The sequence below is a fragment of the Megalops cyprinoides genome, chromosome 6, assembly GCF_013368585.1.
Source record: "Megalops cyprinoides isolate fMegCyp1 chromosome 6, fMegCyp1.pri, whole genome shotgun sequence".
NCBI classification, from domain to species: Eukaryota; Metazoa; Chordata; class Actinopteri; order Elopiformes; family Megalopidae; genus Megalops; species Megalops cyprinoides.
This window is the reverse complement of record NC_050588.1, coordinates 37,529,972-37,674,150: the sequence shown is the minus strand read 5'-3', so window position 1 is coordinate 37,674,150 and position 144,179 is coordinate 37,529,972. Positions and strand designations below refer to the sequence as shown.

Here is a 144,179-nt window from a genome sequence, read left to right as displayed (position 1 = left end):
CGCTGCTGCTGCTGCTGCTGCTGCTTTGGTGTGAAGAGACGGATGCTGTCCTGTCCTCTGTGCTGGCCGAAGACATGCTCTCATCCTGCGCCTGCTTGATCCATCGCTGCAGAGACACACACACCATCGCATCACACATGCCAGGCAAGAAACGGCTAGACTGATCATAAAATTGCATCCCTATACAACCACAATACAATGATGAGGATTATAAGTAATGGGCAGCAGTGTGGCATAGCGATAGGCACCAGGGCTCGTAACCAAAAGGTTGCTGGTTCGATTCCCCACTGGCGCTCTGCTGCTTTACCCTTGGGTAAAGCTGCTGCTTTACCCCAAAATTGTCTCGGTAAATATGTAGCTGTTGACGTGAGTAAAATTGTAACCCATGCAAGTCACTCTGGATAAGAGCCTCTGCTAAATGACATTAATGTAATCTAAAGTTACTGTGAATACCATCATTCCCTATATACCACTGTGCTCCAAGAACACTTTTGTCTTTAAAATAAACTGTGAGAAAACGTTACTCGTAACCCCAGAGGGAGGGTTTCCTTTACGTGTCTTTTATGGCCTCACCTTCTTGAAGGAGCCGTAGGAGCCGTCCACGTTGACCAGACGCCTGCGTCTCTCAGGGGTGAACGGCGAGCCGAAGCGTACGTAGTGTTTGGGTGTGGTGCAGATGAGGGGTGAGTGGGACAGGCCCGGCAGCATGTTGAGGGTGGTGGCCAGCACCGTGGGGTCGGTGGTGATCCGCAGCGGACGGTCCACCGGGCACTCCGGCTTCTCCAGAACTTTGTCGTTCAGCCACTCCGTCACCAGGTACTGCTCACAGACATGCACACACACGCACATACACACACGCAGACACACAGACACACGTGCGCGTACAGACACACACACACACGTGTGCACACACACATGCACACAGACACAAACACACGAACACACTGTCAGCACAGCTCAGAAACACTGTGATGAATCTGCACAGGAACCATTTCTCAACCAAACTAAACCTTTAATGTCTTCACTAAAACAGCCCTTTCATCAGCTGCGTGTCATAACCTTTCACACTTTTACATTGAATGTTACTCCTGATGTCTGAATCTGCAAACTATGCCCTAATGCATGTTATGCTGCAGGATTCTCCACAATCAGAAAAAAACACCCTGCTCTATAATCTCATGCATTGGTAAGACTGTTAGACTAAGCACACTGTCCCACACGCCCGGCGCGTACCTTCTTGGTTTTAGGGTAGCGGAGCTGGGCCTTGTTGCCCAAAGCCCCGGACGCGGCGCCCCCCGGCCCGTCGGTGTCCAGGGGCTGCCCCCCACCAGGGATGCCCTCCCCGACCCCCGGCTCGACGGACAGGGCCCCCAGGACCCCCTCCTCGGCCACGCCCTGCCCCTGCTCCGCAGCCTGCTGGGCCAGGGCCTGGCGCTGCCGCCGGGCCCGCTGCGACGAGCTCGACCGGTATCGCGAGATGCGGCTCTTGGGGCGGGGCTTGGAGGAGCGGGCGGGGGCAGGCTTGGCGGCCGCGGGTGTGGCGGGGGCCTTCTCCAGCTCGGCAGGAGGGGTTTCCTAAAGACAGAGAGAGCATATCTGAGTATGAACACATCATTCTGACATTACATTATGTTACTGTCATTTACCCAATGCTCTTCTCCAAAGTGACTTACATAAAATCTTTACATGTTTAACATTTATACAGCTGGATATTTGCTGAAGCAACTGGATACACTTTTGTTCTGTTGTGCTGGAAGTTGTTCTGGATAAGAGCATCTGCTAAATGTATGTAATGTAACGTAATGTAATTATTTTCATATTAGTGGGGTTCTGCACTGTTATCACTGAGCTGTGTGAACAACGAAGCTTTCATTGTGCGTAATGTCAGGAATGTGTGCTTTAAAGAAGACAGAGAAAGAGAGAAAGGGATGATGGGAGAAAGCGGCGGCGGACTCACGGTGGCGTAGGAGGCTCTGCGCGTGCTGACCCCCACGCCGCTGCTCGGAGGCGCGAGCGTCCCAGCGGGGGAGGCGCTGTCCTCCTCCAGGTCGGGGGCCTCCTGCTTGGGCTCCTCGGCCCCGCCCTGGCACCTGTCCTGGCTCGGGCCCGTCCGCTTCTTCCTCTTCTCCAGGTTGTCGAAGACGTGCATGATGGCCTCCGCCTTGCGCTCCTCCCGCGTCTGCAGGGGGACAGGGGGAGGGACAGCCGTGAGAGTGTGTGTGTGTGCGTGTGTGAGTGTGTGAAGTTTGCTCTGTGTGTGTGTGTGCGTGAGAGTGCGAGTGCGAGTGCGAGTGTGTGAGTGTGAGTGCAAGTGTGTGCGCGCATGAGTGCGAGTGCGTGTGTGTGGGACATACCCGTCTACTCGGCAGCAGAGCTCCACTCTCATCCAGCTCGGCTTCTTCCCCATCCTCCACCTTTATCCCGTCACAGAGTCTCTCCTGGATGGAACACACACAAACACACACACACACACACCCCCTCAATGAGCGATAATCACCCAACACATCCTGACCAAGTTAAAATCACCCCACACACCCTTGGGGATATGTCTGATTAAAAAGACATCAGTCATTAACTGCACTGACCTCTATATGCTAATTCCTGCACTGCACTGACCTCTGTATGCTAATTCCTGCACTGCTCTGACCTCTATATGCTAACTCCTGCACTGCACTGACCTCTGTATGCTAACTCCTGCACTGCACTGACCTCTGTATGCTAACTCCTGCACTGCACTGACCTCTGTATGCTAACTCCTGCACTGTACTGACCTCTGTATCGCTGGCTCCCGCATTGCCTCCCTGGAGGTCCTTGGCGTCGGCCGGGTCTTCGGGGGGCTGGTTGCTGTCGTCGGACACGGCCCCCTCCAGCTCTTTCCGTCGGGCCTTCCTGCGCCGCGTCTCGGCCCCCACGGGCGCGGGCACAGAGGGGGCACGCAGCAGCTGCTCGGGGGGGCTGAGGTTGTGCTTCTGAACGGGACAGTTCTGGTTGCCCTTGTGGCACGCGCAGTCCACTTTGTAATTGCTGAGGTGAGGCCAAAAGAGAAGCACCGTTCAAAACCCTGCCTTGTAACTCTGGTAAAGATTCTGCCCACTGGCTGCATTCTGTTTGATGATTGGCTGAATCTGTTTCCAACAGTAAACCATGAGATCTAAATCACTCCGAATCATGATAGTAGTGACCCCACTGTGCTGTAGCGTATTTATTTTGAGCATGTACTATACATCAAAGCAGTAATTCACAGACTCAGACCCTGCCAGACCCTGTTATAGGCAACAAATGGGATAAAACAGGTGTTTACACACCAGCTGTTGAACTCGTAGTCAAACCCAATGGTGACCTCAGCATCCTTGGTGATTTGAGTTACCGCATAGATGCACAGATGAATCATGCCCTCCGCAATCATGTGTCGCACCTAGGGGAGAGAGCAGAGAGTCAAGCACAGGAATCGATACTCAAATCAATCACCGGACTCAACACTCAAATCACAGGATTCAATACTCCAACCAGCCATGGGATTCAATGCTGTAACCAGTCACAGGATTCAATACTCCAACCAGCCATGTAATTCTACAGTCAGGGGATCCAATACTGTAACCAGTCACAGGACTGAATACCCAAACCAGCCATGGGACTGAATATCTGAACCCAGCAAGTGGCCATTTTCCACGCATTGGGGAACAGTATTGGCAGGGTCACCGGGGAGTGCACCGCAATGGGAGCCTCCGGTGGAGCATCTGACCAGGCTATTGCTAAGCGTAACTCGCACGTGACCGTTAGCTGTGTGACCCTACACCAGCGGCAGAGTGACAGGCACAGGAGCGGCAGGGCTCACCTCCGCGTTGGGCGTGCAGGATCTTCTGATGAAGCGTGCGTCGTTGCCGAACGTCCGCGCGTCCACACACATCTCCACTTCGTTGAACTTGGAGTAGAAGAGGACGAAAGGGTAGGGTCTGCACAAACACCCACACAGAAGAGCACTGAGTCAGAGGCGCAGGAACGCACCGCCATCTTAAACACCCGCACAGAAGAGCAGCCATCCAGACGCGCTGGAAGGCACCGCCATCTTAAACACCCGCACAGAAGAGCAGCCAGCCAGACGCGCTGGAAGGCACCGCCATCTTAAACACCCGCACAGAAGAGCAGTCATCCAGACGCGCTGGAAGGCACCGCCATCTTATAACCAGGAGTGAGACGTGACTGTGACGGGATGCAGAATGAGGAGTACAGCTACATACAAAATGAAATGTTCTCTAAGATATTGAGATTTTCCAAAATATTCCAAGTAGTCCTTTAAATAGAACTTCAAAACTTCCACAATAATGTACCTTGAATGTAACTTGGAATGCACTGTTAAGCATGTCGGGTTAAAAATAATCATAAACCTGTAGGACTGGCCGCTGACGGCCTCCACCAGCTCATTTCGAAGCGGACCTGTGTCTAGGTGTATTGTGAGGCGCCCTGGGTTCTGCAGTGTGATGTTAGCTGTGCTCAGGTCCCTGGCCTGTCTCAGGTTAAATGGGAGGTACTGTGCTTCCGGCCTCGCTGTAGCGTGATGGGCAGCACGGCTCTTACTTTTTGAAGAAGTGTCCGTTGACCTCGAACTGCTGTTTGAGCATGACTTTGCCGCGGTACTCGATAATGAGGGTGTCGGGCTCCAGGTCCCGCGCCGCCCGCAAGATCTTCCTGTGCTTCTGCACCCGAGTGACCCGGCCCAGCTGCAGCTGCGACCCAAACACATACATGCACACGCACGCGCGCGCGCACACACACACATATATATATACACACACACACACACACACACACACACACACACGCACGTGCGCACACACGCATACAGATATGCATGCACACACACACACACACACACACACACACACACACACATGCGCATACAGAAACACACACACACACACCACGCACGCACAAAGAAACGTACAAACACACACACAGACACACACAGAAAACAGTTTCAGTAAGCTCAACAGGACACACAGGCATGGCATGTAAATACGGAATACGATGCAGTTACACAAATAAGCACACCTGTCAGTGCATTTCAACAGAAAAGGCACTGAGATAACAGAAAAAACCCTGAGCCCCGCCGAGCCCCGCCAGACCCTCCAGACCCTCCAGACCCTCCAGACCCTCCAGACCCGCCAGACCCTCCAGACCCTCCAGACCCTCCAGACCCTCCAGACCCGCCAGACCCGCCAGACCCGCCAGACCCGCCAGACCCGCCAGACCCGCCAGACCCGCCAGACCCACCTGCATCTGTGAGCCGATGACGGTGTTGTTGCAGGCCAGCTCGGTGCGGTTGATGGTGTCCATGGCGGCAACAGTGGGCGCCTTGCCCTCGGCGGCCTTGCTGGCAGCGCGGTGCAGCTGAAGCAGCGTCTGTACGTCCGCGCTGTACTGGTTGGCGAAGGCCTCCTCATACTGGTCCGTCCACTGCCGGATCTTCGTCTCCCAGCCCTCCGCCGTGTTCTCGTCCACCGCGTTCGCCTCCGTCGTCGAGTTCTGCAACAGGCCGCCAGAGATTGCACACCCTTGCCCCTCTGATTCGCTTCCCCCCCTCTGCACCGGCTCCCTCTAGTGGCTAATCTGTGACGCTACCGTACGCGGCCGTCAAAGCCCAGCACTGAAACTCCGCATTCACCCGCTTTGATACAGTAAAGCACAGCCCGGGATGCACTCTTCCATGAGAGAAGATTTTAAATGAAACAGACCTCTTGAGGGGACTCCCTCAGACAGAGAGGGCAATAGAGGCACACAATTCAAAACACAATACTCTGAGGACGAGGGTACCCAGAGGAGATATACCCTCACAAAAGGATTAAAGACTCAACTAGAACAGGGAACAGCACAAGCTGTATTACATCCTATAGCCTTATCACTTCACAAAAGAGAAATGTTTTCAATGACTGCGAATCCACACCGGGGATACCAGCTTTTACTCCAACCTGACAAATCTGACAGACCGAGGCTTTGTTTATTACTCTTTCATCTCCCAATGATATTCCTACAGCTGAGTGCACTTCATCTACACACTAAACACACCTGCAACGAGAGCTGACTACTTACCTTCATCCTCATGGACTTCCTAGAGCCCTCTCTGAAAGCCTGTGGAGGGATTATATTATTTTAATAAAAGAATGTGTGGTACTATTATATTCCTTTCATAAGCGCACATATGAAACATGCATATTACTTTAACACACTTTATAGCACATACGAAGCAAATATATTCCTTTAATACGAATAAATGTGGAGCACTTAGACTGTTTTAAAAAAATGCACGTCAAGTGATTACTTTGCTTTAAAGTGTAAATGTGGAGTGATTATATACCTTCAAAAACTGTAAAGGTGGAGTGATAACATTCTTTTAGTGAGTACACATGTGAATTGACTATATTCCGTTTAAAAGTGCACACACAGAAAGATATATTCCTTTAATAAGGGTAAACATGAAGTGATCACACTGCTTTACCAAGTGCACGATAAGTGATTACATTCCTTTAAAAAGTGCTTATGTGGCGCTATTAAACTCCTGTATTAAGCATGTGTGTGATGGGTGTGTAACTCTGCAGAGAGGAATAGTGTGTGGAGTGATCATATTCCTTTCATAGGTGTACGTGTGACCTGGTCATATTCATTTAATAACTATCCCTTTAATAAGTGCATATGTGGAGTTATCATATTGTGTTAGTAAGTGCATGTAAAGTGGTTTTATTCCTTTAATAAGCACATATGCAAAGTGATTAAACATACTTTTACTAAAGAAGTGCAGCGTGATTACATTCCTTTAAAAAGTGAATATATAGAGCAATTACATTCGTTTAATAAGTGTCGGTGTTAAACGACTACACTCCTCATAAGCACGTGTGTGAGATGGGCGTGTGAGGCAGCAGCTCCATCCCCACCTTGACCTTCTTGCCCTTGGGCGTGCCACGCGCCTTCTCCGCGCTCTTCTTCCTCTTCTTGGGCTTGCTCCTCTTCACGCGGTTGACAGTGAGGGTGATGCTGGTGGGCGTGTGCTGGGTGGCGGTGTAGGACACCGTGGAGGGGGACACCTCCTCGTCCCCGCTCTCTGTGGCGCTGCTCTCTCCCACTGCGTGTGGAAACACACAGAAACATGGCCGGTGTTACACAGCGGGAGGAAACGCACAGAAACACGGCCGGTGTTACACAGCGGGAGGAAACGCACAGAAACACGGCCGGTGTTACACGGCGGGAGGAAACGCACAGAAACACTGCCGGTGTTACACAGCGGGAGGCCGACACGCACAGAAACACGGCCGGTGTTACACGGCGGGAGGAAATGCACAGAAACACGGCCGGTGTTACACGGCGGGAGGAAACGCACAGAAACACGGCCGGTGTTACACAGCGGGAGGAAACGCACAGAAACACGGCCGGTGTTACACGGCGGGAGGAAACGCACAGAAACACGGCCGGTGTTACACGGCGGGAGGAAACGCACAGAAACACGGCCGGTGTTACACGGCAGGAGGCCGACCGGGGACAGCAGCTCCGCCTCTCTAACGCCCGTAACGTAAACCCTCTTACCCGACACATTCTCCGGCTTCCTGCGCTGGGCGTCCACTCCTTTCCTTCGGTCCAGACCCCTGGAATCATTCCATCACAGACAGATAATAATTACAATTTTTGTACAGTTTCTGCCAAAACAACTAATAAATTAAACAATATGACAGCTGCCAGAACCTTTTAAAAGCTCTTCTATGTGCACACACTCACCGCTCCCACCTGACCAATCCCTCCCACCCCTCCATGTGTGCGCCTCCCTCCTCTTCATCTATGCCCCTCCCACCGCTCCACCTATGCCCCTCCCTCTTCTTATTGTATGCCCCTCCCTCTCCTCTCCCCACGCCCCGCCCTCTCCTCCCCCACGCCCCGCCCCTCCTCACCCACGCCCCGCCCCCTCCTCCCCCGCACGCCCCGCCCCCTCACCTGCAGCTGTCGCACTTGATGAGGAAGCCGTCCTGCGTCAGGCTGCAGTGGCACCAGCCGGCCACGCCCCCCTCTTCGTCCGAGGAGCTGTCGCTGTCGGCGGAGTTGTCGTCGTCGTAGCGCGAGTGCATGACGCCGTTGAGCTCCACGCGGGGGATGATGGTCTGGGACAGGGGGGAGGCGGGCGGGGTCGGAGGAGGGGGCGCGCCATAGTTGTGATCCTGAGGGCACAGAGCGCAAGACCGCTGAGTCTTCAGACGATGGCAAGCACACAAACTGGAGGGCACAAACTCAGCACCTGCTACCCAGAGAAAGCCTGGTTTTTCACTTTGCGCCTGCTAAAATTACAGCGCTCGGAGAGCTTCCTCCATTCCCGATCCCAGCTCCTGAACGAACTCTTTGCGTCAGATGTGTGCTGCAGTGTGGGGGCATGACATTCTGTTCCTTTCAAACTGAAAACTTCAGCAAAGCTCCTAAGCTCACCATGCACACTACTCTGGACTACCACAATGGGCATCATGAGTCACAGAAACCCTTCAAGGGCACAGCCGCGGTGAATAAAACGCAGTGCTCAGTGCCTGACAGGACATGCCCAATGCCTGTAAGAGCCAGCTACCTGGTGACCCACGTGACAGAACTGACTGAAAGAAAAAGCCAGCAGGTGACCCTGAACACAAAGGCTGCTCAAGGGAAGCGATGCACAGTACAGACTGCAAATCTCATTTACATACAGGTGTAAACTAATTAAATCTTAATTGCAGGTCTGTGTGTGTGTTTTAGTGTCACGGGGAGAGGCTTTACAGCGTGCTGTAGAGTGGTGGGGTAAAGGCCTTATTCACAGCGCTGTACGTTGAGTAGGTGGGTGAGACGGTACTCACAGCGTAAGGTAGTCCCCGGTAGCCGTGATTCTGGGCGCTGCCGCAGCTGTGGTTGGAGTAGTTCTTCTCGTTCACTGCAGGGCTCGCTTCCACTGACTCAGGGCTGCAGAGACACGGGAGGAGTGACTACAGGAACACACACACACACACACACACACACACACACACACACACACACACACACACACACAGGCCCTGAGAGAAACCAGGCAACACTATATCCACTATATCCAACCACCCTCTCACACATGCATACATACATACATACAGACACACACACACACACACACACACACACACACACACAGGCCCTGAGAGAAACCAGGCAACACTATGTCCATTATATCCAACCACCCTCTCACACATTACACACACACACACAGGCCAGAGAAAAAGAAGACATACTTAACACAGGAAAACAATGACCACTAAGGCTGTTAACTGTGCCCACTCTCAGCCAGTGTAGGACGCTGAAGAAACAGTCATACTTACAATCAGGTCTACAATAAGTAATACAATATTCTGCAGCATACTGTTATACCATAAACACAGCAAAGATGACTGGGACTCCGCAGTTCTGTGCTGAAAGGGACTGACAAATCAGAGCACGAATCCTTTCTGGTAAACCTCACAAGCAGGGATCATCTTCCATGGCTTATTAGTATATAAGCCCATTCACAACCACTATGATAAATGCATGTACCAGACAATTAAATGTAGGGATCAGGATTCTTCTGGCATGAAGGTTACGACTCTTCATGTTAACACCCGAGGTAGCACAGGTAATGCAGACCTCCACTGTGTCCAGCTGTACTCACTTGCATAGTAAGCACAGTGTCACACACGCTAAGACAAACAGTATTGTGAAACGCTTGTGTATTTTCTTGCTGTTATTTTCAAATTCACGTCACACTGAGGCAGCTACAGTCTGTGTGGGAAAGCTTTCACCAGTCAGTAAAACATTATTGAACAGGCATCCCTGAACAGAGATACCGCATTTTTTTAGCAACAGATATCTGAGTACAGCATGAACTCAATGTTCCCCACATTCAGGTGAGGACAAACACCACCACTAGATGGAGCCACAACACTGATAAAGACTTTCTGTACTCAACAGCCTATCAGCTAGCATGTGTAAATGCTACACTCTCCACCATTACATACTACAACATGCACTGGTCCTCAACAGAACTCTGAGGAGGATAGCAGACTTTAATCACCCATTTCACAATTTAGTGCACAAACTTAGAGTAAAAACACATTTAATGAATAATATCTGATCCTTACAGTGATTTCCCAAAAGCAGGCTTTTAAAAAGAGTTTCAGGTATAGGCTCAGTTCTGACTAAAGTGGCTACACTGATCTCTCTGTGAGCGAAAAGGAGCCGTTCCCTGATCTCTCTGTGAGCGAAAAGCAGCCGTTCCCCGATCTCTCTGTGAGCGAAAAGGAGCCGTTCCCCGATCTCTCTGTGAGCGAAAAGGAGCCGTTCCCTGATCTCTCTGTGAGCGAAAAGGAGCCGTTCCCCGATCTCTCTGTGAGCGAAAAGGAGCCGTTCCCCGATCTCTCTGTGAGTGAAAAGGAGCCGTTCCCCGATCTCTCTGTGAGTGAAAAGGAGCCGTTCCCTGATCTCTGTGTGAGCGAAAAGGAGCCGTTCTCTGATCTCTGTGCGAGTGAAAAGGAGCCGTTCCCTGATCTCTCTGTGAGCGAAAAGGAGCCGTTCCCCGATCTCTCTGTGAGCGAAAAGGAGCCGTTCCCTGATCTCTCTGTGAGCGAAAAGGAGCCGTTCCCCGATCTCTCTGTGAGCGAAAAGGAGCCGTTCCCTGATCTCTCTGTGAGCGAAAAGGAGCAGTTCTCTTCCTCGCTCTGCCTGCACACCTTCACCTACATTCCGCACATTGTTTTCTGTTCTTCCCCCTCCGCCCTCAGGGAGGTGCAGATCCAAAAGCACCAGGCTGCTCCTGCTCCTCACCTCAGACCCCTGTCCAAAACCGTACGTCCCCTCCTGCGTTCCCCCAGACCCTAACCCCATCTCCCCGACCCTCCGAGAGAGAGGGGGGCTCCGGGAGCCCCTCTCTCTCCCCCTGCTAACCGGAGCCCCTCTCTCTCCCCCCGCTAACCGGAGCCCCCCTCTCTCTCCCCCTGCTAACCGGAGCCCCCCTCTCTCTCCCCCTGCTAACCGGAGCCCCTCTCTCTCCCCCCGCTAACCGGAGCCCCTCTCTCTCCCCCCGCTAACCGGAGCGCTCTCCGTAATAACAGGATTGCTGCACATCTCGGACACCGAGGTCTGCAGCCATGTGCTGGCAGCCTGAGTGGGTGCATTAGATCACTGCCATGCAGCCCCATGGCTTCACGGGGTTACAGAGGGGATTTGGGCCTGGTTGGGTGGTCAGCCAAGTGACAGGTATGAAAGTCATGTGACTACAGCATGGAGGGCATGGAAGACAGCACAGAGAGTGGTATGGAGGACAGCACTGAGAGTGGTATGGAAGACAGCACTGAGAGTGGTATGGAGGACAGCACTGGGAGTGGTATGGAGGACAGCACTGAGAGTGGTATGGAGGACAGCACTGAGAGTGGTATGGAAGACAGCACTGAGAGTGGTATGGAGGACAGCACTGAGAGTGGTATGGAGGACAGCACAGAGAGTGGTATGGAAGACAGCACTGAGAGTGGTATGGAGGACAGCACTGAGAGTGGTATGGAGGACAGCACAGAGAGTGGTATGGAAGACAGCACTGAGAGTGGTATGGAGGACAGCACAGAGTGGTATGGAAGACAGCACTGAGAGTGGTATGGAGGACAGCACTGAGAGTGGTATGGAGGACAGCACAGAGAGTGGTATGGAAGACAGCACTGAGAGTGGTATGGAGGACAGCACAGAGAGTGGTATGGAGGACAGCACTGATGTTCGTATAGAGACTGGGGTGGTATAGAAGACAGCACTAAACTGGTGGCTTAAAGAGGGCAGGAAATGCAGCTGAACTACAGGACTACAGGAGTGTGGTAATCCCCCCCCCCAACCAACTCCCCGTGCCCTCGGTACTCACTCTGATCCAGCAGCCATGTCGGAGTAGGACGTCTCTGGTGTGGTGACTCCCAGCGTGATTACTATGCTCATGACGTCCAGCACAGCGGCGCGGAGGGAGGGGGGGAAGGGGGAGGGGGCGGGGGGGGAAAGGGGGGAGGGCGGGATCACGGGGTCCGAATTGCAGCGACAGACCACTCCGAGGGGGGGGTTCTGCAGCGCCGCAGACAGAGCCTCACGGACATGGGGAGACCTGCGAACACAGCGGGGGGAGGGGCGTGAGAGCAGGCGGAGAAACCAGCACACCCCCCCAAAAACACATCAGACAGAGGACATGGGGAGACCTGCGAACACAGCGGGGGGAGGGGCGTGAGAGCAGGCGGAGAAACCAGCACACCCCCCCCCCCCAAAAACACATCAGACAGAGGACATGGGGAGACCTGCGAACACAGCGGGGGGAGGGGCGTGAGAGCAGGCGGAGAAACCAGCACACCCCCCCCCAAAAACACATCAGACAGAGGACATGGGGAGACCTGCGAAAAAAGCGGCAGGGAGGGGGGTGAGAATGGGCGGAGAGACCAGCAATACCATGCAACCCCCCCCCCCAAACAGGACCCCCAAAACCCAAACACAAACACAACAACTGTGACCGCACAGCTTAGCATGAACACAAGCACAACATCAGGCAGAGGTCTCGCAGTTAGCGGTGAAGGCTAATCTCCCAACACATTCACAGCACTCCGAGGTTAGACGGCCGCTTGGAAGGTGGCCTTCAGGAGTTCTCTCACACGGAAACCTAAGATCTGTGATCCCTGAATTATAAATTAATGTGAAAACCATGGTGAATGTAGCTGTCTGAGCTGGCAGGTTCAACAGGAACAAACTGATTCATGAGAATAAAATAAATGATGTCACTGCTTAAATGATGCAATTATTGATTATCTGCTGGAAAAACCTGAAGGTAACCTGCCATAAGTCTCTGGACACACACAGTCCCTCCCTCCTGGCAGACACACACACACACACACACACACACACAAAAACATAGGGCCTGTGCACCCTCTGTAATGGGCGCAATGCCTCTCACGGCCTGCGGGGGCAGTGTCCAACAGTCATGAGTCACCGCATTAGGAAGGGCTGGCGTGTCACATGACCGCCCTGAAACACTGACCCACACTCCTCCCCGGTCTGTCTGCGGAAATCCACCCCCCCCCCCCCCACTCTGGTGTCACACACAGAGGGCTTGGATGCCTGAATCCCCCCCCCCCTCCCACGCAGGACACTCCCGCCAACATTCACCTATGTGAGCGACACGGCAGGCCTTACTCAACTGGGTGTGGCGTTTGACTCAACAGGAAAAAAAAAAACAACCTGCTTTACACACTGTTGAAAGGAGGTGAATGGACTAAATATGAATGGAAAATCTTCCACAAATTATGACAGGTCTAACTGCCATGTAATGGTAAAAATAAATTTTTATATTGCTCTGGGGCATCTTTGGGATTATTAGCCCCATTCAGGCAGGTTACGACAGGCAGGCAATGATATTTCCTGGGTTTTCTCAGTGGAGACATGCCATGAGCTTCAGTGCAGCAGTGATACTGGCATCCATTACCACTCTGGGCCCTCCTGTGGGCCTCTCACCCCAGTACTGCTGGGCATATTCCTCATGTACCCAATAAACACCGCAGCTCTATAATTCCAGCGGTTTCAAACACTTTCAATTACACTTTGCCTTCGTAAGCAAATACGCTTGAATCCAAAGGCTCATTTGTACCAACACACGCTTCGTGTCCCCTAGATACCGTTGCTGGTTACCCATAGTTACAAGCGACAAGTCACAGCAGAAGTATGCTGAGAATAAAAATATCCAAATGTATTAACGCCTCCATCGTTGAGGTTTTTCCCTCTTTTATACGCATTTCCGGTCCTGCTGAGGATGTTAACTGTCAGCGGGACTGGCCAGTGAAACGGACCCAGGAACTGCTGCGAAGCTACATTTGGCTCAGAGATAACTGCAGGTACAGTGGCTTCTGCACAAACCTACTCCTCCCTCACATTCAGCCACAACAGAACAGACACATGCTGACGTGACCAAGAATAATTATAGAACTAGGTATGCGAGCAAAAAAAAGCGATAATCACTTAAATAATAACAGCCCATAAGGAAGGGCTTATTTAAGTGACAGGAGACGCTGAAAGCACAGCCCCGTGCTGTGGGGAGGCCCCGGGCCCCGCAGAGGGTTAACACTCTGTAGCAGGAGCTGGAGTGTAAATGGAGGTAAGGCTGGCTCGGGTTAGCGCGCAGCACGGTGAGGTACGGTGAGGTGAACGGCTCCGTGTTCGTTTGTTTTGGGCTGAGCAGAGAGACGAGAGCGGTGTAATTACAGAGATGCTGTGGGCGACGCAACTCCACCACTCACTGCTGCCCAGAGAGAGAGAGAGCTGTACCACACACACACACTGCTGCCCAGAGAGAGAGAGAGAGAGAGAGAGCTGTACCACACACACACACTGCTGCCCAGAGAGAGAGAGAGCTGTACCACACACACACACTGCTGCCCAGAGAGAGAGAGAGAGAGCTGTACCACACACACACACTGCTGCCCAGAGAGAGAGAGAGCTGTACCACACACACACACACACACACACACACACACCCCCACAAACACCCGCGCGCACACACACACACACCCCCCCCACACACACAGACACCTGCACACGTACATGCATGCACAGAGACACAGACACAGACACAGACACAGACACAGACACAGACACACAAACACAGGCACGCACAGACAATCAGACACACACCCGCACACAGACACACACAGATACACAGACACAAACTCCCACAAACAACACACAAACGCACAGACAGACAGACACACACCCGCACACACACAGACACCCATACACACAGACACACGCATGCATAAACCTACACATATGTGTATGTATACACTAACAAATTTATGCACATGCTTCATCGATGCGCATCCAGATAATACATGGCAGACAAAAGCAGATGTGTATGTGCATGTGCACACGAGTGTGTGTACGTGCACGCTGGTCCTCCGACCAGAGAAACTCAACTCCTCTCACCCGCGGGGGCTGGTAAAACACGCTGCCACTCCCCTCCTGCCTCCACCCCCTTCCCCCCGCCCCTCTTCTGCTTCAGAAACACTCAGACGCATTCCCAAATAATAACCACCACACGTGATGTAAAAAACATGGCTTCCCCTCACAGCAGCCTGCAGTGTGTGTGAGAGAGTGTGGCTCATGGAGCCCCAAACCGGCCCTCCACCAAACAGCCTGTCCCGAAACGGCTGGGGTTGGAGGCCAGGGAGAGTGGCACCGGAGCTGGACCTTCCAGGAAAATCAATAACAGCAGAGTTTGAAATAAGAGACAGTTTAATCCGATGTTCCTATTATATGCCCACGCCTAAAATAGTCAAAAGGAAAATTAATCCAAAAGAGGCAACTAGAGTGCGGAAGACATTGCTCTGATTGTGCCTATCGTGGGTAAATAAAACGCCACAATGACCCGGCAAAGCCAGGGCAAGCACAAAACCGGGGAAAAAAAGCAACGCCTCGGTTAACCAGCTCAACGCCTTCAGGTGGAAGCTCTGAATGCAGCCAAAGCTGAGGCCACAGCGTGAGGCTGCTCTCAAACACTCTGAAAGCAGCGTGTCTGCACACACTTACTCCACTCGGAGGGAATCAGCGCGTCGGCAAACGCTTATTCAACTCGGAGGGCGGCGCGTGGGTATGCCAGGGGGGAGCCCCACGTTTTGTGCAGCGGTCACGTTATGCTTTGGAACTGCGGCCCTCTTTTACCACGGATTTTTGTTTATATCTCTGTTTGACTTCCGCGAGATCTGACCCCAGTATGTGGGCTTCGAGGGTTTCGGGCAGAACATTGAGTTGAATTTAAACTGCTGTTCTGAATTTGTTGTGTTTGTTGTGTTGGGTATGGATTTGGGAAGTACGTGGATGTGAAAGATGCAGAAGAAGCCGGGCGTGGACTCGGAGCGTCAGAGCGGGGAGAGCAGGACGCAGCTCCACAACACGGCAGCTTTGTCCGGGCGGCCGAGGTGTGCCTGCTATCTGACGGCTCCTTTTTTTCAGGCGACTGACAGCGAACAGAGGGCGAATTCCAAAAGGCGAGCCCCCCCCCCCCCCCCTTCCCTCTGCCTCGAACAACAGGCTCAAATTACCAGCAATGCTACCCTGCGCTGCCTTTTCACTCAGGGTGGAGGGGGGTGCAGAGGCCATTTTGGAGAGGCGTTTGCGAGGGTGCAGTGTCCGCAGACTGGCGTGGAAGCGCTGGTGTGTAAGAAATAATCTGATTCCTTTTAATCTTTAAATTATTCACCTCCACCATGCACCGGGGGGGTGCAGCGTAACCCAGCACAAAGGCCCGAGCGCGGGGCGTGGGGGTTACCAGACAGCGGCTGACGGACGAGCCGGCCGCGCAGAGCCCGGGGGAGCTGAGAAAAATAATAAAAATAGCACGTTGAGCAGACTCTGCGCCCCTCCCTCCCCCCGCCAAACGCTACGCACCCGTCGGGCCCCCCGGGGATACGCAGGCCGACGGCAGGCGCGGAGAGGGGGGGCTGTGAGTCACCCCCCCTCTGAGGATGGGGCGGCCGCAGGGATACAGCAGGTGAAGCGGTGCTGGGAGGGGCATGCTGGCTGGCTGCCCACGGAGGTGCGGTTCTCACGTGTCCCCCCCCCTGTGTGGACCCCGCTGTGACTGGGCAGGAGCGTAGCAAGGGGTCGAATTACCCCCCACCCTCACCCCACGGGGCAGCAGGGCTCTGGCTCCGCACCGTCCCACACCTCCCACTCCCCCGGGGGGACGCTGGACGATCATGCCGCCCCCCCTCCCCCACGCCGCTGGACGGGATGGGGTCAGAGACACCGAGCCGAAGCAGCGACAGGGCTCACCCGAAACCAGCCGAACATCCTCCGCCCCTCACATTAACGAGATCAGACAGGGCGCCGAAACGTCACACGTTACATAACTGCAGATTAAAACACAGAATTACAACCAAAAAACACACACAGGGGCCCACACATGTACACACTACCCAGTCGAAAAAGAGACACGGTGTTTGGAATCCACCGCTGTGTGGGTGTTGCGATGCCGTACATTCACAATGCCAGAGGTTCAGGGCGATTCAACTGCACTTATAGCTCATATACAGCATACTCCAGATCTCAAAGACATGAGCAGTACGTGCTTACCTCTCACCTCAGGCATACAGGTAGACACTGTATTTTAGAGACGTGCATTTCAAATAACCAGACGCTTAAATACTGCATGGCTGCCAACACTGAATATCACACATCTAAGCCCTCCTCAGTATGAGACTCCAGATCTTTCACTGTAAATACAGACTCTGTGCAGATATCTGCACTCAACAACTCTCAGGGAAGAAAATTAAAAACAGCAGTGAATTATCTGGGAATGTATGCAGGGATCTTGGGCTCTCCTACATGAATACTGAGGAGAAAATTACAACTGGCTTTTTCTCCTTTTTTTAAAAAAGTATAAAACTAATCCAAGCAATAGATCAGTAAACGGTTGTAGTTGTGGTCGTGTATAAAAATGAAAGAAATCTAACGTCATACAATAAGGCCAGCTAAGTCTAGGTTTGACATCGAGTATCTTAATTAACAGCAAGTTTGGCCTGGGCTTTTGCCATGGGAATACCAGAGGGAAAGGAAGGAGGTTTATAAGCAAATAGCGACTCATTTTGAGAGCCCAGCGATCAAAGTTGAACTGGACAGCGACCAAAATGAGCTAAGTCCATCAGTTGAAAGGCCCGTCTCAGTCCGACCAGCGAGGGAACTCGATCCGTTTTGTTTGGAAAACATTCCCCGCGAACACAAAGAGGTCCCGCCTCTCTCTCTCTCTCACCCCGCGAACAAGCAGCACATTCTGCGCTGAGATTTCTCCCGTCTGGCTCGGAGATGCACAGTTTGAACGGTGTGGCACGCAGAGAGCTCGCTAAGCAGATGCACTCCTCTTGTTTGCATGTACTGCAACACTCGGTGTAACCGATGACATCATCCGCAACGATGGGATTAGCCTGCAGTTTTGTTTAGAGGTAGACCACTGCATTAGAAGCACATACTCAAATGCTGATATACATTTGTAAAAATGTGGAAATACAGACGCCTCTGTCATCTCTTCACAGCTCTTTTTTACTGGCTCATGGTACTGTCTTCTAAAGAAATGTCACTGCTTACATGAGGGTCCCTGGGCATAACAGAGGTCACTATACACACTTTGGAATTACAGGCATGTGAACACTAAGCTTCATGCAGAAGTGAGTGCAGTATTTTTGCATTTATTTTCTGCCTTAAAAAATGAAGTCTAAAAAAAAAAAAAAAGCAATGTTTCACTCAGCATAAGCTTAATCCATTTTAAACAAAAGGAAAAGATTAGAGGACTTGCTTCATTTTAAATCAAGAATTTCCCATGTTCCTCCTCTGCAATGCACAGCAATGTAGCCATGAATCCACGGACCTGCATTACCAACAAGATCACCAATCTAATAAACAAATGCTAATTAGCACAATGGAAACAACACAGCAACGATTAGCAACAACAGAACACAGGACCGGAGTATTATTAAATACGGAATGGACCGCTGTCATCCACAGAAGAACTGCAATGACCCAAGCAAAGCAAGCAGGGCTCAAACCTCCGATTACACACTCTAGATCGCCCCCCCCCCCCTTAATGCATCAAACAGAGAGCACAGAGGCCAATCAATTAAAGCTGCTATGAAGATTCTGTTCTCTGACCATTCCATGAAATATTTAACTTGGATATTCAAACAATCAAGACACAAATTAAAGCACACACACCCACACACTTACATGTACATGGTTTATTGATGAATGCATTTTTTCATTGGTTTCTGCTTAATCTCAATGGTTATCACAACAGCTCCAGACACAAGGCCGAGCCAAAGGAAACGTGAGTCATGGGGCCAGCGTCCAGTGGAAAGGCCAGAGCGAAAACCATCATCTGTATCTGGGTAAAACTGGCCCTCGGTGACGGGGGGGGTCAGGGTGATCCATTACAGGATGGGTTCCTTCATTTCAAATCGCCTCCAAGTTAAAGAGAAACACATTCACCGCCTCTACAGCTGTCTGGATTTCTGTCCAGAACATTTCCTGGCAAGTTCAGCAAACAAGATGGAGCTCGCGAAGTAAGTCTGGAGCCGTTAAAATAAGGGAACCACATTCTCTGCAGTTTTCTGGAGGTAGCGTTAGCATTAGTGTTAGACTCCGGGGGGGGGGGGGGGTCAGACACACGGCCTTAGACCGGCTAGCAGGAAGGACAGAGGCGTTCCACCATGGGCCCGTTGCTCCGCCTCTGAATCGGCTTCACTCCTTGCTCGCCCCGCACGCCAGCGCCGCGGCGACAGGGGCGGGAACGGGGACGAAGACGAGGCACCGGGCGGCTCGCGCACCGTCAGCCTGCTTGTGTTTCAGGAAACGGGAAAAAAAAAAAAATGGAACAAAGGTCGGCTGGTTCATTCTCTCAATCCAACCCAACCAGTTTCAGAAGAATAATGGAGCGATAACACTCAGCTGCTTCCCCCTCCCCTCCCAAAAAAAAAAAAAACTGAGACTTGGCTTCAGGTGCGACTCCGTCTGGAAAATGAAGCCAAAAGACAAAACACGCCGATTGTTCTGGCCTGACAAAGTGTGTTCTTTTGTGTCTCTTAGCGCTCCGCTAACTGGCCTGTCAGTAACAGCCCAGTGTAAAACGCTCTGGCTCTCAGGCCGCTGGAGTGTTTGCGTCGATAGACAACACCCTCTAAATTACACACTGCCAATATTAACATTTCTCAATCCCTGGAATGACCAGACATCTGCGTGCTAATGCCGCCGTTTTACAGCATCCACAAACAGGGGGTTTCTCAGAGGCAGCGGTGTTGCTGGCTGAGGGGGGGATGCAAACAAAAGGCTGGAGGAGGAAGGGAGCGGGAAAAGGACTCGGCGCGTCGGTCAGTAGTGGCTTTCACACACTTCTTACACGCTGCCTTTTCTTTCCTCACTGTAGTTCAGCCAATTCATTCTGGTTAAAAAAAAAAAAAAACAAGTGCAAACACCCCCGTTCCCCCCTCATTTCTGAAGTGTTTTCCATGGCTAATCGAGCTCAAGCCGCACCAAGGAAAACACTAAGTTGTGTTGCAACGCCTCTTGTCCTTTCTCACCCCCCCCCCCCCCCCCCGGGATTCTTCCATGAGCCACCGCACTTCACAACAAAACACACACAGCGAACAGACCCCTGCGACAGGAGAGCCCCCCAGTGCAGAGTCCATCCTGTGGAAACACCTTGCTTTATTGGAGGCGCTCCACAGAGCCCCTCTGCCAATCGGCTTTGCCTCGGAGAGGCGGGCGTCACGGCGACTCGGCTGAGCCCCATTGTGCGAGGCGGAGCCAGCGGCCCGCACAGCAGCTGCTGGGGTAAGAAAGCCGCGCGCGCTCTCATTATCGGCGCGGATAAAAGGAGCAGGGGCCGTCGCCAGCCAGGCCTGCGCGGTGTAGCCATGGTTTAGGGACGAGCGCTCGCTACAAAAATAACACCGGAGAGAGAGAGAGAGAGAGAGAGAAAGAGAGAGAGAGAGACGGGGAGACAGAGAGAGAGAGAGACATGGAGAGAGGGGGAGAGAGAGAGGGAGAGAGAGAGAGAGACGGGGAGACAGAGAGAGAGAGAGAGAGAGAGAGAGAGAGAGAGAGAGGAACATGGAGAGAGGGGGAGAGAGAGAGAGGGGGGGGGGGGGGGGGGGGGGGGGGGGGGGAGACGGCGCTCCCTGCAGCTTCGGCCACAGACGGTACAGGCACAATCATGCCACAGAGCAGGGAACAGGTTTCTCTCCCGTGAGACACTCGACCCCACTGCCTGTCTGAGAGAAACCTACAAGTAGACTTTGGCCCTTTTTTTCCCCCCCCATTTCTAAGATTTAACTGCCCATCCTTTTTTCCTATGCCAGCAATGTTCACAATAGGATGAAATTTTAAAACGCACCGGACGTCAGCGTGTCTGTGGAGCTCAGCAGCGGAACGCACACAGAGACAGTCATTAATGCGTGAAACAACAGGCCCTACTGCAGTGTTCTTAGGTAAATGAGAGGAATGTGAACGACCGTGTAATTGGAGAAAAGATGGGGTTGTTTTTTCCATTCACTGTTACAGCATTCCCTCACCCCCCCCCCCCCCCCCCCCCCCCCCTCCCATGCAGTCTGTACTGTGCTGGAATCCTGTCTTTTTCTCCTGGAACTAGGCCAACATCCTGTTTCATACACACAGTGTACATTGCAAACATGTCCATAGCGTTCAGCGTGTACAATGGGTCGAAGATTAACAAAAAACACGAACAGCAAATCAAACGGCATACAGTTTTTCCACCAAGCTACCACACCTCAGATGCGCGCAACTAACGTAGGACTCAGCAAAAACCAAAAAATAGTAATAAAATAAAAAGATAGTGGTTTCAAGCCCTTTCTTACATGTGTAACTTGGGTGGTTGTTTGTCGTTTGCAGCTTTGTGTGCGTGTCTACGCTGCCGTCCTTTCTGTGCAGTGTTATCACATGACAGACTAACCTTTCCATCTCGGCATTCCTTCAGATCTCCCAAAGTTTCAGAAAAGCCAGGGAGGCCCACGTTTGGGGGAAATCTACACACTTCACAGACACCATAGAAAAAAAAAAGAATCAAACCTCTCAGGAACAGGATATCAGGGCCATCAAGGCTGAAACTACAGTATTATACTCTCCTTTAAAAAGGAACCATGGAAGATCTCAGAATTCGCAAGAACACGGAACAAAAGTCACGTTTGGTTTTACAAATATTCACGCACCAAATCACAAACACAGCGCCTAGTAAGCCACAAAAAAATAAAAGTCATTTAGGAGGACACCGGCTTATATTATACAACACTCATTTTATTTCACATGCAGAGCTGTTTGGTTATCCTTTCAGAAACTGAGGTGACAGAAATCTAAGCTCCATTTTCGAGTTTCAAGTTTAGGGCTGAATACCGTGGAGTGCAAAACTCAATAATTTAAGACACGATGATGGGACCGAGAAGACATATTTCACCTGCAACAGCTACCGTAAAAGGCACGGAGAAGCCCTGTGAGTCTATGTAAAGTCTTTGTGTGTTCAGAATACACTGTACAACAAGGGTGTCAGGGGAAGAGTGGTGGTCATGGGGGGTGGAGGGGGGGGGGCATATTTCTAATAGTTAAGAGAGAGCCAAACTCCAGCAGCTATTAAAAGACATGAATATATATTCAGAGAATGTGTTTCCTAGCCAATCAAACACAGCCTTGCAGCAACCACAGCGGTGTGGACATGAAGGGGCTTTCTTACTGCATAGTTAACAACCAAAGCATTTCAATATAGCTGCAGTCCCCCCCGTCCTTGGACACCCTCTACAGAGGAGGTGGGCAACTCTAGCGATCAGGGTTGGAAAGTGCTCTGTTTGCTCCTACACCTGTAATCTATCCACGCTAACTAAAGCCAGCCTGGCCCTTCTGCCTGTGTGCAGCCAAATCCTGGGCCCAAAATGAATTATTGCTCTGTTCCGTGTGGAATTCCCCCAATCCCAGGAAGCCCAGGGAGAATGGCCGGAGGGTTTTGTCTTAAAAGCATGCATCTACAAGATATAAATCACGCACACATCCTCTGTAATTAGTAAGGTCTCTCGATAAGGTGGCGTGATCACAAAATGACCACCACCACTCGAGAGCAGACGAGACGAAACCAATGTCGTTTACCAAGTAACAACTATTCTCCACTTCCCCCTCGAAAGGAGATCTGCAATTTACGCATGTCTTTGTCGAAAGAACATGACCCCTGGAATCTAAAAATTAGAGTAAAATAGGCAACCCCCTAAAGGAAAACAGTGCACACCAGCACACAAACACTACAGGCAAGAACAGGCACTCTCACAACAAGCCATTTAGGGGGTGACGTCACCGTCCCCAAAAGCTTATTTTACCAGTAGCACAATTACGCCTGCTAACCACGACAAAATGAACGATCATATGAAAACCCCAAATGAAGTAGATCTGTCTCAAATACAATGCCAGGAGACGAAATATTATACTGCTCGAAGTGTGCAAGTCACAAATCGAAAGTCATTTCCTTCAGTAGCCATTTTAGCTGGGCAGTTCAGGAGTTAGGGGATCCGCTTTATTTTATTCGTGTTATTTTGATCACGGATCTCACGAAAAACGTTTGCAAGCGGTGGTAAGGCCGTCCATCGAGCGAACGCAACGACACGACGTAACATCTTTGTCTCCTTTCTTATGAAACTGCACTTCCAATTCGGGAGGATGACGTTTCGTGTGCTTCGCGAACACGCTCGCACACATCCGGTTGCTCAGCCGGGCCCTGCGAGCCGAAGCAGCGCCGCGGAGACCCGCTCATCCGCCACGGCGGAGAGCCGACCGGTTCCCCTGCTCAGATACACAGGCTACGGGCACCGCGCACGCAGCCCAATGGACGGCGGTGTCTGTGGCAGTTTGTAGACAAACGATTTTTCTCAGGCATTGCTGCAGACACCTATTGTCTTACACAAACCTTACAAATATTAGGAAGGGGGGGTCCTTGCAAAATCGAATTTGATTAAGTATCTGTAGCAGACAAAACTGCGTCAGATAAATCCATTGATCGTGTCTATACAGTGTTTAAATTCACCAAGGAGCGGAAATGACTTCTCTACACACCTAGATGTGTTAGCCTTCAAACTATACTGTAGGCCCGCAACCACAATCTTATGTTCCCTGGCTGGACCAGGACTAAAATAAATATTACTCGGTCCCTGTCTGGGGAAAGGGCCTCTAAAAACTATACATATTACCCCAACAACTTGGGCAAATCCTCATACCCAAATTACATCATATGTTATCTAGCTCATGAGTCCACCAGAAAAGCAAAAAACAGGCCCGTATGACAAAATGGACACACCGAGTAGCTCGCTGGTATGATCAAACTGGACTTGGCTTGTGAGGTTAGGGGTTGGAGAAAAGAGCCTGCGATACTATGCACGGCATGCCACTGTGTGTAACTAACTAGCTATTTAAAATGTTACCCCTGCTAAATGTATCGCAAAACGTGTGATACTTTTTTGATCATTTCTGATGGGGCTCCGCGGCGGCTGTTCCCTCAATTTCGGCTACAACTGCGCCAGTGTTTGTCGCCTGGTGTCTCACGGTTGTCTGTCGTTTTCGTCTCACTTGTTGTTGAAATAAAAATGGAGGCTAAAAAAGGAAAGACGAGCTCCCCTCACGAATACCACCCATTTCTCCTGATCGCTACAAGAGGTTGCGGGGTTGGTGGAGAGGAGGGAGGGGGGGAGGTGGAGAAGAATGAGAAAAGCAAGTCACAGCTTTGAGTAAAGCTAGCTTTAGCTATCTGAGAAAGAGAAAGTTCAAGTACCGTTTCCTAAAAGCCGTGTCAATAAAGAAATAGTACATTCAACACAATCAAATGCAAGGCAAACTGCACTCCTCATAATAAATGATACTCTGTGAAAACGCGAATCCACATTATTGGGAGTCAATTTGAAGATAGGGGGAAAGGAAAAACACAAGATTTTCAAAAGCAACAATGTAGTTAAGTAGCTAACTGTTAGTGTGGATTATGTGCAGTTTATAGCAAGCTATGCACATATCAAATGGGGATACAACTGAGAAACCGGTCATCTGGATCATGTCCAAAAAGTTAAATGTTATCTATATGTCACAGGTTTTATCAGCCCCTACAATGATGTTCATTTAACAAGGAATCAATGTGAATTTCAGGTGGGATTCCAAGCTATTAATTAGCTAGCTAGCTGCCCAGCTAAACGCTATCTACCTTGGTGAGTGGTAGCTAGTTGGCTAGCTTGCTTAGTAGCTAACTACTTGTCCAATGTCATATAGCTACTCAGGAAGCTGGCAAATCTAATCGACCCCTTAATTCTCCAAATTATTTACTCTATCTATAAAAGCAACACCTAGCAACTGGAATGCTGTATTGATGTTTTTGTACCTAGCTAGCTGGTTAGCAGCTGGGAGGCATGGATTGAGCACATAGCTGGTTAGCCTAGCCACTATAGCTAGCTAGCCAGTCACCTTTATCATTAGCCATATAGTGAATTATTTACGTGTATTTCAACCCAAGTTGTAACCTTTTCTGTAAAAATACACGTCAGCTACACTGATGCACTTGTGATTACAAATACCACTAAAAAGCAAGCGAGCCAACATTGTTTACATTTCCAGAATTGCTGTGCATCGCACGAGGAGCTGGGCAAATAAAACTGTTCTGCCAGCATGTATGTGAAATTATCAGCAAAAATGTACATCTCAGGCCAGTGATAGAGACATCCAAGTTAACACAGCAAACAGGAACTATCCACAACAACGTAAGGTATGCATACAACTGGATGTCATGTAGATCCAAATAAACTACAGCATAACTCAAAAAAAAAATCCCAAACCAAAAAAAAAAATCCAAAACACACCAAACATATATAAATTACAACAACAGCAACTTACCTAGTGGGACATTCCACCCTCGTTCAAAACGAATGGCCTCTTCTTTAAATTTCAGATCTATTAATATTCCAACATCAAGGCGAATCCTACAAGTAGGCCTCCTCTTCCGACCTGGGTGTTTCCTGCAGGCAGTGAGCTGAAATCAAGCTCCCTTTCCAGGGTACCTACCAGACTTCTCAATGTCCCTTACGCAAGGTGTTTAAGTTTTATTTCCCTGTCCCTGTCTCGGGCACAGAATTTCCTCATAAGGTCAACATTGGATCCCTGCTGTTTTAATCCGTTTATTGTGGTGTATTATATTATTTACAGTCGGTGTTTATAAAGGGAAGATGTGCGGCTGTATGTGTTACACGGCTCTGATTCTGATCTCAGGTCCTCAGCATTCGCAGTGGCGCCCATCCCCCTCCTAACCGGCATCGACCGCGGGTCCCAGCGAAACTGACACACAACCACACCACGGGGTTTCCCATGCGCCAGCACAGGGGCTCATTAGTGGGCTGGCGTCTCCGACGGGTCACGCCCCCTTTTCGCTATTGGCGAATAACCTGTCAGTCAAGATACAAAACGGAAGTGTGAAACAGCAATTGGACGATTACCGCGCCGATTTTTTTTTCCGCCCCCTGTCTGTCCAAAGAGGGCGGACCGGCGGTTTTAAGAAGGGGTGGCAGAGCCCAGTCGAAGCCTGCTACACTCAGTAGGCAGTGTGGCACTGTCAGGAGTGAAGTGGAAGGAGCTGTGATGTGGATTTAGGAAAAGAAATCAAATACAAAAACATGGATCAGATCTCAACAAACTGGGAAAACCTGTCACGTTAACCAATACACAAGCCGTGGAATTATGAATTCTTTGCTAGGGGGATTCTATTACTGGTTCTATTTTACTTTTTAAAATCGGTTTATTTATAGAAGTAACGCAAAAGGAAAACCCTACGTTGCTTTAGACTGACACCATAGCCATCCATAGCAACACGGGGTCTCCGGGGCCCTAAACCAGGGACTACGCCATAGAGGTAGGGTCGGCCCCACCTAAACGGTACAGTGAATGGAAGATGAGGTGTCGGTCTAGTGGGAACTAGAAAGCGATTGGACAGGGAAAGTGACTAGCTCTTTCGGGGTTTATTCCATTACAGTTTGCTCTCTCGTTCGGAGCTCTGCTGAGAACGAATTTTGTGTTGGCGCTGCATCAGTGTTAAAGGCTGTTTGTATACAGAAAGTACCACACATTTTTTGTATCTTGTGGTGTTTCTCGGCATTAACAATAAAGCCGTTTCACATTTCTTCATTTTGGTAGTTTTATCATGAGACATATATGCGCCTATTGGTGCACCGTTAGGGAATAATTTTAAGGGTTTTACGGGACAAATCGTGGACAAGGTGCGACTTGGGGACACGCTCATACGTTAAAGCCGTGGATGATCACGATCGTTTCGCCTGCGTGTGAATGGAGAGAATGCAGCTCTAATGCGATTGGCTACCTTTCGCCGTCATGGGACTTGAGGAGAAAGTGGATTGGCCTGGCAGTCATCTTTAACGTCATTTGTTGCAACGGCTTGACCAGAAATCGAGGCAACATAAAGCTAGCACACGACCGTGCCCCTTTGTGGAGTTGCGAGATGAAGGCAGTTAGGTAACACTAGCCAGGAACAAGAACGAAGCAGTTTCGACGCAGCATTTGAAAATTAGTTATCTCAGTGTCGGCGATATGTTGAGTTACATTTTAAATCATGCCATTAATTTTGCACACACTGACAATCCTGCTAGGGTATGATCTAAATTTGTCCGATGTCGAAACAATATTTCGAACACATATGTTTGCCTGGTAAGCTGATGTGGTTGATCAGCTGACTAGCTGAAGTGTATTTGCAGAGTTACCGCACCCTAGCAACGCAGTTTCGCCCAACCCATGAAATACGTGGCTATACCTTTACTGTAATCACGTGGATAAACGTTATGAAGAAGTTTCAAATAGCTGCATTCATGCTAATCAGCTAGCTGGTAGTCAAAAACGCAGAGGAAGGGTAATCTTCTGTGTTAACACATTAAAAATTCGACTCGGCTGTTTTAGCCTCGGTCGCGTTCTTTCGTTGGACGGCAAAATGGCAATGTGCACACACTCGTTATAGCCACTTTATGCAATCTTCAGGCTTTGAGGCGTGTTGTATGTCTGGCTGGGGGAGGGCAGACAAGGCCATGACGTCATTGACACAGGGTTTATTTATTTCGTTCGCTGCTTTGTGAATTGATGATATATGATACCGGCATTCAACGAGGATCGGCTCGGGACATTTCAGCAGCGCAACTGGAGACATGCAGATACGCACGTAAACCTGCACAGTCGTTTCTGCGGGTTTCGCCGTTACAGGTCGCAAACCGTACAATACAAAACCCCGTCCTCCAGACTGCCAGAAGTTTGATAACTTACTCTCGAACATGATTTTTTTGTGGCAAAGAACATCTTGTATTTGTAAAACACCCAGTGAATTTACACGGCAGATCATGTTTTGCGTCCGCATTTGAGTTCAGCTTCCATCATGGCTGGCGGATCCGAGAGACACACTCGGGTTTCCTTTAGATGAATGTTCTAGGCAAGGACTCTGTTGTACTAACAGGATAACCTTTGTTCCGCGGCCCGGGCGGAGCACGTGACCGAATGTCTATTCTATGGGACCCCTTTCCAAGTATCCCGGCAACCGTGCCAAACCGAGGCTGTGTTCCACAATAGCCCTATTGTACCCGCAGTGAACAGGCTACATACCGATATAGTCAGGTCACATGGTGCACACAAGCAAGTCAGTCATTGCAGTCCGGAGACGCTTCTCTTTCCCCCAGATGAAATATGGCGTCGTGCGGTTGCTTCTTTCTGATAATTTCAGGCATAGGTATATTACACAGCCCGAGCCATAAGAAAATTGTGTTCGCTCCCGTTTCATCTTCAACATTTACATGGCTATTAAACAATGCCGTAGCCTGTATTAGTTGTTTCTGCACGCCACTGCAGCAACTTAATCAGTTCAAATGACGTCCTCCGAAGTTTAAAAAAAATCAGAATGGTTGTGAAGTAAGCGATAGACCCGTACAGCTTTGCAAGGGCGCGAAAGGAAAGTATTACACACACAGCGAGGAAGAAAAGCCATGAAGTATTCAGGGTATGGGCTTGAAGCCAAACATTTAATGAAATACAAACGCTACTCAATTCATTCTTTCTGTTTAACATACAAATCAAATCGCCATATGTACAGTTGAAAAGTTAACTATGTTCTTTCAGTTATTTGCAGTTGTAAGACTTTCTGACACTTTAAAAATCATTTGCGTTCCACATGTCAAAATGGCACTTTATCTTACAGGATTTTTTTTTAATGTGACCGTCCTTCCCAGTGCCCCCGCCCAAGTTCAACCCTATAAAAAAAGTAACCGTAAAAGAATGTCGCTTGCTTAGCTTGTACAGACATATTAACATAAATTCTGTATGCACCATGGGTTCATGCATATTGCGCCATGTGTTTGCACATTATAACCGTAGCTGTCGAAACAAATACGCCTCCCCCCCTTATACCATGATGTACAGAAGTCACTGAACCGTGAAACAACCCTGTAGACAGACCACACGTCCTACATACAAATCTCAGAAGGACGGACAGGGAGAGAACGTTCTAGAGCATGAATATCTATAAGGATTCACAAGTTAAAAAAAATGGCATTAGTAACAGAATGCATCCCAACATCCAAGAAATTGGAAAGGAAGGAAGGAATCCCATTTCTTTTCTTCTTCCCAGAATAAATGTAAACAAGTCCCTCAAAGATTAAACAGGACAGTGGGGATTGTACTGTACAGCAAAGAAACTAATGTCTACAAGGACAGTCAATCAGCATTTCTGTGTTGTCACTGTCTCTCAATATGTTTCTTGGACAGTAATGTCACATGTACAATTCATAACAGTGGCAAGTAGCAGGGAGGTCAAATTTTATGCTTTTATGAGCATAACGAAAGCATAACGTAGTTTATCTCTGAATCACATTAACTGCTTTTTGTTCAACAATCACCAGTATACTCATATCTAACGTTTGTCAGTTTTCTAAAGGAAATAACATTTTAAGTAAAGAACACGGGATACAGTAAATTATGGTTCTCAATTTCTTTCTAATTTAATGACTCTATTCTGGTTTCCCTTCTTGACAGCAAATCTGGCTTCTGTCTCTGCTTTCTTACGTTTAGGTAACACATTTTGTCAAAGCTGATTAGCTGCAGCCCACGTGCTTCAGCTGTGGAGCCAGTCCTTCCCCTTTACTTGTGCAGGTTTCCTTTAATTTCACCTCCAGTCGGTGGCTCGGAGAGGGAGTGGAATAAAAATGGCTGTGCATGTCTCATGATTTCGCCCCCCCCCCCCCTTCCCCCAACACAGTCTTGCCTGCCGAGACCCTCCTGCTATAACCAGGTGCTGCCCTCTGCTGTTCACTCCACGGTACTGCACAACCTTATACCTAAGGCAGTGGCCCTCAGAGTAGTTTAAGGCTCCCTGTCACATTGTTCACCATCTCCTCTTCTCCCATAATGGCCAGGACAGTGCGTGACCCGGCCTCCACCTACCCAAGACAACAAGAGTTACAACTGTCACACATGAACTGTAGAAATGTTTACAATAAGCTTCTACAGTTCACCACATTTACACTCACAGCTGCCATAATAGCAGCTACAACACTAACAGATATGGTGCCTTGTTTTCATAAAAATCAATTTCCCTTCGAACAGTCTTCCCAGACTATAATTATCAGAGATAAATACGCCAAAAAAAACAAATACTAATCGTTATTAATGCCTTTAATCCAGGCCATTGATACAGAGCTGCCGTGGGGAGGAGGGCCCCACCTCAGTCCGGCCAGCATCCTGCACCAGGTACGTGGGGAGGCTGAGACTCATGGCCAGGGCCTGCAGCTCCAGGAGGTGGGCCACGTTGGTGCCCTGAAGCACCACCTTCTTCGCTCTGCAGGGGACAGCATTACATTGCATTATTACATCATTACATTACATTACATTACAAGGCCTCAAGTGTGCATGTGGCCAAAGACGCAAGTGCAACAGAAGTAGCACGTCACTTTGCCCGTTGAGAATATTTCACAGGAGTTTGCACAGGAGATCCTTCTGTTCCTCTGCCATCCAGTTCCTCTCCCTGTCTCTTTCTTCCTCCTCCTTTTTATACTAATGTCACTTAGCAGACGGTCTTATCCGGGGCAACTTAGACAGGGTAAAAATTTTGTATGTCATCCGTTTATACAGGTCGATATTTACTGAGGCAATTCTGGGTTAAGCACCTGGCCCAAGGGTACAGCAGCAGTGCCCCAGCAGGGACTTGAACCAGCAACCTTTCGGTTACGCGCCCTGCTCCTCACCACTATGCTACACTGTCCCCCATAGCAGCGCAATGAGAAAGAGACACAGATCCATGTCAATCCCAGCCTTGTGTGTCCTTCACCTACCCTGACTGAATCCAAGATGGAGGATTTCACCTGTCACCAGGAGGTTTGAGTTCTGGGGTTCACACTGCTGTTGTACCCTTGAAAAAACGGACTAAAGATGAACCGCTTCAGCATGGATCCAGCTGAACAAAGGGCTACGTGTAAAAAGCAAGTTGTGCAAGTTTCACTGGGTAAGGCTGTCCGCTAGGCAAGCACTGTGATCGAGCAGCTGAACTGTCGGGCTTTAAGGTGGCTGGCGCCTGTCACCTCATTAGCTACCCCGGCGCAGGACAGCGCTCACCCAGCGTGGTCCCACTTCCAGGCCATCTCCCTCCAGCTGTTCTTCTCCTGCAGAGCCTGGTACAGCCCCACCGCAGCGTGCCCCACCTGTGCTGCCACCTGGATGGGCGACAGACCGCGTACGCGCATCGTTTCACAGGTCACAAAACACACTGCCCGCACGCAAGGGGCACCCAATCACATATGCACGTGACTCTACGTGGGTAACGACGGCACCACAACGGCCAGGACAATGATGGAGACAGTGGAGGCCTAACAGAACTGTGGCCAGCCCTGTGTTCGGGAAGGGCAGCTTGTGTAGGTGAAGCTCATGCCGGACTCTGTGGTGCAGAGAGGCTTTGCAAGCCTCCCCCTCTCCTCAGCACTCTGTGCCAGAAAGAGTTAATAGGTGCCATTTTAAATGTTTCTGCAATTCATAGCATTCAAATCTAAGGCGGGGCTGAACCAGCAAAAGAAATGTGGGCCTGTATGTCCATTTTGTTTAATAAAGAACACATTTAATTATACAATGAAATAATTTCCTTCTTAAAAAAAAATATTATATGGCCAATAAAGGAGGAACTGAGAATTAACCCCCCCAAAAATTCTGACTCCCAGTTTCAGTGCTCCTGGCCAGAAGGAGAATGAAGTGAAGAATAAAGTGCAGCGGCTGACCTTCCCCACCCCCATGGACAGCTCCATGTTCACCACAAACACCATCTTGAACATCTGGTCCTCGTCCCCTTCGTCCTGAAAGACAGATGGCAGGTGGTTCGTATCCACAGCGCATTGGGAGGGTATGACAACGCGCCCAGCGTGAACGCGGTAATTAGAACGTCACCTCGTTTTCCAGCTTGTTGAAGTAGTACATGGCGGCTTCCTCTGCAGACACATTCCTGGTGTGCAACAGGGCCTGGGAGGAGCCAATGAAACACCAGCATCAGTGTCATGTGACAGCCCATGTAGGGACCGGTGAGCTCTGTGCTGTGGCACATACGGGTTGTCATTGGACAGCTTGATGCATGGGACAGGTGGAGTAATGGTGTGTACCTAGCCTGTTAGCCAGCGTGTGTTCTACTGTGAGCCAAGGACAGCTGGCATGTATGGGTGTATGGGACGAATGCGCTAAGCATGACAGAGTGACTTCAGAAGTTCTGACCAGTGACTACGTCGCCATATTTGGTATAAAATGAGTGGGAATCTCTAGTTGTGCCCGTCAGTTGGGCAATAAAGCACAATTGCTCCAGTAAATATCCAGGTTAGTCCTTCCCTAATAAACCAATATTAGGGTAAAGTGAGGGTAAGGGTGAAGGTATAGGGGGTGGCTGGGGGCTCTGGACTTTATGGCCTCAATTCCAGGTCATTTTTGTGTTAAACGTGTCAAATTTAGATCAAAAATTATACCTGTCATTTTTCTTTATTTCCAAGTACCAATACATCAGGATACAGTGCACACAGAAGCCTAAATCACTGTGGCAGGTAACATGAACAATAATATTTTTCTATATCTGGGGTATCTATCTCATTATGGAGACACACCCTCTATAGGGGCTATTTTCCAAGTTCAAATTTCAAATGTTCAAAGCCACTGATGCACAGGTTGAACTAGTTTGTGCACAGGAGAAAGAGAATCCAATGTTCAGTATGTTACCTTTGTTAATAGCCAGGTTACAATGACGCATAGAGAGTTCAAATTACCACGCTGCCTATTGCCTACCTTTCTGCCTAAACCCTCCACCTGTGCACGCTTACTTCCCTTCTCTCCTACGCTTGTTATACTGCCACCAACTGTATGAAAGAAGCAGTGCAGGTACAATGGAATAAAATATCTCAACACAAAATCAAATGGCCCCTACATCCTTCTAACATTACAAGGGAAAATAACTTGCTGACTTTTTTTTACTTTCAGTAAACCAACATGTTTATTACCAGTATTGCCTTAACCTCAACTTTAAAATCTCTCAGCCACTGGTATGTAGTAAACATGCCAAATTTGATCTCCCATATGAAATTCAATCATTGTGAACTTGATTTTCCGACTTTTCTCAGCACTCTTGAATGCATACTGCAACACAGGCATGAGAGGTCTCTGTCCACGTCTCCACGGAAATTCTATATGGAAAAAATGTGCATTATTTCCTGAGATGCTGCTGAAAATACAGCAAAAAAAAATGAAGGCTTCAACTTGCAAGCTTGACGGTTCTCAAAAAGCTCGTTGTGCAGATTTGATCATACCAATGATTACGACATACGTGAAAGAGGTCTGAAGCGAATATGAGACCAAACTGCATGTGACTGTGGTTGCTCCGAGACAAACAGATACAGAAACGTCACACATCGTTGTTGTGTTAAGTGAGGGGCTCCAGCACTGTCAGCATTGGTCCGCTCAGAAAACGGGAAGCGCCAGGACTGAGTACCTGCTTTGCAGCTTCCTCGGGAATGTCCAGTTCGCGGAGCTGCTGCAGGTAGACAGGGTTCACCTCCTGGGATCCCAAGTCTGGCGCCGGTTCTTCTGATGGTTCCATGGTCTTTCTGTCGAGACATGGACAAGATTGGTTCTGTTTGCCATTTAAAAATGCTCTTTAAACATCCAGACCTGAAATGCATTTTATATGTCGTGATTTAAAAGACGACATCCTTCATGACTCCCACTATGTTACAGCAATGCAATTTATTTTTTTGTTAAAGTTTTTACTCGATCTTACATATAAAATAACAATTATCACAATTTTTCACATCAATCATGTTTTATTTTTAAAAACTGTTAGTATGCAAACTACTTCAATATGTGTTACCAACTGACTACTGTAGTCCAATGATTTGATGGATGTCATTTATTTTAGCTAAATGTATCCAACCAGCTTTTTAGTCTTGCAATGCTTTTAGCTTTACAAACTACAAAAACAGAGACAGCTACTGAAATGTTAATGTCAGTTACTCAAATGCAAGGAGTGTATATGTTAATATTAATACATATGTTAATGTAACTTACTGAAATGTAAGGAGTGTATAACATTCGAATAACTTTAGGTGATCATTTTTCGATTAGCTCGTCGACTAATGCCACCATTTCACTTACAATCTGAACTCATACTAATTAAAACCGACTAGTTAAAACACTAAAATATTCGTGAATGAGGCCAGCACTCACAGTATAAGAACTATCGAACTAGCCTGTTTTATACTAGCCTAGGTTTATAGGTTACTATAGCAGATGCCGTATTTGGCCATTCGGTTAGCTAACACAACTACCTAACATGGTAAGTGGTCTTTGTATGTAACGTTAGCTCACCAGCTAGACCTCCTCAAGAAATACGTTCAATCACCAGACCAACTCTGAAATGAACATTAATGCAGTTTGTATCTTTAGCGAACTAACGTCACGTCAATACTTTTTACTACAGCGATTTAGCTGGCGATCGCACGCTGTAACTGTCGATCAGGCTAACGTTAGGTTAACAATTGCTCGGCTGAGCGGCGAACAGCAGCAAATTATTTAGCTGGGTAGCTCAGCTCCAGAAAAAAACTATGAAGCTAGCTATCGAGCTAGGTTTGCAGCTAGTTGGCTAGATAGCTAACGCTGACAACGACTAAACCGTCTCGCATAATTAAATTAAGTTAGACCCAAACAATCCCGCAACGTTGAATAAATAAAACGGCAGGCTGTGATGCGATGGCGTGAAACGCATGCATGCTTTCCCATAAACTTCATAGTCACGGAATTCAGCCAGCCACTCCTACTAACCTGTGTGCTGCGCAGCTAGCTAGCTAACTAGCTAGTCAGTCACAAATTGTAAAAAAAAAAAAAGGTAAATTCGACTAGCTAAAATATCCAGCTAGTTTGTCTTCTTTTATTGTAATCCAGTATTGTGACTAGGTTATCGATTGTAAACAATTCACAATGAACGCCGAGGAAAAAAATGCAATTCTTCTGAGTAGCTACTCAGATCATTGTCTGCATTTGCTTCGATCCCCGCTGGTCGCTAGCAGGCGGACACTCTCGCGTGGGACGCAACACGATCTCGACTTGGGTCCGGCACTGAATTTTTGTCGGGTAGAAAAACTACTATGAAAAATATTAGGCCCTACGTATTCCTTTGACAATTTGTACTGTATTGTATACGCGTTCTTCGGAGATGGTCTTCTATTTAAATATGGAAGAAACAACTCAACCAAACATACCATCAGTGCTGACGCCTTACTGCAAACTGAAGTGCATCTTTTTATTCAGTTTAAGCACCTTTAGGTCTGATAACCCAACATACGGTTTACCCTCTGGCCACTTTTCCAACCAGACAGACACCCATGTCGTCACTGTGGCACCATTTACTTTGCTCTGGACAATGCCGTGTTAAACCCTGTCGTGTGCGTACCGATTAAATCTTATTTTGAAACATTCTAAAACCTTTTGATTTTCTCATAGTATGGCTTTCTGTGGGGCTTTGTGAACATACGTGGTTTATGGTGTTCAAGGAGTCTGTGTCAGCTCTCTTGAAAATTTGCCTTTATGGTTCAGTCTGACCATAGTCTGATCTGGTGAAAACACCAACGGAAACACTGGGCAGTACTCGCTCCATTTATCTGTAAAAATGCACTGGATGGGTTCATCAGAAGGAGTGGCGCAATAGGAAAATCCGGAGCCAGTCCATTTGTAATAACGATCAGTTGGTTGCTCTTCTGTTGCAGTAAAGTGTAAAGTTGCAGTAAAATGCAACAGATAGTGGTAGTTAGATAGTGGTACCCCAAAGCCAAGTAGAGATCCCACCGATGCAGCAGTTCTAGCCAGCATTCTCCTGGACCTACTCTAGATGGTCCAGGAAACGGATGAATCCACATATTCTTCATTCTTTCATGAATTTTCATTGTGATGAAGGAATAAAATAATTGCACCATCCCTTACGGATACCAACAAAACAACAGCAGTGGTGTCACGATTCGCCTGGTTGCACCAAGGGGTGTAGTTAAGAATGAAATGGACCGGATTTGATTATCGTCCTCATTATTCGTTCATGGCCGTCTCGAGGAGGGATCGCAAGTCAAGAAGACCAAACAGCCGTTGAAAAGAATCAGTCACTGACGGCAGGTGACACAGGTGCGGAAATAATCACACGAACGATTGAGCATCTCACATGAGCAATGGCAGATTCAGCCGTGAAGCTCGATCTAGTCCTAATCCTAACAATGCCACCATTAAAATGTATTCGGTTACCAGTAGGCCTACAAAATCGGTAGCATGATTGGTTATGCTGCGACTTCTCTTCACTGCGATGGCGCAGTGTGTTACAGTGATAGGTGCACCCAACCGCCCACGAGCGCCATCTAGCGGCGATAATTACCTTTTACGCGGTAATCTCATGATCTGTTATGAGAAGGTGACGACCGTAGATTTTTTATTTCATTTTATTTATGTATATTTTTTTTCGGTCGACTGGTCGTGATAGTGAGCGCTGCACATTAGTACCGTGATGCAAATACCATGGAACACATCTGGCAAGGAATACTTTTTCTTAACGTTACTTCACAGGCTTAATTAGCAACCAAAGCAGTTAGGAGCTACCGGGCAAACTTTAGATACGATGGAGCGGAGCAAATCCATATTCGTCCCCAGGTAATTTTAGCACAATTATTATATGTATGCTTGCAAGGAGAGGGCAGTGGCACGCGAGGAAACACCGCGTTCCGCGCACGTCGGCCTGTGACGTCACAGAAACGAATAGAAAAATGCTGGAAACTTTCTCATTAAAACTGTTGCTATAGGAGTCGGGGTGTAAACAGCTGTTTCAGGTCTCTTGCTATATCTGGTAAGACAAGAATAGTTAAAAAAAGACGATTATGTATATGGAATATATATGGTGCTATGTGCACGAATATTTTAATAAAATTGTTATTTATATTTACACATCTATGGTAGCACAACAATCAGACTGACTTGGCGTAAATTTGCTTGCTGTCATTAGCTAGTTTGCTTGCTGACTTGCTTGATCTACTATTTCATTTTTAACATTAACTTGCTAGCTGGAAAGCCAGCTTGAAAATAGTTAAATCTGATCGCGAATGAGTTTATACACTTGCTTACAGAGTTATTATTTCATTAATTACACCATACATCAGTTACAAAAAATAACCTTATGTTGTATGATTGTGTATCAAATCATTGGTTACTCAATTCTTGACCACTGCACCTTATAAATATAAGTTTAAAAGAAGTTGCTATCAAGCTGAAAGGAGAGAGGCACTCAGTAAAGCCCTGATCCACTGACACAGTGACAGACCTCAAAGCAGTAACATCCAAACAGGGTTATCAGGAGAGGGAAGAGAGGAAACCATGCCAAAGAAGGGAAAAAAGAAGAAGGGGAAGAAGAAGGTGGCAGCCATGACTGAGGAGGAGCGGCTACTCTTCCTGCAGCAGAAAGCCTTGGAGGAGGAAGAGCTCGCCAGAAAAAGGCAGGAAATGCTCACTCAGTACCTCAAGGTGAGATGGAGATGAGAGTTTGGTCCCCCAGCGAGCATTTTACCCGGTGGACCCATTCAACATCCCAGGCACACTCACAGCCATGAATAACTGATTGTAGATTCATACTACATTACATTGCATTATTGGCATTTAGCAGACACTCTTATCCAGAGCGACTCACATCAGTTACAGGTTTTTACAATGCTATCCATTCATACATTTGGATATTTACTGAGGCAACTGTGGGTTAAGTACCTTGCCCAAGGATACAGCAGCAGTGCCTGAATGGGGAATTAAACCGGCAACCTTTCGGCTACGAGCCCTGGGCCTTATCACTACACTACACTGCTGTTCAAATAGTACATCTCCATTACATAATTGTCATTTAGCAGAGGCTCCTATCCAGGGTGACTTAGATACCTTAGAATTTTATCCATTTCTACAGTTGGATATTTATTGAGACAACAGTATCTTGCCCAAGGGTTCAGCAGCAGTGCTCCAACGGGGGATCAAACCAGCAGCGTTCTGGTTATGAGCCCTGCTCTTTACCGCCGTGGCACACGGCCTGGCCCTCACCCCGCCTGCCACCCTGTGCCGTCTGCCCCACAGGAGAAGCTGAAGAAGGAGGAGCGCAACAGCATGGTGAACATGCACAAGCTGACGGAGAAGTGGCGCACGGTCTTCCGGCAGGCGTGCACCGAGGAGCTGCGCAGGGACATGTCCGTGCTCAGCCAGACCCTGGAGAGGGTGCTGGACCACAAGGACAGCGTCATCGAGGTGAGCGGGGGGCCTCCGGGGGGAGTCGCAAAACCTCCGTTAGCTGGCTCAGTAAAACTTCAGTTATCTGTGTCAACAAAACCTCCGTTAGCTGGGTCAGTAAAACTTCAGTTATCTTGTCAAGGTGACTGCTCTATCTCTGTCATTGTCTGGCCATTGGGGAGAGGCGCCTCCCTGGGTATGAGTGTGCAGTCAGGAGATGGCTTTCGGCTATGCTGGAGAGGCTCCCTGCCTTTGGTGCCTCTTGATGTACACGGCATAACCTTGGGCGTGTGTCTGTGCTAGCGCTCATGTCTGCAGGTTTTCAGCATTAGTGTTTCTGTGTGAAGGCACGCTGACGGTGTCCGTGACGTGTGCAGTGTTAGTCAGGGGGCTTGCCGAGACGTGCCTGACTGTCCGTCTGTCCGTCTGTCCCCCCCGCTCCGCCGCAGTGCCTGGTGGGTGACCTGATGGAGACAGAGCAGCAGTGGTCCCGGGCGCTGCGCTCTCAGGTGGAGTGCGCGGACCAGCTGATGGAGCTCCAGCGGGACAGGCTGGCCTCGCTGCGCGGCCAGTGGAGCGCGGAGGTGGAGAGGCTCAGCACCGAGTTTGAAACGGAGAGGTGAGCTAGCGCCGTTCTCTGAGCTCTGCCCGGTGGGACAGGTATGGCATGGTGGCTTTATCGTGTTTCAACAATGTGTTGAGGTAACACTCATTTTTACACAGCTGTAGAATTTTTTTGTATGGAGTGAATTTTATCTACCACATGTACACGTTTTGAAATGCTATTTGTTGTCAAATCCAAACTGTTCTAACAATTGGCTCATGCAAGTGAGTTGAACATTGCTTAGAAAGCTTTACTTTACTGTATTTGAAAAACATTTAGGGCTAAACGGGCAATGAGCAAAAGAAAAAGGATGCTAGATGGTGTTCTTTTTTCTCAGTCCCAGATCGAGATGAGTGTGAAGTGGGGGCTGGAAATGTGAATGGCATTCAGGCAGTAGCGGGGTTCAACCACAGGCAAACCCTCATGGGCAGTGCAGTGTCTGGGTGTGTGTGTGCGTGCGTGCGTGCGTGCCCTGGCTTAGCGAGCAAGTGCGTGCACTGAGGGTTTAGAGCGGATTCGTGCAGGCACAGCTGACAGCTAACCCCCGCGGATCGCTCCGTGCTCTGCGCTTGCAGGAACCTGATCATGTCCCAGCATGAAAAGGAGCTGAAGTACCTGGAGGAGGTGAGCTTTGCCATCGATCAGTACTACAGTGAGGTGGACAGCGAAGCTCGACAGGACTACCAGGGCACCTGCGACGACATCAAGAACAAGGTACGCTGGCCAGTGCTGCCCCGGACATATGCTAGCACACCTAACGCCCAATGCACAAAGAGCGCTAGACTACCTCAGACACAAAAGTCAATTCTACAATAAGTCTGCCACAGGCTTGTTTTAACTAAGATTAAGCCAAATGCAAAATCTATCTCTATGGTGGCTGAATATGAGAATCACCTGCAAGGGTTACTGAGATGCAGTTTTGTCTGTGATACTCACATATATATGCACACACACACATCATATTATGTAATTATATAATATTATACCTTGATTACTCATAATCTCTTGACTAGATTAAACCAGCACACACACGTGTAACATTGTAATTGACCCCAGGCTCACATCACTTAAAAACCTTTAACTTATTCAAGGTAATTGGGCTCTTGCGTGAATCTTTAATGATGTATCTTGTCAGGAGTATGCTGAACTTGGGTAGATCTGGGTGTAGGGTGCGCGATAAAGGAAATCAGGCTCTTGGCGCCCCCTACCTGTCAGCAGCGGTCCGTGCGCTGACCGGTCCCCCGCTCGGCCCTCTCTCTCTCCCACAGACCGCGGAGGAGAAGAATACGCTGCGGGTCCAGCTGGAGGGGGACGTGGAGGTGCTCTGGCTGCAGGTGCAGCAGGCCCTGCGGAGCTACACCGAGGCCACCGAGGGCCACTGCGTCACGTTCGAGACGCTGCAGGCCAGCGACCAGCGCAGCAACCAGGAGATCAACAGCCATGTGAAGAAGTTGCAGAAGCTGCAGGTCAGAGCTGGCAGGGGGGGGGGGGGGGGGGTCAGGACACAAAGGAGGGCTCTCAATGTCACTATCGCCTGAAGGCTTTCTTTCAGCTCTGCTGTTGCACACTCAAAGCCCCCAAGGTCCAGAGTCCACCTTTGTGATGCTGATAGTTTACCCTTATTAAGGTGGCTACACCTGTGAGAAAACCATTTGGAACTACCTGCATTCCTGCATAAGTTGCTCCTAAAATGTGGTCCGATCTTCATCTAAGTCACAATAATAGATAGAAAGACAATCTGATTAAACCAGTTAGTGAGTTTTTCCTCACAGCTGCACATGTGTGAACGTGAATCTGTCTCTCCTCGCAGGAGTCCATCTCTGTGCTGCGGTGCAGGCTGTGCCCCAGCAATAAGGGCCAGGTGTCGACCTGCGACCTGCGGACGGTGAAGGAGGAGGTGACCCTGCAGGGCCAGCAGCTGAAAGCCCAGCTCAGCAACACCCGGGTCCGAGACAAGAGCCTTCTCTCCAGCATTATCATACAGAGCACTGCCGCAGCCAAGAAGCTGCAGGGCATCATAAGCAAGGTAACTCAGGGCTGTGAAACAGCAGTGCTTCCTCTCACCTCAGCAGTGCTCTAAGATGCTGAATACTCTGATCTGAAAGGTACTCTAAGGTGCTGAGTGCTCCGATTTGAGCTGCACTCTGTAAGACGCTTAATGCTTGTTATCTGAGCTGCATTTCGTGAGATGCTAAAAGCTGCTGCCTGACTGGTACCTAAACCTAGATATGACTGTCAAGTGGCATTTATCCTGGTTAACATGTCAAAGGCAGAACATGGCTTCAGCAGTCCTTCATCCTACGTATGAAGCACAGTCGTGTTTTCCTTTATATCGAGACTCTCTCTCCGCCTGGATACATTGTACATGTATGAGACTATGGCACCACTCATAGCACATGATACAGACACTCAGTATGAGTGTGTGTGCAGGTGTAATGACATACAGACAGCTACTCTGAACAGTATTCTGTAAGATGCTGAACACTAATCTGAACAGTACTCTTAGATGCTTAATGCTCTTCTCTGAATGGTACTCTGTAAGATGCTGAATGCTCTGATCTTAGTGGTACTCTGCAAGATGCTGAATGCTGTGATGTGAGCTGTATTCTGTAAGATGCTCTGCACTGCCCTGGTGTAGGGAGAGAAGCTGCTGAGGCTGACGGAGGTGTGCCGAAAGCTGGAGAAGGAGCGAGAGAAGGCCTTCTACACCATCACTCTGAGCGATAAAGAGCAGAGTCTGATGAAGTACCTCAGCATGGAGCCCCTGTCTGAGGAGCTGGCCCAGGTACCACACACTCTAACCAACAACGCACAGTAAAGGTCTCTCACACACACACACACACACACACACACACACACACACACTCACACATAGTAACCAACAACGCACAGTAAAGGTCTGTCCCCCCCCCCCCCCTCCTCTCCCCAGGCAATCCTGAAGTACTCTGCACTGGACAGCTTCTGGCAGCCCTACAACAAGGCGCTGATGGAGCGTCTGTGTCTGCAGAGGGAGCAGGAGAAGCTGAGCCAGGTGAACCGTCTGCTGCGCTCGCAGCTGCGGCAGTACCTGGACGGCATCTCCGTCAGCGACGAGGTGCTGCGCCAGCGCAACCCGCTGCTCATGGTGTCGCGGCCGCCGTACCGCCAGCGCCCGTCCGAGACCGCCCTGCCCCCGCCGCCGCGCGCCGCCAGGGCCCACGTGGTGCAGCTCACGCTGTAGTGCACCACCGTGTGGCCGCCGTGGGCCTAGCGCCACTCAGACTCACATGCTCACACACTCGACACACTGCTCACACCGAACGCACCACAGGCATTCTGCTCCGTCAGGCTTCTGACTGGCATCACCGCTCGACGACTCAGCGCTCTTTGCATCGCTCGGTAGCAGCCCGGCAAGGAAGTCGGCTCCTATGATTATGGGAAAAGTGAAACGGGCTGACTAACGTGGGCTGCTGTGAGGACTAACGTGTTTATTGAAGCTGACAGGATCTGACCAGTGAGCTGGCTGTGGGAAGGAACCAGCAGGACATTGCTGTGGCTGTGTTTTCAGACCATAGACGGGCACAAACACTACCAGACTAGATGACCGTTGACCAGAATACTACCGACTATGTGAAAATCTGTAGTCTGAGGAGCTTTGTGATGATGGATGCCAAGATCTGAACTCATCTGACAGGAAAGAGAGCAACTCAGGATTTTGTAAACTAAAATAAAGGATCCATTTATTTTGATAAAAAATGCAGCTCCAATTTGCCTCTTTCCTCCACACCACTGGAAAACTATTACAACAAAAAATTACTTTTTTCCAGTTACAGTCTCCTAGTAACTAATCAGCTGTTGCCTACACAGTCTTACTTACATCATGCATACCTGACGCTCTCCCTTCTGAAAGAGTGCTGACCTGACACCAACAGTCTTACAGTATACTATTAGTATAGTGTGGTGTGGTGTGGTGGCAATAAGCAAGGCTTTTAAACAATAGGTTACTGGTTCATTTCCCTGCCGGGACACTACCGTTATACCCCTGGGTAAGGTTCTTAACCCACAATTGCCTCAGTAAATATCCAGCTGTATAAATGGATAAAAATTGTAATTGATATAAGTTGCTCTGTATAAGAGCACCTGCTATGTGACAATAATGTAAGTTAATGTAGTGTAAATACAGTATCCAGCCATAGTGGCAATATGCCTGGCTGGGTATGGTTTAAATTCCCTGCCCATGGAACACACCAATACAGAACGCATTGGTGTCAGTTCACTCAGAATACGGAGGGAAAGCATCTATCACATGGCATTTTTCTCAGATCCCGTACACACTCACCAACCTCCCAGTCACAGACCGCTCCTGGAAAATCTTCGCAACATCAGAAGTGAGGTGTATCTCACACACACACACACACGTGTGTGCTAAATGAAAATAAAATCAGAAATATGCAGGCAAAACCAAGGAGCAGGTAGACTGCAGAGGTCTGCAGCATCTGTTTGACGCTGAACACATCCACAAGTGAGGAGAAGCCAGGTCACAACATCCCGCTGTTTGCCACTGTTTGGAATCAAGTGCTGGTACAAATGAATTTGCGTACGTCTTGACACCATGCATCAGATGGGCGTGTATGTTTAGTCCTATTCCACTCTGTTGTATCCATTTCCCAAGCTGACCTCTTGCATGTTCAGGATGTCCTTAAGGACAAACCCCAGTGTTACCCCCCCGGGCAGCAGCATAAAGGCAGATGACTTGTAAGAAGAGGGTTCACATCTTGGTTGAGATTCAATTGTACACTTGATCTGATTTTTTTTCCGTAACTGTCCAACTGTATAAATTCATCTTCATCTGAAGGAAATGTTCATTCTCTGAGAATCTACATTTACTGTTAGATCAATATCTAACAATGAAATTAAATTCCGCTGACCCACCATGTGACATATTGTAATTAGTTGTACAAACCAAAGGACATACTTTAGTGTATGATTAATCTCATTTTAAAGGCAAGATCAATTTGGTACACCGTGGATGAGCTGATCAATTCAGAGATTGCACATTAATGTGCAGTTTTGTTCAGACATGTTAATCTTTGTCCCAGGAATAAATAGAAGAATGGCTCTCAACTAATTTTAAAAAACCATGTGGCAATATTGAGTAATTTGACTGATAAGCAGCAGACTACTTTTCTTAGAATAATGGAATTGCCGCGCAGTCATGTGTGTGGGTAAAGGTCATGTGTTATTATTAGGCCAGGCAGATATATCAGACTGCCTTGTCTGACTGACAATCTGCCTTCATTCTGGGGAAAAATGGCTCCTTTTAAGGCAGCAACGCCCTGACTCAGCTCTTTAAGCTTACAGTAAGGTCACGTGAAACTGCCAGCCAATCAAATCACACCTCTCTAAACCTCCTGTTGGAGATGCATATTTAAAAAAGTACATCATTCTACACATCATTCTGATTCAACACCCCACTGATGTGGTACATATATCAATGTAGCTGCAGAGGTACATTGCTATGAAACAGTGTTAGACACGTTAAGGGTTCACAGAAATGTGCATAGACATCTCTCTCCTTATATGGACAGGAAGAAACTACATAGAACTATAGAACTCAGTGAAATGTTGTAGAACTATATATTATAGAGCTGAGTGAAATGGCTCGCATCACTTGATTGTCAGGCTGGGGTATCAGGAGCATAAGCCTCAAGTACAGAGAAGCATCAACTGTGAAGCTAGGACTGGAGGACCCAAAGAGACTGAAGAGGGAGGAGCAACACCTGAAGATCAGAGCTGTAAGGGACAGAAAGACAGGCAATGACACTACATAACTGGCTATCCATCAGCAGAATGAAGGTCACTCCTGAAATCAGGCCTTAGGTGCATATTAGGTGTACAGATAGGCGCCCACATTTGATACAGGATCCTTAATGACCAGAGAGGAGTCAGGACCTTCGTTTTAACATCTCATCCAAGACACCAGACACCGCTTCCTACAGGACAGTGTCCCTGTCATTTCTCTGGACTAGCTCAAGAGGAAGTGTGTCCGCCTACTGGCTGAAGAACACCACACAACACTCAGGTGGTTTCCCAGCCAAGGACTGACCAACCCCTGCCCCCCCCCCCCTCTTTAACATGACAAACACGCTGTACAATGGCGGTAGAGTAGCTGAGCTGGCAAATGAGCATATCTTTTGGACCAGGCCTGATTCTGAGCTCTCGTTCCATGCACAATAGATGGACAGAATGGGGTATAGACACAGAAAAAAATTCAAAATACCTCCAATCTTTAATTTTTCAGAGCATTTTATTACATCACTGTCTGTAGGAACTTCCACTTTCTCTTATTAAACAGGTTAAGTTGCTACAAGTTGGCCTTAATAAGTCATTATTTACACTGATATTAACAGAGAAGAGGCATCCTTTAAAAAAAAAAAAAAAAACACACTGGTTTGTGTCAGTGCTCCCGGCAGAGCCTGCTCTACATGATTGAATTTGTACAGCCTACCAATAAAGTTACACTTTTTTCCCTCAAATTACCTTAATTCTCTATTATCATTATTTGTCTTTATAGATATATACTACTATGTGGAAAACATACAATGGTAAAAATTGTGCATTTGGAAAAAAAAAGGCATTAGTCGAGCATGTAGGAGTGGGTTATGTTAACCTTCCTTTATACCTGTCTATGCCTTATTTTTTAATGACCGCAGGTGTCAGGTACCCACAGAGAAGAGCCAGCACAAACCAGAGCCTGTAACCTCAAATGTCTCTGGTAAATTTCACGCATCCGTAGAAGGTAAACGTAAGACATATTTTTCCACGTTCGGGATTAGTAACTGTGAAGGTCAGTAGATGTGTGTAACACATACCTTGTATACTCGTTTTATTTTTTTGGTCACTACACCCTGGAAAGCCAACAGTGGCCTCCCATACATATACAAAACCAAAATGTCAAAAGGACTCCACTCTGTCTCTATACTGAATACAGAGAAGGGGGGGGGGGTGGGGGCCCCATTTTAAATCCACCATCTTTGTGTGCATTTCTCCTTCTAGTACCTGATCAGTTGTACTTTTTTCCCCAAAGATCTCATATATATGCAAATCATCTCTCGGTATACAGCATTACCAAAGCATTGCCATAAGCCATGAAGAACGTGGGTTGTAAAATGATGAGTCCAGGTCCAGAACTACCTGTATAGCAGCAATGAACCTACTGTATTTAGTGCAGTAAGATCCCTTATTTGCAACTGCATTTGTTGAGATTTTTTTTTTTTTTACAGTGATCACATTCTTGCAAATTACCAAAAGAAAGGTTTCAGGTAAATTACCACCATGGTGTCCCATACATGTCTTATCAAACTTTTTATCAAATTTCACAAAGACATGATTACATCAAAGTGTTCTCATTAAAACCAAACACTCAATAAATAGTGAGCTTGAAAGCACAAGTTTTGTACAAGGTTTCCCCACTGCGCTCCGTTATGTGAAAACTGATCACTGCCACCCAGTGTTCACGGGAGGAACTGCAGCGCGGTGGCTGCTCGTTACAGAACGCGTTACTGCAACATTGCGCCACTCTCGAGCGTTACCTCCAGCCTCACCATCGACTGCTTGGCGCAATACACCAGGAAGAATGTCGCGGGGAATTTAATCAATAATTTTTGCACACATGACCACCTTAATACAGCAGTGATTACAGCACAGTAGAGATATAAAAAACAGAGCTTCGCATCTCATCTTGAGAAAAAAAGCATTTTAAAAGTATTAAATTTTAAAACCTTAGTTTCCTTTATTAGGACCTGAATAAAAGGAATGTAGAAATGTGGAAATACAAATAAATCCTTAATACACTATAAAGTGCTCTGCTGAGCATTAACACAAACGACTCAGTATCCATGTGTCACTCATATCAAAACACGCCGGCGATTCTCACACCCACGCGAAGGAAAGAAAATTTATCATCATATTCACTTGGGCACCTGGGTAAGCAAGGACATCAATTGTGTCTTAGTATCCTCACACTGACTAAACCTCCTATGACACCATTGTTTTCGTGCACGACAAGCACTCCAACGGTGCTTTTCAGACTCTCTCTGCCTCCCACTTTCACAGAAAGAGATCTATAAAAATAAAAAGAACTAAGAACACAGTGTACCTGGGCATTCAGGGCAGGAGGACAGCTCAGCGAGCACAGCCACCCCTCCACCCCATCACTGCACATCACTCGATCCAGCTCTTCCTCACAGAACACCAAGAGGCGCTGCCCACTGTTAAACTCCCCACATCATTCTGAGAGACCAAAGAAGCGCACCTCCATTCAAGAGCTCCCACGACAAAACCTATTATCACATGATCCAACCGCCTACAGTGTTTCCAGTGTGTGTACTTCACCCTTCCACACACAGGCTAACAGCAGCTGTCCGTCAAACTGCCTCTTAAACCTCAGGACCAGACAGGTAACCCCAGCAAGACAACCAACACATCTCTGTTGCTTCTCAGACGTGAGCTTTGCATTATTCTTCATCTTCTGTTCTGTCGGGACGGATCTCGGGGGGAGTGAGGGGGGGGGTGCAGGGGGCACAGTTACAACAGTGAAGTTTAAAAAAAAAAAAAAAAACATTCAACTCATCCTGCCTGGTTTATATTCGGCGAGACAAATAAACAGCTATCACAAACTCTGAAATCAGCACTTGTCATGGTTTGTGAGACATTTTGTGACAGGGGGAGCCTTTTCAATGAATTTCATATGGACCTTTTGTGCAATGGTAAATAGAACGTGAAAGCCAGCTGTAAGGATCTGTCCCCTTAAGGACACCAAATTTTAGGTTCCAAAATAAACTCGGACATGATCTGAGAAACCAAACAGACACAAATGCATGAACAACACTTCGTAGATCAGTAGAAAAGGATCAAGTCGCTATGACGTATAACTTGACAGTCTTGATGTAATGAAATATGTAAATGACTGCGGACATTGGGAGGATGGGGGTGGAAGGATATTTACAAATAATGCCCTACGTATATATTCATATATTCCTCAACTTTATATAAAATATACAACTGCACCGGGTAAGGTTGTGAACCAGGAAAAGTACAGGAAAAAAAAAAACATTTGGAATTTCATTTGCAGAAAGTAAATTTCACCAAAAAATAAAAGCAAAAACCATAACAGAAATGATGCTAAATCATGCCTTTCAGAATCCCTCCAAGCCCAGGGACTGCGACTCATTGTACCCCCTGAATGACAGCACTCTCAGTTCACACCGCTGGAAGTTAACCTCACGGCACTGGAAATCCATGCTGTGTGTCTCCAGTCCATCCGCTCCCTGTTCCGTCCCACTCTGCCTGCTCCCAAAGCCAGGAACCTCCGTACCTCTGCAGAGGGTCACGATATGTTTTCCTTTGCTTTCGTTAGTCACTGAGGACACAGCGGGAAAAGAATTTGTGCCGGAATCCCCCACGCACTTCCCAGTACAGCCTGCAAACGCACAGGGATTCTCACTGCTCTGGCGAACCAAATCCAAGAGGGAAAGAGACCGAAAGGAAACCAGGCTAATCCTGTTGGTGGTTAAAAAAGGCAGGACGTGGAGCGGCTAACGTCCCCTCCGCTCTCCTGTTGTGTGTTCTTAGAGAGCTGCTCTCCTCTCCTGCAGGCAGATACAGTCTACAGAAAAGGAGGAGTTCGGCCCCACCCCCTTTCCCTCCTTCCTCCCCTCCTCCGGTCCGTGACTCCTTCCAGAGACCCTCCCTCGCACCCCGGCCCCCCTGTCCCCGCCGTCACAAATCTGTCACTTTGTTCTCCACGGCGGCGGCTATCTGCTGGAGACGGTATCCCAGCTGCATCTTCTGCGCTGTGGTGTCCTCCTCCAAGGCAGTGATGATCTGGGACAGGCAGAGAGCACGGTGCACACACATGCAACACAAGCAACACGCGCGCACACACACACACACACACAAGCACGCACACACGCACACATGCACACACACGCGCACACACACACACGCACAAACACACACACACGCGCACAAACACACACGCGCACACACACACACGTGCGCAAACACACACACACACACACACACGCAAACACACACACACACACAAGCAAACACACACACACACGCAAACACACACACACGCAAACACACACACACCGAGGGATATGGGTCAAATATACGGATGAGACAAAGCTGTCATACACGCAAACCTCATAACCCATTATTAATTATTATTGGCATTTAGCAGACACTCTTATCCAGACCGACTTATATACATTTATTCATTTACTTAGCAGATGCTTTTATGGGTTACATTTCTTACACGTTACCCATTTATACAACCTGATATTTACTGAGGCAATTCTGGGTTAAGTACCTTGCCCAAGTACACAGCAGCAGTGCCGCAGTGGGGAACTGAAATGACAACCTTTTCGGTAATGAGCCTGCTCCTTAACCACTACGCGGCACTGCTGCATAAGCGCACACATTACAGCTAGACACTCAGCCTTGCACACGCAGGCTTTCCCTTCCCACCTTACGACAGGAGTGTTCACTGAGCACGATTCACGGAGCTGGATCGGCATGGCCGAGGATGGAGGGACTCACCTGGTCGTAGTACTTGTTGATGTATTTGTACAGCTCGTGTAGGGCCACAAGGTAATTCAGTTCACCTGAGTAATTCTACAAGGAAAGGGAAACAGGAAAAAAATTTCAACTAAACTACAAAAAAAAACACACCTTTTTGGTTCATACATGTGTCTCAATGGCCTCGAGCTAGAATACATTGTTTTACAACGTGAGAGTTGTAAAGGGCAATATTTCAGATGGCTGATGACGTTAGTTCTTACGCAGAAGATAATTAATTAATATTTTGCAAAGCAGCAACATTTTGTTCCAGTATGATGACTGTAACAAATAATGTTTGAGAGGGAAGAAAAGTGCAAAACGTTCTCTACACTGCATTGTCTGTTCTGTTTTACAATAAATCTAGTTGCATTAGGCAAATCAAGTCCTTATGTGCAAAAAATATCCCCTGTGTGTGACAAAGCTGTCCTAGTGTCGGATGGAGAAACTGCAAGCAACGGCCACTTGCCCTAGAAAGCTCTGCTAGTGCCGAGTTCATCTCCTGATCGCTGGCGGAGATGGTCTGTCTGATATCTGCGTAGTACCTGCAGGGAGAGAGGAAGGAATGGAGAGAGAAGGAGAGAGAAAGAGAGAGAGCGAGGAAGGGAGAGAGAAGGAGAGAGAGAGAAAGAGAGAGAGGGAGGGAGAGAGTGAGACAGAGAGAGTGAGACAGAGAGAAAGAGACATGAAGAGAGTTAGAGAGACATATAGAGAGATGGGGAGGACAGAGATAGAGAGAGAAAGGGAGGTGGAAGAGAGAGAGAGACCGAGAGATATAAAGAGTGAGAGGTAGAGAGAGAGGAGAGAGAGAGAGAGAGAGAGAGAGAATGAGAGTCAGTGTGTCACAAAGCACACAAGCCTCCCCTGCAGCCAAGGCAAACACTGACGTCTCACCTGGACAGAGCCAGGTGACAAGGTGGATTAATTCTGCCAACATCAAAATCTGCGTCTGAACGCCCCGTTTACCCGCAATAAACACATATCACACTTCAGTAAAACCACTGTGAGAGTGTAGGTTTCACTGCAGCTCTCTGTGGTCCCAGAACAGAGCGGAGGACAGGAGCAGGGAGAACAGACTGGCATAAACACGCAGACCCAGGAAGGCCAACGGCCAGGCTCTGCCGCATGGCTGCATCCTGTTTTAACCAACGATAAAGCGTTAAAATAAACTGGAAGGAGATAATTACACTGCCTGTTACCTGTTCTACATCCTGCAGTTCCGCAGCAGACCCAGGGGAGGTGCTGACGGGCTGACGTTTGCTTTGCCACACTCTCTGCCAGCTCCCCTGCCGTGCCCCGCCACTGATTCCGTATGTTCGGATTACTCCCCAACAGATTGCTAATTGCCACGCTAACCCCCGCCAGCCCCCGCCATACCCCCCCCACCTTAGTGGGGTGGCTATCCTCACCTCTCCACCATCTGCTTGTAGCGCGGGATGTCTCTGGCGTACAGCAACTTGTTGATAGGAGAGTCCTGCACAAAAGGAGAAATGAGCAGGTGAGAAATGCATAGCAGAGAGTGAGGATGTGACCATTCTAACCACTCCTGTTCTCTCTCTCTCTCTCTCTCTTTTCCTACCTTCCTGTTCTCTCCCTCCCCCCCCCTCTCTCCCCCCTTCTCTTCCCTCCTTCATGCTGTCCCGGACACTCACCCGCCCCAGCTTGTGCTCAGCGATGGTGCAGGAGTCCATGAAGGTCTGGGCGATGACCGACAGGACAGCGTCCACGTTGTCCGAGGCCTGGACGTCGAAGATGAACTGCGGGTTCTTCACGATGTTGATCCAGAACCGCAGGGGCAAACTTTGGGGGGGGAAAAAAAAAAAAAAAAAAAACACAGAGCCCAACATAGTGAGAAAGACAGAGGCAAAAGAGTATCTGTCAGTAACAAGGGACCACACGTCTTCTGCTTGGACTTTGGGTGAGAAAAGCTACCGGAGAAGTTAATGAGGACAAACGCACTCATACAGGCGGTGGCAGTGTAGCACAATAGTAAGGAGCCGGGTTTGTAACCAAAGGTTGTTGGCTCAATTCCCCCCTGGGCCACTGCTGCTACACCCTTGGGCCAGGTATTTAACCCAGAATTGCCTCAGAAGATATCCAGCTGTGTAATTGGATAAGTTGTAAAAATTGTAACCTATGTAAGCCACTCTGGATAAGAGTGTCTCCTAAATGACAAAAAATGTAATGTAATGTAATCCAATAGAGCAGTGGTTCTCAACCCTGCTCCTGGAGACACACTGTCCTATATCTTCTATCTATCCTGGCTCTACCTGCCTGACTGAAGCCATCAGTGGCACTTTTGATTAGCTGAGCACACCTGATTTAATCAAGCAGCAAGGATAGACTGAAGATATGCAGGACAGTGTGCCTCCAGGAGCAGGGTTGAGAACCACTGCAACAGAGAACACAAAAGGGGTGGGGCTTTGGGTGGAGCACTGGGCGGGGCTTTGGGTGGAGCACTGGGCGGAGTATGGCAGGTCGCCTCCCACCTGTTGGTCTTCCATATGTGGATGGTCTCCGCGTCCGAGATGCCGTGGTGCGCGGCCTGGTCGTCCAGGAGGTCAAAGAAGTATTTGACGGCCAGGGGGACCGGGCGGCTGGTGCTGAGAATGACCTGGAACAGGTCATCCACAAACTTCTGCAGTGTGCCCTGCGGAGGGGATTTCAGAGGTACGGTAACGTCAAACATTACTCTGTTAGAGCAAACAGCAGCGATACCCCACCCAGGAGCAAGCATATACACATACTCATATACATTCATACATACTAAACATACGCTGCCACAAGGTGGAGACAGAGGAAGGACATTAGTTTTACATTATTTATCTGGGGAAAAGACATGGAGAACAGACACCCTTTGGGTGACCTATCCGTCTTTTGGCCATTTTAAGGGTTTTGATGCATTTTGGGGTTTTGGCCATTTTAAGGGTCTGAGGCAATTCAGGTTAACAAGCTATTCGGGTTCAGTACACTGCTACAGTGCACAACAGCAAAGTCCAGCCTTGGATTTGAGCCTGCATCCCTGTGGCTGGAGGCACAGCCGTGCGGTACCTTCATGGAGAGCAGCCGTGTGAGGTAGATTTCGGGGATGGCCTTGGCCCTCTCCCGCTCCCTCAGGCTGCCGCGCCGGTGTTTGGGCAGCTCCGGCTCCTCGCTGGCCTTCACCAGGTGCCACAGCCTGACCCCGCCCTCGTCCGCGTCCTCCAGCATGGGCGTCTCTGCGCGGGGGGGGGGGGGGGGGGAACATGCCGTGAGAAACACAGTGATGGCGCTCTCCCTTTCCCTCCTGTCCCAGGAATGTGGGTACCCTCCTGTTCTCCTTTCCCAGAAATGGGGGTACCCCCTCTCTTCCCTCTCTCAGAAATGTGGGTAACACCCCTCTCTTCCCTCTCCCAATACCCCATTGCACCAGGCGGAAGTATCAGGACAGGAAAAAAATGGCAGCCTTCATTATCATGGACAGTACCGGATGGTGAGATAACGCAAGTGCTGTGCCCAGCAGGTAGACTCACTCTCTCCGGCCACGTAGTCGTGGTTGTCATGGTGGATGTGCTTGCTGTGTCTCGGGACCAGAGCCACTGTTGCTCCGTCAGGAACCTGAGGACAGAGTAAGAGGGACAACATGAACATTTCTACAAATCCAACTTTCCACCAGTGTCTCAAAGTTTGTGGCTAAATGTGCTTTTAAGAACAGTTTAAAAGTACATAAAATCAGAAGGGCCAGATGTTTCTTCCACGATCGATGAAATCATAGGTTTAGCTCATATCCTGGATTTTAGGGGACATGTTAGCTGGCCTTCAATATTTACACACATTCAGATAATCCTGAAGATTGGATAAGACATTGGAAACACATGTATACCATGCTTCCACAATGTCTAACGGCTTCTTCTCTTGCTACAGTCTGGCTGCAACCCCTGTTTCTGTTTCTGCTTTGTTTGAGAGACGGGTGACAGCAGAGTGTTCAGGGCTTCCTTACCTTGTAGTGCTGTAGAGTGTTGAGGCGTTTCCAGGTTCCCTGCACCACAGACGTTAAGTCCTCGTCCGACAGGATCAGGTGACCCGCCACACCTGACCGCCACTCTGAGCACCGACACCCAACACAAAGGCAGTTCAGTGGAGAAAAAGGGTTCAAACACTAACAGCAGCAACTCGTTGATTGGTGGAAAAGTATTGTAGCTGCTCGCTGCAAGTTATCAGGTTTTTAACCCTAGATTTTACACTGACACAGGAAGATCATTACTGGCAAAGGGCAGCAGTGTAGCATAGTGGTAAGGAGCAGGGCTCGCAACCAGAAGGGTGTTGGATTGATTCCCTGCTGGGGCACTGCTGGTGTACCCTTGGGTAAGGTACTTAACCCACACTTGCCTCAGTAGGTATCCAGCTGTATGATTGGATTACATAAAAATTGTAAGCAACGGAAGTCACTCTGGATAGAAGTATCTGCTAAATGACAATAATGTAATGTAATGACAAGGTTTTAGATGATTCCCCCGGTGAAAGAACAGCTGGCGAGCGGGTTTCGGGCTCACCCAGGTCGAGGGAGTCGGAGTGCGGCCGGTGGGAGAAGGAGGTGCCCTTGTACACCTGGTCCAGGATCTTCTCCTTCACCTGTGTGATGGTGTCGCAGTCCAGCACCTTGGAGGGGAGGGGCTGGGCCTCGCTGCCTCCGCAGCCCTGCATCAGTACGTTCAGCGTCTGCAGGAAGCGCACAGAGTCAGCCACGCCCTGCCGCTCCACGGCCACGGCCAATACCTGCCCTTCCTTTCCAGCCCAAAGTCACATGACCCCAGGACCTGACCTCATAATCGTGTGCGCTCGTCCTTTCTAGCCCAAAGTCACATGACACATAGTCACGGTCATCATATTCATTAAACTGCTTCCTAATTTTCACGATACAGTCCGTGTTTATTAAAATATGGCTGCCTTTAACATAATGTTACCTTTAAAAGTTTTTTTCCGGAAAAAAAAAAAAGAGAGCAACGTGATAAAACACTATTGGCTCAAATTAGAATATTAATATTGATTGCTATTAGATTGAAACAGATAGATATTAGATAGATATAATCGATGTATATCTTATTAAACAGATATATGACATCAGGTGTTGAAAACCGCCTGTGCTATCACAGCACTGGGGATGGCGAGGAAGGGCGGGGTTGTGTGGGCGTGTCCTCACCAGCGTGCGGTACTCCACGTCCTCCCGTAGCAGCCGGTTGTCGTTCAGGGTGTACTTGGCCTTCCCCGTCACCGCGTCCACCGGGCCCTTGTCCACCTGGTGCTTTATGGCCCGGAACAGCATGTAGAGAGACTCCCCAGCAGAGTCCTGCAGAGGGCGCCAAAAACACAGAATGCCTTAAAGGCGCTCACAGATGTACTCATTAGGGTTAGTGTTTTTAGTGTGTGTGTGTGTGTGTGTGTGTGTTGTGTGTGTGTATACGTGTTCCTTTTACATGGCCCCAACTCACCCTCAGGAAGGCATAAAGGCAGATGGACATCCAATTAGTCAGGAGTTTCTCCACCACTGTCTCAGTTCTGAATAGAGGAGATTAGGCAGGCAGGATTTCAGGAGCATGTTTAATCCACACAGCTCTGCTACGACAACCACTAAATCTACTACAGCAGCTAACAAAACTACCATAAAACCTGCAGCGAGCATTCTCTCTCTGCTGCTGCCACCACTGCATTCAGTGTGAAGCTAACTGTATGTAACTAAGTATGAAGCTAATTGTAAGCTGATTGCTAATTGCATTTTCATCACCTACAAGCTCCCGTCTTACAGATGCTGTACATGTGGTTCCCCTTCAGTGCTCGGAGGCTCACTGGCCCGTCCTCGTGCTGTTCTCACCTGCGGAGCATGAGCTTGGGGTTCTTGGCCACGTACTGCTCCACCAGGTCGTTGAGCAGGGTCTTGAGGATGTCGGTGAAGTACTCCAGCTTGCCGTGCAGGGCCACAGTCAGCAGGGAGGCCACGTAGGCCCTGTCCCGTGGTGAAAACGTCCGCTGGCTCTCCAGGGTGTGGATGAACTGGGATGGCACGGGGAGAGTATCATCTCATCATCATCATCATCATCATCATCATTTTTCTTGGTCCTCCTACGGACAGCAGCACGCCGTTACCTTGGTGAGGAAGAGCTTGCTGTTGAGCAGGTTGGAGAGCTGCACCAGGCCCTGCTCCACCGTCTGCCGCCGGCAGTCCTGCACATCCAGGTCCCGGCGCAGTGGTGACTCCCGGTGGCCGGGGAAGAAGATGCGCTCGGCGTACGCCCGGTAATCAAGGAACGGGATGCCCGAGCCCACCAGGTCGCTTGACATGTCCATCATCTCAGTCATCAGGTCTGTGGGGGCGAGGGTGAAGGTAGGGGGGGGTGGAGAGAAAGAGGGACAGGGAGAGGGAGAGGGAGAGGGAGAGGGAGAGGGAGAGAGAGGGAGGGAGAGAGAGGGAGAGGGACAGGGAGAGAGAGGGAGAGAGAGAGAGGGAACGTCATGTGACTGTCACCATGGAAACCACATGGCATCAAATTGCACCTACACTACACAAAAGCAGCACACACCTACTCATATTCTTTATTTCTATATTTTAGAATAATAGCAAAGACATCAAAACTATGAAATAACATAACTGGACTTATGCAATGACCAAAAAAGTGTTAAACAAATCAAAACTATCGATTCTTCAAAGTAGTGAAAAAGTAAGTTAAATTTTGAAAAGAAAATCATACATAGACAAATATAAATGTCTCAGCGTAAGCCTACAGATCAAAATGTCTCCCATTATCTTAATCAGGTGTGTCCAAACTTTTGACCGGTACTGCATGCTCTGTGGAGGTTGAGTGAAAATTTGGGTGACTTTTAAACAAAGACCACTTTAAATGCAGTAAACAAGAAAATAAATATGTCCATTCATGGGAGGGTAAATAAACACGTAATTAGGAGCCGTTTATGTCCGTCGTGGAGGACGGTTTGGGACCGCTCTCAGGCTCCGGTTCCCCCCCCCCTCCTCTCACCGGTGAACTCCTTCTTGCAGCGGTCTCTCACGCTCGTCTCCAGGTTCTCCAGCTGGATCTGGACCTTCTTGTAGTCCCTCAGGGCCTGTTTGCTCTTCCTCCTGCCAAAAGCCGGGCCGCCCCGGGGGAGAGACGAGTTTACAAATCAAAACCACGACCGAAAAAAGATACGTGGGGAAAGATTTGCTTTACTATCACAGATTGCAGAAAGTAAACACCCTGATATGGTCAACAAGGCCTCACAGCACACTGGACAGATATAAACACAGCATTTCGATTAGAAGAAAAAAAAAGTGTGGAATTGTTTAGGGTCCGAGGCTATTAAAAGGATGGATACACTTCAAAATCTGTGTATTGCAGTCATGAGAGAGGCTGGTCACGGTTATTCCACTGAGAGAGGCTGGTCACGGCTACTCCACGGTAGAAATAGAGAAGACACTGAGGACTCTGTGCTGGAGCTCTACTCCAACATCATAATGTCATGGGAGACACTGTTCTGAAAGGTCAATTACCCCTTTACAATAATGTGGAGGTGCCTGAAATTTGAAAAATAGTTACGCTTTTGGTTTAAAATAAGCAACTAATTTTTTTTCTTGCAGGGCTTTACAGTCTCATCTTCGAAGAGAGCATTTTGTGAGTTCTCATTTCAGTTAACCTGAAGACTTAAAGTGGTTTTTCATGCAGGAACAACGACAACAAAATGTATATTTTCATGGGGATTTCAATGCAGAATCCGGAACCCTGTGAGGTCACAGCCGCAGGGGTGAAAGGTCGAGCACAGACCGCACTCGGCGGCGTGGGGGCGCACCTGTATATGAGCACGATGATGAGAACAATGAGAGCCACAATGGAGGCCCCCACCCCCACCCCGATCTGCGCCTCCAGGGGGAAGGTGGCCTGGCTCTGGCTGTCGTACTGCACCTTCCCCAGGGAGAAGTTCAGGTTCCCCATCTGGACCTGCTCAGGGGGGGAGAGAGCAGACGCTTCAACACATATTACAACAGTCAGGGTCTGACATCACTTTATATTTTATATTAAACATTATATTTAGTGGAAGCCCAGTCATTTTTCAGATGGCCTTGTCCAGATTTACATAAGTTACGTAAGTTACAACTTGTTCCATTTTTAAGTACCTTGCCCCGGAGTACAACAGCAGTGTCCCTGTGAGGAATCATACCAGCAACCTTTCAGTTATACGCCCTGCACCTTACCACTACACCACACTGCTGCCAGCATATATTTATGCATGTGCATATTTCTTTGCGTTCAGTTAAGCATGCAGCAGTTATGCTGCTCTTAAGGGTAAACGGTATGGCAATGGCTGTTATAATTGCGGTAGGGTTACCGGGTAATACGTATGTATGTATATGTATCAGCTATGTATGCTGCTACACAGCTATGCTACAGAATCTGCAGCACCCAGTCCTCATCCGGCTCCTCTGGGTCTCAGAGCACAGACACTGCGCCTCTCTCCTGCAGGCCCGGCAGCGTGGAGGGGACTCACGGTGAATTCTGGGAGCGGGTCGGCGCCCTCCCGCTTCTTGCCCGGCCCCGGCGACGGTTGCTGGGGCGGGGGCTCGCAGTACAGGTGGTTCCTGGTCAGGGTCTTCACGGTGCACACCCCCTCCCCGATCAGGGCCACCACCTCCTCCTTGAAGATGGCCAGGTCCAGGTTCTCTCCCTGAACGGTCGCCATGACAACAACGGGAAGAAGGGTGGGCAGAGGACAGAGGTCACGAGAGGTCATGAGAGAAGCCAGAAACCAGGGAAGGCATACAGTATATAAAAACTAGGAGCTGATCAAAGACTTGGTGAAGGATAGCCAAGCTCCAGAGGTGGTATGGGATGTTGGGGCACTGTAGAAAATTCTGTTACACAAACGGTCAATTATCCCCAAAGACATACATTTCAGGCTCACCCAGGACTTTGCATAGTTAAATAACTACTACAGATGAAACTGTTTGGAGACCCAAAGGGCACATTGTGTACTGTGATCTGACGCTACTGATGGTAATCCAATTCAGATAGAAGTGACTCATTTGCTGAGATGAAGAGACAATGAAACTTAACAGTCCACGAAACGACAAAGGAAACATGCACATAGCAGGAATGATTCCTCAACAAGGAACATTAATGCATAATAACAAAGAATACGGCAAATCGGTATCACAATATTCTGTACAGTATTCCTTCCCAGAGTGACATTATTTCAAGTGGTGGGCTACTTTCCATATACACCTGGGGACCGAAAAAGTCTGTGATGTAACGGTAAACAGCACAATAAAGCTTGATAAAGCAGAGTTCTGACAGATGCTCTACACTGATCAAAGCTCCTGAATTACTATGTGAAAGCTGCTTTGGTTAGACCCTTTTTCAAAGGCTGGGTTGGGACCCACAGGTGGGCTGCATGAGATTTAAAACCAAATGTAGATGTACGATGTATATCTATTTTGAGTAAAATTACACTTTTGTGGCACACCAATTGTGGCACATGAGGCAATATACTATGTTGCTCTCTGTCAGAGAACCAACATGGCGTCAAACTTGTGTGCAGTCAGCACTCCATTGTATGTTACAAGCATTTTAGACAAAATCCAGATGTGTGACGAACAGCTGCACGACCCCAGAACCCAGCTCGGGAGGACTGAAGCTCCGCCCACCTCCACGGAGATGATGCTGCCGGGTTTGTAACGGTAGGGCTTGCTGGGGTTGTGCTGGTTGAGCGGGTGCAGGGTGGGGTTGAGCTCGTAGCTGAAGGCGCTGCCGCTGACGGAGGTGAAGTCGAAGCGCAGGTTGTCCAGCAGGAACTCCACCCGCACCCGGGCCTGCCGCACCTGGGCGTCGACCGCGGGCGTCCGGCACAGGATCAGCGAGCTGGTGTTCACCTCGCAGCGCTCCACGAACTAGGGTGACGAGAGGACGGGACACGGGGAGACACCCGGTGAGCGAGAGCCAGGATGACAACGCATCAGAATCTGAGTTCTAAAGACACTGTTATGCAGAGTGAATTACATAAGGTACAATTTTTACAAGTTATCCATTGACACAGCTGGATATTTATTTATATATATTGATTAGGTATAAATATATATTTATTTATTGAGGCAACTCTGGGTTGAGTACTTTGCCCAGAGGTACAGCAGCAGTGTGTCAAAAGGGAATCGATCCAGCAACCTTCCGGTCCGGTTACGAGCCCTGCTCCTTACCACTGTGCTATGCTGCCACCACTACATACATGTGTGATTTGGATATACAGCTTGGTTGTTGCGCATCCGCTAGCTTTGGCGTGGATGTCCACACTCCACAGCACCACCTGAAGGGCGTCTCTGTGTGCTGGTTTGGCAGGTTTCCCAGGGAGATGGTGGAAATCGGACTCACCTGTTTGACGGAGCAGAGGGCGTCCTCGGGGCAGCCGGGCTCCGGCACGATGCGCCGATGCCTCTGCAGCGGCCCCGCCCCTCGGGCGCTCCTTCGTCTCCTCCTCCTCTTCCTCGGGCCAGGCTCCAGCGGGGACACCGTCACCTGGATCCGCGGCTCCTGCACCACGTCCAGGTTGTGGCCGGACACGTGGATCACGCGCCCACCGCTGACCGCGCAGGTAAGGAGAGGCACAGCCAATCAGAAAGCGAAACCGCCATGCAAACCAAACACAGGTACAAACAACTAAGGTAAACTGTGCTTCAAACAGCAAACGCCACATTACATTACATCATTTGTTTAGCAGATGCTCCAGACTGATTTACACAGGCTACAGCTTAATCCATTCATACAGCTGGATATTTACTGAGGCAGCTGTGGATTAAGATTTTTTTAACCTTTATTTAACCAGGTAAGTCCCACTGAGATAAAAATCTCTTTTCAAAGGGAAACTTGGCCAAGAAGGCAGCAGCACAGAGAGTTACAGACAAAAACAAGACCACACAATATAAAACATTAAAAGGCAGTGATAATATACCACTTAAAGCCGTCAAGAGACGGAGTACCTGAGAGAGAGAGAAAAGCACGCAAGAAAGGAGACACAGAAAGACAGAAAAGAGATGGAGGGACAGTGAAAGAGAGAGAGAGTGAGAGAGGGCGATGGAGCAGACAACTTGCCCAAGCCTACAACAGCAGTGTCCCAGTAAGGAACCAAACCAGCAACTCTTCGGTTACAAGCCCGGTTCCTTACCACTGCACTACACTGCTGCCCACCACATCTTAGAAAACATTATAAATGCAGGAGCTTAATTTACTAAAGGGAGGGATGGGACAGGAGTTGTAGAGGCATCACAGACGGTACCTGAGGAAGCTCTTTGAGGGCGCCGCCTGTGTGATGTTGGGGTCCGGGGTGTAATGGTAGGCCACCGCCACCAGGTGGCGCTCGCTGCTCCCGTAGCGCACGGTCAGGCGGTGCTCCCCCGTCACGTTGCTGGCTCCCGCCAGACACTCGATGCTGCCCTCGTGGATCTCAGAGGAGCTGGAGGAAGGGGGACAGGCGGTGAGCGACCCTCAAACCGCACACTAACGGCGTTAGGAGCGCGGCGGGTGCCGTGACGGCCGAGCGGACACTCACACGAGGCACGGGACGCCTCCCACGGCCACGCTAACCTCGCTGGCCCGGCCCGTCAGCAGACCCCTCCCTCTGATGGTCAGGGAGGTCCCCCCGGCCTTCGGGCCTCTCTGAGGCGACAGCTCAGTCACCATGGGGTCCTAAAGGTGGACACAGCGGAGGGTTACAGAAATAAACCTCTGTGTCAGGCTCAATCAGTTACAAAACATTGGTGCTTTATCCATAACAGATAGATAAAAGCATACCGTAAAACTTCTATTAACACTCCAGGTGTTTAATTTTCTAGAACCCAAATTAACCCTAACAGCTGTAAGAGACCAGTGGCTGCTGGAGACATTTAAATGTCTCATGTTTAAAATGAGAGGAATTATGAAGAAAAAAGAGAATTCATGATTGTCCAATACTGATGACCTTTTTTGGAAAGAAAGCCTGACGTTTCGGTCACTCGAGCGGCCTTCGCTCACTTGGACAGCCGAAAGTCACGTCTCCCCTTCAGTGCAAGTGCTGCTTTACAGATGAGGCAGCATAAGTTTTCTGCCGAATATTTTCCTGTACCTCTGAAAAGCCTGAGGCACTGTTACACATTCCTTTTCAAAAATGTGTCAAGGGAAAGTGAAACAACCACTTAACAGAGGACTATTAAAAACATAAAAATACAATATAAATATGAAAAATTGTCCAAAACTTAAATGAAAAATTATGTTTTTCAAAAGGGGATGTCTGGCTACTATTAGAGACTGATGTTTATTCACTAAAGTTTTAAACACACACACACACACACACACACACACACACACACACACACACACACACACACAAACATGTCATTATCTCTTTTCATCCTTGTTACCTGGTAGCTGAACTTCTGGCTGGAGAGCCCGAATCCTCCACCGTTCACCTCCACCGATACTTTGCCCTCTTTCTCTCCTCCGCTGGGCCCGGTCTCGCACACGATTCTGCGGGGCGGGGGGCAGGGACGTTAGGGCCTGTGCTCAGGGTCGACCTTTTCACCCCCTCCCTCCCCCCTTTCACCCTGTCCACCTCACCTGGTGGAGATCTCGTATCGGCTGGGGATGACGGTGCAGGGGACCCCAGCCACAGTGACAGAGTCCTGGATGTCCTGGGCCTTCTGCCCCAGGTTCGACCCTGTGACAGTGATGATGGTGCCACCCTCCACCAGGCCAGATAAGGGCTCGATCTGCCGCAGACAGACAGACAGACGTTACACTGAAGACACCGCAGCCGCTCAGACAAAAGCCACTTTGTCTCGATGGTAACAGACAAATGGCGCTGCTGTTATGGCTCTTAATGCTTCTCCTGCTGTCTGACTGGAGCAGCGGTGCAGCACAGTGGTAAGGAGCAGGGCTCGTAACCGAGAGGTTGCTGATTCGATTCCCTGCTGGGGCACTGCTACTGCACCCTTGGGCAAGGTACTTAACCCACAATTGCCTCAGTAAATACCCAGCTGTATTAAATGGATGACATGTAATATATGCAAGTTGTTCTGGATAAGAATGGTTTCTAAATGCCAATAATGTAACTTTATAAATATATGACATCCTTGTCTGACCGTTTATTTGTAAAGTGGTGAGTAAGACCCCTGAGCGTGACGGACAGGCTGACTTACGAAGTGGATGAGGGGTGCGGGGCAGGTGTGGACGACGTCCTCGGCGCAGGAGTCCCTGTGGAGGCAGGAGGACTGCGCCCCTCCGCACCAAACGCAGCCGTACTTCTGATCCGCCGTGTGGCAGCGGCTGCAGTCCGACCGGCCCACCGAGCAGTTGTACAGAGTCACTGCAACACAAGCACAGCCAGGTTAGCACAGAGTCACTGAAACACAGGCACAGCCAGGTTAGCACAGAGTTACTACAACACAGGCACAGAGCAGGTTAGCACAGAGTTACTACAACACAGGCACAGAGCAGGTTAGCACAGAGTCAATGCAACACAGGCACAGAGCAGGTTAGCACAGAGTCACTGCAACTCAAACACAGCCAGGTTAGCACAGAGTTACTACAACACAGGCACAGAGCAGGTTAGCACAGAGTCACTGCAACTCAAACACAGCCAGGTTAGCACAGAGTCACTGCAACTCAAACACAGCCAGGTTAGCACAGAGTCACTGCAACACAGGCACAGCCAGGTTAGCACAGAGTCACTGCAACACAGGCATGGTACAGGTACAGACAGAGCTGAAATGAATGCACATTTGATTTTGAGAGCCCATCTCTACACCTGGGTAAACAATGGGAATCAATCAAAGCCTGTGCCCTACGCTCGTGAGAAAGTTTCACTCTTTCCTGCCGTGGTTACCGGCGGAAACACAGATGTTCCCTGCTGCGTCCTACCGTACAGGTCCTGGGAGCTGTCCACGTGGAAGGTGTTCCTCCTCTTCACGTAGACCATGGCGTTGTACTCCTCCTGGAGGGCAGAGTACGAATACTGCGCGGCGCGGAGGAAAGAGAGAGAAGCACAGTCACCACGAGCAAGGGAAATCCTCACTGTGCTCCGAAATATTCAAACAGTACAGGAATCAGAGCCTATGGCTGCTGTCTGAAAATGCATCAGTAGCTAATGATTATCATTTATCAACTATATTTACATGGAGATAAATGTTTTGATATAGAGTATGGCATTGTGAAAACGAACCACAGGAACAATGTTTCAGGCTGATTTAAAAGGCTTGATGGGTCTTTAATTTAGTCACCTCTTTATACATCATACAGAATTTATGATGACATATAGTTCCTGAACAAGAATGTGTGTAACATGGGACAAAGAACACGTTTTATCCCAAGAAGACTAAAACCTGAGGAGAACAGGAAGAATTAAATGACATTCACATGACAGTGTAGAGAGTGGGAGCGGCCGGACCTGGTGAGATTGGCAGGTGATGTAGAAAATGGACGGATCCTGCTGATCCATTTCCACGTACGAGTCCACGACAACCGTGCGGCCCTCGATCACCAGCACACACTCGTAGTCCAGGTCCGTATCCTGCATAGAGCGCATACAGCAGTGAGCCATGCCCCTGTTTAAACCTCAGAAGAGCAGTGCAGTTATGACCGTGACCTTTTTTCCCCCCAACGGAAATGAGAGCTACTACAATATTGTAAAAACAACTACTCAGCTCACAACTGAGCAACTCAGAAATAAACCTGCAGTGCTGTATGGTGGATTAATTGGAAGATGGCTTTGAAGTGTCAGGGGCTGTTTTCCCACAGGTGGCGTGAGGTGATTTACCTGAAACAGGTGAAGGTTCCGCCCCAGTAAGGTGATTCTCCTCTCCACTCTGACGGGCAGGAGGGCGGACCCCTGGACCTTCTCCACGCAGGGGCAGGCTGAAGCCCCCCAGCTGACGAAGGTGCCCTCGTCCCCCTGCGCCCACACAGCACACCCACCTGTTACCACCCTCCTCACCTGCCCAATTCACACTGCTGCTGCTAGGCACAACATCACTCCCTCAGCATGGACCGCTACGGGTTACCCAAACGTTAAACGTGTTAAAAACTCAGATGGAAGACACAGTTAAGAAAAAAAAATTTAAAAAACACAAAACCATGGTCAAATAACATAACACTCGCAAAAAAACAACTGCCAACCAGGACAGAGGCAGCCATTTTTTTGGCGGTTTGTTTCCATGGTAGCTCAATGTCAACAGCAGTGAGCTCCGACATGTGATAATGGGATGCACACAGCGAGAGAGAGGGGGATTCTGGGAAATGGGGGGGCGAGGTTTTTGGGGGTTTCCTACAATGGCGGGCGGCCGGCGGTGAGCTTCAGCAGCTGAGACTCACCGGCAGGTAAAAGTCGGAGGAGTCATACTGGTAGTCGAGCTCGGAGTCAGAGTCCTGCAGGTGGGGGTAGGCGGGCTGGGCCTGCTCGGCGTCACCGTCCCCTGACAACACCGTGGCCGCCGAGAACGTGGCGGTGTCGTTCTCCGCAGCGGCTTCCGCCACGTCCGCGTCCACCTCCTCCTCAGGCCAGGGGACCGCCTCCGGCGCTCCCTCCTCCAGCTCCACAGCGTCCGGGACCCAGGTGGGGGGAGGAGGAGGGGGGGGCCCCTCCGTCGCCGGCGGGGGAGGGAGAGCCTCCTCGGATTCGGCCGGTGCCCCCAGGGGGAAGGGGGTGTCATCGGCGGTCGGGGCGGGGGCAGGGGCGGGGGTGTCGGGGGAGGGCTGAGCATCGCTGGGGGGTGCCACCACGGGCTGAGCATCGTCCAGAGCGGGGGGGCCATCTGCGGGAGGTGCTGTCACGGTTTCTGCCACTGGATGCACCGGTGGGGGCACCGGGGAGGTGGAGGGGTGCAGCTGAGCCACCGTGACGGGGGGCGGCTCTGTCTCCGCGTTGTCCTCCGCCTCGACGACCGTCACCAGGGGGTTGTCGCTGTCGGTGGCGGGGGCCTCCTCAGAGGTGGGCTCTTCTTGCACGGGGGTGGTGGCTTCCGCAGGAGGAGGGGGGGCTTCCATGGTGGTAGTGGGGGGCAGGGGGGTGGGGGCGGTTGTTGGGGAAGGGGTGGTGGGTAGTGTTGTAGGCTCTGGGGTGGTGGTGGTGGTGGTTGGAGGCAGTGTGGTCATCACCGGTTCCTCTGTAGTGGCCTCAGTGGTGGTGGTCTCCATGGTTGTAGTGGTGGCAGTTGTTGTTGTTGTTGTTGTTGCCATGGTAGTTGTTGTTGTTGTTGTGGTGGTGGTGGTGGTGGTGGTGGGAGCTGTAGAAGGTTGAGGTGTTGTAGGGGCCAGAGTTGTGGTCGGGATGGTCGATGTGAACTTAAAGGCTTTGGTCGTAGGCGGTGCTGAAGTAGGAAGTTTGAACTGGTATCCGTGGAAACAGAGGGAAAGACAGCAAGGAGGGGGGAGGGAGGAGACAAAAAAACAGGCAAAAGATAAAAAATAATAATGAACGTAAAAGACAATGAAATTAAAAAGAACGCAAAAAAATGCGGACTCTGGGGTTATCAGACTTTTAGGGGGTTATTACCGGTGAGCAAACACATGTACTAACGGCTTTGGATGAAGAGGCAGTGAGACAGTGATGATGATAATTCATTCCATTCCAACACTTATTTTGGAATACCAAGTGGAAAAAAAAGAAAAGATGAAGCATGTCTGGTTAAGAGTAGATGTAATAACCTGTCTGTCGAACAATCCATCCGAAATCCACCTATTTCAGCCTATTCTTCAGATCAACCAACTTCCTGTCTCAAGAGTTTTTCGTGACCAATCCGTATCCACCTTCTTATCAGGTGAAGCCTGGCTGTCCAATGGCGTGCAGTTTTACTCCAAACCTCACAGAGGGGCCTATGGGAGCTGTGGACCGGGCGCAGCCGACTTACGTTCTGATTGTAGATGATGACCCCCTCCTCGCACGTTGGCTTGTGCGTACACGAGTGCTGGTGCACACACCAGTTGCAGCCCCAGCGGCTGCTCACACAGCCCCGGCACCTGGGGGGAGGAGTCAGAGAGTCAGACCAGGCCACGCCCCCCACGGCCCACGCACCCTCGGCACACAGAGAGAGAGAGAGAGAGAGAGAGAGAGAGAGAGCACGAGAGAGCCAGAGAGCGAGAGAGGGAGGGAGAGGGAGGGAGAGAGAGGGAGAGAGAGAGAGAGCGCACCCGTAATTACATTCCCACTAATCTGCCTACAGTGAGGAAAAAGGGCAGCGGTTTAATTGAATTTCGCTCGGTCACTTATCTGTGTGCTCTGAAACATACACCGGGGGAGGAGAGGGGATAATTAAGTGAGTGTCTGGGCCACCCAGCTCGGCAGATGGGTGAGATAAGACATTGAGTTCACAGCACAGCCCTGCAGGTTAGTCAGGTGCATAACACAGCCTTTTGTACAAAATCTGTAGTTGCAGACAGTCAAAAACTATTTGAGAACTATGCAAACCTTTATATTTGAAAGAAATATTAATTAATTTAATGGGTAGATTCTGTGTATTTTGCCCATTAAAATAATCTAAATACATTCATTACATTACATTACTGTCACTTAGCAGGCACTCTTGTCCAGAGTGACTTATTTAGATTACAATTTTTAAACATTATCCATTTATCCAGGTGGGCATTTACAATGGCAAATCTGGGTTAAGTACTTGGCCCAAGGGTACATCAGCAGTGCCCCAGCAGGGAATCAAAACAGGAACCTTTTGGTTACGGCTCCTTACCACAATGCCACACTGCCGGCTACATGTATCTTCCTCAAGGTAACAGTAACAGGAGTCCACCCGGGCTTTGAACATGCAACCATGTGGTTACAGGTCCAGTTCCCCCACCTCTACACCGGAGAGCGCAGGATGAGGTAACCTGACTGAAAAGCACAGCGACGGGTGCGAGAGGAACAGGGAGCTGCGGAGCGGTCACTCACGGCGTGTTCCTGGACAGTTGCTTGACCGCGGCGCAGTCATAGAAGGTGAAGTCCCTGGTCGCCACGGTGACGTTGTGGAAGCGGAGGGACAGGACGACCGTGACGGAGTCTGCGGAGCAGGTAGAAAACGTTACATCACAAACCGCACCCCCCCGTCCGCGTCATTGCGTAACACTTCGCAAATATTTACGAGAGATTTCATCACAGGTGGAGAGCATTATCGCTCGTCTAAGACGGACAGATTCTTTCCCTAAACCTGCAGTCCTTGGTTTTTTAACATGAACACAAACAGACTGATTAAAATACGGCAAAGGAATGCCTCAAAAAAAGCAAAAACAGAGGTTTAATGCAACACATCTGCTCCTGAAAACAGAAACAAAGGCCAAGAAATTCTGCCACTCCAAATTCTCTCTCCCCCCGTCTCGCTAATCTGATGATATACACAGAGATCAGAGTGACCACGGAGCTTAGAGCTGGATGTCAATCCTCTTCGCGTACACGTCTGTGGGAAAGCATCCGACCGAGATGCGGGTCGCAAGACCTCACCCAGGAGCTGAGCGCTGTTATCACAGCAGAACTGTACAAACAAACCCGGAACCGCCGGGAATGCTTTCATGAGAGAGGGGCCGGATCGGAACCTGGGGCCGCGGGGCACAACCGTCGCCCCTAAGCTTCCGAGACATGTTTTTGTTTTTCTGGTTTCGCATCAGTACCCTGCGATCTTTTCCTACATCTAAGCCCAAACAAAAAGACCCCCACAGACAGGAGCATGAAAGGTAGAGATGTTTTGAAATGGGATGTTCCTCCGGTTTTCTTGTTTCTGATCCGCCAGGGAACGCTGTGATAATCCCATGAAGGGTTCTGCAGGACTTTACAAAAATATTTTGATACTGACTCCAGAACAGATGGAGTCTCGATACTCTACACACCTCTGGTTACCAATGTTCTCTACACTCTGAAACAATTAAGTTAGGATTTTTTTCTAAGTTGAGCTTAGACACCAGACTGATTTTTTTTTCCAAAAAACCTACCAGTACCGAGTTTTGACAATGTACGGTCCTTTTAAGAACTGTGGGCCGTGTAGATATTTGACTAAACAATTACAACATCCCGTTTTCAGTGCTTTGGTGAATCGTCACAGAATTCTGTGCACACCAAAAACAGACTTCCCCCCCTAATTTTCACAACTATTATTGCTCTAATAAACACCAACTGAAGCTTGAAGCTGAAGACCAGACTGAAGCATTATTTTGACCTGTAGGCATTCTCAAAGAGGCATAACCCCAGTGCTCACTGGGCATAACCCTGGTGTATACTCTGTACATTACATTCATTTAGCAGAGCAACGTCCAGCACAGCAGAACAGAAGAGCAACCATTCAAGTCGCATGAGCAACAGTGCCAGACCAGGCTAACAACACCAGACTAGTGAGCGTGAGCACAACACTATTCAAGCCCCTCCACACGTTAACTTGTGCTAACCGGACTAGACAGCCCAGAGACTCACCCTCTCCCGGGCGTATGGGCGGCACCCTGCTGGTGTCAGGCGAGGAACAGACGACGCCCGTCTCAGTGATGGAGGCGGGGCTCTCGTTGTCCTGGAAGAAGCAGGAGTAGGCCTCCCACTCCTCCAGGCTGGGCAGTCCTGGCACGGACAGGGCGATCTACCGGGGGGGGGGGGTGGCACATAAATGTTTACAGAGGAAAACGCAACTAATTAATTTACTCAAAACACGGGCGGATGAGGAAGGAGTGAAAATAAAGTCTCCGGTGTTCCATTCCTCAAGAGAACACCCCCCCCACCCCCCGCCCCACACCGCAGCCCCCTCCACCTCCCCCACCCTCTTGCAATCAGCACGGTTATCCCTCATCAGGACTCAACTCAAATAATGTATGATTTACGGCCTGCTTATGCTGTACTCAACTAAATTGGGGTGCCCCGATAAATATCTTCCTTGTTGTCATTGTTGACATTATTTAAAACAATGATAACTACGGATCTTGGCCAGACTCAACTTTCCATGCAAGTAGATAAGAGAGAGCAGAGTCAGGCCCCCTATGAGAAATAACCTCCCAACCTAACCCCCCCTCAACTCCCCAATTCTCTAATTCCCAAACTCCCCAAGTAACCCAGCTAACCCAACTCCCCACCCCCCCCCCCCCCCCACCCCGCCCCCCCACGGTCCGCCATGGGCTTCTTACACTTCTCTTCTCCTGTCGGCTGATGTTGGACGGGGTCAAGGACTGGACCATGATGCACTGCTGGTCCAGGTCAAAGCTCCACAGCCAATGTCCTGGCTGCTCCCCGCGAGAACATTCTGAGCGCTGTCCGCACCTGCCACAGGAGAGGGGGGGGGGGGTCAGTCATGACAGTGTTCAGGTCAGTGTTCAGGTCAGTGCTGCCCCCACTGACCCTGTAAGCTTTCCCTTTGCCATTGCCTGAATGAGCCACAAAAGCCTGCTCTGATGAGAAAAACTACGCCTAGTTATTTCAAAGCTACCGAGGCTTTGGGATTATCGGCTTCAACATACGTTACACTGTGGGGCCTTTTCTAAAAATACCAAAAACAGGTCAATAATACATTTGTGTGAGGAAACAGAAACCATTCAGAAAAGCCTCTACTGATGTAATCAATTATTTCAAACATTACAGTGGCAGCAACAGGCAAGTGTTCAAATGAGACTAGAACTGAACATGTTGGTGAACCTCTAAAAGCTTACATAAGCCCCAGCCCCAACTCAGGTCACGGTGGCGGAGACGGTGCAGGCAAATCATTAAGAAGTTCAAACTCAGGCCACGGTGCAGGCGAATGGGGGTGGCAGAACAACATTCTGGTAAAGAGCAGGGCTCATAACTGAAAGGTTGCCGGTTAATTTCCCCGCTGGGGCGCTGCTGCTGTACCCTTGGGCAAGGTACTTAACCCAAAATTGCCTCAATATCCAGCTGTATAAATGGATAAGTAAGAGCGTCTGCTTAAATGGCAGTATTGTAAAGTAAATCAGAGGTACAGAGCTATACTGCTGGTGCTTACCTTCCCTCCAGCACACACCAGCCACAGTATGGGTCATGGGCAGACAGACAGGTCTGGCAGTCCAGGTGCTGGTAGCACTCGGCCACTGGCCTCTTCTCCAGCTGAAAAGAGACAAAGCTTTTTAAGACCACAGCCCATACACATTCACATTTCCAGGAGAGGTCCACGCCTAAAACGCAACAATCTCCTTGCTTGTGTAGATTGTACACCCACCACTGTCTCAAGAAGCCATGTATTGTGTGGGACTAATCCACAACCAAGCCGATGATGATGATGTGTGACTTGGGGTGGCAGTGTAGCACAGTGGTAAGGAGCAGGGCTTGTAACCAAAAGGTTGCTGGTTCGATTCCCCAGTGGGACACTGCTGCTGCACAGTTGGGACAAGGTACATAACCCTGAATTGCTTCAGTGAATATCCAGCTGTATGGACGGATAACATGTAAAAATTGTAACCTATGTAAATCGCTCTGGATAAGAACATCTGCTAAATGCCAGTAACGTAATGTTATGTAATTTGGCTCACAGACAAAGCCAAGGGGTCATTATCCACCTTAAAAAACCTGTCCAACCACAACGCGTCAACTCAACCGCGGGGAGGTGACTGACCCTAGTGCCGGTCATGATGAAGAGATGCTCCTCAGCCTGGTCCAGCAGGAGATCGCTGCTGATGGCCGCGTTGGGCTGGATGGAGGTGGTGGCATACTCCTCCACTTCCCCGTCAGGACCCAGGAAGACCTGAACAACAACAAGCCACACCCTTCATCAACACAGCAGCCTATCAGGGGACGTGAATGAGGCAAAGGGGCTCAGGTCCAAACACGCTGAACCACAAAACCACAGCTCTCCAACGTTTCAATCACCCTGAGGTTCTGGTCCCACAGGGGGGAAAACCCACAAGGAAAGAAACAAACAAAAAAAAAACCAGCACATCAAGGGATCCTGTCATTATCCTGCTGAGTAAACCACGAGGTCATTTCCTATTCATGCATATATGCAAAGCTCAACTATTACCTAATCTTAAGTTTCAGTACTTACCAACACTGCCATCTCCCTACATTCTAATACTTTGCCTACTTTACTTGACTTTGTTATGTCCAAAACCAGATGAAATTACATATGAGATTTTATAGGAAATACAGATGAATCAGTTGTGTTCTCTTAAAATAATGCGAACAGAATAACATTTGAGAGCTATGATGGGGCTTACAGGCAAGTAATTCTGTTTAAACTCTAAAATAGCCTTGCCAAGGCACCCGGTCAGCAAGGCTTTTATATTATTTGCGGGAGGTTAAAATTTCAGGTTACTCAGTTTAATGTAATTACCGCAGATTCCATTCCACTTAGTGTAACCCGGGCGGTAATAAGCCTGATGTAAAAATCCATAGCGGACAGGTGTGCCCAAGTTTCCGCTCAGATAGTGGCAGTGTGCGATACAGGATACTCTCCGCAGTGATGACATTAGCCTTTTCAATGGGGCGATTTCTGCTCAGCTGTGCGGAGAATTGCTTTGATTCCGCTCCTCAAAGCTTCAGCTGTCCAGGATACAATAACAGGGGATTGACCTCACAGATTTTGCTAATGTTTCTTTGAGGCAACCGAATATCAAAGTGCATTAAAGCTCGGATATCTCCGGTATAAATACTCTGTGCTGGTGTGTGGGCTCTCCTATTGGACTTCTTAACCACACAATGGCATTCAAAACTGCCAACATTTTGCTGGACTGTGAGGGTGAGAGAAAGGGAGAGAGAGAGAGGATGGTGGCGGCATTGTGCTGTTAGAAAAAAAACTTTGCTGCGTTGCTGAGCTTTCTAAGAGAAACATTTAGTTTGGAAACTGATGACAGCAGACATCTGTCCAACATGGGAGAGAACTGATGAAGTTTCAACACCATTAAACGTTTCAAAGAGAAGTCATATGTCACATGGCCATTCTTCTGAACAGCTAAACACAAAGTATAAAAGGGGTATGGATCACATGAGACATAATGTAATATCTGACATACTAGTAAAGGAGACAATCTGTTTATTTGATCTTTTTTATTTTGTGCAAGTGCGAGTGTGCGTGTGCAAGTTGGAAAGACGACAGCTGGGGATTATACACAATAACAAGGAAACCATTACACAGTATACATGTACGTTGTTATCATTTATAATTATTAACGTGGCAGTGTAGCATATTGGCAAGGAGTAGGGCTTGTAAAACGAAAGTTTGCTGGTTCGATTCCCCACTGGAGCACTGCTGCTATACCCTCGGGTAATATACTTCACCAAGAATTGCCTCAGTAAATATTCAACTGTATGAACGAATAACATGTAAAAACTGTAACCTGGGTAAGCCACTCTGGATAAGAGTGTCTGCTAAATGCCAATAATGTGATGTAATGTATGCATGCAACTTTGCCTTCTGACAGAGAGCAATTTGGTAATGTGGTAATGGTGAGATGGAATAAGTCCTTTTTGCTCTTATTCTGGAATCAATCCTTCACAGAAGCACAATTTATTACACAACAGCCCTGGTTTTGTGTTTGGTAAAACAAGCCCGTGCGCAGAACGTCAAGGAGACGGCAGTTCTGACAAAGTGTCACTGACAGCGGCAGACAGAGTGACAGTGTCATTATTCATGTCTGGGCTGTGACATTCACGGATCTCATCGAGTGACGAGACTCGGGGGGGGAGAGAATAGCTTCTCTTCATCGCAAACCTCATTTTCGCCAAAGTTAGCGATGGTGACACTGAACGCAGGACAAAGGACACAGTCACATCAGGGATATGTACAAGGGGCTATGGTGAACACTGGTGGTCTATAGTAATATTAAAGGAAGCCATTGTGCTGTTAATTTTTCCCCTATCTCCTCCTCCCCACAGTGCTAAACGCTTTATAATAACACAGATAATACCACAAAAGCATTGTGTGACAGTGTTAAACAGCCACACTGAGGATGGGCCCCGCTAACCTCTCCATTCTCTTGTCTTTTCCCCTATTGTCTGTCGCCTGTAATGTCATCATCATCACCATTATGATCATTACCATTCCTCCTTCCCACAGTTCCATCTGTAGGGAATACCGTGGCCCTTGTCTGAACCCAAGGGGATGTCACCAGAGCTGACTGTCCGTGTCACATGCCCGAGGCCAGCCACAAGGCAAATTACACCAGTGAGCTGCCTCGTGTGGGAATCTGTTTAAAATATCAGTGTGGATTCAGACAGGCAGGCAGCGGTACTGAGAGGCAGAGAGGACAGCCTCTGCTCCCCTGGCAATTCCTCCTGAGTCGCTCTGAGTGTTAATTACTGTCAGTGACTAGGATTAAAAGAGCACCCGAGGTCATTTTCTGTCTGGCTGGACCTACGGTATCACAAAGGTATTAATGAGCCTTGTAAAGGCTATGTACTTGGTGTTTGGCGTGTCCAACAAAACATGTTTCCTCACTTTAGTTGTCTTGACTTTCTCAAGAGAACTCAAAAAAATACTGAAAGCTCAAATTATATGTCACATAAACATGAAGTACTGGATAATTTGAGAGCGACCGCCCAGGTTGCCAAATAGTTTCCAAGAGATCATGAACAGGGAGAGTGACAAGAAGAATGCTGAGGGAAAGGGACAAGCGTTGCCATGACGAGGGGGTTTCCACTCTTATCACAGGATTTCAGCAAAACAATAAACACCGTGGCCGGTTCATGTTTTTTGACTTCACACATGAAAAAAAAAGAGAAGCAAGATTAGGTAAGGATGACAAGACAAACACAGCGAAGACAGACAAGGACAAGGAGGCCAAATAAACAAACGCAGGAAAGAGGAGGCTGGCCAAAGCGGGGAGCTGGACAGCCGATATTAAAGATAATAACCAGAGTCCGAGGAGGAATGCGACATGCAGGGCAGGGACGGCCACTACGCAGGCTGTCGACGGGCCGCTCCTGCCTGGCTCGGCTGCCCCTTGGTTACCCCGTACGCCGCTGGTCCTCAGACACAGACGCACAAGCAAAGTGTTCACCATTCATTACCGCATTTCCTGCCTGGCAGCAGATTAGAGGCGAAAGCTGTGAAGCTGCATCTGGCGAGTTCAAGGCTGTACCTCTGAGGTCCACGGCCCGTGTGTGTGTGCGCCTGCGCGTGTGTGAGAGGGTGTCTTTGTGTGTACGTGTGTGTGTGTGTCTTTGTGCGTATGAGACTTTGAAGTCCAGCAAATGCTGACACACAAGAAGCAGACTGACTGCAAACCTGAGACGAGACATACTCCACATGTTACCACATTTTCAAGCAAAGGGAATGAGAGTAATTCAGGAAAACCATGGACAGAGGGAGAGAGTCATGGCCGTACTCGGAGTGAAAATGGCCCTCTACCTTGCGTAAGTTTCCCTTGGAGTCTCCCAGGAAGGCGATGGTGTGCCCCGCCCTCACGCTGACGGCCACAGCGGTGAGACGGGCAGACGGGCTGTCCAATATGGGCTCGGCTTCCACCTCCACCCGGCTGGCCATTGGACAGGGGGTGTGGTCTGACCCACAGGGATACGCCTCCAAGGTGTTCTGGAGGGTCAGAAAAAAAGAAAGCATTCAAGGTCTGAAGTTGGGCATTATAGCTATGACATCAAAAGCACAACCTGGCTGATTACTCCCGCTTCCCTGCCCTGATTGAGTAGCTTGTTGTGTGGCACTCAAGGGCTGAGTCATCCGTGTTTTATGAAAGCGAGTATAAAAAGCTCACCAATCACAGCCTGCGCCCCTGCGCATCTGAAGTGTTTAATCAAATAACGACCCTGACACAAGCACAACGAAGCGGTGGCCCCTCTGAGCAATCTCTATGTGTCATCAGGCCCTCAGAATCAGCCTCTCTGTACGCATCATTTCAGCTGCAGTGAGACACTCTCTCCTGCTACCTACGCCCGATCATGACCCAATGTGAACCCGCTCCGTGAAAGAGCCTACCTGCCGCGGACTGAGCTTCATTAAAGCAAACACGAAGGAAGCAGATTCAGCAAAGTAACGATAAAGTGGTGAAGGCAGATGGAGCCAGAGAAACAGGATCCAAATACAAGTATTTTACAATTTACATAATTTTCTAATATTTCTAAAATATTACTTTTACATTTTAAAAGTGTTGGCTCCTATGGATGCCTGTCTTTCGTGTGGCTAACGGTTTTAAAAATCACTGTTTTGTTACATAGCCATGACATATGCTACTTCTGTTCATCTTAGCGTATTACATTTTTACTGATGTTTATAGTAACGTATGGCTATTTTCACTGTGGTCGTATTTTTATCAACAGACTAAACATGCAGACAGCTTGTCTGCTATGCATATCTCCTTTTTCAGTTTCCATATCCAATAATATATGAGCCAAAATGTACTAACACATTTGGGGGGGGGGGGGGGGGAATGTGATTCCATGCAATCAAAATATAGAAGGAGGACATTTTGGGTAACCTGTTTAGCTCTTGCACAGACATTGTTAGTGTCATCTTTGACAAGCGAGAACGGTGCGTTTCGTGTGCGTGTAAGCAAAGCTGATGATAGCACTGCACTAATCACAGGGGATCAAACGAGGCTACAGGGCCGTTTCTCTGCTCCAGCAGCGGCCTCCAAAAACGCTGACGCGCACTGAGACTGAGCAGGGCCGAAGCTGGGCGGCCTTCGATCCCGCGGCGCCGTTGCGTTTCCGAGGGGAAAAGGACCGTCTCTCCGGCTGAGGAGCTCCGGACATCTCAGGACTCTATCTGTCCTTGTCAAACCTCGTTAAACATCCCTCTCTCGCTAAGCAAGGATAATCCGAAATATCGATTCCCAGAGCAATCCCATTAAAATACACCAACGGAGAGGGATCTACGTGCACATCCAGAGGGACACAGCACGGCGGGGTCAGAGGTCGGCTCCTGCTCCGTGTCATGCGAGCTCTGTCCCGTATTTAACGGGAGTCTCATTAAACAGGACACAGACCGCAACCTCCCCCAGCCCCCGCAACATCAGGGGCCGCTCCATTCCTAATGCACAAAGTCCGTCTGGAAACTCCAAAGCAGCGGCGTCATTACGATAACGATGGCAGTCAAGTTTTATAAACAAAAATAAAACACAGATTTAATTACGTGGTTCCACTGGGGGAAAAACATAGGCAAGGCAGATGACAAAGAAAACATTGTGAAGATTTCTTCTGAACGCCACTGTAATTTGCTACATGAGAAAATATTTCTCATGACAAGATTGTTTAAAAATAACAGTGTTCATAACTGATTGGCTATATTGTTTGCATTATTAAGGGTGATTACATGTGGTTACATGTTTTCACATTAATAAAAATGTATCTTATCCCTACCACACTATGGCTACAGAGCACACATTTGCAAGGAATAATACAACTTTAAATTGTGTTATACTTCAAATAAAGACTAAAGTCCTGTCAGTGCCAGCTGATCAGCTCAGCACTGCACATGCAGTAAGGCTATTGGCCAAGAACAGTAAGACTGTTGGCTAAGAACAGTAAGACTATTGGCTAAGAGCAGTAAGACTGTTGGCTAAGAGCAGTAAGACTATTGGCTAAGAACAGTAAGGCTATTGGCTAAGAACAGTAAGGCTATTGGCTAAGAACAGTAAGACTATTTGCTAAGAACAGTAAGACTATTGGCTAAGAACAGTAAGGCTATTGGCTAAGAACAGTAAAGGTATTGGTTAAGAACAGTAAAGGTATTTGCTAAGAACAGTAAGGCTATTGGCTAAGAACAGTAAAGGTATTGGTTAAGAGCAGTAAGACTGTTGGCTAAGAGCAGTAAGACTGTTGGCTAAGAGCAGTAAGACTGTTGGCTAAGAACAGTAAGGCTATTGGGTAAGAGCAGTAAGACTGTTGGCTAAGAACAGTAAGGCTATTGGCTAAGAGCAGTAAGACTGTTGGTTAAGAAGCTACCGGAGAGCTGAAGAGCAGCTGGATCAGACTCACCGAGGGCAGGTTGGCGCAGTTGGACTTGACCTCGTACTCGATGTAGGCGGCCTCGGCCCCGCCCTCGGCCCTGCCCTCCCGGGTGTAGCACAGGTCGCGGGTGGAGTTGACGCGCCGGTCGAGGTCCTCCAGGTGGAACATGCAGAGCGCCGAGTCCTCGCTGGGTCTGCTGGAGGAGGCCAGACGGGTGGAGAAGACGCCCAGCAGCACCTCCCTCTGGCCGCGCCGGGAAGGGCGGTCGTCGGGCAGGCCCACGCTCGCCGCCTGCAGCAGGTTGTAGGTCTTCCCCGCGGCCGAGCGGCAGGCCAGCGGGACCTCCACGTAGGAGTAGTAGGCGGCGTCGTCCAGGCAGACGCGCGACACGTAGGTCCTGTACTCCCGCGACTGCGACTTCAGGTCGCGCCGGTAGAACAGGAAGTAGATGTGCGCCCGGTGGGAGAAGGCGGCCACGAAGTGGTGGTCGTACTCCGACAGCCGCCCCGCCACCGCCAGCTTGGCCGTCTCCTCGTAGGAGAAGACAGGCTCCGAGGCCAGGTTTCGGGTGGAGATGGGCGGCTGGCTGCTGGTGTAGCCCCGCCCCACGAACAGCACCGGCTGCTTGCCCCGCGACCGCACCACCAGCCCCACGGTGGTCACATTGGGGTCGTTGGCGGCCACGTACTGCGTGTCCACGGGCCTCTCGGTGGAGAAGAGCACGCGGTTGACCGAGTCCAGGCTGCGCTTCTGGCAGATGCCCTGGTTGACGCTCCCGCAGCTGATCAGCTCCCGGGAGAAGGGGTCCACCAGCAGCAGCTTGTTGTGGTTGCTGGTGCGGCGGGCCTGGGGGCAGTTGGTCTCAGTGATTGGGGGCAGGCACTCCCTGCTGTCGGTCACGGGCCCCGTCTCCTCCACCAGCTCCAGCTGCAGGTGTCTGTCCAGCTGGAAGAGGTGGTCCCGGGCGCCGATGTACACTCTGCCCGTGTCGGGGTCCGGGTGCAGGGCCAGGTGCTCGAACCTGGTGTCGTTGCGGGAGAAGGCGGGGTAGACGTCACGCGCCAGCACATGGCTGCCGAGGAGAGAGAGTAGCACTACGGCAGCACCAACGCAGAGCAGGACCATCCCAGCAAACATTCTGTGGGCGGGGCACCCAAAGGGGCAGGGGGAGGGGGGCAGAGAAAACGCATGCAGGTTACTAAAGACAGCAGGACAGCGCAGAGGATGCACACAACAAACCCAGTACTACTTACATTTATCCAGTATTACTTATATTCATTACTATTTATACACAAGAATCACATTTACAAGATAATAATGACAGGAACCTTATATGATCCATCTGGCCCAGAGCATCCAGCCGATAAGGTTAAAGGCGCAACACTGCACTCAAAGTCCACTTAAGTACACTTAAGTAAGTACGTAAGTAGCGAGAGTAAGTAAGCCGTTTCAAGTAAAATAGTTCATTTTAAATTTAAAAACGATTAATGACACTCAAATCAAAGCAAACATGATGTAGCGCTCCTCACCATTGGCTTCTAACTCTGTGTTAAAGAGGCATTTCACCCCTCAGCCATTCAGCAGTGCAATTTAATCAAAACACATCCCAGCAAGCAGGACCTGCAAGAGAGAAAGATTGTACACAAACTCACATTACGGATATACAGTGTGTTTGCATGTTCATATCACATTCTTGTAGCAAACAGGAGAAGATGCCATGCGGAGTCTGAATTATCCATTCTGATTGGCTGGGATTTCCTTTACCCTGTTGTAGTGACGTAAAACGGAGGGGGACTTAATTCCTTTTTACGCTAAATCTGAATTCATGCAACTGTAGCAGTTTGACTGTAAAGCAGACAGTGCTTTCCCTGAGTGCAAACATCCCATCCCCACAGTCAAATCCCACAGTGCAAACAACGCACATCTCTCTCCCAGATTCATGCTCCATTTCATTTAAGCCCTTGTGCACATCTGCCGAAACACGCAAACTGTCTCTTCAAGAAAGAAAAAAAAACAAACGCATAAGAGCAGGAAGGCATAATTCTTCCCCCCTTCTCTCCCTCTCCTCCCCTCTCTCCTCTCTGACACACTGGCACGGAAGTGGGATTAGCTGCAGTTAGCTCGGGCGTGCCGTTCGGGTGGAGAGACCAGGGACACTGAAAGAGGCACTATTCTCCTGGTGACACAGACTTTCCTCGCAACACTGAGGCATTTAGAGGCCTCTGCTCGTAGGGCCGCTCTCTGTCAGGGGAAGGGGGCGGGAGCCAGCAAAGGGCCCATGCATTTATTCACCACACAGAAAATCAGATAAGAGTCGCTATCACCATCATTTTGACCTTGCTTTATCTGACCGCCCCTTAATCTTCCACTCCCCTTAAAGTGGCTCTTTTTTTGTCAGCAGCTATTTAAATATTTGCTCAAGTATTTTTAGCCAGCGAACAGCTCCTTTGACTTTCGGATGGGCACCGCAAGCCATCTTAGAGGTGATGTTGACGGTTTCTCTTTTAGGAAATACAGCTTTCCAGTTTACAGTGGAAACAACGCAACCCCCCCCCCCCCCCCCCACCACTTCTCTGTAGATGGTCAGTGTTTTCTGATGGTATCTGGACTCTTCTCACAACCCCCGAGCAAACCGTAGCGCAGGGGGGAGAGTCCTGAGAAAAGGGAAAAGCAGACACAGCGCTGCAATGTCAGGAATGAGAGGCACGTCGCTCAGCGAGGCCTGGAAGAATCGGATCTCTGTGCTCCGCTGCTCGGCCCCGACCCGCCGGATTTCGAGGTCATGCGTGATACGGTCACGGGTCGTTACGGACTTGGCAATGAACTGCTGCAGTTGTCACTCCCAGAGATTACGTAACCCGCGGCCCCGGCTTTGGAACCCGAGGACGACAGTTGGGCCTTTTCCGCCAGTAATGACCAGAGCAGTCTCTGCCTGCCTGTCTACCGTCAGCACAGAGACCACTCTCACAGAGTCTCTCTGCCCTCCTGAACTTAGTCCTGGATTTATGGTGGCCAAATATGAAATAAATCCATGTGTTGCATATTTGAGCATGCATATCCATGAATATCTCTTTCCTAAATCCCCAAACCTGTGATCTAATCATTTGGGCACTTTGTCTAACTTTCACATAAGCAGAAAGGAGAGAGTGGAAATTAGATCCAATTCTGCCTTTTAATCGTATTTGACTTCTTGCGGAGGCCTGCTTTGGTTCGGTAACAGTTAGACCGTTAAGAGAGACCCGGGAAGGGCCAAGAGGAAGCACAAGCAATAATCAGTTTACACATTTTCCGTTTTTTTTTCCCCCTAATGTATGTGAGTGTCTCTGTTCCTCTGGTGTCTGATGTCTGCTGAGCACGGAAGCTGCCCTCACTGTTACTGTGGAACAGCTGCAGACTGGGGCTTAGGCAAACATGTCACTGTGGCTGACATGACTCAGGTGGCCCACGGAGCTGAAAACCAGCCATTAAAAAGAAAAACAATCGAAACACACTGGGGCAGCAGTGTGGGGCTGTGATGAGCTGTGACAGGCAGTGGGGCTGGTCTGCAGAGGGGTAGCCTGAAGCAGTAGGGTGGAGCATCAGGGTGAGGAGCAGCAGTATGGAGCAGCAGTGATGATCAGTGGGGCTGATACTTTGTCATTATATCATTTGCTCCATTTGTTGATGCCATGCTTTTACTCTTTTACAAAGAGTGATAATTGTACTTTGACAATGCTCTCTGATGACCAGTGCAACGTATGCAGAAGGCAGACACCCTAATCCAGAAAACTGAACAAAACACCTCAAAACTCAGCATTTCAAACAGCAAATAAGGAAATACAGTATAAACAGAAGCGTTACCAAAAGATCACCTAAAAGGCAGCACTGTGGCACCTATACAATTTTTTAAAAATGGCAAAAATAGGAAATCCAATATGAACCATAAATACAAGCTGCCAATAATCTGTACCATGCAGCAATCAGAAGGACCAATGAAATGGTAGTCTGAGTCTGCCAAGGAGATGAAGGAGCAGATGCAGACTGAGTGAACCCAAGTTCGAGCTGAGAGGCGGAGCTAAAACGGGTTCCAAATTCTGTGACCACACGCACATCCCCCTCACGCTGGGCGACCACAAAATCACAGCACGACGGATTACAATTCACGGGACTCCAGACGGAACGGATCCATAAGAGGACACAAGCTCTGATGCTCACAAAAAAAAAAAAAAAAAAAAAAGAACCTTTGTGTGCCATGACCCGGGTCTTAATTCCACCAGGCACCAGAGTTTATTCTGAATGGGATCTGTGGAACTCAGCTGTGTCACACACACGCACACACACACACACACACACACACACACACACACAGATTTCTCAGGGAAGGAAAAAATCACAACAAGTGCTTACAAGCTCCAGTGCACTCTTGAGTCCTTATGGAATGTGACTAAAGGCACTACTGCTGGGAGAGGGAGAGGGAGATGGAGAGCACTATGGCCATTAATTAAAGAACCCAGCCAAAAACGCCCCATTCAGCTCTAATTCAAATAACCACAAGGAAGAAAAGAATTGTTCTGCTTGGCAATTAGTGGCTGTCTGCTTAAGACACACCTAATGGTCTGTGCACGACACAGTTCCACATCCGGCCCCATATTGAAGAGGGAAAAAGACCTTTTTGTCTTCCATTATCAAAACTGAATGTTTTAGCCAAACTGCCACCGATAATTCTAAACGGAGCCATTTAAAAAGGAAGTTTCAGTGTTTAACAGCTATCCTATTTACACAATCCACTGGTGTAAATCTTATCCTTTCTCTTAACAGTACCAGGACAGTTTCCCTTTACTAATGCAGTTTGCTGTGCATCCTTTACTCTGTTTGGGAAAATGTGTGCATCCCAGAGGAATAAAAAAAAAACCTACACACTGGTTTAATGAAACCATAAAAAATGGTCAGAAAGAACAGTTCAGAAATTCAAGACACAATATTCTTTCTGAATGAAAAAAGAAAACAACCCCCCCCCCCCCCCCCCCCAGTTCCACTGACACTACTGCACAGCATGACTGAGGTCCCTGCTGTGGAAGTCCTGCATGCTGTACGTTACATGCGGGCAGACACTGGCCAGAGGCCGGGTTATTATCTCACTGGCAGCTGCCTGCTGGAACACTTCTGGGTGCTCTCTGGATTCCGTTTCCCATGGTGCACTGCCCCGTGATCGCTGGCTGGCCGGCTGGCTGGCTGGGGTTATTTATAGAGTACTCCAACAATGGCTGCAGCTCTGGGGGAAAACGCATTCCTCTCCAGCTGCTGAACTTGGGGGATTATCAGTTCTGCCGCCTTCCAGAAAGTTCTTTTAACAGAAAAACAGCAGCTCAAATCAGCGGCCATTTTTATACTTAGGCTTTTTTTTTGGGGGGGGCCTCTGAAGCCTCTCCCTTTTGGGATTGTTCCACCAGACTACAGGACAGCTCCTTTTAGTGGGAGGAAGCTCCCATGACAGTTATATCTCTGCTCTATAAATAATGACTCCTGAATGAAGACCTCTGATGAGCTGGAAGGGGACACAAATCACTGTGACACAGATGCCTGGTCGAAGCATTCCTTTCTTCCCCCAACAAGATTCTGCTGTCTTTGGCTTGCTCTTTTGCAAAGCTAACAGCCATACACAGCTTCTGCAAACAAGAACAACTAACACCAATGCCGCTGCCGCTGGCAGGAAACTATAGGTCTGTGACACGGCCACTCTCCATGTGTATCTACGATTGCCATTTTAAGTGCAGTCACTTAACAGCCCGAAGCACAGCCCAGCTTAGCTCTTGATGGTCTGATTTTTTTTCCATGAGAAGGATCAAAGCCTCGGACACAAAGAGGCACATAACTTGGGAGTGGATCGGCGCTTGGATTTTCCCTGGGCGGCAGAAACTCTGCATGTAGCACTTAAGACTTAACAGTGACGCCTGGGACCGTTAAACAAGAACACCACCAGGCCCATCTTAATATTTAAAGCACATTAAACAGGCCGTCATTTAAAACTCCCGATGCCATCTAAATAGGACCTAATGAGCCATTAAGAACAAGTGGCTCATTAATTGCCCTCAGAATTTCAGAGATCTCAATCACTCCTGGGGAGCTCCAAGTGCAGAGGAGGAGACAAGAATCACTGCTGCAACCTTCCACCCCCCAAAGAACACCCCCCCCCCCCCCCCGAATCCCCCCATCCACACTCCCACCCTCCATAATGGGCAAGTTCAAAACTCAAACAGGCAGAGGAAATAACAGCAGCTCTTCCAACGTTACAGAACACTCATTTCACCATTCTGTACAAAACAACAACAAAAAAAAAAGGCATGAGTTGGGTTTTATCAGATGTTGACAATGCACTTCTATATTAAAAAGGTACCTTTAACTCCTTCTCGGCCCTCTGTGCTGATCTGCAGTGGTAGAAGCCTTATTATTCCGAACAGAACCTTAGTGCTCTGATCAAAATAATGACAGTCCTCTCGCTGTGCAATAGCAGTCTACAGGGAGGAGACCCCTGTGACTGCAGGTTTCCGGTGTTCGGCCTGAACATCAGTGATGGGATTCATAGTCAAGGGTGGGGGGGGAGTCCATCTATCACTGATGAATAAGTAAAGTGGTGATCCCCTGCATTAAAAAGGCCAGGAAGCCACCTGCTCTACCCCACACCAGCCACTTCCAGCTGGCCTCTAAACACCAATCACAGGAAGGCTGGGAGCAGCCCCTCCCTCCTCTCCACCTGACCACTCCGGGACAGGAGGGGAATTATTTAGAAAGGCGCTAAATAATTAAAGAGGGCGCAGCGTTAACCCCGCGCTTCCCCCCAGGGTGAGCTCCAGCCAGGATCAGCCTGGCTGCTGCTCTACACTGTAAGATACACTGTCTGGGTCATTGTTGGTCCTTGAACCTTGCATTTAGCAGATGTTTTTATCCAGAGTGACTTATATACAATTTTATCCATTTATACTGCTGTATATTTTCTTAGGCAATGCGGGTTAAGTACCTTGCACAAGGGTACACCAGCAGTGGCCCATTTAACCAGCAACCTTTCAGTTACAAGACCTGCTCCTTACTACTACACCACACTGCTGCATCACAGGGCCTTCTCCTCCATATAGAGTTAAACTTAATCAATTTTCAACAGTGACCATGAACAGCTTTGAAATGAAAAGTGCACTAGGGGATCAAGATAACCAAAAAAAACACAACCTTAGGAGTAGGGTATCTGCAGAAAGAGCATGTGCTGGGTATATTACCAGTAGGTGGCACCCTCTCCCCTGAACAGGAACCTGCAGATTCCTCTCTGTGAGGCTAGGGGCATGTTAGGAGGGGTAAGCCGGATTTCGGGGAGGGTCACGGGTGGTTTTCCTGCCAGCGTGAGGGCAGTACGCACTGTGCCCATCACGGGCAGGTCCACCGCAGCGGGAGGCCCTCGGACCAAGCCGGGACAATCCGAAACTGCAGAAGTACATTCCGCAGCTGGAACATTCCGCAATTACAGTGGACAGTGTGCTCTGCACCAGAGCCGGCGGAGACAGCGTCCGTCACTGTGACCGCGGGGGGAGGGTCGGTGAAATAAACACCCAGGCACATCCAGCCATTTCAATCAAGCCACACTCAAGGGATCATTAAAACAAAGAAAGCACTGCAGGCTTCCCTGGCCGTTCTACGGGAGACGCTGGTTTTACGATTATACGCGGACCGCAAGCTATCTCGTACCATGTAAAAAACATCATGGATGTACACACATGTTCAAGTTTATGCGTGCATGTGTGTGTGCACACGTGCACATGAATGTGTGTGTGTGTGTGTGCGTGTGTGTGTGCGCGTGTGTGTGTGTGTGTGTAATATGCAAGGTCAACATAGCAAGCTATGCAGTCGCAGTTTGAAGTGTAGATTAGACAACAGGGCCGGACATCTAACGCATCTGATTCTCCCAGTTTTTATGATGGTTTGTGTCACGTTCATCCCCCTCCAGGTGTGAGGAAGACAGCAACATAAGGAAACAGTCTGTAATCACCTTTACTCTCTCTAATAAAAGAAACTCTCCTTGCAATGCTACACTTCTACAAAAAAGTATCAAACTAACACCCCGCCACCCCGGCCTGCCTTATGCAAGGAATATGCAAGGCCTCGCAGTGGGCTGATCATCTACAAAAAATATCAAAAACAAACAAAAAAGGCAGTAAAAGCGAGAGGAAGCCGAGGTCAGCAAATGACCGGCGGTCAGATCCCCCGAGAGAGGTCTGCCGGCCAGCGCCGGCCGCAGCTGTGGGCGGGGAGCCAGGCCCTCTGACGAAATTACAGGCTTTGTTTTTAGACGCTGATTATGGGACAGACAAAAATGTGCACACTATCAGGAGGAATGCAAAATCTTTAACTGGCTCTGTGGGGAAACGGGGGGGGGGGGGGACTGCACTGGCCTTTTCTAAGGCTGGTTCAACATGAGGCAAGAGCTGTGTGAAGCCATCACAGAAGCCATGAAAGCTCTCAGCTGGTAAACGCCAAAAGGAACAAAAGGGCCTCACTTAAACACTGTGGTCAACGTTACGTTGCTTTACGTTCTTGTCATTTAGCAGATGACCTTATTCAGAGTTACTTACATGTTACAATTATAATTACATCCACTTACACAGCTGAACACTCATTGACGCAATTGTGGGTTAAGTTCCTTGCCCAAGGGTACAACAGCAATGCACCAGCAGGGAATCGAACCGGCAACCTTTTGCTTATGAGCCCTGCTTCTTACCACAACACCACATTGCTCCCAAGAGTTACATACTACTACTATAGTAGTCAATCGGTTAAATACTGTAGCCAAGGGTCTGTGGCACCACTACCCACAGTTCGCCCCTTCCAGTAGTTTCAGAGGTCTCTGCATTGTAGGTCCACTGTGGCGTATACATTGAAAGAGATTAGAACAGAAAAGGGGGAAAATTCATGCTTTGAACACAGCACACACATGCAAAGACTGATGAGTCGCAAAGATGAGCCGTGTCGCGATCATGCAGGCTGTGTTGAAATATGTATTTTGTGTTATATGTATACGTAAGGTGTATTTAACCCACGATTACTGTGTCTCTGCGCCACTTGCGAAACACTTGTGCCTGTGCATTGTTAATGATGGCATGTCAGTGTGTGGCGAACTGCTGTTTTTGAGAAAATGGTTATTCATGAATGCGTGCACAGCCCCGCATACATTAAACCTCCCAGCTTGTTGTCTGGTTCGTAGAGAGCCTCTCTTTCATGCTGCTGAAAGGGCTCACCACAGCAGCGCATGAAAGCGCTTTGTTGTTGCTCCGGTTGTCTTGGCTACACCCTGCGGCCTCTGGCTGAGAGACCCACACGGATCGGCACCCGATCACACCTACTGTGCCGGAGCTCACTGTCCCGCACAAAACCGACCCGGAGCCAGAGCACAGCCTGATCTCATCTCAGAGCTGCGGATGCTGCCTTCTGGGCTCCGTTTCAACCAAATACTTCACAACTCCACCAGTGGATCGATTCTTACGCTCTGATGTGTCTGACAGTTTTTGGTGATTGAAAATTTAGAGAAGTGCAAATAAATAAATAAAAACTCTGACACAGCTCCGCTGAAGCAGGGCCACATGCACCTGTACATTTCGAAAATGAAACAATGCATCCGGACTCGTTAGGTTGTCACGGACACATTTAGAATGCTTTATGTGATCCTACATCAGTCACCCTATAACATTCATCCCTTGCCATCCCTCGTTCATCATGGAAGGATAAAAAGAGGAAAAACTGCAAAGCGTGTTTAGAAAATGCATAGAGTATATCCTTGAAAAATGTGACCCTTAATAGAATATGGAGATTATGGGGAGAAGAACTGAGAGTGGAGATACAGGATGAAATCTGGGGCCACGCAGTTGACAGAGATGCACAGAATGGAATCACTCCCTGTGCATGTCTTGGTTTAATATATTTCAAAGCATCATATCCATCTCAGCACAGTAAGACTATCTAAAATCTATCCCAATGTAGATGAAACATGCGACAGATGTCACTAGTGCACTCAGTGAAATGTTGTTCCTATTATATGTCAAATTAGCGATGGGATATTATATTACTATCCGTATATAAGAAAATACATGGAAGTACCTGCAGCGAACTTCGATATTCGGGCGAAAATGGGGCGTCTGAGGCGGGGATCTCCAGGTGGTGGGAGACAGCAGCGGCGGCGTGTGGGGTCCCTGTGAGCAAACACAAACCAACAACCTCCTTTTCAGCACGGACATGGCAGCAAAACAAGCCTCCGGTTTCCATTTGGAAAATCGAACGCTGCTGAAAGGCGGCATTCTGAAGCCGTCACTGACCGGTTTCCAGCACGGGTGGCAGCAGAAAGCCTGACAGGCGGTAAGGTAGGACACCTCAGCCCATCCTGACGGGCTTCCCCCCGTCTCGGCGATTAGCGCAGGCCCACGACCATAACCCGCAGCGTATGGCTCCAAACAGAGGTCACACAAAACAAACAAACTGATCCGAGCAGCTTCAAAGGTTTCTGCCTCATCATTTTACTGTAGTCGCTTTTTATAGTATAGTTTTACGAGGAAGACAGCCCCAGATGATTTAATGCTTCAACAAAATATGACTAAATGACTAAATGTGTTCTATTTTCTGTCACAAAGCAATCTCATATTAAATAAGAGATTGTTCTACATAGATGAAAAGTAAATGAGGAGATTGACCTATTTTCAGGAAATCCATGATCTATTCGTTCTGTCAGAGGCCAGGATGACACGCAAAGCTCCGCATCACGCTGGCACCGAACACTCCTCTGAGCGCACCTGCGCCCCACTGCCACTCAGGTACTCCTCTAACGAGTCAGACACCAGAAAATGTGTGGGAAAGCAGTGTGTGTGTGTGTGTGTGTGTGTGTGTGTGTGTGAGAGTGCGCGTGTTTGTGCATGTTTGTGGGGGTGTGCGTGTTTGTGTGTGTGTGTGAGTGCATGAGAGTGCGTGTGCGTGTGCGTGTGCATGTGTGTGTGTGTGTGCATGTGTGTGTGAGTGCGTGTGTATGTGGGTGTGTGTGCATGTGTGTGTGAGTGCGTGTGTTTGTGGGGTGTGTGAGAGTGTGTGTGTGTGTGTGTGTGTGTGTGAGAGTGCGTGTGTTTTTGGGGTGGGTGTGCGTGTTTGTGTGTATGTGTGTGAGTGTGTGTGTTTGTGGGGTGTGTGTGTGTGAGTGCGTGTGCATGCTTTAATAATCCCTCAGATTATGTGTCCCCTTGGGTACAGCTGGCCATACTGATAAATAAGCAGCGTCCATGATTAAACCCCAAATTTCTATTTGGTTTCACTCCTCTTCTGCAGTATGTACTTACTGAGACAGGTCTTGCTGGTAAAACCACAGATTACAAGTGCAGGTGAGCGTGCGCTTGCAAGCATGAGACTGCACGCCCCCAGTCCTGCAATCACATCACAGAATATCCAACATCGCCAGGTATTTGCTTATGGTTCAGTTAGGCCCATGAATTTATACCGTGCTGGATAAGACTAGATAACATTAGGAGATAACAGAAAGCTTTAAGTCCGCTACCAAAGCAACAAACACAACAGCAGCTTGGAACCAGCACAGTGGAATTACTTCATAAATCTGCCTCTTACTGGCCTTTTCCAAAAACTCCCTCAAAGTTAATGAAGTGAAACTCTGGGGAGGGGTGGGGGGTGGGGGGTGTACACCAGCCAGTCAGAGGTTAATGCAATATTTCCGTTAATCAAAATTCTAATTTTACTTGGGCCAACCAGCTCTCTGAACACACGCAAAGTTACAGTTTGTTGATACAGTCAGTTCAGATGTTCAAAATTGCAGAAGTACAGTGTACTTATATAGTTTCACTATAATTAGCTTATGGTGGTGCTTGAATGGAATGGTACTCGCACTCATTGGTCTGAGAGTGTTGTTAGCCTGGTCTGACACTGTTGCTTATTTAACTTAGATGGATACACTTCTGTTCTCTTGTGCTGGAAGTCACTGTGGATAAGGGCGTCTGCTAAACGAATGTAACGTAACGTAACACTTTGAAAGAAGAGGTGAGAGTTTATTTTATTTTGTTCCAGAAGATTCCGCCGCGACTCGAACATCGTCTGAGAGCGAGGTGGAGTCGCGGCTGAACTTGCATCACCTCCGGCAGTCTCACAGTGGGCTCTTGTGGGGCTGCTACACTCTCACACAAGCGGCTTTCTGTGAACCGGCCCGGAGGAACAAGGGAACGGCAGAAAATCAAAATGTTAGTGTGGCAGTCTGGGGTCCTGGGCGATGTGTGTACAAACGCACATATTTACAAAGAAAATCTCTGTAGTGCAGTGGGGTGGGTTTCCATAATGATCCCACAAATTACAAGGGGGGGGTGGGGGGGTGGGGCTGGGAGCGGGATATTCCACTAAACAGTGAGTATGTACACATGTGCCAGGGCAGCTAGGAAGCTCGAAATACACTCTGTGAAACAGAATGGGGCTGAACCCATTGTCTCCTATGGCGCGTGGCCTCTGGGTTCTTGACTCAGGAGACCGAAGAATGCTGAACCTTCTCATTTTAAATCACTTTCTCTGCGAAAGCCATAGCCCGGGTCAGAGAAATGCTCTGGATTCCTGGACCGACCCTGTGAGCTGGATGGCTGGCTGGCTGGCTGGCTGGGATACCATCCTGCACCAGCCTCCTCCCGAATCGCTGTGCTCTTCCACCCTGGGGAGTCCCTGTCAGAGTCACGGATCACCCCCCCCCCCCCGTTCCACAGCCCCATGGTTAGCTCTGCTCCAGGGGACCGTGCTCTGGGCCGTAAACACGGAGACAGGCAGGGCCAGGAGCCACGAGGCGTGGAGCTTTCCCTCCCTCAGGGCTCTGTCCCTCACTGGGCTGGGTACTGTCCTCTCCCTGAACAGACACGCTCTCACTGCCGGGCCAATCCTCTACAGGAAAGGCTTCTGATCGGGAAGCCCTGTGTGTTACAGATGGCAGCTGAAACCTGAGGCTCTCCATATCACACTCCAACACAGATAACAGCTACTCTGGGTCATATTTCATCGAGTAACTTATGATTTATTAGTTTCACACAACACAACACAAGCACAACACCCACTACTCTCAGCTGCCATAAGGTTAAAGTTGATAAATGGTTAAAAACCAAGGAATAATGAGCTGCCCCCCCCACATGGCTCATCAACTTCTCCACCATTATGGACATGTTCATCAGCTTCAGCTGAGACGTACAGAATGTGTGTCACTTTGGTAAAGACAGGCACTGGTATAATTATTCTACCCCTACAAGTGAAAGGACTTCTTGTTTTTACATCTGTCCTTCCCTCTGCCAGTCAACAGGCTCAAACAGACCGTTCTGATTTTGTACCTCGCTTGTTACTTGCTGTTACAGACAGGTTTAAAAGCTGGGCTGCCTGTCCGATTTCTCTAACCCCACGGGAGACACATGTGCACAGCTGTCGATGTGACAAGAGCTTCCCAGGCGAGTCCGGCAAGCCGAAAGGATGACAAAGACGGTGTCATATACGCCTGTCACTTTGCGACCCGTGAGATGACAGCACGTGGAGTCCTGTGACGGAAATGAGTGCAGCTGGTAAAGAGTTACAAGTGACCCGCCACTCACCTGTCATATTTAATACGTGGGGAGCCAGGCAGCCAGGGTCACACTTTCATATCACAGGCCCTAAACTCACAAACGACAAATGCGGTGAAAGACGGGACACACACGCGCGCACACACACGCGCACACACACGCGCACACACACGCGCACACACACGCACACACACACGCACATGCATGCATAATACAGACACAGACGCAAACACATACAGATATACAGACACACATGCATGCATATACACCCGCACACGCGCACGCACACACACAAACACACACACGCATGTAGACACAAAAACACAGACACACACACAGACACACACACACACACACACACACACACACACGCACACACACACGCACACACACACGCACACACACACACACACGCACACACACACGCACACACACACGCACACACACACACACACAAGCATGTACACATGCACAATCACTCACACATGCAATCTCCCAGGGGGATATCCAATAGACTATGCTCAGCGGTTCAATGGAAAGTGCAGGCTGTGGTGTACTGCCGGGTAACAGGATTATTAATCATTCAAGTGGCTGAAAGCAGTGAAGGGGTGGGTTTATGCAGCGAAGACAACAAATCCATAAAAGCAGTCAGATTATATTAAAAAGTTTTACAGCCAAACAGGGCACGTCTGTGTTAAGTACTGCCATCTCCCTTCACTGTCAAAACAACACATTGCAGGGGAGTTTTAACTTGAGAATAATTACATGATTCAGCTAATTGGACTCTGGTCGGCACAAACAGGAGTCTGTGAGCGCAAGCAGAGAGGAGTTCCTTAGCTGGGAGGAAAGCCCTGGCCCCCACATGCCCGCTGAGGACGCCCCTGTGCATGGCACTGTACAAGCTGAAACTGCAGTGTGTGTGTGTGTGTGTGCGCGAGTGTGTGTGTGTGTGTGTGTGTGTGTGTGTGTGTGTGTGTGTGTTCCTGTGTGTGCGTGCGTGTGAGAGCAGCTTTTTGAAGGCGTCCTTGCATGCAGCAGCCCAGGCGAGCACCCATCTCCACCCTAATTAAGGCTGTTAGTTATTTATCTGGGTGTGTGTTCCTGGAGGGCGTGACGAGGCGCCTGGGAACAGCTCCCTCACTGTGAGCTCTGAGTGGGCAAGGGGGGGGGGGGTGTATGTTTGTGGAGGCTGGGGGAGGGGCACGTACCCCACCCTCCTTTTGCCATGAGCATTCAGCCTGTGTTTTCACCGGAGATTGGGAGGTACGTCTCGTCTTGTCCTGCCCTTCACACCACCACCCGTTTCCTCCCCCCATTCTCTTTATCTCTACGTTATCCTCAGTGAGAGTACAGGAATGTTACCCCCCCCCCTCCCCACATAAATACTGTAAAGACTCTGGATGTGTGTGGGCACTACAGAATTCTTCAATCAGGTCATCTAATACAATGCTAGCATTCTGCTTATACACGCTTATATACACACACACACGCACGCACGCACACGCGCACACACACACACGCACGCACGCACGCACACGCGCACACGCGCACACACACACACAGGAGCATGCGTGTGCGCACACACACACACGTGTACAAATACACACAGACAGAGAGCTATACACACTCCAATCTGAGCAAGTACCCATAATGGGTACAGGCAGAACACAGAACAGCCTTGATGTCAGAGCCACACCCTCACCCACAGAGTGGGCGTGGCCCTGGCTGAGTCTTCAGGCAGTTACACCCCACACCTCCACCACAATGATACCATTCATCATGGAGGATAGGGGGACACACAGAATACACAGAAATACACTGCTTACTACACAGGAAAATATTCTCTGCCCATCTCCGCACGCATTTGGGTACGGTTCACCTGACCTTGGATTCCCCGATACTCCAGAGTTTCTCTCATTCATTTTCCACCATGAGTAATGCAGCATGACAGAGGTCATCATTCCCTTTCTATTCATTCTGGCCACCCATTCTGCTAAAGTAAAGGCGTGTCACCGGGAGAAAGATGCCTGTCATCCACACGCGACACACGCACGCTAGACCAGCTCAGCGTTAGGGTTCTAACATCCTCACAGCTTCCTCTCCCCCTCAGCTGTGCTCCACACCTCTTTTTCACCCCCAGGGGAGGGAGAGGCCGTTTGCAGACGGTCCCTACGCTTCACACTGGATGTAATGGTGTGACCTCTGACACAGGCTGTGTGAGGTGCACAGCTGCAAATAACGGGGCTAATGAAATAAATCCCGAGGTGCTGCAACTGCACTCATCTCAGAGGCAAGGGCCATAAATGTTTTATTTACCGCTCCAATGGATTTAGGACCACAACCGAGGGGAAGCCATGAAACAAAGACCTTCAGTCATGTGACCGGGTCAGGAGGCGCCATTGGTCCAGACCGCTAGCACCCAGACCAGGCTGATGCAAGCCAAGCGAGAGGGCCTGGATTTCACCGAAAGAGAGGAGGGTCTGTCCAGGGGCCAGAGGGGAGACGAGGGACATGGGAGAGTTTGCTTCGCCTTCTGCCCCGATTTCGGGAGACGGACAGCTTCATTTAAAAGACAATGGACCCCCCCCCCCCCCCGTGATGCCACACTGCACTCCCTGCCAGAACACAAATGAGAGTGTGGAGGGCGAGGGGTGGGGGGGGGGTGGTAGGGCATTTGGGGTGAGAAAGCTCACAAGGATTTACAGACTAACCCTGAGACTCAAACACACCGTTAGTCTCACCAGCACATATGTGCATGTACACCCGCGCAGATGCACGCACGCACACGCACGCGCACGCACACACACGCGCACACGCGCGCACACACGCGCACACACGCGCACACACGCGCACACACGCGCACACACGCACACACACGCACACACACGCACACACACGCACACACACGCACACACACGCACACACACGCACACAAACCTCTGAGTATTGACTGGTAACATCCTGTGAGAATGGGTCACACACACACACACCCCTTGGTGTGTGATACATATGAGGCCTGGGGGTAGAGTAACTGTTCTTCCTCTCTCCCGTCCCAATTAACCCTGATAGAGAATCAATGTGTTTGATTGAGCAGGAGAGCCCGGATCAGTGAGCGGTGTGGGGGTTTCGTCTGAACTTGGGGGGGGGGGGGGTTAGGACGTTCTCCTGAGAGAGGAACAAAGGCAGCGGACTGTTCGTTTGGTCGGCATGCGAGGGAAAGGGAGATGGAGCGTAAAAGCAGGAGTGACCTTCACAGACGTGGCCAGCAGAGGCAGTGAAGAGAGGAAGAGTGCGCTCAACGGCAACCTCACCGTCTCATGATAAATAACACACAGATTTACAAGGAGGGACAGCAGACAGAGTGGAAGAATACTACAATTCATAATGTATCAAGCAATAGAGCTTACACAACAAATCCTCAGCTACATCACTATTAGGTCCGAGAGCTTTTTATACTCACTCACTCACTCACACACTCACACACACACTCACACACATATATTAGTGTGTGTGTGTGTGTGTGTATATATATATATATAACATTAAATGGCAAAGGTTATATGGAGTCATGTTGCCACAGGGCTAACTTCATACAGTGTTATAAGACTTTAACCAAATCTTACTCTTAATCAGTTCTACTGTCCTTCATGGTTAAAACCTCCTCCTTCCTTTGTGGGGTGCAGTAAACACGTCTATTTTTCCTCTCCTACCTTCTCCTGTACTTTCTCCTCCCCACCATTTGGCAGGAAGCATCTGAGGATCAATACTACACTGCAATCTGCTTGCAAAATTATCCACAAAAACAATAAATAAATAAATCCAAACTGTGAGGCTCACACAAGTCACCTACTTTTCAGAAAATGATTGACATAAATGTGGTCCAGATATGGTGTGCACTGAGCACAAAATGTCCCACCCCAATATATATTAAAAATATATATTAAAAGATTATTTTAGATATAACCTTGCCTGTTCCTTTAGGTTCATCCAAAAATCTATATATAAATAAAAATACACACATAAAAAGAGAAATAATTACATTTGACAGAGTCACTCATGTTCTCAAGAACATGTCTCCTCATTAAGCTGCATTCATTAGCTTCCCTTAATTGCAGGCAGGTTTGCTTTGCCAGGCTCTTTCCTCGGGTCCTTCAGACAAAAAAAACGCACCCTGTATGAAAGACACCATAGAGAGCCAATCAGACGCACAGTCGAAATCGCGGCGGCCGCAATCTCGTCATGCCGAGTCACCTCGGTGTTACAGCCCACCGTTTAGACTCAGGAGCACTGAGTCCCCACGTTTAACTCTAAACGTTTAACTCTGACAGAACCACGCTTCAGTCTGCGCACTCGCGGCTAAAAGAGATGCAGGCAGTATTACTGCGCTCGCTAATCAAAGTGTCCCGAGGAGCTCTTAATTGGAGAATCCTGCCCAAAAATCCCACCAGCCTGGGGAAAAGGGACAGGGGAGAGGTCTCAATTTGTCAGGCAGAATTGACTCCTGACTCCCCCGGGGCGGTGGTGTTGGTGGGGGGAGGTGGTGTGGAGAGTCCGTCTGAGGCCTGAAGCCTTTTCCCACTGCCCTGCAGCCAGCCAGCGCACCTGGTGACAGCATGAATTATTGATCGAGGCTGTGTGCGCTGGCCGCTCCGCAGGGCTTCGGTAGGCCAGAGTGTGTCCCTCTCTGGGGTGGAGAGAGACGGAGCAACAGCACACACACGCACGCACGCACGCACGCACGCACATTCATACGCACACACACATTCATATACACACACACACACGCACGTACATTCATACACACACACACACGCACACACATACACACACACACACGCACATTCATGCACACGCACACACATACACGCACACACACACACACGCACACATTCATACACACACACGCACACTAGCATGCACACACATTCATACACACACACAACCCCACACATTCATACACACACACGCGCGCACACACATTCATACACACACATGCACACTAGCACGCACACACATTGATACACACACAAACACACACACACACACACACACACACACACACACACACACACACACACTCATACCTATATCCCTCTCTCTTGGTCCCCATCTTGCTCGCTTATTTTTTCCACTCTTTCTCAATGCACAACTCTATTCATTTTTCTGATTTTACCACACTGCCTGTGATTTCTAGTAAGACTGGCCCATTTAACTCCTTCTATTCTGCACTATTGATCCAGCTCTGTGGGCCTCAGTTTCACCACAGATCCACGTCTAACCTATGGGGGGAGGTCTTGTCAAAACAAAGCAGACCTTGTCTGTCAAATCTCTTCCCTTTGCCTCTTGCGTAACGTGGGAGGGACGGCGGGACTTCGTCTGTACGAGCACTGTAAAAGAGGAATGGATACTGTCCTGTTAGTGAGGGCAGGGTGCCAGGAAGGGTGGCACTCCATACCATGCCAGCTCAATGCTGGCCCTGTCCTTATTTTTTCCCATCAAACATAACGCGCACCACACTAGGGGCTCTGGTCCATTGACAGCCCAGCCCTCTGCGTCCTCCAAAAGGGGGTTTCACAGGACCCCAGACGACCTCGCCCCCCCCACCCCCCGCCCCACTGTAAAGGGTGTTTATGTAAATGTGCCAGCGGAGTGCCCGTTTCTCCAAACACCCCTGCAGGAAACTCCGACAATTAAGAGGCGCTTCAAACGGCATCTAACTGCGCCTGATTGCACCGACCGGCAATCTGGCTCACGGTCCTATAAAACAAATAAGCCAAAAATGCAAATAAAGAAACGGCCCATAGTGGGTCTTCAACCAGCCGTGGGTGAATATATGAATAACGAGCCGGGCCATAATCCCGGCCCTGACCCGCTGGAGGGAAAGGCCCAATTAGGGAGGATGCTTCATTGTGTTTCCATTAGCTGAGCACCGCCCCTTTGTTGTCTAGGGCCTTTCACCACAAAAAGCTGTCATAGTTCCTTCTCCATTCGTTAGATTATTCAGTGGTTTTACAGTAACTGCACGGTTCTGTCTGCTCTCTCTCGCATTCTAAAGGGGCCCTAAAAGCCACTTGAAAAGACAAACATAATGAAAGACGGAACACACACAGACACGCACGCACGCACGCACGCACGCACGCACGCACGCACGCACGCACGCACGCACGCACGCACGCACGCACGCACGCACGCAATATAGGTGCCCCTAAAATGGGTGGCAGGGGACAGCCAGAGGAACTTTGACCTTTCATACTTCAAGTACTAGGTGTTTGTGACAAAGCAGACAGTTCTTTCAGTATACACACACACACACACACACACACACACACACACAGATGAGTGCCATACTCATGCTTTTTCTCTCTGAGACTGAAGACTGTGTGTCTGGGGGAGAAAAGCACAGGGATTTTTGAACCTTAACATCAAAGGAACACTCTACATTCTGAAACTTCTCTTCTGTTTGCAACACCGGGCTGCACAACCATCAAAAGACATGGCGTGTTAAAAAAAAAATGAATAAAAAAAGACGTTGGCATTTAGGTGCCATGCAAACGGTCTCTAGCGATTAAAGTCCATGACATTCGCCAGATAGAGGGGAGAGAAATGAAAATGACACAGTGAGGCAGGAGACAGCAGATGACCTCCACAGAAGACACGTACTTTCATTCTCTGGCTTTCAGCACACAATTCCCGGGACTTGCATTAAAACAAGGGGGAAAAGGCAGCAGAAGAAGAAAAAAAGGAAACTGAATTACATGATATGATTACTTCTAGCCCTGGTAGAGCTCACTATTGCTTTTCCCTTTCTCCCCCCTAAGAGAAAGTCACCTTGCTTTGGAAAAAAAAAAATGAAAGACAGTTGGGGAAGCTGATTCAGTGGAGATTACCTCATGCTTTTGTTAACACTTTCAGAAAGACACTGTCAGGCGACACCAGAAAAAAATGCTACCCTCCAGGACACGGCTTTGAGGTTCCACAGCGCAGGAGCCGCCGCTGAACCCTGGAGGCGTTTGCTCTGTGGTCAGCCCTTCCCTTTTGCTCAGACAGGGCTGGTCGCGTTATCTAAAGGACAAGCTGGGACACGGTTCAGCTCCAGAGCTATGCTCGTCAAACAATACGCTGACCCTAAAATCAAACGACGCAGTCATAACATGCCTGCATGAGCAGAGTGTTGCCAAACACAGGCTCTGTGAAAATATTAGCCTTGCGCTAATGCTATTAAGATCAATACTGTGTGCCACATTCCTATAGTTATCTTTATATACAGGAAAAACACATCTTAATATCACCAGCATTTAAGGGTCATATAGTTCTGTTTCTAAGAACTAATCAACACCTTAAGACAGAAGGAGACACCACTTATTCTGGCACAGATGAAGTTTTGTTGCGATATCTAAGATGAGAGGAGTGGTAATTTGGTAAGGCAGCCCCCCCCCCCCCCCCGACTTCCCTCCAAATTACTCACAAGCCAAGAAACTCTTGTTTGCCACCTCAAACTTCAACATTTTCATAATAAACTGTTTTAAAAATAGTTATCAAAAACACACCTGACAATACCACCATCCTACAGGGGATTTGACTTCAATGGTCAAAAATGGAATTAAATATCACTAAAAATAATGTTAGTCCTATTGATTCAGCTATTTTGCTTTTAAAGCAATAGCCAATGTGGTCACTAAAACATACATGACTTAAGCAGGCATTTTCACCATGCCTTTGAGTCTTGCACTCACGCACGAAAATCTCTCCTGCTTTGCTCAGGGTATGTGAAAAGGTTTTCCGGAAAACCACACCAAAGTGTGATGAAGCCCTTGTATTTGTGATGTTCAAGTAATCTAAAGTGGGCAAACAAGTTACAGAGACGTCTGCTTTGCAAAAACAGAGTGGAGCCTAGTGAAAGCTTATAAAGTCTACTGAACTTCTTCAACCCTAGAAATGTATCAGCTTAAAGCATAACCTTTAATGACATGAAAACACAAGCCTTCGCATTCGCCATCTTTAACTGAAATGCAGTTTTAGCTGCGTGCAAACTGATAATGATTTGGAAAAACATGGTTAAAAACATTTTAAAGATTTTAAAAACTGGGTTCACAAAAGTTAATAGCCACAACTGACCTGAAACGAACCATAACAGAGAAGGTAGAAATGCTTTCTACAATAAGCGGGTCTGTAGACCAACAGGAAGGCCTCGGAGCATGACACACAGCCCCAGCATACACACCCAGTTCAGCGCACTTTCTCCTGCCACCTCACAGCCTGGATTGTCTCTCTGTTCTATAAGAGCAACAGCTGTCTGTGTTACGACTGCCGAACGACCACACAGCAGGGGGGATATACGAGTGACAGCCAAATTCCCCCCAAAAACAGCTGCACCCTTTACCTATCCCTTCCTGTTATTAATAAACCCTGCTCTCATAACGACGTCCGACACGCTCACATACTCCCTTATCTGCCCCCTCCGGTTCCCCAATCCAGAGCAATCGAGAGGAGCGTTTTCTTTGGCGGCCAGCGCCTTTACAACAGGCGTGTATGACAGAGCGGTCTGGTATTTTAATAATGTTCCCCTGTCCCTTCTGGCTACGTTTCAGCGGCCCGGCTACGCCATCAGCGTTCAGAGTAATTGACACAGAAGCCATTCCTTTTTAGGCATGTAGTGGCCGTGTCCAGAATGAACATCACAAGAGGTCACATAGCCTCTGGTTGCGCACACAGTGGTGTTAATCCCCGCCCCCAACGTGCACGACACTAGCTGGCCAGCCATTTTATGGTTATTATCTGTTAATCTGACAGAAAGGTTGCTAACTGGATTGACGAGCAGCCATGCTATATAAAGTGATTCCCCGGTGAGGCACTGCTACTGTACCCTTCGGCCAGGTACTCAACCCAAAATTGCCTCAGTAAACATAGATATGCATAAATAGATCACATGTAAACACTGTGACCTGTGTAAGTCACTCTGGATAGGAGCGCCTGCTACATGCCAATAATGTAATGTAATGTAATCTTACATAAGATGAGGGGACAGCGTCAGGCATTCACACACTTGTGTCATCAGATTCTATGTCCATCCTCTGCCCAGAGCTGGCCTACTGAATGTAGCTGTCACTGTTTTTAGTATCACTATTGTTGCACCCCCCCCCCCCCCCCCCCCCGACAATGTTGTTCATTAAACTTGAACGGATACACCTCTGTTCTCTTGTGCTGGAAGTTGCTCTGGGTAAGACCGTCTGCTAAACATATGTAATGCAATCTAACTTAATGACATGAGGGGGTCGGATTTCTCAAACGTTTGACAGGCGAGCGGCTCAGCTCCCCCGATCGGCGGCCAGTGAGCTTCCATGTGAGGGGAAGTTCAGGTGCAGCGGGCTGGCGCGCCCCCCCCACGGCCGGAACCGCAGCTTCCTGTCTGCCGCCTCCTTTCATTTCCCTGTAATTTAACGCTCAGCTGCCCGCCTCCTGCCTCCCGTTCCTGAGAGAAGCGCGAGGATATCGCGGCCGGACCGACACGCCGCCGCCTTCCCACTGATACCCCAGCCACTGACCCCTGCGTGGGGCGGGAGGTACACCGCCAAACTTCAGGGAGCTTTCGGCTGGAAAGCGTCAGATCTCCCCTGACCAAAAATGCGTTTTTCAAACACATTTGCCAAACACAATCGCGATGAATGCTGTGTGTTTTAAAGATATACAGTTGCACTGGTTTTTGAACACCATGCAAAAACAAAACAAGCCTATATTATTAGTGTACCACTTTGACTTTCGTGAAAAATGTTTATGCAGTATTTGTGTCAACGCATGTGTATATATATATATATATATATATATATATATATATATATATATATATATATATATATACACACACGCCCTTTGCATATCTAAAGTCAGATTTTTCCCCATAAGATTTACATGTAAGGGCCGTTTTCATTTAAGAGAGAACTGCTGAAACAGAGAGCAGGTATGGTCCTGTCCGGCAGGTTATGGGCAGACAGACGGGATTTCGACACAGGGGGAATCACAGCCCCCACCCCCCCCCCCCCCCGGAACCCTCTCGTATTTCCTCCGAACTCTCCGTCACGGCAGGCACAAAGGCATCAGACAGACGTCGGGTTTGTTCAATATCATAAAGGGCAGACCGGGAGCATTTGATATTCAGGTGTTGTCCCCGGCTGTCTGGTTGCGGATTGATTAGCGTGTGGGGGGTGGAGCAGGTATGAGGTCGCCGGCATGCAGCTGGGTAAACAGGCAAACACAGAGGCAGATGCGCACCAGGCTCCTGAACACCGCGGGAGTGATTGGCTGTCAGGGGGTCTGACGCACAGCTAACTCCACTCCCTCCCCCCTACACAGATATACTTGGAAAACTGTCTCAGATGCTAGCTCTGGTCTTGCTGTTTGGTAACACGACTGGAGTCAGTTTAAACGGTGTACTAAAACGGCTTACTAATGTTTGCTGCCAACACAGATGTACTGTGAGTTTGGCCACACCACAGACCTGTATAATAACCTGACTGACTCAGTGTGACCTGCAGCAATAATGAAACCGGCACCAACATGCAGCGCCAACTCTGGGCTCTGCCAAAGGCACACTCACTCTGGACTTGTAGCTGCAAAGCAACAAGCGGACACGTCAATCACAGCGACGCGAAACACAGAAACTGTTATTAGTGAGGCAGTTCGCCTGCACCCACAGCCACACCACCATAACCCTCGCCAGTTCGCTCTTGTGCTGTCATCTGTGGATGACTTCATGATGGCGTAACACTGAGATGAGGTTGGTTAATTGGGGGGGGGTTACCGCGGGGGTTTTGGGGAGAAACAGGAGAGGAGGCCTAAATAAACACATTCTCACAGACCAAAAGCATTCAGCCACGGTAGCTTTCACCTCCTCCTCACCTCCCCTCGGGCCTCTGGGAAAAAATAGCTGGTGAAGATGGATAAATATATTCCTAGATCCGATTTCACAATGTAATCAAAACACCAGCTTTGTATGCGAGCGCAAGGACAAGACTGGCAACATGGCAACTGGACAGAGGATTCGAGCAGGGATAAAGCGTCTGTTTATGTAACCAAGTTCAAGGAAAAAAATAAGCCTTGAATAAGTCAGGAGAGGGAAGGCAAAAAGGGGGGAGGGCTAACCAAACTCTCGCATGAAAACATACAGATAAAAGCTTCTGTAGAGAGCGCTTTCCTTCAAAAACATTTCAAAGCCCCCGGGGGTTTTGACTCATGCACATACAGATCTGGACAAACTGTAAATAACCACCTTTTCAAAACTACCCTGCGTGCTGATCAGCAATTAGTAAGCGATACCAACATTAATTAATAACAAATCAAATGAAACATCCAGCTTCAGGCGAGACTTTCTAATTGCTGGTCTTGGAAACACATTGGCACCAAAAAAGTGGACCAAACTGAAACATTTTTTAAAGTTCTGAAAAGTTAGGATGTAGACTGATACTTTTAAAAAGGAGGAATGAAACATTACGTTTTTCTTGAGGGCAAACCGTGTTTTCCCCACAGAATCGGTTAAGAAGAAGAAGAGAAAAAAAAAAGGCAGGACAGAACAGATCTCTTTCTCACCTGTAGAATCCTCTGAGTTAGCACCGCAGCCGTGACATTCCAGAACTTCTACCCAGGGGAGGAGAAGCACTACTGCTGGGACTCCATGAGGATAAATCAAAGCCTGGAGACAAAGACGACAGTCAGATGAGTAAATACAGGTTGTGACTCAGGTGGCAGCATGTACAAACAGACATTTAAACCCTGAACTCTGGGCGGCTTCCCAGCTGGACAGCCACTGAAGAATAACCCCCAATGAAAATTAGCCATTAGTCTTGGATGTCTCGAAGCCAATGGCTGCAACAGATGAAAATAACATTGAAATAAGAATTAAGCTTTGCAAAGATGTAAAGGACCTGAAAAGACCACCCTCTATGAAGAACAGCAAAAATTAAATGAATGATAATAATCATCATCGATCCACAAGGTAACCTTCAGAAACTCACAAGAGCAATAATCACAACAGCTTGTGCCCGAGACTACATCTTCCATAGCTTCATATCGAGAAACAGCCGGTCACACTGCCTTTTCCGGAATTTTAATAGCACAGATTTTAGTATTTTACATCAAACAGCCAAGACCGCTTGCTCACTGCTGCCCCTTGTCCTCCTAACCTGAAGGCAGCAGGTAATGTTGCTCTTCACTCTACAGCCAGGCCGGCATTACAACAGACTGACTTGTCACGTGAGTCAGTCAGTCAGGTGAGGGGAGCGTAACCGTAGCAGCGACCTGGGGTGGGAGCACCTTGGTCAAAAAGAGCTGACAGGAGTCCTACGGCCCCTGGGAAGATGGGGGGGGGGGGGGGGGGGGGGGGGTGCACAAAAGTCATGTCTGAAAAGCACACAAACTGCCTTTCAGTAAGGAATATCAATGCAGTCCACCCTCTGGAACACTGCCAGCTGTCAAAAAAAAAAAAAAACCCTCACGAAAATGTAACGATTTCCAGCCAGCGTAGGAAGATTAGCATCAACTACCAAGTAAACCAGTAAATACTTCCCCCCCTTATCTACAACTTCGAATGAGGGGCATTTCCATTACAGCACAATGCAATTATCTGACTCATTCACTTCGTGGTTATGCTTCAGTTTTTATTTTCAAGTTAAAGTGAAAGAATTGAAAAACTGAACAAGAGGATGAACAATCAGAATGAAAGTATAACAGAAATGTAGCCTGCACTCGGAAGCATTCAGAGGAATCTCAGTCAGCTTACGTAACACAGGAGGAAAAAAAGGTACACAATTATATCTGCCCTCGGGTCACCTACAGTATATTTTTCTTTCACTTTTTGCTCCACTGCTCTATCATCTGAAGTTCAGGGAACTTTACTTCAGGGAAGCTTTACTTCCTCCAGGTGCTGCTGTTCTTGCGCCCAGGATGTGTACAGTCTTGCAGGGCGATTCAGCAAAAGTCCCCTGCAGAGGACTGAAGCGAGGACACAGAAAATCAGGAGAGTGTGTGAAAGAAAGAGAGAGACAGAGAGGGAGAGAGGGATAGTGAGAGAGATAGAGAGAGAGAGAGAGAGAGAGAGAGAGAGAAAGAGAGAGAGAGACAGAGAGAGGGTTAGAGAGAGAGAAAGAGAGAGAGAGAGAGAGAGACAGAGAGAGGGTTAGAGAGAGAGAGAGAGGGTTAGAGAGAGAGAGAGAGAGAAATAGAGAGAGAGATAGAGAGAGAGAGAGAGAAATAGAGAGAGAGACAGAGAGAGAGAGAGAAAGAAAGAGAGAGAGATAAAGAGAGAAAGAAATGGAGAGAGAGAAAGAGAGATAGAGAGATAGAGAGAGAGAGAGATAGAGAGAGAGAAAGAAATGGAGAGAGAGAAAGAGAGATAGAGAGATAGAGAGACAGAGAGATAGAGAGAGAGAAAGAAATAGAGAGAAAGAGAGAGAGAGAGAGGTGTGACGGAGCTCTGCAGACACCCACAGCAAACAGAGTTCTCCCCTACAAAAGGTTGCCTTTTTCTGTAGTCCTGCTACGGCCAGCTGGGAGATGCCTGTCTCACAGGTAGAGACGTGTGCTGCGTTTGAAAGGGACTGTGGGGAAGTCAGTGCCACGCTGACAGAGAAGAGGAGACGGCTTCGAAAACAACACCCGTCTTCATCTCAAACTTCAGGGACCCCAAAGACAGCACAGATCACCTTTCACACATACGAAAACCCATGCAACCACACACACACCTACACGCACACTAAGGTAAAGCAGACGAGTCCAGAGCCGAAACATTCCCACATTCTGAAAGGTGTGGTTTTGTGTTTCGAGCTTTGACTAAATTACACCAAATTGGACGATGGTTTCAAAGTCTTTCTCAAACGCCATCAAGGCATACGTGGCTATCTGTTCTGGTAGGAGGGAACAGGAGAACCAGCCTGCTCTGTGTTAGACTTCGATGGTTCCCAGTGTGGGAGACTGTGTGAGCACACTGCAGGAAATGGCATCATCAAAGCAAGCTCATTATACTAACGGCCCAGATAAGTTTATCACATACAACATCACTATTCAAATGGGGAAAAAAAAAAAAAAAAAAAAAAAAAAACTTTATTCATTACAAGTGCCACTGATTTGTAAACACAGATTACAAGTCAAGAGCACATAGAAGAGAAGGAAAAACTCATCCATGTCTGAACAAATCATTCCAACAGTTTCTTCCTACTGTACAAACACTGTTATGGCCCACACTAAATTGATAAAATACACATTTGTGTGCACTTTAACACTGTCTGTAAAATCCTGTATAAATATACGTGTCAAGCTGACTATCAGACAACACAGCATAGCTCTGCTACTTGATGGAGCTGTGCAAATAAAACCACTCAGAGATGGGCCTAATATTCACGAGGCTCACACTGGCCCCTTCAAGACACTTGAGACCAGTTTATGACAGCATCTACTCCAGATTGACCACTGCAAGACTGTACTGCACTGTGCACCCAGGCAGATTCCACACTATATGGACAGAAAGGCAGTCAAGGGACAGATTTCTTTTTTTGTATGAAACAAGCAACAGCACCAGCCTGTAAGGCTCTCATTTCAGCCGGCCTTTGCTGTGCAGTTCCCAGAAACAGCATTTCGGTTTAAATCTGCTAAGTCATTGTTCACTATCAAAGAGATAAAGGGGGCCAGGTAGGGGAGAGCATGCACCCCTCCTCATATTTTATTTGTGCGTGTGCATATGTATGTGTGTGTGTGTGTGTGTATATGGGTGTGTGTGTGTGTGTGTGTGTGTGTATATGGGTGTGTGTGTGTGTGTGTGTGTGTATATGGGTGTGTGTGTGTGTGTGTGTGTGTGTGTGTGTGTGTGTGTGTGTGTGTGTCTGTGTCTGTGTATGGGTGTGTGTGTGTGTGTGTGTGTGTGTGTGTGTGCGTGTGTGTGTATGGGTGTGTATATGGGTGGGTGTGTGTGTGTGTCTATGGGTGTGTGTGTCTATGTAGGGGTGTGTGTGTGTGTGCACGTGTCTGATAGGGTGATGTTCTAAAGCAGCAGGCCTTTAGGGTAGGGGGAGGAAGTCACCCAGCACACCCCTACAGCTGCAGTGTTTACAACCAAGACTACTACAGTGGGTGTACACAAGGTGCTTAAATTCACAAGTGCCGAGAGAACCGGATAAAGATTTCATTTTAATTACACCCCCCTCCAAATTATACCTCCACGAAAACTGACATACGTAGTATTACAGTTTGATTATCACAATATTGTTTGTATTTTTAAAAAGTTTAAACACCACTAAAGGGACACTTGCTCGTCTTCTCTCTACACTAAGCTGTTCCCTAAATGCAAAAGAGATTATTCACAGCAATGACTCCACTCAATATTGATTCCGGTGTCTGGACCTAAAGTTTTAAGTTTAAAAGCATACAGTAACTCAGCAAGGCATGACTAAGCTACGTAAAAAATTGACGGCAGTCGCATCGTAAAGCGTTTTAACAGGACAGGTTTTTCTACTCTGTTGACCCCAAGCAGCTCATCCATTTCATTGGGAGTAAAGCGAGACGGCTTGATTTTATTGGTTTTCCCGGTCCATTTTACACACCTATAGCCCGCGTGCTGATTATTCCTGATCCCGCTTGCTCCCTGACCATCGTTTCCCCTCCATTAACTTCCAGGCTGTTCTTGTCTAATGTTTAACAAACAGCTCTGTTGGGAACACGGTCTTTATTTTCCAGTCCAGACGCCTTAATGTTTGAAGAGAAAGGACAGCACGGCGTGTCCAGATTCAGGCACTTTAATGCTGCCTAACAGAGCGACACCAGCACAGATTTCGAGACTGACCATTTTTAGAAAACTTTAATTTCGGTGCCACTCATTCCTGAGTGAGCTACCACCATGCTAGTCCATGTACTGTTGTTTATCAGCTGGATGGAGCAGGAGGCGGGTACAACAGAAACCAGGACAAGCAACGGATCCAGTTTACAGACCTCGACTCCACTGCCACCCCTCCAAAACGCATTAAGTAATGAAATGGTTCCAAAACATTACATGAAACAGTCATTTAGCACATGATCTTATCCACAGCGACTCACACAGGTTACAGTTTTTACATGTTATCCATTCATACAGCTGGACAGCATAATTTGCTGAGGCAATCATGGCTTAAGTACCTTGCCCGAGGGTACAGCAGCAGTGCCTGAGCGGGGAATCAAACCAGCAACCCCTTGGTTAGGAGTCCTGCTCCTTGCCGATTTGCTACACTGCCGCCCAAAAGCATATGACGCAGTCGGAATTCACTGGGCCGTGACGCTGTTGACGTCTAGTGTATGATACGGGACTGCCAAATAATGAGCAGCTTTCAGCACCGCGACACCCACACAAAAACACACAACACAGAGCTGATGCTAACAGGCCAGCAGGGCAGGGGTGTTGACTGGGGCTCTGCACGCCCTCGGTGCGTTTATGTGTGTGTGTGTGTGTGTGTGTGTGTGTGTGTGCGGGGGGGGGGGGGGGTCTTCGCACCTTTTGGAGGCCACTGATAACTGCTCTCTTGGAGGGCCGACCCAACAAGTGTCAGTGGATCAAAGTGTAATGGGCAGCAGGAGTGACACCCCGCACGCTGCCGAAGAACCGCACACAGACGCAGCGCGCGGGGGGGGGGGGGGGGGGGGTGTCTCAGCACCCCAATGACAGGAGGAGAAGGAGTCAATCACTTCAGTTTCAAAGCACTGCCATTTTGACACTTTCCCTGCTCTGTAATGGTGTCTATGACAACGGGGAGAGCGAGCTGCTGCACCTCGGCCAGTTTCCCGAAGAAACTCTTTACAGGAGTCGGACAGGCTGACATGGGAGTGGGCAACTATAGTCTCGATTCTCACCTTCACCGTGCAACTGAGTACTTTATCTGCCTTCTCCTTATGAAATTAAATGATACATTATTTAACAATGTGCAAGAGTCAATCTTAATGGTCCTTCCCTTAGCAGAGTTCTTAGTCTTTAGTTCTCCAGTTGCAAGATAGCTGCACTTAAGCCATTAAAATACACTGTAAAACCAGTTATCACAAATACAAGAAAAATAAATATGGACAAAGTGCATAGAATGCCTTCCGCTGTTATAACACATAACAAAGTAACCCCACCCTGTACTAGAAAAAGCTCCACATGCTTATCATTGGTATTCATGGAGCTATATCTTCTGAGATGAAACAGAGCCAGGTTTCCTTGTGTATGGATTGTGTGTGCTGAATGTGTGTATGTGGAGATATTCACAGAATACTGAGAACCCTACTGCCTGTGATTCAAAATGTTAAAACCAGGGACCAGCCAGGAAGAGTCCAGTTGTGAAAGGACTGGACTTCAAATGATGAGAAATACAACTACACTATGTGCTGTGCTCTGTTTTTCCAGGGTTCTGTTCGGTTCTGTGCCCCCCCCCCCCCCCCCATTACCTGTGGTAGAAATTGGTGGACCAAAATTAGTTGGCCTAAATGACAAACACACCAAGTTCAGGTCCAAACACTCTGGGACCGCCCCTCTATGACAGTCGCTGAATTCCCATTGGTCTTGGTTTTAATTTGGATTCTCATGACACATCGTTCTGGTGGAATCAAGCCTCACTTCCATTTGGGTCAAACCGTAAAACAAGGCAGGTTAAATCCTGATGTTTTGGGGCACCTGTTTAAGTCAGAGATCAGAATGTATTACGCCACAGATAACCGTGACAGAGAAAACTCCTTTTGCTCTGCCTACGCCACAGACAGTTGCTAGACATAAATCATTGGGGTTGAAGTAAACTTGTACAGATTTTTTTTTTCTCTAGAGGAATTATTACTGACAAAATTCTGCTCACAAATATTTCATTAAAATACATTGACTTATTTTGAAATTCAGACTATTGATTTATTTGTTTAGTGCTGGGGGTGGTGACCTGTAGCCATCCATAGCAGATTACTATCCTATTGGCTGACAGTGTCTATATGACTGTTTTTTCCCCCAATCAAACCAGAGCGCTACGATTCCTACTGCTGGCTGCTGCAATGCTGTTCCTCGTCTCCACGGAGCACGAAAGTGCTGCCATTTTGTGAATTGCCATGGCAGACAGCTGACCATCTTATCTTTAGTGGTGTGAGCAGGCGGCTGAAAAAACAAAACCAAGTACCATAAAAACACCTTCGGAAAGCTAATGAAAACAAGAGACTTTTGTTGGCATTAGAGTCTGAGACATGCCAGTTTAAGGGTTCTGTGCAATGGGGCTGTATCTGACTGTCCCGCAACACTGGCTATCTTTTCCTTGGCCAACATATTGACACAGAACAAACAAATGTGACTAACAGAGTACTCCGCCAGTGTGTGACTCACAAGTAAACCAACCAAAACCGAGATAAGAGTTCTATACAACATCCTTTGCTGTCAGTTCTTCCATGGAAAGGTATTTTCCAATCTAAATGTAAGAAATTAATCACACATCCTCACCATTCTGATGTGAAATGATAAAATCATCATGAAATTATATAAAAGTAACTCAGCCCACTGCATAATCATCTATTTAGCAAGGATAACATATTACATTACATTATATTCACATTACATTTTACATTTTTTTCATCTGGCAGGCACCTTTATCCAAAGAGACTTACAAGTGAGGCAGAGTACAACATTATATTGCGCATGCATCCATTCAAGTTAAAATAAATATTAATTATGTGCAAGTATTCTCTCTCTGCATACCCCGGCCTATTCTAGCAGCTTCCCAAAGTGGTGGGCACACTTCACTGCTTGGAAAACACACACACACACACACACACACACACACACACACACACACATACACATACACACAAACTCCTTGCATCACAAAACCAACAGTTCTGGGAAATTGTACTACATCGTCAAACCAGCATCGCCACCATTATTTTTTTTCAGAAGTTTTTGTTCTTAAACTACCACTGACAGAGCTTCACTGGCCACAGAGGGCTATAATTACGTCCTTTAAAAACAAGAGAGCTTTCCCCCCACCAGAATGAAGATTAAAGGCTTCCAAATATAGCTCGGCGTATCCTGCCCGGAGGGGTAGGCCTTACCAGTTCCTTGGCACCGTGGCACCGGGCCGTCGTTGGCTCTTTGTTTCCGGGGCAAACAAAGAGCAGGCCAGGTCACCTCCCAAGAAAAAAAGGTCAAACCAACACGCCTCACCACAACCACAACAAAAGGTCATTTGGGCTTTGCATTTTTAACTCGCGGCCGTGAAGCTGGGGGGGGAGAAGCCCCCCCACTGTGGCCCTGACGGGGACTCCGACTGTCGCAGAAAGACAGAGGTATACAGGACCCGTTTGCTCAGCCTTTGTTAAGAGGGTGCTGAACTGCTCAAACAAACTGCAGCAAGGTACACCGTGATGGGCAGGGATCAAGACAGGGGAAAAAAAAAAAACGGGAATTTAAATTCTCTGAGATGTTGCATGCTTCATTCTGTTTGTAAAAGAATAATGCAATTGCACAATAACTTTGTTTGAATAGTGTTATGCTCATACTCACTGTTCTGGGAGTGTTGTGAGCCTGGTCTGACACTGTTGCTCGTTTAAATTGAATGGATACAGTTATGTTCTATTGCGATGGAAGTCGCTCTGGATAAGAGCGTCTGCTAAACGCATGTAATGTTAGGTAATGTAATGTAATGTTTCAAAAGTATAAATCGTAAATGTGACTGGAAGTCTGCTCTGAAAAAAATATTTCAGCTTTATGTTACTGTTATCATCTGAAATGTACTCAAGGTTAACTGGAGTACATATGAAAATTGTTGGGAGGAAATAAGCATAGACAAAGCAGATGTAACAAAGTTAGGTAAAGTTAGGGTAAAGTAAAAATTGTGGCTGGGTTTAGTTCATTATTCTCAGAAAGCAACACTGGGACCCTTTAAAAAAGAAACAAAGGGTTTTGGAAAGATTTGTAGCTGAAATCCTAAATATTACCGAGAATGAAATAAAGAAACCAAAGTTAGTAAGAGTTGTGCAGCCAGGGTAAGCTGTTAACTTAAATTACTCATGGATCGTAATTACAGTTGAATTATAACTGCTGTCCTTAGTATAGTCTCTGCGGCAAGCTTTTCATTCACAAGCTTTTAATAGTCGCATTAACAATGTGTTTATTGTGTTTTATGGTGACTATAAAAAGAAAATGTGTGTGTCTGTGTGAGACAAGGAGAGAGAGAGAGAGAGAGAGAGAGCAAGAGAGCGAGCTGTCAGCTTCATCACCAACGCTTATTTTACTTGAAGTATGAAAGGTCAAAGTTCCCCTGGCTGCCCCTTGCCACACCCAGTTTAGGAAAATGATAGAGCAGGATACTCCATCTCTCATGTGGAAAAATCTATCTTTACAAAGCTATAGATAGATCATAGACATAAATCAGGCCACTTCTGAGTTTCAGACCTGGTAATATATTAACATAAGATAAGGTGTGACACTTTAAACTACAACTGTAATTATTCTTAAGGTATATGATCTGAGCTTAATGCATACATATAGCTCGTGGGCTGCTTGCCTGGCAGCCCAAGGGTTAACTGCAAGGAGCAAAGCTCCTCTTTCAAGACTTCATCTCTTTGCTTACCAGGGAATTGAATCAAAACTTTCCTGGCCTCCAAGGCCAAGATTCGTTATTTAATTACAAAGTTCGGTAAAAATTACATTCCGATGTTTTTCCATGTGATTTAGGCATCATGGGCATATTCGGCCTACAAACCAGGAGGCAGAAATCAGCAGTCTGACGGAGTTAAAGGCAACATCTTTCATCTGTCTGAGTGCGGACCCGGCCAGCAAATGCTACAATTTAAGCCACTTTTCAAGTTCAATAAAATCATTTGAGGAATTCTGTCCACATCACCTCATTCTCTTCTTGAGCTCAGCAAGACAAGAAATGAAACATCTGGCCTGCTCCCTCATAGAACAAGCCTTATGCTGAATAAAATGCTTCTGAGAGGCATTTCTGCTGATTTCCTCACAAGAAAAAAAAATGATGCTTTGCCTTTTTTCACCAGTATTTAAGTCTATAAAATCAAATTAACATCATGAAAGTCCTGTTTATTTCATAGTTCAGATGTGTGCATGATCACATACACTTCAGCTAGCTTCAGCTACCCATTGCTCAAAGTTCATTTTTGTTGAGTGGCATGCATACAGACATGAGCAATTTAACATGTGACCACACAAGGGGGGGGGTCTTTTTGACCCCTAGAAAAGACAAGCATTGCTGGAGTTTTTGGAGGCAGCAGAGACTATTTGGTTTTTAGAAGGGCTGTTATTTATGCGATGACAGAACAAACTACTTGGGTGTCCTAGCAACCACAAGGCTAGTGGTAAGAACTCAGGTGAGTGAATACGGAGCCCATAAATGATAAATGTTTTTGAAATGGATTCTCATGTGTGCCTTTGGACATAATTCCTGAACCGCAGGGAAAAAAAGAAACACATGGATGAGACCTCCAGCACCAGAGGAGAAGCAAGAGGCTGTGGCTTATGTAACAGGGTCTATTGCACACTATTGCCATCAAAAGCAGAGTCCAATCAAAGTCAAATCACATTAAGTGTTCTCATTGGTCAAGACAAGTGTGGCAGTAACTGCTGAGTGCTTGTGGGCAGACAGAGTTAAGGTATCAACGGTAAGGTTTATCCAGTGAATTTTAAAGGCTGAATTCACCGTTCAGCTTACTTACGTCATAGGACTTACATAGTGACTTACACAGGTTTTTACACGTTATCCATTTATACAGCTGGATATTTTACTGAGGCAATTGTGGGTTAAGTACCTTGCCCAAGCATACAACAACAGTGGCCCAGCAGGGAATCAAACCAGCAACCTTTCAGTTGCAAACCCTGTTCATTATCACTAAACCACACTGTTGCCCACAAAAGAAAGAATTTAATTACATTACTGTCATTTAGCAAAGACTGTTATCCAGAGGGACTTTCATAGATTACAATTTTTATACATTAACCATTTATCCAGGTGGGCATTTACAGTGGCAGCTCTGGGTTAAGTACATTGCCCAAGGGTACAGCAGCAGTGCCCCAGCAATGAATCAAACCAGCAACCTTTCAGTTACAAGCCCTGCTCCTTACCACTACGCTACACTGCCACCCACCACTTGAAACATAGGTCTAATTCACACCATCCTCACATCATTTAGCTGTGACTGTAGTAGAGAAGATTGTCTGCATTATTGGAAAAAAAAAATGCCCCCAGGGTCACCTACAGAATCCTGAGCCTCTGTCTATCAGGAGCATGACATCATCAGGGAAATCCCCAGAGCAACGACACCAGGCCGGTCATTTTAATGAAGTCTCTACTGAAGGGCTCTAAGGCTGAGGAGTGGATCAGCGGATCGAGCCTCTGCCCGAACTCACATTTCGGGCTGCGGGCACAGCAGTCTCACGGGTTCACGTACATCTCTCAGGGCTCTAGGTCTATTTCACAAGCACTGAAGGGCTTCATCGTTTAAAAACGCTCCAAGAACATACACACAGAAGAATGAAAAAGGGGCAGCAGTGTAGCATAGTAGCTGAAAGGCTGCTGGTTCGACTCCCTGCTGGGGCACTGCTGCTGCAACTTCAGGCATGGTACTGAACCCAGAATTACCTCCATAAATATCCGGCTACATAAATGGGTAACATGTAAACACTGTAACCTATGTAAGTCGCTCTAGGTAAGCGTCTGCTAAATGACAATGTAATGTATTAATAAACTGGCGTTTCTAAAAGGCAGCTGTGCACTACAGTGCATCCCATGCCAACGGACTGACAGAACGAAGGAAGCGGGTCTACCACGACCCGGATTTAGGTTTTCTGGGACACGCTGCAGCAGCTGAGGCCGCTGGCTCTTCGATCAATGGAGCCGGGTCGATGGGAACAGATTTACAACCGAATTCAATACAAGCCGAGGGGGTCACTGAGCCAGCAGATACTCCACTGAGGTCAGAGCCAAACAAAACCAGGCTGGGGGTGGGGGGGGGGGGGGGGGGGGGGGTGGTTGTGGAAGGGTTCACGAGGTGATAGACTTCACAGCTGATAACCGTTTCAATGGAGGCTTGACGACAGACACCCAAAAACACTGCATAAAAAAAAACAACTTAAGTTAAAAATACCCCTGAAAATGTGTGCTGAATATCACAACCAAAGGCTTAGTGCACCATGAGGTCATTTTCAAGTACATGGGCTGATCGATAAAAATCTTCCATCTAGTGGTGATGTGTAAATAGTTATGATAAATAAAAGGAACACATGGAGGTGTGTAATTTTTCATAATTTGAGCAGATGGATGCATTGTAAATTTATAATTTACATCAATGTCTTATTTAACTATATTTCTTCTGCAGCACAGAGCCATTCATTATGCGAGCCGCTGACACCAGTCTGGCCAGCTGGATTGGATCCTCGATCTTTCTGAAGGTAAACAACCCCACCAAAAAAAAATCAGTTCAAATGGAAAAGACGAGTAGCCCTAGATGAAGAATCTGGCCTGTTTCTACTGTCTCAAGTTGGCCCAGGAATTCAAAGACAGCAAAACGAAACGCTTTAATTACCACCCAGGCCCCTGAAGACATGCATGTGTTTGTATGCACAAGTTTTTATTTTCAACCCACCTCTTAAAATTTTTTAGGCTAACCCCTAAATATGAGGAATGTCCCCTGCCCACACGGTAACTATCTGAGCTTGGACACTTTGTGGAAACCTCAGAGTGAAAGGAGGGGAAAAACAGGCCCGGTTCTGCTAGCTCTGCAGTTACCCACCCTGTGGGGACCGGACACCGGCCGGGACCGAGGGCGGTTTCTGTGGGTCTGGAGGGTCTTGGTTCAGCTGTCCCCTCAGCTACCAGATTCTCCTCAGCTGTGACACGCTAAGGCATCTGGGAAACACACATCCAGCTAGAATCCCATGTACGCTGGTAGGATGCAGATGCAATTTAACCAATTCTAAAGTGCAAGTTAAAAATAACAGAGGGGGGAGGCATATGTGCTGTCCCAAACAAAACAAGTTGGCAGTGTAGCATAGTGGTAAGGAGCAGGACTTGCAACTGAAAGGTTGCCAGTTTGATTCATTGCGGGGGCACTGCTAAATAGCATCTGCTAAATGCCAATAAGGTAATGTAATGTAATGAGCCGTGCCAGAATAGGTTGCTGTTGTTTTCACGGAAACATGCCCGCTCCCCTTCTCCACCCATTTGGGTGGCTGTCTGGGCAAACAACTGAGATTTGCCATCCGCTCTGAAGAAGGCCGCCATTGTGCAAGGCTCGCTAAAGTAAGGAAAATGCGTTATAACATGCACTTTTTTAATAAGGTGAAGACAGACAAAAAGGGCTGAAGCACACTGGCGAGACTGCATTAATTCATGGAAGAGGGATTTGAAGGAAGGACGCACCCATTTCTTAATCATCCCAACTTAAGCGAGAGAGCGGCCACCCATGCTACAACCGCTCGTCTCCTGCTGGGATTTGTGAGGACTGCAGATTCTCATGCCATCTCCGGTGTTTATGGTGCTTAAGGTGTCGAAACGCAACCGCCAAAAAGAGGCGAATTAAAGTTTTTTTTCTAAACACATCGGGTGCACCCCACACAACAAATGTACCTACAGTTGCCATCTGAATTGACCATCTCTAGCTTATTCATTTAATATGATGATGATGATGATGATGATGATGATGCTTTGTCAGACAAGTCTGAAATTTTTCTTGCATCACAGCAGCTACATTTGTAACAGAGAAGACAAGAATTAGGACAATGAAATTAGAAGACAATATTCAACGTATATTTGATCTGGGATTATGCTCCATGTTTAATTCTAGGATTGACTGATGCACAGAAGAGTACTTTAGTATAACCCTACAGAATCTAGGAATCCTGGGTCTCCGGTTTGATGGTAACAATTTGTATTCAACAATTTGGGGGTGACAGTGGCTCAGGAGATAGAGCAGTTGACTGGGGATTAGAAGGTCCCTGGTTCGAATCTGGCTCATCCTGGCAGAGTGTCGAAGTGTCCTTGAGCAAGACACTGAACCCCCAACAGCTCCCAGTGGCCAGTTGGTAAGCCTGTATAGCAGCCTCTGCCACTGGTAGGTAGATGTGAGGCATATAACTGTAAAGCTCTTTGAGTACTCAAATGAGTAGAAAAGCGCTATATAAATGCAGTCCATTTACCATTTATTCTGCATTGTAGTCATCCGAAATTCATTTAGAGCTCATATCTGAAAAATCTGAGCGTTCGGGAATGAAACCCGGGAAAATGGCTGGGTTGGGGTGAAAACCATGGGTAATGAGAAGATAGCCTTTGCAGGGCTCTCTGGTAACCAAAATGCCAGACAACATCTTTTTTAATCAAACAAAACAAAAACCTTTTTAATCAAACAATGTCCTTTTCAATCACTCTCACGTAGGAAAGAAAAGCTCTGATCACAGCTACTGCAGTCCTGTTGCATTTGGCATTTCCAGCTTAATGAGTCATTCCCGTGGTGCCACTTGAATAATGGAACCGAATAATACCCTATTAATTATAATGATTGGGATCGCATCTTTCTAAATGACAACTCGTTAACACACACAGGTAAGTGTTGCTGAGAACCAAAGCGCCGAAAAATACACACTCCATGTAAATGCCAAAGGCTGCGATGCTCATGACAAAACTGATTTCACCGCGACTGAACTTTCTGAACCGGCTTCTGAACTTTAAACATAATCCTACATTTTCATCCATGGATACGGGCTTAATTCTATACTCCCCCCCCCCCCCCCAAACTAGTCGGGGTAAAAATGATTTCAATGAATCCTAATACAGTAGCACAATTAATTGGCTTCATATCACAGCAAAGTAAAAAGAATAACTTTGTCACTTCCACCAGAGAAGTACATAAATATTCAAATCAAAATTTCACCGACAGCATTCCAGAATTTAAAGACAAGACATCAAACCTGACTTCTGCCGGCACACTGAACCCCCAGATTCATGTATTGGCTGCGTCAGTTTCAATCCCGTATCCCCTAGAAAAGGGGCTTTATTACGATCTATTTATCATCTACCTCTCCCCTCAACAGCCAATCAAGGTAGACGGAACCTGGTGAGAAAGCGCGCTAGCTAAGCAATTTCCCCTTTTCTCCAGATACCGCTAATCCTCCGCTAATCCCATTGTCAGCGGGCTGTAATGCGCATCTGGCTTTGTGTTTGATCACGTAATCGACTGCAGCAACAAGCCGAAGGAACAAACTTGTGTTTCATTCATTTAAACAGAAGGCACGCCCGGCAGGGTGTCATTTCGCGAAGATGGGCTCGCGTTAAACGCAACAGGCCATGAGGATCATCATGATGACTGACATCTGAGTACTGCCAGGCCTGCTTCTACGCTGGTTTACGCGGTGGTGCGCTGCTGCGTGGCCAAAAGGTCAAAGGTCACCTCAGGCATTGCGTCCTTCGCTCAGACCAGGCGGACACTGTGATTCATGGTTCCTTCCTATGTAGGGCAGGGTTCAGGGTTTACATACGAAAAGTTGAGCCTTAAAATAACGTCCCATGGTAAGTAAGAAGCCCGCAGTTTTCCCCATGCAGGCAGATCCCATCACTCCTTCCTCGGCCCCCCGGGGGGAGGGGGGGGGGTAGGGCGGGAGGCGTTCTGTAGGCAGGATTCATGAACACCTGCTGGCCGCTGGATTGCCCGGGACCCGCTGACGCTCACACGGAAGGAATGTTAACGGCCGTGTTTCAGATAGCTGGCATTGCTCAGCTGCGATCGGGAGCTATCTGCCAGAGGACCCACCGAGCCGTAGCAAAATGTCCCGGCCCGTTATCTAGGGTTCCCCAGAGGTTCTGCTCGGCCAGCACCATGCCCGCCCTCCATTCATACTCTATACATGCGTTACATTACTGTCATTCAGCAGAAATGCTTATCTAAAGCATTGGGCTGCAACTGTTACATGCGTTTCATTTATGCAGCTGGATGTTCACTGAGGCAAATCTTGGTGTAAGTACCTTGCCCAAGGGAATACCAGAACCCTTTCAGTTTTGAGCCCTAATACTCACCACTATGCTACACTGCCACCCATTTCTTTTTTACACTACATTGTTGTCTTTTAGCAGATGCTCTTATCCAGCGCGACCTACATACATCGAATCGAACCAGCAGCATTTTGTTTATGAGCCCTGCTCCCGACCACAATGCTACACTGCTGCCCATTCAATGCTAAAGCAAAGGGTAGATCCTTGGGACAAAAGGAACAGTGGAGGAAAAAACAAATAACCGGGCTGGGGGGGTGGGTGGACCAGCACACAGGAAGTGAACCCAGTGACGAAGTTTAAAAGATGCTATTTTAGTTGGGCTTACTAACGCAACACTTGGATATGCATTATCCGTAGTGATACAAACCAAATCATTCAAACCAGTCCCCCCCCAGCTGCTGAGACCGCAGTGAGGCATTTCACGGCTTTTTAGCGGCAGATTACCAGCCGGACATCTGGTGCGGTGCACAATGGAATGGTTAGGGGTGGGCGTGTTCTAGTGAGACCCCTCCCCCACTATGACATCACCTCTTTCCAAAGAGGTGAGTAAAGACAGGAGGGTGATTGGTCCCTGTTGACCAAAAGCAAAAAGCCTCCACCACTCCCCCCTCCATCACCCCACACACAAACACACACACCTACCCACGGCCCTCTACACCCCCAGCTGGGGAGGGACACAGAGCCCCGTTCATTTCCCCCCACAGATTAAAGCCATGGGGGCCGCAGAGGTGGAAAAGCTTATTCTTGGTAAGCAAAACACTTGAGCTTGCCATTAATAAAAAAGGGTTATTTATGAAGGTGCCCGGCGCTGGCTGACAGACAGAGCCGCGTTTTATCTGCAGCTAAGAGTTCCACTTGCTCACATGCCAGCAGATTACACACGCCGGGAGAGGTGTGTGTGTGTGTGTGTGTGTGTGTGTGTGTGTGTGTGTGTGTGTGTGTGTGTGTGTGTGTTGGGGAGGGGGGGGGGGGCGGCAGAGAAGGGGGACCAGTATGGGAGTGTGAACACACCACCCTCCCCAAAAGGAAGAAAATTAAGCAAGGCCCTCGCAGCCAGAGGCCGTTTCCAAAGAGCGGTGTGTCCTGGGTGAGCTTAGCAACAAGTGGCAGGGCGTTGCTAGGAGACACCTAGGCCTATACCAGGGGCCTTCACACACTTGAGTGAATTAACTGGGCTTGGCAGCACATTGCACTTAACTCCTGATACGCTTTAACAAATGAAGGGAAAAAAAAAAAAAAAACACACACACACACACAATCCCCGACATGTTTCGGAGATGACCTACTGACAAATTTTTTGGACAGTGTGGAGTCAATGGGAGGGTTTGTGAATGAGAGGCGTGAAGAGGGCGCCTGAAGAGGAGAGCGTGGTATATGTCAGTATGCATGAGGCCGGGGGGAACTCCACATGAGCGGAGTCTAACCTCTAACCTGCCTCTGCTCATGTGGAGGCTGGAGGCTGGCTCTAATCTCGGTGTAACCTTGAGTCCACACAGACTACTGAGCGGGGGGCTCAACTCCCAAAGAACAGTAAGGAAGAGTCAGAGAGAGAGTGTGGAGGAAGGACAGTGGGAGAGAGCGAGAGATGACCCAGCACCTTGCACCAAAAATTAAGCAGAGCTGCCAGAAACTCACCCAGAGCAGGGCACTGATAAAGAGTGGCAAATTCCATTTTAAATGGCTCTAAAAAGATTATGCAATGTATCTGAGACTTCCTGAACTGTAACCTATGTAAGTCGCTTTGGATAAAAGCGTCTGCTAAATGAATAAATGTAAATGTAAAATATCTGGGAAAAACAGCTAAAAACTCTGCAGCACCCTGAAGGGACAGTTATCTGAAAAAATTATTAGGATTTATCTTCACCTGTTCTGAGCTCTGAATGATACCAAAAAGTTTAAACCCTAAATCATTAACCCACCACTGCACATCATAGGAATGCAGCGGCACTCAGTATGGGTCTAACTGCTACATAACGCAGTGTTTTCCATGTCTGACCCGATCATGAGCTTTTACATTCATAAAAGGTGCATCTAAGGCAAGTTCGGCTCATTAGGGAAAGGATACTTTCTGACGGAGAAATGATCTGCTTCTATTAATAATTGTCGTTATGATAAAATACTTCATTTTTACCCCACAACGTGGATTTTGCTTATTTCACCAGGAGCTGAAGAGGCAATGAGGAGGAGGGAAATCGCATTAAGCTAACGAGGGGCTGGCAAACTGGTTATAAATGAGAAAGAGGCATTCATTACTCCAAAGTAGTCAAAGTAGTCTTTTATTAGGGAACAAAACAAAAGACGACCACCGGGGTGTGACCTTTATGGGAACAAGTGGTCTTCTATACTTAGCGAGGACAATTATTAGAAACAGTACACATACATATGATTTAAATATCATTGTTATGCACATGCACTTCACACACACTGCTTCAGCAACTAATTTAAACCATGATGTAATATACAGAAGAACAAGCCAACTGTAGTGGCCACAGTGCCCAGACTATTCAGACCTTCTGACAGTTCTGATTAGCCAACAAGAATATTCACAAAAAAAAAACGACGAAAACGACAAAAGATGATCTGAACAGGCGAATTTGTACCCACAGAGGGAGAGAGAGAGAGAGAGAGAGAGAGAGCGCAAGAGAACTGGCTCCAAGCTTTGAGCAACCTTTTACCAGCTCCCTGAAAATTCAACAGCCCAGTCCCACGTTCAGGCTGCCCTCTCCATGGCAACTCCCTTTTCCCAGAGCCTAGGGTGCCCCACTAAGTTTTTCAGGGTGACTGCCTGGGCTTGGCAGCAGCCTTGAGAAGGGTGTTCTAGAATGAGAACAGTTCCCATTTTCCAGGATTCCACAGTTTCTACTTAGCAACAACCAGAGACACTGGCATTCCAAGCACCATACACCGCACCCGGCCAGTCCTCCAGCAAATCATAAAGAAAAGAAAAGAAGAAGAAGAAGAAGAAAAAAAGAGAAAGAAAACGTCGGCAGTCACCCTCTCTAGTGCCCCTTATTGTTGTGGCAAAGTCAAAAGCCAACTTTACGTCACCGGTATTACATTCCAGAAGCCTCTCCGTTTCAGCTGAACTCAGATCTATTCAGTGGGAATCACTGACCACCTGTCTCGCCCCCGCTTCGTTTTGTAATCAACAAAAGAAATTCAGCAACCATTCAACAGCTTTTTCCCCCCGAGTCATTCTTCTTGGAAAGATTTGACCGCACCCCTATTCAATAAAACCTACTCCACTTGACCCCAAACATTTCACCGAAAACACCTCCTTCTGCCTCTCCCTGAGAAACACACGGATGAGGTTCGGAGACGAACTCCAGCGACCACTAGGTGACATTCCCAAATTTGACCAGAGTTCAACCTTCAGGGTTCAGAGTTCAGAACCCTGCAGATTCTGCAACAGCCTGCAAAAAAATGTCCCTGCACAACCTCAGTACACGAAATTGCCCTGCATTCAGCTGCCCTTCCCCTGACTGGGAGTGGGAGGGGGGGAGGGGGGGGCACACACCAAGTGCATCTCCCCCCATCCCCCCACTCTACCTCTCTACCTCCCCTCCCCCCCTCCGCTTGGTCCCTCGCTGGCCTTTTCAACCTCCACAGCAACAAAAGGGACAAAGGAGACTGGGTAGCTTCCCCCCCGAACACCCCCCCCCTACAGAGACCAGCTCTGCTCAGTAAGACCAGCAGACAGAAACACCCCCCTCGCAGGTCCCTCTCCAAGGCACAGGTCCACACAGGCAGGACGGGACAACCCACACAGCCGATCCACTACCCCCCCCCCAAAACTTAAACATAGTCAATCGATGTATCAGAGACCACTGCATTACTAATGCCACTGAAGGTTCCTCTTTAAGGGAAATGCACTTCACTCAAGACGCCTTCGCCCTGCTATGCCAGAGACCGGCTCCAGGCCCACGGCGCAGTCCAGCTCGCCATTTGACGGCGTTTGCCGTGTTGCTGAGGTGAGGCAGAACCAGCCGTGGGTGCCTGGCCTCCACAGCCCCTCTGTTGCCGGCCTGGCTGCAAGGAGGCTGAGAACGAGGTGCTTAATCTGAAGAACCCCGCTGGATCGGTCAGTGCCAGGGCTTTTGGGTCAATATTCCATGTGGTGTGTCCGTTTACAAAGCTGGTGAAAGACTGAATGTCCACAACATCACTCAACATCACGCTCTTATCCAGTATTCATCATTCTCCTCTCTTTTAACAAGTGTGTATGACTGCAGTTATTGACAGCTGTGCCAACTTTGCATTTTCATAGCACTCTTCTTATGGCAGCCATCCTGGACGATTTGAGTATTAAGCAGTACTCTTAAAAGCAACACTACAAAAGAATACATAACATGGATGTGGATGTTTTAAACATTTTTCTGATGTGGATGTTTTAAACATTTTTCTGATGTGGATGTTTTAAACATTTTTCTGTTTTCTTCTCACGCTCAGCTGAGAAATGTTCTCAGCCAAATTCTTCAAACATGAAACAAAATTCATCCGATGAATGTGCAGCATGTTTGTATATTTTTACAAAACGAAGTAAAAATAATATACAATTACCTCACGTTAACCGTGAATGTCGTTGTGTAAACAGCCAGGAGCTAGGAGAGCACTCTTGCACGGAGTGAATTCCACCGTACGCTCAATTTAATCTCTTAAATACCCATTCCAGACATCTGTGCAATGAGGTGCAGATGCAGCTACGTTTTTCAGTGTGAAAGCAGAGCTCGTTTCATTTTTTGTAGCTGTTACACGTTTTTAAAACAGCAAATGAAAACCGACTACAACGTGCATTTTGTGACTGCATGTGATGCCATTAAGCCACGCCCACTATAAGTTTAACCTCTGGCCATCTCCATCCATGGCGAACCACAGTGAAACTGTACCAAATAAGGTACCAGGACAGCAAAGATGCATGCAGACCAAGATCCCCCCCCAAATATCACAGTACATGCTGGTGGAAAAAATGAGCAATGTCTGATGGTCATGACCATCTTCCCAGCACTAATGAAAAGAGGCACTGTGGAGACCCGTGGGTTGGCCTGGTCACTTCACACAAATGCTACGTGCAATCTTCACGCCAAACAAGCGGCTGCTTTGACTCTCCAAGGTGACGGAGGGAGAGAGGAAGCCCCACCCTAGCGGTGGCCATTTCCCTCCTGACACCAACCTTCAGAGACACCAGGGGGCCACTTTGCGGCCCGCCTCTTTGCCGTGAAATCAAGGTGACGATTCCACACTCCTTTGCCCTTGAGACTGCAAATCCGAGCGGCTTTTGGATCCCTGGAAATGCTGCGGCCAAAAGCTAGACTGGGCGTGAGGTGAAATGACGTCATACAACTTCACCACCTGGCTGACGACTTCAGTCCACACATGGCATCAGATTGAATATCATGACTATTAGGTAAATTCCTGCAGTGGCACCATTACCCTGTCATCTGTGATTAAAATAAACTCTGAATGAATGAACACTTAATCATAGTAGAAAATTATACAGCTGATCCAAAGTACGTGTGCTAAGCAAGGTCTTGCATCAGCCCGGAATCTGCTTTCTACGCAATTACTCCTTCATTGGAACAAGCCTTTTCTGACCTAATACCGTGTACTAAAATTCCCCACATTTAAAGATCTTAAAACTCCAAAATGTCTGGCATAAATTTCCGACCAGTGATGTGTTGTTATAACCACAACCCCAAAACCCATTTCCTGAACGAAACCGGACGCACAAACTTATTTCATTTTCTTTTCCTTTGTTTGTTTAATTCAGACAGTAAAGTAGGTGGATTAGAGGATTAGACTCCTACACAGAACGGTCTCGGCGAACCAAAAATCTGCTTACAGGATCCTCCGCTACACTTTATTCTGCTGAGAAACCGATTCGGGGTCTACTGCAAGGAACCCGTGGGTCGCAGTTAACGAGCAGCTCCGTACCCAGGCGTATGCCACGCCTTGTACCGGCGACACAGAAGCGGGTTCGGCAACTTCTGCCCTCCAGGGTCAAGAGCTGCCCGGTTTCCGCTCCTCCCTCGGGCCCTCATTACGGTCCTCAAGTGCCTGGGTTTGTTATCCACGTGATCTTTTACTGAAATATACTACAGCAGATCAAGGCACGCACACCGTACTTTTAGTATAAGGCTTGAGGGCAATCCCCAAAACTTACAACTGCTCCAAAAAAAAAAAAAAAAAAAAAATTAAAAATGCAGTGCATTCCTACACCAGTGCTTTAGGCTTCACTCTACTACACTGCAATCAGGACTGGAAACTGTCCAACCTCGACCAAGACTGAGTGCAGGTAAAAACTGAAACCTGGCCACTGAGCCCAGGATGGGGGTCCCAGCAGTTTGCCAGTCTAGGAGGTCTGAGAACACAAGGTGGGGTGTGACACCTCTAGAACAAAACACAGAGAATAAGACAACACCCAACTGCATGGTGCAAACACTCCTTGCTTGTCCTTACCTCCACATCTGTTCATCTATAAGGAGGTGCTAATGAAGCTGTCTAGTCTAATTGCCCCTTTTGGCAGAGATTCACACCCCTATTGTTTTATTAATCCCAAAGCATCTGCTGTCTTTAAATCTCTTTTACCACGACAAATCCCAATGAGATTATCAAGGCAATGCCAAGTTGAATAATTAAATTGAGTATTAAAAACGACGGAGGGAGTAGAGAGGGGTGAGACAATAGCCCCAGGTCCCTTTCAAATAAACCTTTGAATTAAAACGCGATTGTCTCTGTCTTTGGCCAAACAGGTTTGCAACCTGTTAGAGAAACAGTTTTTGTCGAAGAATTTGAGCCAGCAGTTTGACTGTCAGCTGGCCCTCGGAGAAACGACAAGAGGCTTCGCCACGCAGTTTTTGGCAGGCTGAAGCCCGCCCACGTCATGTGGCTCATCTGACTTTGTGGCGGGATGAGAAAGCACTCCGCCGCCCATTAGGAAGGCGGAGTCCCAGGTCATTATTGCTGATGCCGATTGGCTGTCACCTACAGCAACAGCAGCAGAAGCACGGTTGCCACGGTGTGTCACTGTCTTTGATGTCAGCTGTCCTTGACATCTCCCCACCTGCTAACAGAGGACTGCCAACATCCTTCGGCAAACAGGGGGAAAGACACGAGGTGAGAAATTGTTTTGATGAATCCAATGAACCCGTTAAATACGACCTGACTGAAGCTGACCACGACGGTGAAGGGCGCTGGGCCTGAAATTCGGAAACGTTTCACCCAGAGGTGGCATTCACTAGACGGCGATGGGCCCAGAAACACCCCCTTTGCCTGTTCTGTCTTAATAAGCATTCAAACTGACACTCCCATTAACTACCACACAAAAGGAGAGCTGCTGTACCCACTTCTGACAGTCGTTACATTTCACACACATCTGAGATCCTCCTTTGCATTATCACCTTACAATACATGGTAACAATTAGCCTCTTGTGGATGTACTGCCACTTGCAACAAAGGAGGCTGATTCACACGAGAGCACGTCCTCATTGCCTCAAACAACCTCCCAGACTGTCATTATATTTGTTAAATGAGCCCTCATTACCGCAATTTGTTATGACCTTCAGAATTAGACCTTCAAATGTAAATTGTTTTCAATGGAAACCACAACAGTGGCCTTTCCAGTGCAGGGTAAGAGCACCCGACCCCCGGTTGCTGTGCCCAGGCACCTGGCTGTGTAGAGCATGGTATTAGACAACACAACTGAAAAAATAAAAGAAACATCCTTCACATTACATTTACATTACATTGCTGGCATTTAGCAGGTGCTCTTAACCAGAGCAACTTACATCAGTTACAATTTTTACAATGTCATCCATTTACACAGCTGGATATTTACGGAGGTAATTCTGGGTTAAGTACCTTTCCCAAGGGTACAGCAGCAGTATTCCAGCAGGGAACTGAACCAGCAATGTTTCGGTTATGAGTCCTGCTCCTTAACCACTACGATACGCTGCTGGCCCTTCAATCAGAAATACTCTGTCTCCAGGAGTGTTGGGCATAAACCTCACTGATCTGAGGTCAGTTTGAGGATTGGCAAACCTGCTCTGTGTCTTGAGATATCTCCATTCCCTACAGACATGCAAGAGGCCTGTTGTGTCAAATGTGCATAAATCTAATTCTGAACTGTGCTCACCCTGGCAGAAAGGTCTACAATTTAGCAGCAACTGCAATCCACAGTACTTTGGCCCATGCACTGATGACAATAACTTTGGGCTAAAATAAAAAAAGGCAGAAAAAGCAGTCAGCAAAAGCAGTTTGCATACAGACTGCTACATTGACAAATGAATGCAAACAACAGAAATAACTGATGGTTCATGCACGCTGGATGTGGAAAAGCATCAGAAAAGGCAAAGCCTTCAGTCCAAATCACAAAATAGAGCCCTGAGATGAATGTCAGACCGCTGTGCATATGACAGACTAAGAATCATCTACCAAAAAAATGTTGGATACTCTCTGGTCTTCCCTCCCAGGTAAGAGAAAATTAAGGAAGAAGTTGCCCTATATGGTTTGAAACCAACGCAGTGGGCCAAAACACATCATAATGGCAACCTTTTAAGATAGGGCCTCCACGCCGCATGCTATCCCCTGGAAAAAAGCCAGCTCAGAAATATCTCTACACAGAATGCCCTTTTAGTAACCAACAAGAGCAAGCCCCAGAAATAGCAGAGGATAATGCACTGATAAGACAGGCCGATTATGAAGCAGATGTTTACATCGAGTTTCTCCGCCCGATGTAAACATCCAACACACTTTATACCCATCTACTCCACTTCAGCCTCCATAAAGCCACCTTAATACGCCTCTATCGATGTTCGCTTCATTCATAATTCAAAGAGATGCCGTGTACCTGCCCCGCAGGTTAAACCCAATTTTCTTGGAAAAATGTTTGGCGAGTTAATTTTATTCGTTGAGATTCCGACATTAAGCTAAATCCACAAATGTGTGCGGTACTTTCCCTTCAAGACACCGCATAAATAAAAAGTACGTCAGGTTAAACTGAGCTTAGTTTGCACTTCAAAACCCAATAGCCCTGAAAAAACTCCTTCCATGGACATACGCTGCAAAGTGCAAACCATCTGTGTCTAATAGAGCCCCAGCAGAGCAAAAATAAATGTAAACTTATTGCAGTTTAATACATTGCGCCAGTCACTGACTATGAGAACTGCCTCTGCAGTGAAAACAGGGCACAGGTTAAGCATGCTGGCCTGACTAAATATTACAACCCCATCTTCATCTCCACCTCAGGCTGCTCAAGTCAAAAAACATTACATTACATTACTGACATTTAGCAGACGTTCTTACCCAGAGCGACTTACATCAATTACAGGTTCTTACAATGTTGTCCATTTATACAGCTGGATATTTACTGAGGCAATTGGGGGTTAAGTGCCCCAGTGGGGAATCGAACCGGCAACGTTTCGGGTACGAGTCCTGCTCCTTAACCGCTATGCTACACCGCCACCCAAAAAAATGCTTCTACTGAGAAGCAAGGCATTACATGGATGCTCAGCTTGCGACCAGCTATGACTGCTGGCTGATGGAAATTTGCATGGTCAACAACAGGTGTCAAACCCCTCAAAGCTGCAGAGAAAACTTCATAACAAAAAGGTTCCTTTAAAGTAGATGAAAAAATGATCAACACTGTTGATTTGCTTAGCAGACCCCCTTTCCCAAAGCAACAGAGTGACTCCAGTTGGGCCCTGCACGTTAATACTTTGGAACGAATCGGTGCATAATTCAAATTTTACGGTACGTGACAGGACGAGGGAGCTGGTGCTTAGAAATGAAGTGTTCTCTCGATGACAGGAAGAACACAGCAGATGCACCCAAAGCCCGGCAGTGAGGTATGAGAGAAACAAGAGCTGCTGCCACAATCTCTCAAGGAACAACAAGCGAGGTTACTGGATCAGGGGAACACTTGGATTTTCATGAGGCCCTTATTGAAAGTGCACTTGTCAGCTCAAAAAAAAGAGGTTAATCACCCACAAAGCTCACCCTAATACTCACTGTCCGCATCCTCACCATATCCACTCACTCTCACGGCTTTGCCAACACGCTAAGCTGCCGATATGATTATGAGGCAAAGCGCGGAGGACCAGATGGCCATCGTTTCAGCCATGTCAAGATATTAAAGGGAAAACTGGCAAACCCCAGGGAAACAGGACCAAGGTCACACTTTCTCCCTGACATTCTGTGTCACTGGTGATGTCCTTGGCCAAGAGGGTGTCAGTCCCAACCATGAGTCAGATGGAGGGACAAAACAGAGTTGAACTGCTCTCAGCATCCCACACGAGTGGCTACTAAGCTACCCCGTTTTCTCCCGTTTTCTCAGACAGACATTATAGTGCAATCTGCTACATAATTTTTAGTATGAACCTGATTTTCAAAAATAATGGGTATCTATGATACTTGAGATCAGAGTAACAGATACTGATAGGTTCAAGGTAAAACCTCTTTAAAGGTTCTTTTGAAAACACACACACACACACACACACACACACACACACACACACACAGTGTCTGATTCTATAAAACACAAATACATCTATAAAAAAGAAAAAAAAACATCCATCCATCCAGAGCAGGCTCAGTTGACCCCCCCTCTCCCCCAGGACACACACACACACAGTCTTAATGCCTGTACACACACAGCCATTTTATCCCCGATTTAGCACTGTGAGCAGCGAACAATACCGCATTCAGCTCAACTCCCCACCGACCCCGGGAGCTGCATCACTTTTTGTCTTAGAGTCCTGTGCTCCCTCAGAAACACAGGCCTGTGGAAAACAGCCTGATTCGGGTCCTGCCTTTCCTACTGCCTCTTCCTACAGCCCTACAGAGAATCGGTGCAAACCTACGCTTATGTCTGATAAAATGCTATTTTCAACAGACCTTTATAATGTCAGCCCTTTATTTGAATAGATTTCCACTGAGCATTTGACTACAGCTCTGGCTTCAGTCTCCTCCACACTCAAATCAACGCTCTCAGGTGCTAATGGTGGCTTGGACTCACCTTTGTTTTTCTAGCCTGCACCTGGTCACATCTGTCATACTTGAGCTTCCTATCCCAGAACCTGCAGATGCTACCTGTAGTTACCTGCTACACGGCGGAAGTGTATTAATATTTTCAATAACATGGATAGATGGTGGTGGCGGGGGTACTATACAACGTAAGACCAAACACGTAAATCCCTCAGTGATGCAACTCCAATAAAATCCTAATAATCACCAAAGTAAACCATCCCACATACAGCGCACAAACGCATAAGGGTGCGCCCTAGACCGCAAGTAGAATTTTATCTGCGAGAGACTTCAATGCCGCACAGAGAAATGCGGGTGGCAGTGCGGGCCCGTGTTCTTGGGAACGGTCTTGTAACGGCAGGGTTGCCGGGTCGACTGCAGTTACCTTGGAGCAAGGTACTTTGAATTTCTTCAGAGCTGGATTACCGTTTAAAAGAAAAGTTAAGCTCTACGTGAAATCCTGGACAAGGGTTAACCTAAATGTTTTAGTTGAATCAACTCCCATTTAATGCATTTTATAAGCACTGCAATAATAATCTAACCATGTCTCCGTATCACCGCCACACTAAAGCGAGCGTACAGCTACCCATGGATGGACTGTTGCATTGAGGAAGAGGGAAAAAATAACCTGAAATGCAACGACGCCTATCGGACAATTTCAGCGACAATCTGCCGCGGAAATCCACTGACCCTCGCCTGGTGCGGATCAATGACCCGCTTCAGCCGCAATAAAAGTTACCGGCCTGTACACACACCACCCAGCGCAGACCCCCCCCCCCCCTTCCCACGCCCCCCTAAAAAGGGAAGAAAAAATCAGTTTGGTTGATACAATTGCGATTGCGTTCGGCCGTTGTATTTGTGTCCGCAAATAGGTCTCTTCCGAAAGTTAGGGTACAGATAGCAACTGCAATCGCAAAAAAGAAGAGAAAAATTAAAACACGAAGTAGCGCCGAGACAGTTTACCAGCTAGCCACCCTTACATCAAGGGCTGTTATTTGAATCGTGCCTTCACCCCCAAATAAACAGACTACTTCTAAAAGTATCAAGTCAAGGCTAGCTTCCAAAACTTGCGCATACCCTACTTCTTTATAAATATCATTGCAATGTACAGCACACATGCATACAAATGGAACAAAAATATTCAAATGGAGGCAACTGCAAGCGAGTTTCACACAAAAGAAGAAAACAGTGTTTAGTTAGCTAAATTTAAACTACAACATAAACGGACTGAGATACACGGACCAGCAGCCAGACAGAACACTCTACACATTACTAGATGATGGAAACTGCTTCTTATAACTGCATAGTATTGTGCTTAAAAAATGAAACACATATGTGTATACTTGGCAAATGAAACGTGGAAACCGCAACGTCTCATGCAATACAAGAACCATTGAATGCTACAAAAATAAGCGCATGTATACATTTCCTACCTTATATCTGCTGTAAGGGGAAAGATTGCGAGATCTCCCGTTCCCTTTCAAATGAAGCCCCCCTTCAAATCGAATGCAATCCCTCTGCGTCGCAGAATGGGGGGAGTTAGTTTGCTAATCCAATTTGTCAGCAACGGGCACTTTTTAAATCCAGGCAAAACTGTTTTCCCAATCGCAAACTTGTTTCCCAGGGTTTACGCTGGAGCATAAAATAATTGCTTAACGAGCTTGAATTTTCGCAGAAGTTTCTCTTCACTTATAGGAAACCGAATTTATTCGCCGTTCAGCTTGTTCTTGGCGTTATTTTATCCGGCTGTGTTGACGCTCATCTCCTCTTGCTAGCCTTCGCTGGGTTTTTTTAAGGCTGCACAGGGCGCTTTGCACAATCACATGTACCCGGCGAGCAGCGGTGGGAATGAATAGGTTTGGGAGGGCAGATTACCTCACTGAGCCAGCCCTCGATACTCGGAGCCCTTAAAAGGGGCTGGGTCACATGCGCTGCGAGCGCTCATGCGGCCGACGGACCCCCCTCTCCGACCGTAACGTGCCTCTCGCGCAGTTTTTCTTAAAGCGGCAACTGTTTACGAAAATGGAAACGCGGAATCGGCGGACGAGAGCGCGGACGGTCAGGTCCGAATTAACAGCATGTGCATTGCTATATAGACGGCCAAAAACCTAAGTCCATGTGATTTACTAATTTATTAATTTATTAATTTATTCAAGCCCTTGTCTATGCTGGGTGGCAGGCTCGTGGGTCATGGTTACAGGACACGCGCCTACACTGCACAGAGTTACGCCGTTTTTCGGGATGTCCCACAAAAAAAAAAAAAAAACGAAAATGACCCTGAGATCTGACTGATGATAGTCGTTTACAGACAGCCATTTACAGACAGCACACAGAACTGAGGCACAACTTCACACAGCCACACAAAATCAAGCAGCGTTGCGTTGGTATAGGACGTGTTCAGGATGAGCTAATATGGGCCGAGTTGTTAGTATAAGTTGCCTTCATTTGAATAATTTTCATGGTCCATTTATAGGCATTTTATACGTATTTATATCTTTCTTGCTTTGTATAGAGACTGTCTTTTTGTACATATGAGTGCACTTGCAGAGATTAAGGCAAATGTTTTCTTACCTTGAATGTAGTCAATATCAGATATATAATATACAAATGCATATATCTGAGAGGTGAATATCTGTGTACAGAGGGGTTCACCTCTCAATAATATGTATTAAATATATATTTTTGAGAGGTGAACATACGATGAATAGACCGATGTGTTCTCCGTGAGCACATTACAATTTTTTCCTCCGTCTGGAAGTACCATATCTCTTTCATATGTCCTTGTCGATGTCAGGGTATCCCTCACATCTTCCACATGTTTTATGAATGAAGTTGGCAGTGTAGCATAGTGGTTAAGGAGCAGGACTTATAACTGAAAGGTTGCTGGTTTGATCCCTGCTGGGACACTGCTGCTGTACCCTTGGGCAAGGTACTTAATCCACAATTGCCCCAGTAAATATCCAGCTGTATAAATGGATAACATTGTAAAGAACTGTAACCTATGAAAGTTGCTTTGGGTAAAAGCATCTGCTAAATGAATAAATGTAAAAGTCATTTGGTGCCTGCCTTTTAGCGCATTTTGCTACAGTTGTACACACACGTCAAAATTACATCAATGCAAGTACATGCAGCATTGTGGGTAAGGTCGTGAATGTGTACGCAGAAACACCTGCTGTTCTGCCCACGTAATGCATCTAGCTGGATTGCAAAATTGGATCTTATCTGCCAAGCAAGTAATAATAATACATGTGTTGGCAGTGGATGCACTAAGAGACAAATTTCCATATAACATTAATGTTTTTTTGAATGAAAGTGGTGCATGACCAGTAACAGATGCAGAATAAAACCATTTCCAAGAGAAATGCATTCCATACTCCAGTCACGAAAATGTTGTTATCCCAACTGAAAAAGGACTGAAAAATGCAAGCATAATCTAATTGGTCTGCTGGAAAATATTTAACATTAGTTTTACGGGTTGCCGATGTAATCTACATATTTATGCATTTATACAAACCACTTGCGGCTTGATGCTGATAACACCTGAGCAATGAGCTACTGTAATTATTTTTATTATTATTTGCTTTTTCCCCTTTGAAACTCATCCATGAGATTTTATTAGTCTCTGTTTTAGATCCTATTAGGCTTCCTACATGAATCAGTGAGGAGAGAACACATTGCATGCCTCTAAGAATGCTACTACTGGTCAGTGGGTGTTGTTAGCCTGGTCTGACACTGCTGCTCATTCAGTTTGAATGGATTCACTTCTGTTCTTTTGCGCTGGAAGTTGCTCTGGATAAGAGTGTTTGCTAAATGAATGTAATGTAATTTAAAAACAAACAGTAGAGTCCTCAGCATATTCTCAGGGAAGCATCAGGCTTACATGATCTGACAGAAAGCTGGACGGTTCGCTCATCTCCACCTAAAGGGTGTTGTGTGTGGAAGAGGCCCTTGGAGGCACTTCTACCAACAGGACGTGCCTGTCAATCACACCCCACAATTGGAACAAAGACACAGCAAACACTTAGCATCTTAGGAGGTTCCCCTGCAGTGAAGAGATCTCTTTTTTATCATTCCCCCCGTCTAATTTCACTTCTCTTTCAGTCAAAACATTAATCCCCCGTGATCTCATTTCAGGGATCCTATCTTTTCTCTCTCTCCCCCTCTCTCTCTCTCCCTCTTGTCTCTCAAAGCAGCAAACAAGTAAACTGCCCCTTTTAAACGAAACACAAGCAAAGAGAGAAAAAGTGGGAAAAAAATAACGAGATGGATAGCTGAAGTAGAGAGAAACGACAGAATAAAGAGGCTGGAAGAGAAAGCGAGAGGGCAGCATTTGCTGTCTCCCTTTGGTGCTAATCTGGTTTGTGTCCTAGCACAACACTGTATTCACAGCCGCGGAGAGGTGCTGGGAAGGTTGGGTGAATGAGCGTGCCTGTCTGTCAGGGCGCACAGCATTCAGGTCCTGAACACTGCACCATTCATACGGATCCAGCTCCCAGCCTGTCACACTGAATATCAACTCCACTTCTGAGGGAGAGAGAGAGAGAGAGAGAGAGAGAGAGAGAGAGAGAGAGAGAGAGAGAGAGAGACAGTGACAGTGAGAGAGTCAAAGAGAGAGTCGGAGAGAGGGAGAGAGAGCGAGCGAGAGAGAGAGAGATGGTGAGAGACTGTGACAGAAGAACTTTTGCAACACCAAGGTGCCTGGTAAAAACAGAATATCAGCTCTGCTTCTAAGGGAGGGAGAGAGCAGAGAGACAGTGCCGGAAAGATTCTGCAGGAGTGAATTGCCAGCAAAAGAAGGATGTTCCAAAACAGGAGAGAATTTTTTTTCCCCTGAGCATTGAATGGGAGACCATTTACAAATTTATCCTTGTAAAGTAACGGCCTTAGAAACACTGTCCGGCACTATCACCATCGTTGTACACCCCTGTAATAACAGAAATCTCAGTTTATAAAGGGACGTCCACAGAAATGAGCCACTAGCGTGAGACGGCCCCTGTCTCATTAGTTTATATCCTGTCTTGTAGTCAATGGCGCTCTGTGTCGCACAGCTCTGGTCCTACAGGGAAACAGTGTGTGCAGGTGCAGCCCCACCTCATTTCTGCTAGATCACATACATCATTTGTTTAATTGGCGGCATTTACCCCGCTTCCCTTCAGAGACTCACAAATAGATCTGTCAAAGGGTCTGCTTGGAATCGGATTACGTGTGTTTTGCAGGGAGACCTCTTCCCAAAGTGTGGTAACATGACGCAGTTGTAACAGGCAGCCTCTGTTGCATTTATTTCTTACTCAGGTAAAGAGGGCCTGTTAGCTTCGGGGGTGGATTTTTCTCCCGGCTCACCCCGACTGGGGGTCCCGCTGGCAAATGTGATGGTCTGTTTGTTTAGTGTACGTCTTCAGCCTTTATTTGTGGAGGCAGAAGTTACCACAGAGAGCCCTTTCACAGTCCGTCCTGGCCTGAGGTGAGCAAGAGCAGCTGAAAAAGTTACGAGGGAAAACAGAGGCGTTTCCACGGCTTACCGATCCTGTGTACGTCCTAACTCTGAGCTCATTTTACACTTCTGCTGTAAGCCCTGGGCTCTGGGCTGGCCGGGGTGGGGCGCATCTGGTCTGGCAGGAGTTTGGGACAGTTTGTACCTCACGGGTGAGTAAGGCACGCATCCGAAAATCCCTCTTCCTCAGCTCTGATTGGCCCAGGCCGATCTGCTCTCCGGTGTATGCAGCACAACAACCCCGTACTCGCTCTGTAAATGATCTGGCCGTGTGTGTGTGTGTGTGTGTGTGTCTGTGTGTGGGGACTGCCCTCTTTTCTTACCTGGCACACAGACAGTAGAGGAGTTATCCAACTGCACCAATCATGTTCAGGCCAGGGAAATCCGAGTGTCCCGCCCACAGGTAAAGAAAGAAAGACCAATTAAACAGAAGGTAAACCAGCCTTAGCACAGTGATAGCAAAACCTTGGCAAATCCCACCAGCCACGAAAGCAGACCCCTCATTCACTTGCGAACATCACAAATGCTCACTTGACATAACACAGTACAAAGAGTGGACAGGCACAGCTCAACAAAGGAGGCAAACTCTCTCTGCCAAATGTACCCACAGGAAGCGGGACCTCAGCACCCACACAGAACATGTGAGCAAACAGGTGCTTTCCCATCGTGTCGGGAAGCAGTTATTGTGGCTGGTGTTGGATCAGTAGAACAGTTTAAGGCCCCGCTGTTTCTGCTCCACACAGACACAAGCTGTACAGTGTGCCTGTCATGGTTAAATGACCCTTTCACCAGCGTCTGCAGTGGTAAGAGTAGCGTAGTTGTAAAGATCAGGGCCTGTAGCCGATAGGTTGCTGGCTCAATTCCCCGCTGGGGCACAGCTGTTGTACCCTTGGACCAGGTACTTAACCCACAAATTCCTCGGTAAATATCCAGCTGTATAAATGGATAAAATTGTAACTTACTGTGTGTAAGTTGCCCTGGATAAGAGCGTCTGGTAAATGGCAATAAATGTAATGTTCATGCCCACAACCTTTTGGGCCGATTCATTCAGCTGGGCTTGCCCTATTTGCTGCGTGGATATGACTAGCTTTCACAGCAGATTAGGAGTCCGGCTCATGCCAGGGCCGAGGGGAAGGGATTATGGGAAAGGACTCAGAGAAAGTAAACTGCATGAACAATAACATTGTTGTTGCGTGTCACCTACATTCACACTGTCTTTCCAATCTGCTGTGCTCGTGCCATGTAGGTATTACATTCCGAGTCTGTGCGTCCATGCTTGGCATGGTTTTGCCATACTGTTGCATGGCAGATGAGATCATTCCTTTCCTTTATTTAAATGGGTGCAGAGGGAATTTATGTCATCTCTGCGATCATTTATCAATATTCCTGTCCTTGTTATATTTACATACTTTCCATGTTGTTATTTAAGGCCCGATTGTCATCATGCCTCAATGGAACCATGGAAAACTTGAATGTAGGTCATTCTGTTCAGCTGGGTTATTGGCAGCAAGCAATCTCCCTTTGCTCTTTTGATAAGCAATTATATTTCCCTGCACATGAGCAGAGCTGGACCATTTGGGTTGGATAACAAAAAAATGATCCTCATTGTATGTTTCTTTTTAAAATCGTGATTGGCGATTGCGCATCAGGTCAAAGCAGAAGTGGGCCCGCAGTGTCCGGAAGCTGATAATACACAGATGCGTATCTGACCTTGTTGAATCATATTGAAATCAATATTTCTGTTCTGGGCTCCACTCAGAGTCAATGATGTCTCAAGCTGTGCGGTCATACGTTCAGACAGATGGGGCTCGAGTCAGACTGACAAATTAGGCCAGCTGATTCCCCAGACAGGGGGATCTGTGCTGTGCTCCGCTATACTGTACTGCTTCCTACTGTACGATCCTATTAACACGATGTACACATGCATTCTCGGATATGCAAGCTGAAATGTTTCGAATGATATCTGACAGTAAATATGTTTGGGCAATTGTAAAAATATGGTATATTCTGGTGAAAACTGACTTATAAATCAAATAATGGGTTTTGTAACAATAACAATGTTGTAACAAATAATGAGTTGTGTTGTACTCTGCCTCACTTGTAAGTCGCTTTGGATAAAAGCATCTGCCAAATGAATAAATGTAAATGTAATGAAAATGTAATGAAACTGCCTCTGGACATGGTTCATTTTTTCATATCCTCTCATTTTTAAGATTACTTAACTTTCAATTAAGTTTATGCAAGGTAAATTACATTTCAAGAAAAACTTCACTGTGAAACCTCCATTGTTTTTCCTTTATTAGGCATTTGTCTTAGTTAAAAATAGAATATTACAAAGAAAATATCTCTGGACATACATCTTGCTCTCAGAAAAAATGGAAGATGTAATGTGTGTTCTTAAAATGAGAAAACTTTTTAGGAAACTTCTTGTATTCCTTAGTCCAAGTAAGATAATCTTGTGGCGGAATGTGACAGAGTGCTTGTCGTTTGGTAGGCAGCATAGCATATTGGTAAAGGAGCAAGGCTTATAACCGAAAGGTTGCTGGTTCAATTCCCCCCTGCTGTTGTGCCCTAAGGAAAGGTACTTAACCCAGAGCTGCTTTATAAATGGATAACATGTAAAAACTGTAACCCCTCTCAGTTACTCTGGATAGGAGTGTCTGCTAAATGACAATAATGTAATGTCTTCTTCTGTGGTGTTTTCGGCTGCTCTTCCTCACCTTGCCTTCATTTTGCTCCTGTGACTCTGCTGTAGGTCTCTAGAGCTCCTCCTGCTGGACAGGACCCCGACCTCTCTGACTCCGCTTGTCTCCTCCCTGCCGCTACTACGGGGCAGCTCTAATCACTGCAAGCAGGTTCAGCATCGGCATCGCTACGAGACGAGAGATAAAAAAGGAACTAGTCAAAACTCCACAGAGAGCAGTATTCCCTCCTCTAACCCACGAGCCGCGTCTTTCAAAACTGCAACTCCAAAAGTCTCGAAGTACAGATTAGAATGCAAACACTTACAAAGGTAAAGAGGAATTGTTTCAATGTATGTAATACCAACATGCACCAATAGATGTCGCTCTGTTGCTAAGTCATTTTGGAGCACTCCAGTAACCCAACCAGCTAAGGTGAAACATACTTCATCTCACACTTCAAACTGAAAGGCACATTTCAAGGAGGTGATAATATATAAGCCTGTAAAGTAATAGTTCCCAGTTTCCGGTTACAATATAGAGAATAAATACACTATATGGACAAAAGTATTTGGCCACACCTGTTTTTCAGGGTTTGAGCTAGGCCCCTTATCTCCAGTGAAGGGCAAATTTAATGCTTTAATGCTTCAGCATACCAAGATATTTTGGACAATGTTATGCTTCCAACTTTGTGGCAACAGTTGGGGAAAGCCCTTTTCTATTCCAACATGACTGTGCCCCAGTGTACAAAGCAAGGACTATAAAGACATGGTTTGATGAGTTCGGTGTGGAAGAACCTGACTGGCCCGCACAGAGCCCCGACCTCAACCCCATCGAGCACCTTTAGGATGAACTGGAACAGAGGTTGCGAGCCAGGCCTTTCTCATCCAACATCAGTGCCTGACCCCATAAATGCTCTACAGAATGAATGGGCACAAATTCCCACAGAAACACTCCAAAATCTTGTGGCAAGCCTTCCAAGAAGAGTGGAAGCTGCTTTAGCTGCTAAAGGGGGATCAACTCTATTAAAGTATATATATTTGAATACAATGTCATTACAATGTAATGGTCAGGCGTCCGAATACTTTTGTCCATATAGTGTTACTACTTATGACCACACCATAGAATCCAACCCCTCCGAGTCCTAACTCTGAAAGAAGTGTTCAAAGGGGGGAGAATGTTTACAAATAAAATGACATTACCTCTGTGATTTGAACATGCCCGAGTCACCAGTCTACATTTTTGCCTCTGGGCGATGCTGATTGAGTCAGAGGCCTGCCAGGGTAGATGGAGACGGAGGTGGTGTAATACGATCATCTCTTTTGAGAGCCGAGCTGCGTTCTCTGTACTCTGACCTGCGGACAGTACAAAGCCACTTTGTCAAGCAACAAAACATCCTGAAAGGCTGTGCCTCCACTGAGCACAAGGCTACTCTCGGACTGCATCTCTGGATGTCAGACATTCGCCAACTTTTCAAAACCAGGTATTGATTACAGATGGCATGGGAAGTATTTCCACTTATAACACCACTAACAATCAATAATGGCTAGCAGGTTTGGATGTGGTCACTGCCACTCTTCATGACCAAAAACTGAAGTCTACTAAAAATACTCTTTGAATGGAAAATGGATGTCTGTGTGTTTACTGTAAACACACATATCTAGCGGTCTTGGTGCACCTTTTAAAGACCAAACCCTCCACCCCCCCCAACCACCACAGTGTAGCATGATGCAGCGCAAAAGTCAATAAGAACCAATAGCTTTACTCTTGCCCTTTTAAGGTAACCTCTGCTGAATAGATCTTTAACCTTTTAGCACAAACCTGTGAAGTTAGTTTTACCACTGAGAGAAAGTAAACAACGTCATGGAGAGACTCTACATTGCCATTATTATGGTACAGTGTGAGTAATACTTCAATAACTCCAGATCACGTTCATCAGCTTTGCTTTAATTTTTGCTGTAATTTTATATGTATGTAACTGCTCGAATTGTTCTAATTGATTTCTGTCATTGTTGCATTGCTGTAGTTTCCTCCAGTCAAGAGACGGTCACTGAAGCGACCGTGCTCAAACCGGTCAGAACCGGGGAGACCGTGGTCGTGCACTGCAACCTGAAGCACAACAGAGAAACCGTCTGGTACGGACAACGGCGGGACGAGGTGCCTTTCATCATTTTATCAGTCAGAAAAAAAGATGGAGGTGAAGGACGGGGTGAACCCGAGATCAAGTACTTCAAAGGCTACAGCCCTCGTTTCTCAGCCGAATTCTATCCAAGCAACGGCTCCTTCAGTCTGAGGATAGAGAACCTCACCAGCTCTGACCTGGGGCTCTTTTACTGCACCTCAGACGTTGGGGTACCCATGCTCACTGGGCACGGCAACATTCTCGTTCCCGCAGGGGAGAACCTACCAGGTATGTTTCACAATCGCTCTAGCGTCTTCGGTGACACAAGCTTCTCAGCTTGAGGGTGGACCCATGGCCGGTCAGATCTGCTGAAACTGCTTTGTGTTGTGTTTTATCAGAGAGCCATGACCTCTCCTCCACACCGTCCGCTCCCTCCACTCCCCCCCCTGGCTCCCCCGGCTCCCCTGGCTCCCCCGGCTCCCCCGGCTCCCCTGCCTCCGTGCCCGGTCCTGGGGGTGGGGTGCCCGGTCCTGGGGGTGGGGTGCCCGGTCCACAGCGCTGCTGCATTCTGCTGCCGGTTGTCTGTGTACTCTGTGCTGTTGTGTGTTCACTGCTGTCCCTTGCCTGTCTCTACCGGAACCGACAGATAAAAGGCAAGTCTATATAACCTCATTATGACAAACAATAAACACATTTTCATCCAGCTTCAACATGGACGCTCAGCAATGCCGATTAACATAGCTCACAAACCAAATACATGTTGCGGAAAATGTAATGGAAATTTTTATTTTTGTCCCTAGACTTCCCTTTATAGACATTCAGGCAATAGGTATTTTCAGATTCAGCCATCCAATTCAGTAAGACACCCATTTAAGACATTTATTTTAAATTAACATATGTAAAGGTTCATATGTGAATGTATGTAAAGTAACCTATGTAAATTGCTCCGGAGTGTCTGCTGAATGACCATAATGTAATGTAATAACAGGTGATTTTCATAATCAATAGCGCAAAGGTAGATTTTATGCGTCAATATCCTTGATTAAATAATAAACATATGTATCCTGCTGCAACTTTTAAAGGTAGATTTTGATTTGATTATTTTGAGAGGAAAAATTAAGACAATTACTATTTCACAATTACATTCCATATTTGATTAGGAAACTATACATTCATCACTTGAATGGCAAGACTACTTAACAGATAAGTAAGACTCAACAGATAAGTTGGATTTCAGTAAATTACATATAAGTGATATTATATAACAGTTTAAACAGGTATTATACATTTTTCAAAGGTGGGTATCATTCGCAGGTAGTAAAGTTATTATTATTATTAAATTATTCAATTTAAAGAGGGTGGTTTATGTTATGTTCATCACAATATTTGTAAATAGTTATTGTGCCACATACATGTGGGGTGAGGAAAAAAGGAAATAAGGACAGTATAAAATAACAGAAATCGTCTGATACTGTGTTATTTGTAGCTGTCTGTGCTACTCTCGCTATTTCAGTATTACCAGTATTGCAGTGTTTTCACAGCCTGCCTGGGTTCTTGACATAAATGGTTGTGTAAATGCAGGGTTGCCAAGCTCTGAGACGCAGCAAATAGCCCTGGCTAGGAATGAAGACAGAGTGGAGGTAATTACACTACCAGTAAAATTCATGTTCCTCATTCATAATCTTTCCTAAATTCCCTGAAACGTTTACAAGATGAAGGCTTCTATTGTAGCTAACTGCAATGCGATTTGTGCTTACTTTTGGAGAAAAAATATAAGCAAGTGGCACATGGTGCTGTATTAAACACTGAATTCAGTTGCTGTTTATTCAAAGTTACAGCTAAACTGCATTATTATTATTATTATTATTATTATTATTATTAGAATGACCAGTGACACTATGTTTGAGTAAAGGATTTTTCTAAATATCAAGGTAAATGAGAATGCAACCTTGTCTAATGTTGTCTAATCTGAAAATAAAAAAATCCTTGGTATGTATTAAATACACTTTCGGTGGGTCAAATATTATTTGAAAATGTTATCTAATAATGATTCTTGGTTGAATATGTAATGTGTTTGCCAAGTAGTTCTGTATAATAAGACTGTGCAGGTAAGCAAATCTTTTCAAATGGACGTCTATTTCAAAATTGTATTTATTCCTGAACGAAGTTAAACTAAACAGTGCACAAGCAAATTCAGTTCAAGGAAATACAAAAATACTATCTTTTTTACAATTAGCAAACTTCTGGTTTAATGTTTGGGTAGACAGAAATACATTATGTTATAACATTTATTTCAAATGAAATGCATATTGCTAGAAAACTGGAAAAGAACTTTCAGAACACTGTGTGAGTGATATTATTTCTTGCTTGCAGGAAGCAGATGCAAGCGTGATTTACACAACATTACGGTTCCCTTTGGGAAGACAAGCAACGCAACCTCAGAAATAATTTTGTTATTTAATTATATTCTGTATTTCACTGGCTTAAGAATAAAACTACCGGCACTGTACCCCTACCTGTGGTAAATTTACAGTTAGTAAATTAAGCAAATTAACAATCATGCATGACATGATGTGTGTGTGAAATATATATAGAATAAGAAGGAAGGAGATTTGTGTGTATTATCTTTAAATTATTGACATATTTAATTACTAATTTCTCATATGATACTCTTATCATCTGAATTATTTATTTTTGTGATGCCTTAAGATTATACCAATAATATATGTTTATATTCCTATATGGCTGGGAAAAAACGTGTCTAATTTTGAAATCTTTCAAATTTACGTGCAAGTGTTACTTCACTTATTTCAGCTTCAGGTTTAACCCAACAGGAGCAAAAATTGTTTGTTGAGTTCATTCAAGTGACATGAATATAATATTTCAGAGTATATTTTATATTGTTTTGTTTTGCTGAAATAAAGATGTTTTCACAGAAATACATTGTTTAGTGTCACCACTTAATGTGTGCGTACGTGTGTGTGTGTGTGTGTGTGTGTGTGTGTGAGAAAAGTTAGAATGAACCATTTGACGAAACAAGACTAAGCGCATCTTTGGGGGCACAGTAGAGAATATTGCTGTGCTGCGGATATCTTGCACAGAACTGAGACTTGTTATTGTCTTGGGTATATTCAGTTGGGCAGGTTCACCGCAGCCTATCTGTCTGCATGAAACCGCAAAGCCCAGGCCTCGGACAAGAATTTCCAACCGCGGTCGACCTGCAGCAAAGTGAAAGAGAGAGAGAGAGAGCAGAGACACAGGAAGTGCTTCTCGACCACCGAGGCTTTCGAGAGACGCTGATATGACACCATACTGTAACCAGGGGTATTCTTCCTTCACAAAACACTAGCCAGGCCAAGAATGGAACTAGTCTTATTGACAATAATATCTGATACACTGAGATAGGACTGGTGCATTTGAAGGCAGTTTTATACTTAGCAAATATGCAAGCTCCATGTATATTTAAAGCTTTGTGGCAGTATACTGAAGGATATTCACACGTAATTACGTCAGTAATATGTCAGTTAAAGAGTTTTGGACCTGAATGAAAAGTACAGTCTTAAACAGGTAGTCTGCTATAATAGTGATGTGCACTATCACTGACTACGGCGAGTAACCTCATCTGCTGGTCGGTACCCACGTCACTCTAAAATACCTTCAAATCTCTTCAACAACTGCTGGTGCTATATCTAGCGCATTTTTTTTTATAATTCCACTGCACAAAACGGGCGACGCTAAACGGAAACCAGCTATTTTAAGATGACGGTTTTGATCTGAACTCTAGTTCATACCGCGCATGTCTGGTGGCTGTGGCTACGTCAGCGTCGCTCGGCTGCACCTTGCCTTTGATTGAGCTGTATGACTGCTGACAGGAGGCGCGGACGTGGTGTGTCGAACACATGTTCTGCTGAACCAGGCGCTGCGTGGCTTTGAGGAGAGCTCTTGATTTCCACCGTGCTTTCTGTCTGGTAAAGTAAACCATTCTCTAGCATAATATTTACCTGCACGCAGAAGTCTTAAGCACATAGCTCTTCTTTCCCACAGTCACTGTAAAGCTAAACTTTAATTAATCACATAATTAATCATAACAAAAATATGGCTCTAATAACAGGATAAGGCTGATTTAGCAGAAATAAAGGGAAAAACCGAACCAAGGCTCCAATTATCAGCCTTTTTGATCCAGCACTGTCACAATTTCTTTTTGCATAAACCCATTTAAGCAGAAACCACCCACAGTGAAGCACATGATTTTTTACATTAGGGGTCATTTTTTTCCCTTCTTGTCTTTTTGATCTTGTTTCAATGGCGAATGAGTTACGGTGTCAGAGTTTGCATGTATGAAGCCCATGTGTTCCCACACCTGTTGTTAATCAGCTTTGCGGTACAGGGTATGGTGGGTGTCTAAACGGGTGGAAAGGAGGGGAGTTAAAACCTGTGGAGCATGTTTAAACACACTGAAACATTCAGAAACATGCCATTACTGCGGTCCCACGATGCTTTCGTTCTTTGGAGGAGATATTTGCCAGGGGAAAATTTAATAGAAGTTGTGTATTGTCATTAGGTTAAAAAAGAGGGACTGAACGGCAATATTACAGCTTTTAAAACATATTTTTTGACCAAACATAAATTGCCATGGGGTTCTCTTTAATCAATGGCTACCCTGTCTCTGAAAGTAAATTAAGACATTAAGACTGCACTGATCAGCTGTTGGCAAGACTGACCCAGTGAATCGTGGTCCAGCACCTTGGGCTGAGTTAATAATACAGGGACAGCCACTAGTACATACCTTTCGTGCATTTTCTCCATAACCAAAGGGTTCT

The 144,179-nt window shown here is 47.6% G+C and overlaps 4 protein-coding genes across 5 annotated transcripts in view; 1 reads left to right on the top strand and 3 right to left on the bottom strand.

Moving 5' to 3' along the window:
- Positions 1 to 11,983, bottom strand: part of setd5 (SET domain containing 5) — a 23,010-nt gene extending 11,027 nt beyond the window's left edge. For both annotated transcript variants that reach the window (XM_036531003.1, XM_036531004.1), the window contains exons 1-16: positions 11,900 to 11,983; positions 8,853 to 8,955; positions 7,975 to 8,195; positions 7,573 to 7,631; positions 6,927 to 7,114; positions 6,088 to 6,126; positions 5,272 to 5,523; positions 4,576 to 4,724; positions 3,836 to 3,953; positions 3,306 to 3,415; positions 2,772 to 3,024; positions 2,355 to 2,438; positions 1,958 to 2,179; positions 1,234 to 1,575; positions 574 to 819; positions 1 to 106 (exon numbers count right to left, since the gene is read on the bottom strand). The exon at positions 1 to 106 is cut by the window's left edge and continues 21 nt beyond it. In XM_036531003.1, the coding sequence (XP_036386896.1) occupies positions 1 to 106; positions 574 to 819; positions 1,234 to 1,575; positions 1,958 to 2,179; positions 2,355 to 2,438; positions 2,772 to 3,024; positions 3,306 to 3,415; positions 3,836 to 3,953; positions 4,576 to 4,724; positions 5,272 to 5,523; positions 6,088 to 6,126; positions 6,927 to 7,114; positions 7,573 to 7,631; positions 7,975 to 8,195; positions 8,853 to 8,955; positions 11,900 to 11,970 (2,563 nt within the window). In that variant the 5' untranslated portion in view covers positions 11,971 to 11,983. The remainder of the gene's footprint in view (positions 107 to 573; positions 820 to 1,233; positions 1,576 to 1,957; positions 2,180 to 2,354; positions 2,439 to 2,771; positions 3,025 to 3,305; positions 3,416 to 3,835; positions 3,954 to 4,575; positions 4,725 to 5,271; positions 5,524 to 6,087; positions 6,127 to 6,926; positions 7,115 to 7,572; positions 7,632 to 7,974; positions 8,196 to 8,852; positions 8,956 to 11,899) is intronic.
- A 16,634-nt stretch (positions 11,984 to 28,617) lies between these two features.
- On the bottom strand, positions 28,618 to 35,168 carry si:dkey-19e4.5 (UBA_like_SF and PTH2 domain-containing protein). The gene is made up of 7 exons (XM_036531875.1): positions 34,939 to 35,168; positions 33,611 to 33,725; positions 32,035 to 32,106; positions 31,869 to 31,943; positions 31,216 to 31,313; positions 30,328 to 30,442; positions 28,618 to 30,044 (listed from the first exon to the last, which is right to left on the bottom strand). Exons 2-7 carry the CDS (start codon positions 33,716 to 33,718, stop codon positions 29,958 to 29,960), a joined length of 555 nt encoding a protein of 184 aa, XP_036387768.1. The 5' UTR covers positions 33,719 to 33,725; positions 34,939 to 35,168; the 3' UTR covers positions 28,618 to 29,957.
- A 2,350-nt stretch (positions 35,169 to 37,518) lies between these two features.
- On the top strand, positions 37,519 to 42,230 carry LOC118779636 (dynein regulatory complex subunit 2-like). The gene is made up of 8 exons (XM_036531812.1): positions 37,519 to 37,665; positions 38,257 to 38,424; positions 38,856 to 39,025; positions 39,586 to 39,724; positions 40,279 to 40,476; positions 40,821 to 41,036; positions 41,649 to 41,795; positions 41,940 to 42,230. The coding sequence occupies exons 1-8, from the start codon at positions 37,519 to 37,521 to the stop codon at positions 42,228 to 42,230; spliced, it is 1,476 nt and encodes a 491-aa protein (XP_036387705.1).
- Positions 42,231 to 48,752: 6,522 nt separating this feature from the next.
- On the bottom strand, positions 48,753 to 130,856 carry plxnb1b (plexin b1b). The gene is made up of 40 exons (XM_036531811.1): positions 130,499 to 130,856; positions 102,622 to 102,724; positions 87,575 to 87,666; positions 78,991 to 79,081; positions 77,489 to 78,599; positions 74,907 to 75,089; positions 71,175 to 71,303; positions 70,569 to 70,669; positions 69,739 to 69,871; positions 69,044 to 69,200; positions 67,538 to 67,646; positions 66,504 to 66,612; positions 64,969 to 65,982; positions 64,415 to 64,549; positions 64,046 to 64,168; positions 63,520 to 63,613; positions 62,799 to 62,965; positions 62,218 to 62,369; positions 62,022 to 62,127; positions 61,175 to 61,311; positions 60,902 to 61,078; positions 60,001 to 60,208; positions 59,283 to 59,525; positions 58,127 to 58,303; positions 57,431 to 57,579; positions 56,623 to 56,723; positions 55,736 to 55,953; positions 55,464 to 55,642; positions 55,084 to 55,150; positions 54,795 to 54,941; positions 54,148 to 54,313; positions 53,595 to 53,698; positions 53,128 to 53,212; positions 52,667 to 52,833; positions 52,105 to 52,265; positions 51,268 to 51,415; positions 51,025 to 51,089; positions 50,085 to 50,160; positions 49,598 to 49,672; positions 48,753 to 48,874 (listed from the first exon to the last, which is right to left on the bottom strand). The coding sequence occupies exons 5-40, from the start codon at positions 78,596 to 78,598 to the stop codon at positions 48,770 to 48,772; spliced, it is 6,777 nt and encodes a 2,258-aa protein (XP_036387704.1). The 5' UTR covers position 78,599; positions 78,991 to 79,081; positions 87,575 to 87,666; positions 102,622 to 102,724; positions 130,499 to 130,856; the 3' UTR covers positions 48,753 to 48,769.
- Positions 130,857 to 144,179: the final 13,323 nt, after the last annotated feature.

Excerpts from the sequence above, each read along its gene's own strand:
- si:dkey-19e4.5 (XM_036531875.1), bottom strand. The coding sequence starts at position 33,718 with ATGGAACCATCAGAAGAACCGGCGCCAGACTTGGGATCCCAGGAGGTG. Across the intron at positions 31,314-31,868 it reads TGTCCATGGGGGTGGGGAAG|GTGGCAGCACAGGTGGGGCA; the intron begins GTCAGCCGCTGC and ends TCGCCCATCCAG. Across the intron at positions 30,443-31,215 it reads TGGAAGTGGGACCACGCTGG|AGCGAAGAAGGTGGTGCTTC; the intron begins GTGAGCGCTGTC and ends TGTCCCCTGCAG.
- LOC118779636 (XM_036531812.1), top strand. The coding sequence starts at position 37,519 with ATGCCAAAGAAGGGAAAAAAGAAGAAGGGGAAGAAGAAGGTGGCAGCC. Across the intron at positions 37,666-38,256 it reads TGCTCACTCAGTACCTCAAG|GAGAAGCTGAAGAAGGAGGA; the intron begins GTGAGATGGAGA and ends TCTGCCCCACAG. Across the intron at positions 40,477-40,820 it reads AGAAGTTGCAGAAGCTGCAG|GAGTCCATCTCTGTGCTGCG; the intron begins GTCAGAGCTGGC and ends CTCTCCTCGCAG.
- plxnb1b (XM_036531811.1), bottom strand. The coding sequence starts at position 78,598 with ATGTTTGCTGGGATGGTCCTGCTCTGCGTTGGTGCTGCCGTAGTGCTA. Across the intron at positions 69,872-70,568 it reads TGGTGTGTGCTGGAGGGAAG|GTGCGGACAGCGCTCAGAAT; the intron begins GTAAGCACCAGC and ends CTCCTGTGGCAG. Across the intron at positions 55,643-55,735 it reads GCAAGCTCTTCCTCACCAAG|TTCATCCACACCCTGGAGAG; the intron begins GTAACGGCGTGC and ends GTGCCATCCCAG.